The sequence below is a fragment of the Haliotis cracherodii genome, unplaced genomic scaffold, assembly GCF_022045235.1.
Source record: "Haliotis cracherodii isolate W230 unplaced genomic scaffold, xgHalCrac1.p SCAF_22, whole genome shotgun sequence".
NCBI classification, from domain to species: domain Eukaryota; kingdom Metazoa; phylum Mollusca; class Gastropoda; order Lepetellida; family Haliotidae; genus Haliotis; species Haliotis cracherodii.
In genome coordinates this window covers 11,178,067-11,299,962 of record NW_027266278.1, presented here as the reverse complement: position 1 = coordinate 11,299,962, position 121,896 = coordinate 11,178,067, and the positions used below count along the sequence as shown (strand labels likewise).

The following is a 121,896-nucleotide window of genomic DNA, read 5'->3' as shown; positions in this document are numbered from 1 at the left end:
AGTTAGGGTAAGAGTGTTCGGCGTTACGACAGTCATCGCTTGTTTGTAAGCATAACGGTCCATCGGTTGCGAATTCAACTCCCCACTGTGATAGGTGGTCACAACCATGCTTGGAGTTGAACTCGCAACCGAATGACCGTTATGTTTACAAACAAGTGACGACTGTCGTGACGTCGAATACACTTACCGCTGCTAAATAACTTTCTTTGATTATCAATTTGAATTTCCATTTCATCAAAACTATCATGTAATTGATATAGTAAGAATGTAAGGGAGACGTTGGTTGATTTTCCGTTTGTCTGCAATCTCGAACCAATCTGATTATACAACAACAAAGTAAATTCACGTGGAAAACATGATTAGTCATAAACCTTTTCAAAATAAAATATGATGGCATTCCCAAAGACATAAACAAAAGTATAAACGTTATAACATTTGGGGTTAGAGGCCAAATTTCAAGATTCTTGTAATTGCCGAACCCACACTGGTGGCAGTGATGTTACCGAGATGTTGCTTGCGCTTCCATGTAAGGATCGTACACCATCCGCTTCAGATCAGTTTTAGAACTAGCAGGTATAAACTCTGAAGGAACATGGCAGCAACTCAGCGAGAGTCAATATGCGCGACACAAATGAACAAATAAGCGCAATTCAGACAACGAACCCTTCCAACCATCACCGCGAATCTTACAGTTCGTTATCCATGCATTGTTGTCTTCTCAGTCGCGACTTTGGAAAACAAAATAATTTTAGAGTAATTGTGCTTAGCGTTGTATTTTGAACAGCGCGGCACCGAACAGAGCAATAGGCTGCGCATCTGAGAAGATTAAATATCACACACCTGTACCAACACCACGTGAAACGGGTCTAATAAAGTCTTATGACGTCACTCCTTTATCAATTGACACCAATGACGTTATATTGCAAGGGGCATAAACCATGGTGTGTTTATCATGGAAATAAAACTCTCGGTAAATGTGAAAAATATGAAACGATTTAATGAATAAAATAAATTAGATACTAGTGATATTTTTATTGTTTTGCCTCTGAAACTACTAGGTAAATATTTTTCATGATGAAAAAGTACAAGGAAATAGGTTATTTTTGTGTGAACTTGCCCTTTCAGACTTGTGGCTAGTTTGTGATTTCCAATTTATCCGAAATTGTAACATAATCATTCTGTTTGATTTAATACACAATGCATATTTAAAAGTTGCAACAACTCACTGACATGTAACTAACTGTCTAGGCAACTAATATAATCAGCTGATATAGGCTCTCTGAGAATCAAGATGTTTCCGTTCCGACTCATCATTCCATCATTTGTACACACTCATCATACATGCGCACTTCCTCCCCGGAAGCGGAAATGAGTACGGAAGTAAACATGAATTTGAAGCAGACCGAAATGTCAAACACTGTGTCGTACGATCTCTGACGACAGGATTTGTCCAGTCAGATACTAGCAGCCGAGTGGAAGAGATAGGTGATGTTATTTTATCTGTGACCTTCTTTCAGTCCGACTGACACGATGTCAAACAACACACAGAGCGGGCGTCAGCTGATCTCACGATCACAGTCCGAATTTTCCAACAGCTACAATCACCATGACGATCCCGACATGAACGAGGTTGCTGATGCACTTGAGAAGACAGATATGGGAGAGAACACTGTTGGAAATTCAACGACACCCAACAGATCAAAACAGTCAAAGATGCGTCGAAATAGGTAAAACTAACCTGTTGACATGCATGAACTTTTACCTGTTCGTTTAGCAATTACCATGCTCGTGACAGCCAGGTAGCCTATGTGTAGTATTCTTCAAGCACGGACCATATGTATATCGTAATATGATCTCTGGCCAAAGATATTAACATAATTAAGGAGATATTGCATTGCATTTTGCAACTGTCAACGAGGCAGAGCGTGATATCTCATCTAGGTCAGGGCCAGGTCGTTTATGTAGTAACTTGTTTAGTGTCATGAATGTGACAGGTATTGAAGCAACAGGACGTTGACCGTTCTGAAGCATTGTTTGTAAACAGTAACTGATAGCCCCACGCTTACTGGTCCTGAAAACATTTTCTGCTTCAGCGACCACACTGCGGATGTAGACTTATCACTTTTCTCTTGATTGTAAACAAACACACTTATGCTAAAATAAGAGCAGAAAGGCCCAATGCAAGCCTTTTGGTGTACTTCTATTGTTTTGTAAAATCATATAGACAAACTACTACAAATGCGACAGTAAGGTACATAACAGTATGGCTTAAGTTAAACATCAAAGTGACCATGTATTTTCCAGCTCATCCGTATGAAAAACATTTGATCTTTTTCTTCAATTTGCCTCTATTAAACAACATAACTGAAGGCAGTTTACCATGTCTACTCTGCGCAGCGCTTGTATTCACTGTGCAGAGCTATAATGGTCTGTTTTGGTTTGGAAATTGAATTGGGCATGTGACGTCACAGTCAGAAATGATTTCATTCATGATTTAAAAGCACACAGAACCATCGATGTACTGTCCCCTTGAGCAGTGTAAATGATCCAAGGATACGACATAATTGAATTTAGACTGAATGTTTGTCAACTATGCATTGAACCTCTAAACTTTGACAGCTTTCAGAAAATCTGTGTTAATTTTCAGTGTACAAGGTGTAGCACAGGGTGCATGGTGTTATTGTAAGCAAGAGGATTATATCCTACCTAAATACTATCATGGGGAAAGTTTTACTCTAGAGTATAGTATAGTATAGGATAGGATTAAACACACTGGTATGGGTTCAAATTCACTTGGGAGAATCATCCTGACACTAGAGAATTTCATCCCCTGGATAAAAAATAGGGTGGATAATATTCACTCTTACATTATCAGTTTCCTGACAGTGTATTCATGACATCAGGCCATATCTGATACTATGTGATATGCATGGTAATTTACTTCCTTGACATAACATATGAGGGTCCTGATGTGTTTTAATGCTTAACGTAAAAAACCTTCAAACACTATCGTAAACGTAAAATTCATCTTTTTTATCGTAAATGCTTAACGTAAAATACCAAAAAATATCTGCTTAACGTAAATAAATAATTTACTGCTTATCGTATAAATGATTAAAAAAGTTTAAAACAGTCTGTCTTCAAGACCCAAATGCTTTGCCACAGAAAGCAGGCTGCGCAACTGACACAGGGGACCAGTCTAGAATGTTTAGCGATTTGAGATTTTACCCGGGTATTAGAAATATGAATTGTCAGGATAAATCGAAAGCAGAATTAAAAGTCCCATGTCCCGCCATGACCGATTTAGGAATTTTCGGGACGATTTTATGGAAAAATAAGAACAATTACTGCTTAATGAAAAAGTACCCTAAATTTTACCACTTACTGCTTATCATTGCTTATAGGACCCCCCCATCAGGACCCTATTATAAACATGGTAAAGTCAACTTCCTCAACATAGAATGACGTTAGTTTATTAGTGCCCTCTGTATTTTGAAAATCAGTGGCAGTCATAACGTGAGGTAGCTACAAACGTACACAATACCGCACAGTGATATTTTATGTGATAAAGAGGAAGTGGTCAGCGACATCTGTGGCTTTTGTTTGGTATTTTTGTACCTATTCCGTCGAGATTACAAATCAAACTATGCACATATTTCAGGATTTTTACTGAATATTAGTCTGCCATACAAATCCTATAACAAATATATTCGAAACAGCCCATGCAAGTCTATAATTGGCAAGAGTGGATCACTGCAGTTTCTTTCAACTGAACATGAAGAGAGCGTCTGGGCTCCTTTTTATTTTAGTGTTCCTTAGGCCCCCGTTACACTATCAAAAACAAGTTTTCTTGGTCCAAGTTGGACTGTTTACACTCATCAAAGTTTTTGGCAGGCCGTCAAAATTTTGGTGGGAATTATCTTGCCAAGGTGGATGCTACTGACGAAGAATTGCTTGCTGTTGTCATATGTATTTTGTGTATTGCCATGTTGAGAAGGCAGCGTTGGGACTGGCACAAATTAGGGGTGACTGGTAATTTTTAGAGTTGCCAGTCCACAAGGACCTGCAGTTTCAAAAGCCAGCGGGAACACTGATCTCTGTTTACATTTCTGGATTGTTATCAATCTATAGAAAAGTAAAATTACATCAGTCATGGGATCAAACACGACACTCCCACTGTCGCTTGCACCTGTGACAGTAAACGGTTTGATATACCAACACTGAGTAGCAGAATCTCATGACAATGCATTTGAAAATTTGTCAATATGGTATAATAATTTGGGTGAAAAGTTTAACCAAGTTGACAGGTCAGTTTGTATGGGGATACATGTTCAGCGATAACACATGTCTCCAGCCTTGCATCATGGGAAGGAGAGTGGTACTATTATGGAGCATGTGGCATGTGTCGGGAGTGTCGCAATACGCCCAATTCACAATAATTTAACTTCAATTAACCTGCGTGCCTGGGTGCTTTACATGTTTATGTTTATGAGAACCAGTGGGGCAGAGTTCAAGTTCCATCATTATGAAAGGCTTTCAGTTACTATTAGAAAATTAATATGATTTATGATTTGAAGCAATCAGTACATTGGTATGTATTTTGTCAACAGGTGTGAATTCACAATGTACATCAGTTAATTGTGAAACCCCTGCCATGTGTACTTCAGTAACCATGGTAACTCCAACTGAACTCAGTGATGAAAAAAATATATATATTAATATTTATAATGAACTAAGCAGCTGGTAAGCAGGCAGTATTTGACACACAGTGTAATACTTTTAGCTTTACCTCACTCAGCGATGAAAACTAAATTTCTTTAGTCGACCTGTACTTTTGGTGACAAGACCCTTAAAAATGGCCAATTTCTACTAGTTCTTATAACATTTTAACTCTTGGCATGCTTGGCAGGGACTATGGGACTAGTTTCAATGTCTATTGCTGCTTGACCACCTTGTGGTCTAGTGGTGGAGCGTTTGCCCGGAGAGTGGAAGATCTGGGGTTCGATCCCCGGCCGTGTCATACTAAAAGACGTTTAAAGAAGGTACTTCTTGTTACCCTGCCTGACGTTCGACATTAAGGGACTAGACAAGGACTATACACTGTGTCTGGGTGGGGTATTCATGTTTTACTGTGGTATGGTGGCTCATTGGGAAAGCACAATAAAATTTGCATTTGCAAGACCCATTTCACCTCACCAGTGTTTGATGCACTGAGCAGTTTCAATGACTGGGTGGGTGTCCAGTCTGCCTTCTTACTCCTTTGATTTTTAGAGATTACATTACATGTCTTTTTCTGTCTGCATATCTGTTGGATTACCGTGTCCACAACTTGTGTCAACTTATTATAATTATTTAATTGACATTTACACGATATGTGGCTTTTCCATTGGACGAGAGGTCGGTCACATTACTGCAAAATTGACGTTCATAAGTGTATGAAAGACACAATTTGACGTGTATACGTTTTTCACGAGACTGTGTTCTTGAAAAGACGTAAACACTGACAGACTACTTCCACATTCCTGGGGGAAACCCTGGGAATTCACTAGCTCGACAACATACAGAAGTGTTCTTTTTGATCATTTAGAACCTTCAATCTTGAACTCAGCGTTTCAGTATACATTGAGAAACGTTTGACTGCATGATTGTTCACGAATATACTTGCTACGGCCCATCCTAATGAATAAAGCTCAACGTTCATACAGTTTGGCCCTCACTCTGTGAAGGTTCATACTCCAATGAACTCACACAAAGTGAAAGTCAGTTCTTAAATTAACAACATTGACGATGCCTTCAGTTGTCTACTCAGGGGATTAATCCCTGACAGGCATTCATTGTGTGGAATAGGTTTAAGGGCAGCAGGTGGTTTATGGTACCCAAACTGGATGTTAGTCATAGAAAGCTAATTGTAGAAATTAATTGTTCATTTGGTAATGTCAAGATCAATAGTCATTTCAGGCATTGAACAATGTATGCATTAGGATTACCGGTACTTGTAGGACTAACGGAAATAGGAACGTTACCTGAGGCATCAGTACAGCTGCTGAGCATGGCCATTTAAGTACTTTCTACAAACATGACGATCATCATGGCTTTTTTTCTCAGGAATTGGCATACTCTATCTAGGAAAATTGTAGTCACGACAAAACCGCAATCAGAAATCTGACAGAACTGATTATCCCTTTCAAATGTGTAGTAGTGTATGCCTGCTTCACCATTCACTGTTATGATGTCTGAGTGTCAGTATCACCATTAATAGCAGTGGTTAGGAGACAGTTGAGATGCCGAGTGTATAAATCAGTTGCCAAGAAACATGGGGCAAATGTAAAAATTCCATTCTTGCTGTGATGTTGTCGCATATTTTCTTTTTTGGCAATCATATGTGCAGGAGTGTCATAGACTAACATCTAGTCTCTGAAATGAACATATCGTACAGAAAAAAACCAGTTGTTCAGTTATCTTAATACAAATATAATAAAAAGGAGCCCAGTGACTCTTTTCATTTCCTGATACTGCAGTAATCTAGACTTGCCAATCATTATAGACTTGCATGGGCTGTATTTGATATATATTTGTATCAGGGTCTGTAAGACAGACTGGTGTGTCAAGAAATCAGCCCAATACTGAATGAAGCTCCCTACAATCCGAGTACATTGCACTTGAGCAGTGAAACAGATTAATGACCATGATGACTTGTACTTTAAGACCTTGATGTATGAAATTGTATCAGTTTGTATCTGACATACAGAGACTGACTCAAGTCTGTGTCAGTGTGAGACATGTTTGGCTCAAATTAGTGAACAGGTACTCCCAGATGGTATCCTTCTAAAGATTAGTTCACCAGTTGTTTTCTCCCCAAATAGAAGATGTGTGATAAGCTGTGTCCAAAGTCAACCAAGGATATGTGGTATTCATGATAACAACATCTCTGCTTCTGAACGTCAGGAAGGAACTGAATCCGGGGATATTTAGAGGAGGAAATATGTAGGGATGTCATCATTGTTGATGACGATGTCACTAAATTGATATTTGTTTGATTTCTATGCTGTATCAATATAAATTTATTAATATTCATACTGAGTTAAAGATTCACAGCCACAGACATGTTTCTATATACATGTATTAAGATTACAATAGGTATGATAGACAATGGGGGTTAGAAAATTCAATTGATACATTTATTGGATCAGTCTAAAAGATGTAGAGATTGTCGTAAAAGGCGACTAACGGGATCGAGTGGTCAGGCTCGCTCACTTAGTTGATGCTTATCATCGTATCCCAATTGCGTGGATCGATGCTCATGATGTCAATGACTGGATTGTCTGGTCCAAACTCGATTATTTACAGACTGCCGTCATATCGCTAGAATATTGCGAGTGCAGCAACAAGCAAACATGTAGAGCTTGATAGGTAATTTGTATCTATACACATACAGAATTACTAATTTGATTATTATTCAATATATCGATATATATGGTGATACATATGAGATGACATATCAGTACTAGAATAACCAGTCTTTGACGGGGGCATTTGTGGCCCAGTCGTCTAAGGCGCCGCGACTCGCTGTGCAGAGTTGCATCCCTTGGGCACGCCAGAAACTTATGATTGTGGGTTCGAATCCTGGTTCGCCCCGATTATGTTTCTAGGTTTGTCAGCTCCATAACCGTGCTCGTGGGTTTCACCCAAGTGGTAAACGTCAAAGACCTGCATCACTTTGGGCTTTCCTCCCACATTAAGCTGACACGCCGCGATGTAACTGGAATACTGTTAAAAGCGGTGTTAAACCCAACTCACTCACTCACTCACCAGTCACACCACTCGGATTATGCTGATTGAGGAATGTATGATGACTATGGTGCTTATATTTTCAGGAAGGCCAGATCCCTGTATGGTGTGAGTCCTCATTGCAAGTTTGGACCAAAGTGCTCCCTGGTGGACAACTCGGCCACGGTTCTGTGAGTAGCTCACCGTAGTCGTCTCTCAGTTTCAGGCTTCCAGGATCTCGGTGCCGAACCGACAACACATCCTGTCTTTGGTCATAGGTGATACGTTACAGCAGGGTAACGGTACAATATGTATCGCGATACATAGGTCACGATACGATACATATCACAATACATAAGTCATGATACGATACATATTGCGATACATAGCTCACGATACGATACATATCACAATACATAAGTCATGATACGATATGTATTGCGATACATAGGTCACGATACGATACATATCACAAGCCATGATACGATACGTAATGTGATACATAGGTCACGATACAATATATATCACAATACATAAATCATGATACGATATGTATTGTGATACATAGATCACAATACGATACATATCACAATACATAAGTCACGATACGATACGATACGTATACCGATACATCAGTACATAGATGACAATACAATACATATCACAATACATAAGTCACGATACGATACGTATTGTGATACATAGGTCACAATATGTGTATCGCAATATGCATATATCGCGTGGAAACTTCTTGACTATAGATATTTAAGAGCATGTTTGAAAGGAAAAACTGCCTACACATATATGTAGCGTCTGTTTTTTGTATTGAACTTGAAAAGCTAATTACAACACATTTTGCAGTATTTCACTGACAAAAACGTTGGGGTAGGGTAGGGGTTATGTATTATAGCAAGTGTATCGTCTTGTATTAATACAGAAAATAAACATATTGTGTATCCAATTGTCACATGAAAACACACGATGCACCCGTGCACTGATGTATCGTTTCACCCCTACTTTGTGTGACATTTAGAAGTGATACACATGAGGAAGAGAATTTACAGATGTCAACTTCTTTATTTTGAGGAACACAACGTTTTGGATTATTTTCAACAGGTGATGAAGGAATAAACATCTTCTCTGAAACATTGTGTTCGTCATAATAACAAAGATGTTCAGATCCATAAATTCTCCCATTTAACATATCCTGGATTGTCGATAGACTTAGTTAGTTTTTGTGTTACAAGAACACAATTTTCGTATATTTCTTCGGAAGTCTACATGGTTCAACACAAGAAAGTGTTTGCTTGGCCAACACAGTAAACTTGGTAAGGTTACACAGTAAACAGTAAACAAGCACTTTTTGCTCAGAATCTACTGGGATTATTCTATGTATCCTCAGCAGGTAGATTGTGAAGAATGTTATGGTTATCATGACCCTGCTGTATGCATTTATGAATACAGAAATACTTGTGTTGGTCACCATGGAAATGTGTGTGTCCAGCTGAAGTGGTGTGTTACCTCCATGTTGTACAGACATGTCAGTAAAACCTCCAGCCAGGATCTGTGACAGAGTACAACCTCCATGTTGTACAGCCATGTCAGTAAAACCTGCAGCCAGGATCTGTGACAGAAGACAACCTCCATGTTGTACAGCCATGTCAGTAAAACCTCCAGCCAGGATCAGGGACAAACTACAACCTCAATGTTGTACAGCCATGTCAGTAAAACCTCCAGTCAGGATCAGGGACAGAGTACAACCTCCATGTTGTACAGCCATGTCAGTAAAACCTCCAGCCAGGATCTCTGACAGACTACAACCTCCATGTTGTACAGCCATGTCGGTAAAACCTCCAGTCAGGATTAGTGACAGACTAAAACCTCCATGTTGTACAGCCATGTCAGTAAAACCTCCAGTCAGGATCAGGGACAAACTACAACCTCAATGTTGTACAGCCATGTCAGTAAAACCTCCAGCCAGGATCAGGGACAGACTACAACCTCCATGTTGTACAGCCATGTCAGTAAAACCTCCAGTCAGGATCGGGGACAGAACACAACCTCCATGTTGTACAGCCATGTCAGTAAAACCTCCAGTCAGGATCTATGACAGACTACAACCTCCATGTTGTACAGCCATGTCAGTTAAACCTCAAGCCAGGATCAGGGACAGAATACAACACATTTATCCGACAGTCTCACACTCCGACACACCTAATTTGCCTTGAATTCCTGGAATCACTCATTAATCAGTCTCGTTAAATTGACACAGTGATCAGTCTACTCCATGTTCATCTACCCGCGAGTACACAGCCCCATGTTTTGATGTGAGACGGTTTGGTGTGTAGCTGCATATTTTAACGGCTGCAGAGATAAACTTGCTTAACAATAAACAATCACTGCTTTAAATAAACAAAACAGTATTAATCTCATGCCTCGATTACCTCAATCGCATTAAATCGGATACAAGCTTTCGCTACTGCTGAGGACATCCCATTACAGGTCAAGTCAGAACGATCTTTCGCAAACTTTGACTGACCAAAAAAATTACTAACAGGAAGTCGACATTAGCCACTAAGAAAGCAGCTTTCAAATTTGCGACTTCCATTTCAGACTTTGCGCTAAAAAATTTTTTCAATCAATCATACAATCCATAACAGTATTATTGTGTTAAACTTTAGAGGTTGCCTGATAAGAAAACATATTCCGCTAACAATGTAACATATTAATATCAATATTTCATTTTGTTTATTATACGTTGAATCGTTATCTATCACGTAGTTGTCCGATTTTTTATTAAGAAAGTTGATACTACCTAATTTTGTTTATCCGACATACTCATTAATCCGACCTAATCATATGCAACCAACAGTGTCGGATTAACGGGACTGTACTATCATCTTGTCAATGCTGTATCAGAGAGCCCCGTGAAGATCCGGGGTAGAATAGGTCTTCAGCAGCCCATGCTTTCCGTAAAAGGCGACTATGCTTGTCGTAAGAGGCGACTAACGAGATCGGGTGGTCAGACTCGCTGACTTGGTTGATGCATGTCATCAATCCCAATTGCGTGGATCGATGCTCATGATATCAATCACTGGATTGTCTGGTCCAGACTCGATTGTTTACAGAGCGTCGTCATACAGCTGGAATGTTGCTGAGTGTGGCCTTAAACAACAAACCAACTGTATCAGAGACATAATCAGTACCTATATGATCTTTGGCTGTATGCATTGCCTGAGTCAGTGAGTGCAATAGCATTGAGTTTGTACATCTGTTTCAGGTTTATTGTGCTTTAATGACAACATATGAAACTGAGTTGTAACAGTTGTTCAAGTGTGTCTGGGAGTGGGAATATCTACACTGTCGTCAGTTTGATCTTTTTCCATGTCAGGCGTTGATGTTCATCTGCAACTCTCTTCTGATGTTCGTCACACAAGTCAGGCGTGATCCTAGCATCAGCGTGTACTCAAGTTTCCTTTTCACAAACTCAGGTCCATGTTATGGCCTTGACATCCTACCTGGTCGCTTCTTGTGAGAGGCAACTTTCCAAAAAGTCTCTTGGCTTAGGGTGAGTGAGTGAGTAAGTTGGGTGTAACGCTGCTTTTAACAGTATTCCAGTTATATCACGGCATGGCCGTTTGATGTGGGAGGAAAACCTAAAGTGATGCAGGTCTACACGATGCTAGTCTGTCAATACTAGCTTGCTGCACTTTTTCATTTTTTCCAATGCAATAATGTCAGACCATGTCACGTAGGCACACTTAGAACAACATTCTGTTAAATTATTTGATAACCTAGTTTGGGATATCTTTAAATCAAAGTTGATAATATAATATAATATCAGAAAATTTGTGGCCCATTCGTCATGTTCGGAATGTTTTTAATTCACTTGATTGACTTGCCCTTGCACCATATATGCTGCATTGTATGATGAAACAGGTGTTAGCCATATGCAGCATTGTATGATGAAACAGGTGTTAGCCATATGCAGCATTGTATGGTGAAACAGGAGTTCACCATATGCAGCATTGTATGGTGAAACAGGTGTTAGCCATATGCAGCATTGTACAGTGAAACAGGTGTTAGCCATATGCAGTATTGTATGGTGAAACAGGAGTTCACCATATGCAGCATTGTACAGTGAAACAGGTGTTAGCCATATGCAGCATTGTACGGAGAAACAGGTGTTAGCCATATGCAGCAATGTATTGTGTAACAGGTGTTAGCCATATGCAGCATTGTACGGTGAAACAGGTGTTAGCCATTTGCAGTATTGTACGGTGAAACAGGTGTTAGCCATATGCAGTATTGTCTGGTGAAACAGGTGTTAGCCATATGCAGCATTGTACAGTGAAACAGGAGTTAGCCATATGCAGCAATGTATGGTGAAACAGCTGTTAGCCATATGCAGAATTGTATGGTGAAACAGGAGTTAGCCATATGCAGCATTGTACAGTGAAACAGGTGTTAGCCATATGCAGCATTGTACGGTGAAACAGGTGTTAGCCATATGCAGCATTGTATGTCGAAACAGGTGTTAGACATATGCAGCAATGTATTGTGTAACAGGTGTTAGCCATATGCAGCAATGTATGGTGTAACAGGTGTTAGCCTAGTGCAGCAATGTCTGGTGAAACAGGTGTTAGACATATATGCAGCATTGTCTGGTGAAACAGGTGTTAGCCATATGTAGCAATGTATGGTGAAACAGGTCTTAATCATATGCAGCATTATACGGTGAAACAGGTGTTAGCCATATGCAGCACTGTACGATGAAAGCATCAATAGCCATATGAAGCATTGTACAGGAAAAGTGTCATTAGCCATATGAAGCATTGTACAGGAAAAGTGTCATTAGCCATATGAAGCATTGTACAGGAAAAGTGTCATTAGCCATATGAAGCATTGTACAGGAAAAGTGTCATTAGCCATATGAAGCATTGTACAGGATAAGAGTCATTAGCCATATGTACCATTGTACATAAGCTATATAAAACATTTTACGGTGAAAGAGTCATTGGCCATATGAAGCATTCTACAGTTAAACAGGCATTAGCCATATGAAGCAATGTATGGTGAAAGAGTCATTAGCCATTACATGAAGCATTTTATGGTGAAATTGGCATTAGCCATTTTAAGCATTGTAAAGTCAAACAGGCTTTAGACGTATGAAGCAATGTAAGGTATTTGACATTAGCCATTATATGAAACATTTTACGGTGAAATTGGCATTAGTCATATGAATCATTTTATGGTGAAATGGGCATTGTAAATTCCAACAGGCAGTTTGCCATATGCAGCGCTGTACAGTTCAACATATGCAGAGCTGTACAGTCCAACAGGCATTTGCCATATGCAGCGCTGTACAGTCCAACACGCATTTAACATATGCATTGCTGCACAGTCCAACAGGCATTTGCCATATGCAGCACTGTACAGTTCAACATATGCAGAGCTGTACAGTCCAACAGGCATTTGCCATATGCAGCGCTGTACAGTCCAACAGTCATTTGCCATATGCAGCGCTGTACAGTCCAACAGGCATTTGCCATATATAGAGCTGTACAGTTCAACAGGCATTTGCCATATGCAGCACTGTACAGTCCTACAGACATTTGCCATATGCAATGCTGCACAGTCCAACAGGTATTTGCCATATGCAGCACTGTACAGTCCAACATGCATTTGCCATATGCGGCGCTGTACAGTCCAACAGGCATTTGCCATATGCATCGCTGTACAGTCCAACAGGCATTTGCCATATGCAGCGCTGTACAGTCCAACAGGCATTCACCATATGCAGAGCTGTACAGTCCAACAGGCATTTGCCATATGCAGCGCTGTACAGTCCAACATGCATTTGCCCTATGCAGCGCTGATCAGTCCAACAGGCATTTTGCCATATGCAGCGCTATACAGTCCAACAGGCATTTGCCATATGCAGCGCTGTCAGTCCAACAGGCATTTGCCATATGCATCGCTGTACAGTCCAACAGGCATTTGCCATATGCAGCGCTGTACAGTCCAACAGGCATTTGCCATATGCAGCGCTCACACAGTACAGTCCAACAGGCATTTGCCATATGCATCGCTGTACAGTACAACAGGCATTTGCCATATGCAGCACTGTACAGTACAACAGGCATTTGCCATATGCAATGCTGTACAGTACAACAGGCATTTGCCATATGCAGAGCTGTACAGTACAACAGGCATTTGCCATATGCAGCGCTGTACAGTCCAACAGGCATTTGCCATATGCAGCGCTGTACAGTCCAACAGGCATTTGCCATATGCAGCACTGTACAGTCCAACAGACATTTGCCATATGCAGCGCTGTACAGTCCAACAGGCATTTGCCATATGCAATGCTGTACAGTACAACAGGCATTTGCCATATGCAGCACTGTACAGTCCAACAGGCATTTGCCATATGCAGCGCTGTACAGTCCAACAGGCATTTGCCATATGCAGCGCTCACACAGTACAGTCCAACAGGCATTTGCCATATGCAGCACTGTACAGTCCAACAGGCATTTGCCATATGCAGCACTGTACAGTCCAACTGGCATTTGCCATATGCAATGCTGTACAGTCCAACAGGCATTTGCCATATGCAGCACTGTACAGTCCAACAGGCATTTGCCATATGCAGCACTGTACAGTCCAACAGGCATTTGCCATATGCAGCGCTGTACAGTCCAACAGGCATTTGCCATATGCAGCGCTGTACAGTCCAACAGGCATTTGCCATATGCAGCGCTCACACAGTACAGTCCAACAGGCATTTGCCATATGCAGCTCTGTACAGTCCTACAGGCATTTGCCATATGCATCGCTGTACAGTACAACAGGCATTTGCCATATGCAGCACTGTACAGTACAACAGGCATTTGCCATATGCAGCGCTGTACAGTCCAACAGGCATTTGCCATATGCAGCATTCACACAGTACAGTCCAACAGGCATTTGCCATATGCAGCACTGTACAGTCCAACAGGCATTTGCCATATGCAATGCTGTACAGTACAACAGGCATTTGCCACATGCAGCACTGTACAGTACAACAGGCATTTGCCATATGCAGCGCTGTACAGTCCAACAGGCATTTGCCATATGCAGCGCTGTACAGTCCAACAGGCATTTGCCATATGCAGCGCTGTACAGTCCAACAGGCATTTGCCATATGCAGCACTGTACAGTCCAACAGGCATTTGCCATATGCAGCACTGTACAGTCCAACAGGCATTTGCCATATGCAATGCTGTACAGTACAACAGGCATTTGCCATATGCAGCACTGTACAGTCCAACAGGCATTTGCCATATGCAGCACTGTACTGTCCAACAGGCATTTGCCATATGCAGCGCTGTACAGTCCAACAGGCATTTGCCATATGCAGCGCTGTACAGTCCAACGGGCATTTGCCATATGCAGCGCTCACACAGTACAGTCCAACTGGCATTTGCCATATGCAGCGCTGTACAGTCCAACAGGCATTTGCCATATATAGAGCTGTACAGTCCAACAGGCATTTGCCATATGCAGCGCTGTGCAGTCCAACAGGCATTTGCCATATGCAGTGCTCACACAGTACAGTCCAACTGGCATTTGCCATATGCAGCGCTGTACAGTCCAACAGGCATTTGCCATATGCAGCGCTGTACAGTCTAACAGGCATTTGCCATATGCAGCGCTCACACAGTACAGTCCAACAGGCATTTGCCATATGCAGCGCTGTACAGTCCAACTGGCATTTGCCATATGCAGCGCTCACACAGTACAGTCCAACTGGCATTTGCCATATGCAGCGCTGTACAGTCCAACTGGCATTTGCCATATGCAGCGCTGTACAGTCCAACAGGCATTTGCCATATGCAGCGTTGTACAGTCCAACAGGCATTTGCCATATGCAGCGCTGTACAGTCCATCAGGCATTTGCCATATGCAGCGCTGTACAGTCCAACGGGCATTTGCCATATGCAGCGTTGTACAGTCCAACAGGCATTTGCCATAGGCAGCGCTGTACAGTCCAACAGGCATTGGGAAGACCATGCCCATGAGTCACGTTTGATTATCTGTGGTACGAAGGCCTGTGGAATAAAAAGCTGTTCTTTTTGACTCATTATCATGACAAGGCAGGTCTTAATGACCTCTTAACATGAAAGGTTAAGTCTTGAAAAAATTGTTGTAGTGATAATTTATTGTCGTGAAACTGAATCAACAGTGTTTATGATGATTGATGACAGTGGTGAAATGATGCAGAGCAGGTTGAAGTGGCCATACCAGGGCCCGAAAGTTAATTTCAACCCTACTTGTCTTGAAGGGCAAGTACTTTTTATTTTGTACTCGTCCTGCCAAATTGTCACTTGCCCTATTGCTCAATGCTGAACAGAAAATATCATGTATCATGCATCATGTACCATGTAACCACTGAAAACAAAGTTTAATAAATTGTTTCAAGATTTATTTTGTGTTTTTATTTCCACAGTAAGACAATATGGAATAAATTAAGGAATAATAAGTTAAGTTATTTTGAACAGTTAAGTTATGATGAAAGACACGTCAGTCTGTCACTGTCTGTGTGATATTTGCATGAACATGTTCCAGATCAACAATATCAGCCAGCTTAGTTTTCACCTGACCATCTTCACTCAAGTACCTAACATATACTACTTCATGTCCAGTGATACCTTTGTCAGTTGAACCATCTGCTAAAATACTGACAAACCTACCATTTTCCAAATCCTGAGCAGTTTCTTTCTTCAACACATCAGCTATAGATTAGAGGAATGCCTTGCAAGCATGATCATTCAAATAATTTGTACCAAGTATTTCACCATTCTTTGCCTGCAACTGACAAAAACTTGGAAATTTTGAAAATGGTTCCCCTTCTATTGCAACAAAGTAGGCTGTTGTGAATAGCTTTTCATAAACTTCACTCTTTTTTTCGTCAACTGTTTGCATTGATTGGCAGACTGTGCAGTCTGGGTTTTGTCAAAATTTGTATCATGTTCACAGCACTGAATATGCTTCCTACTTTTAGCGTGGAATTTCAAAGTTTCTTTTCTGAAATTATGATGTAAATCAGCTACGAGTCCACATTTGGGATCAGATAGTTTGGGGTATTTTTGACAGACAGTGCAATACAACTCGCTGTCATCATCATCATCATCATCATCATCATCATCATCAAATTTTGCCCATTCAAATTCACTTGACCACGCAGATTGTACAACACGTTTTCGCTTTTGTGTATCGTATTGTTTTTGACTAAGTTTTCGTTTCTCCGCCTGTGCAGTCAACTTTTTGTCGGCACGACCCTCCGACGCGAAAAACTTTCTCATATCCGCAATTTTAGTTTAGTTAGCAACCGGCCACTTACATCAATAAATAAAGACTGGTTTAAGCGCAAAGCCTGCGCAAAGATACATCAAGAAACAAACCTCAGCCTAATTGTTAATGCTATACGCGACATAATTATCGATCGGCTGAATGGCTGTGATTTCCGTGTCAATATATCGCACATCAAAACAAATATAAATTGAACTGCTGTAAGTACCTGCTCGTCTGTCAGGACGAGTATTTGATAATTGTAGCTTGCCTGCCATCAGTTACCACTTTTCGATGTATAGAGTTGCTTCCCTTATCCACACCAGGATGTGCCTGCTGTGAGTTAAAATTCCAGAATTACCCTGATATGTACCTTGACCCGTCAGCAACTTACCTATAACACTGGACTATGATTGTAAGAGGCGACTAACGGGACTGGGTGGTCAGGCTCTCTGACTTGCTTGATGCATGTCATTGTATTCCAATTGCGTGTATTGATGATCATGATGTCAATCACTGGATTGCCTGGTCCAGACTTGATTATTTACAGTCGCAGTCATATAGCTGGATTATTGCTGAGTGCGGCATTAAACAACAAACCAACACAGACACTGAATTGTTTGGCTTATCTCCCACATTAAGCTTAAACTTTGTGATAAGCCAAACTGAAACACTGTTGAAGTGTCCGGCTCACTCTATTCCTGAAGAGTCTCTAAGCCACTTGAAATATAAGGCTTACTTAAGCAAGGTTAGTTGTAGTGTTGGGTCTAACACACAAGAACCCAGCTTCAACAGGTTAGTGAGTTGACAGAGAAATGAACTTCATTAGGAGTCATGGTGAAGTCAGAGTTTGAAGGTATATAATCAAGCACTGAAGATCAAGAATGTTGGTCCTCCAGAATTTGCAATAAAAATTTGAAAGCACTGTTTTCTGGATGCTAAAACGTCAGAAAAAGAACATTATCTGTTATTGTCCCAGCTTTTAGGTGGTTTTCTCAAACACACTAACATTTGTGAATTCATGTGGAGTAAAGTTTGTTGTTTTGGTGGACTCTAATAGAGAACATGTTGATTGCTGGGGGCTGTGTGCACCGTGACGAACTGTAGGCCCTCCACTCTTGACTTCCCGGTGTGTACTGACTGTATTACATTGAGATCCTGCTTTCTCATGTAAACATATATACATCCTGGTTAGAATGAAAACATAAGATTGGCTGATAGCTGAACAAGGAACGGTGGACATGGAGGGTGAAGTGATGTGAGACAATTCTATAAAATAAGGTATTGCTTGAAGATGTAAAGTGAGGGGAGATGAAATGGGGTTTAACATTATTGCACGTATTTGTATGTGTGCGTGTGGCTGCTTGTACTAATCCGGACTGATGCCGAATTATAGTGCTAGCCCACTGAGATACCATGCAGCAGTTTAACATGAATACCCAACTCAGACAGTATACTGACTCCGAGCCGACCAGTCCTTGTTTTAGCCCCTTAATGCAGAGTACCAGGCAGGGTAACAACAAGTACCATCTTTTAATATCTTTTGGTATAACCCCCGTGGACCTTCCGCTTTCCAGGCGAACTCTACCACTAGACCACGGAGGCAGCCTTTTTGTAAAGGTTCTTAATATTACCCATAAGCATGATAATGGCACGCATATAGGCGAAATTAATTTGAGTAATTCCCACTTGTCATATTAATGAAAATAACAAATGTTCAAATGTTGTTTTCATTGTTTGGGAAGAGGACCAAGCAATGTGACGTCATGTGAACATTATTGTTGCAAATAATTGAAGATGATGTCGTCCATTGTTTATGTGGTGTCATTACAACAGTAGAGGAGTGAAACAGGACTACGTATTATAAGTATAACTTACTTGCAAGTGGGCATTACGGAATATCAGCCCTCAAAGTATTCTCTCGGGACAAATAATCCTTAATTCCCAGTTGGAGTAGACAGAGGTTATTCTCTATATATTGCTTTTTGTTTTCCAAAGTTTTAATCAAATAGACAGAAAATCTTTTGGATATCTTTTCTTAAGATGAAACATCCTGTCCTCATCAAATTAAAACATTGTATTTGTAATTTGTTATTCATTATTGATTCAGTATTTGCTGAGTACTCACGTATCAAAATAGTTCTAAAAGGGGTTGTCCGTAACAAACTCTCATAATTGTTAATAATCCTAAACAAGGTCTAATTTGATTATTTTCGGAATTATACATATGATTGAACACATTTAACTGTGTCTTGGGTATTTTATTAGATGCAAGTCATTAGTAAAATCAAAAATTATTTCTGTGGTATTCTTTGACAAAGAATTTGAAATCACGCGCGCATTCTGATTGATTTTGTCATATTTTCACACATAACATTCATTAATAGGGGGACGAGTCATCTTGCAGGTTACGGAAAGGGCGCGTGATGACGAATGGGGGCAGCTTACATATAAAGCCAGGTCACAGAATGTCTAGGTGATATAGATATGGTTGTGAAGCTGTGTTAGAGGGAAAGCTAATTGTTTTTAAAGTGTGGCGAGCCATGCTGTAGACACGATTGCTTTGATACGAACAAGGAAGTGCAGGTAAACAACAGAAGATTGCTCTGCCATGTCAACTGTGTCACACATAACTGAGGAAATGTAGCTGACACCATATAAAGATGATATTAGTTTGGCCACCACAAATTTAATATTAGATTTTTTATCCACATTTTTGAAAAATGTGAAGATGGAATTTTTATTTTAAATTTTTGTCTTTCTGACATACAAGTCAAGGTATCATTGTATATTAACTTTCGACAGATATATTTATGAGAAGCGGGATGTTTTATTGGACAATATGAGATCGCTATGTGATAAATTGCAAAGAACAATGAAGAATGAAGTGTGGTTTATTTCACGATAAAACATTGTTCTATCATGACGTCATTTCTGGAGATTTGAATATACGCTCGCAACGTGAGGACGTCATATATTGGTCAACGTTATTTTTTAGAGGGAAGTGTCTATTGAGTCTAATCCTCATAGATTTAGCTGGACAGCGCAGATGAAAGGCCAAATGATCGCATTCAAAAGTTTGAGAGATATGACAATCAGTATTGGGAGAAAAGGAGAGATAATGGCTGGAGGATTGTCAGAATATGCGGGAAATACCAAACTTAACCCACCTGTTCGTAAAAGGGACTATTCTATTCAATGAGTCATCATTATTTAAATACAGGTACATTTTAGTAACATCTTAAAGAGGTTGTACATAATATTGATGTCTCATTTAAGAAATAATCGACTCGTTGTTGTTGTTTATCTTACATTAAACACGACAGGGAGAATAAACCATGAGGGGTGCAGTGCCAAGGTGTTCACAGCTCTTGTGTCAAGTGATATGGTACAGTTGCCAGGGTTTTCTAAGCTCTTGTGTGAGGTGATATTGTACAGTGAATAGGGTTTTCTAAGCTCTTGTGTGAGGTGATATTGTACAGTGAATAGGGTTTTCTAAGCTCTTGTGTGAGGTGATATTGTACAGTGTATAGGGTTTTCTAAGCTCTTGTGTGAGGTGATATTGTACAGTGAATAGGGTTTTCTAAGCTCTTGTGTGAGGTGATATTTTCCATTTCCGAGGTCGATGAGCGGAATGAAATGTGTGGTTCAGTGTTCTGTACCTGTATTCAGTGTTCTGAGGAGTCAAAAACAGCTTTGATATTGAGGTCAGCCATGATGTCCTTACAATAAAGCCTTGATCCCCTTTTTTGTGTTTATGATTCAGTGATGCTCTAAAAACATTTTGAATTGTAAACACTTCATGAATAAGATCACATACTGGTGGATGGAGATGCGGCTCTCACACATAGATCCTGCTTCTGTAAGGCCATCAAGGGCCACCTGTGGCGCAAAGAACAAAATATTTCACAATGTTCTGTCAAGGGAAGAATGAAACGGTTGTTGAGATGTTATCAGAACATCACAGCTGATGTATGACTTAACACTGATGCCCTACAGCACTTGTGCTTTTCTCCTGTTTATCAGAGATCTCCTCTGATGTAAACATCAGTCAGGGACTTTCCAATAAAAATCCATCATGACACATGAAGGGACCGACTATTTGCTTGTGTCATTACTTTGTGAAGTTCATTAATGGAGACACCTGACCTGTCGTCGCAAGTCTGTCATCCATAACTATTTTACATAGAGAATCTCACCCGAGTGTCTTTTGATATCAAATGTATCAACACGAGTTGATAAAAGTGGAAGAATTCCGAGGCTTGCCGAGGATTTTTCCCACTTTTATCAACGAGTGTTGATATATTTGATATCAAAAGACACGAGGGTGAGATTTTATTTATCATCCAACATCATTCTTCCAACTTTTTCAATTTGTAGACAATAATTAGCAGTGTCTTCAGTGTAAAAAGTACTGCTAACAGCTTCAGTAGCAGACCCATTAGTGATGTCATTTGATTGTGACGTCTTGGTAACCAGTGACGTCACAATGGTCTGCAAAGCATTGTGATGTAATTTCGTTGCAGCGATATCTACAGTGTAGATATCGCTTGATCTCATCCAAGCATATCTCCTGTGGGAGCCAGTTTTGGATGATAAATGATAAACTCCTCTGAAATGGCTTGATGGATTCACCTGAAAACTTTGTTGATGTGTGTCACTGCATCATGTACAAGGGGTTTCAAGTTGTTCAAGGCATTCAAACTAATATGGCAGCCAGGTAGCCATTTTTCTCTCAGAAAGGTAGGACTATACAATTTATCATCCAAAACAGGCTCCCACAGGAGATATCGCTTGGGTGTGATCAAGCAATATCTACACTGTAGATATCGCTGCAATGAAATTACATCACAATGCTTGCAGACCATTGTGACGTCACTGGTTAGCATGACGTCACAATCAAATGACATCACTAATGGTTCTGCTACTGAAGCTGTTAGCAGTACTTTTTTACACTGAAGACACTGCTAATTACCCCAATCCCACCCAGCAAACCAGCATGTCTAAGGCAATATGATTTTTGCCAACCTTTTCTAGGACAGAATATATTATTTCCTGGCCCCTTGCACAAATATCAATATAGTTTAAAATATACTTTGTTGTTTAATGCTGCACTCAGCAATATTCCAGCTATATGATGGCAGTCTATAAATAATCAAGTTTGGACCAGACAATCCAGTGATTGATATCATGAGCATCAATCAAAGTAATTGGGATACGATGACATGCATCAACCTGTTAGTCGCCTCTTACAACAAGCATAGACACCTTTTACAGCAAGCATGGGTTTCTGAGCACCTATTCTACCCCAGATCTTCACGGTTTCCATATATATAGTATGTGATTTATGAGATACCGTGATGACTTGTGACAGCTCATGTACTCTCTGAAGAACAGAAGTGTCTATAGACTTGATCAGTAGATGTCCATTGCAACCCCATTGTGAGTCAGTATAAGGACCTATTTCAAGCCACTGCTCACAACACTATATCAAAAGCCATCACCACACAACTGACTGCCCTGTCCTCTCTCTGTCTGTCTCTTTGGGAGAGTGTCCATGCTATAGATATGGTAATTGTAACATTGGAGTTAGTAGGCGGAATTCAATTCATCTATCAGCTGAAGGGGTCTGCAGAGTCCAAAGCTGGACCTGAAATGTTTCGAGTGATTACATACAGTTTGTGTTGGGTTGCTTGTACTTTTAGAACTTGTACATAGCTCTTTGTTAATGTCTACCACTCAGCTCAGTAAATGTTTGGCCCCAGTAGCCATGCTAGCCTAAACATGTCATTTTGGGTAGATTTTAGTTTTGACATGTGTGTTTATAGCATTAGCTGTGATTACTCTACACAAACATAGATATTAATTCTGGAAATTTCTTTTTGATTTATCACAATTTTGTGTCTGCAGATTCATTAACCAAGTTAAGAGAAATAACCATATTACCTTATCCTGACTCATTCTAATTGTTTATCTCATCTCAGTTCCGAATGATAGTGCAAGCTTCCTGTGCTATTTTCCCGGAAAGCAGAGAAACATTTTCACATTTTCACCCGAATTCACCCCTAAGATTAAGCCGGTATACTCGTCACTCTCTCATTTTCGCGTCAATTGAGTAGTTGGAAAAACTCCGTAATCCCAACCATCATATCAAACCTAACCATTTTCAGTATAAAAAATTGGCTTGAAATTACATTCTTCTAAGCTTTATACATCATATCTAACAATTATTTTTTAATTTAATCTAATTTTAATTTTAATCACAATTTAACGATGGATTAGACATTGGACAGAGTCATCATGTGCCAGCCAGGTCCTGGGACGACCTTCAGTGGTCTCACCTACGGATCCAAACTCTGGCTGATATGTTAATACAGTTATATTACCATTTCGGTTTATGGGTACCAGTGATGATCAAGACAGGTTAGACACCAACCGGATCATTCAATGGAATTTCACCAGTACAATTGGCTTTGTTCAATTTTGACAATATTTTCAACTACAGTAAACTACGTTTATAACGAACAGGCTTATAACGAACTGGCGGATATAACGAACTGGTTTTTAGGTCCCTGCCATTTGCTGTATATATGCTGTATATATACGTATAATGAACTACGATTATAACGAACTAAAACCAGTGGTCCCTTTGAGTTCGCTATAACCTTAATTTACTGTATTTACATGCATCAAATATGACGAAGATCATCTTGCTACTGCACCGGGAATGGCTAACATTCTACAGGGTTCTGACTGCACATAGACCATCATGCTTGAAAACTCGAGACATCACTTTGTCCATCTACCATACAGTTCACACTGGATTGTCGGTGTGTGTGTGGAGCTTGGACCTCCCAGTGATGTTTACTTTCCTTCAAAGCACAGTTTCTGGTAACAATGTCGCGCTTCATCCTGGCATCGATCACCCTACTTCTTATATGATCACCGGTGAATTATATATCCAGCCTTGATCTACCAGATGTAGCCTTGTCTTAATGATACCTTTCACGCCTGCGACGTCGATGCCTCGACATCTGTTGTGGAGTGTGCTTATTAGATCTACATGTGACCAAGCATTAGTTCGCAGACGAATGCAGCCTCTCCATCAACAACTCAGTGGATCTATTTGAAACCAGATTCAACAGACAAAAGGCAGCCTGTGTCTCACCAGTACCTGACCCTGAGGCTTGGGCCAACGATGCACCGGCAATATCGTGGAAGGACTTTACACACATGCTTGTTCAAGCCGCCAGCATTAATGTGTACATTATAGCAAATATAGCACAATAGACACTGATTGGATGTGTACATTATAGCAATTATGGCCCAATAGACACTGATCGGATGTGTGCATCATAGCAAATATAGCACAATAGACACTGATCGGATGTGTGCATTATAGCAAATATAGCACAATAGACACTGATCGGATGTGTGCAACATAGCAAATATGGCACGATAGACACTGATGAGATGTGTGCAACATAGCAAACATAGCACAATAGACGCTGATCGGAAGTGTGCAACATAACAAATATAGCATGATAGACACTGATCAGATGTGTGCGATATAGCAAAAATAGCTAAATAGACACTGATCTGATGTGTGCGATATAGCAAATATAGCACAATAGACACTGATCGGATGTGTGCAACATAGCAAATATAGCTAAATAGACACTGATCGGATGTGTGCGATATAGCAAATATAGCTAAATAGACACTGATCTGATGTGTGCGATATAGCAAATATGGCACGATAGACACTGATCAGATGTGTGCATTATAGCAATTATGGCACAATAGACACTGATCGGATGTGTGCATTATAGCAAATATAGCACAGTAGACACTGATCGAATGTGTGCAACATAGCAAATATGGCACAATAGACGCTGATTGGATGTGTGCAACATAGCAAATATGGCACAATAGACTCTGATCGAATGTGTGCAACATAGCAAATATGGCACAATAGACGCTGATCGGATGTGTGCATTATAGCAATTATGGCACAATAGACACTGATCAGATGTGTGAAACAGCAAATGTAGCCAAAAAGACTGATCAGATTTGTGCAATACAACAATTATAGCATGATAGACACTGGTGACCTGTGTGCAATACAACAATTATGACACAATAGCCACTGATCAGATGTGTGAAACACGGAAATCACGCACGTTGAGACGCCCAACGCTAACACCGTATTCGTGCGTGTGTGATTCCTGTGCACCCTTTCGAGTTGAGCTGATTGGTTCAACTGTGTCATACGGCCCTGTGACTCAGGGGTAGCATCATGCAGATGGCTGTTTCAATGCATGCATGTTCCACCCGTGACGAACAGGTCTGGTTGTTGATGAAGTATAGTGATAGCTAAATAGACAGATTTTTTATTCATGCACCGATTGTCTTTAAATGTAATATCCAGTTATGTATGACTGTTTAATAATCTCATATCAACTTTCATTAGAGTAGGTCCGATAGTTTTTCAGATATTGTAGATGGATATTGAGACAGGTGTGATGGCAGATGTACACTTACTTAGTTGAGACAGGTGTGATGTACACTTACTTAGTTGAGACAGGTGTGATGTACACCTGCTTAGTTGAGACAGGTTTGATGTACACTTACTTAGTTGAGACAGGTGTGATGTACACTTACTTAGTTGAGACAGGTGTGATGGCTGATGTACACTTACTTAGTTGAGACAGGTGTGATGTACACTTACTTAGTTGAGGCAGGTGTGATGTACACCTGCTTAGTTGAGGCAGGTGTGATGTACACTTACTTAGTTGAGACAGGTGTGCTGTACACTTACTTAGTTGAGGCAGGTGTGCTGTACACTTACTTAGTTGAGGCAGGTGTGATGTACACTTACTTAGTTGAGGCAGGTGTGATGTACTCTTACTTAGTTGAGACAGGTGTGATGTACACTTACTTAGTTGAGACAGGTGTGATGTACACTTACTTAGTTGAGACAGGTGTGATGTACACCTGCTTAGTTGAGACAGGTGTGATGTACACTTACTTAGTTGAGGCAGGTGTGCTGTACTCTTACTTAGTTGAGACAGGTGTGATGTACACTTTCTTAGTTGAGGCAGGTGTGCTGTACACTTACTTAGTTGAGACAGGTGTGCTGTACACTTACTTAGTTGAGACAGGTGTGATGTACACTTACTTAGTTGAGACAGGTGTGATGTACACCTGCTTAGTTGAGACAGGTGTGATGTACACCTGCTTAGTTGAGACAGGTGTGATGTACACTTACTTAGTTGAGGCAGGTGTGATGTACACTTACTTAGTTGAGACAGGTGTGAGGTTATGAACCATGTTAGGTAGCAGATAGATAACCAAAAGCTCAGAGTATGTAGCACTATGTTGTGGTTTACACTCAGATTAGTTCACTCAGTGCAGTTCACAGAAAAAAAACAATTTCCTAAAATATAATTAACCTAAAATATGTTATGTTGCTTTTTTTCAAAGTCCTTATGCTTAATAAACTCATAAGTTTTGTGTGTTAGTAATGTATCTTGATAAATAAAATTTTCCCACTCAATTTACTGACATTTCAACCAGGATATGATATAAAACTGACTACACAGGCAGGTGTGTGTAGAGGCTTAGGAGTCGCCACGGGTGCAGGCCTTGGTTGCAGTAGCAAATATACAAATATAGACAAGTGTTCGGAGTGGCTCGCCTGTCTGCTTCGTCATATGGTGTCAGCAGGATTCAAATTCGGGAGCTCTTCATTGAAATGTATGCAGATGTATTAGTCAACTTTTAACTCCCCAAAACGATTAGTCATTTGTTGAAACTAACATTTGCTGAATGGTTCCCCACAGGCATTTGTAAACAAGGTAAAATTGACGTAATAGAGTAAAGAGACTTGTGTACTTTAGCATGATGAGAAGTAAATAGAACATAGATATATCTCTTGTGGCTGGTTACTTGTCTGTGCATATGTTAATGACTTTCAGGGCTGGTATATGCATCTGTTAATCTGGTATGTCTAGTATACTTTGTGGTATAAGCATGTCATGGTGAGCCTATACAGTGTACGCATTGTTGATCTGTTTAGTTATCATATATATCTAATATTCTTCAGGTAATATGTTATGTCCGATATATTTTTCTGTAATATGTCAATGCTGGTATATTCTTCTGTTAATGTGTTGTGGCTGGTATATTCTTCTGTTAATAAGACAAATGTTTTGTATGAAAAAAACGTAAGGTGTAAGAATGCTTTGTCATGGTGACTGGAGGCTTTTGATAACATGATCGATCTTACAGCAGGTGTTCTTATAGAGGAGCAGAGAGGCTCCCACACAGCTAAGTTTGTTTATTTGTTTTATTTTTGTTTTTTAAATATTTTTCATTCAATTCAGTATATGATGTTACCTACTTTTACACAGAGTAATATGACATGTAGTATAGTTGGCTACAGGTGTACAACAAAGTTAACAAATGGTGAAACGAGCAGGCTACATTTTCCATGCTTATTGGGGTCATTATTAACTACGTGTGAAGCTAAATCCTAACAGCACATTAGTGGAAACTGTCCATGTTCAAAATAGAGACATATTAACCATGTTTACTAGACAATTCATTTGCCAATTTTTTCAATTTTCTGTCCATCTGTCATACTGTATTGTTTTTGTGTTCAATTGATTTCTCTATCCGAAATATATCGATTAAAATCTTCAGAAAGTTTTCAAGTGACAATTTGTTTTTCTTAAGTTTGTTTGTTGTTTAATGCCATACTGGGCCATGTGGGCAGTATTCCATCCATATGAGAATGGCCTGTAAATAATCGAGTGTAAACCAGAATGTGATTGAAATTGTGAAGAAATAGCCATGCTGGCCACAGTACATATGTGCCTGTATAATACTGTTCAGGTCACAGAGTTCCGTTTTGTCAAGTCACAGTTACTGGGCGTTTTTGTGAAGTCAAGGATAACTGGGCCATTTTTAAGTTAAGGTTACTTTGATGAAAATCATTTCTATTATAAACTGTTGTGTGAATGACCTGTGCCTGCATGCCTCGATGGCCTCGTAACAACTCCCAGATTGTTTGTCGATGGCTTTTAGTGGGTTGGCCATGTACATGTTCTATTTAATAAAGTATTTTGTAAGTGTTTTCCTGTGATGGCTGTGTGCGTGCGCTTCGCTGGGCTGTACAAGCTGACATACTGCGCATGCGTGCATGGCCCCGTGACAAGTGACGGTCCGACGTGTTACAGCACCAGCTGACATACTGCGTGCATGGCCCTGTGACAAGTGACGGTCGGACGTGTAACGGCACCAGCTGATATACTGCGTGCATGGCCCCGTGACAAGTGACGGTCTGACGTGTAACGGCACCAGCTGATATACCGGTGCATGGCCCCGTGACAAGTGACAGTCCTATATGTTACAGCATTGGGTGTGGAGGTAGGACTTTAAAAGCAGCATAACATTTGGCTCTGTTAGGGGTGGACTTTTGGGGTTTTTACATGATATTGCCGGAATATTTCTAAAAGCAGCATAAAAAATGGCTTTTTTGGGAGTGGACTTTTTGGGGTGTTACATGATATTGCCGGAATATTTCTAAAAGCAGCAACAACAAAAAATGGCTCTGTTAGGAGTGGTGTTTTTGGTGGTGTTGTAAGATATTCCTGGGATATTTCAAAAAGCAGCCAAAAAAAAATGGCTTTGTTAGGAGTGGTGTTTTTGGTGGTGTTGTAAGATATTCCTGGGATATTTCTAAAAACAGCAAAAAAAATGGCTCTGTTAGGAGTGGTGTTTTTAGTGGTGTTGTAAGATATTCCTGGGATATTTCTAAAAGCAGCAACAACAAAAAATGGCTCTGTTAGGAGTGGTGTTTTTAGTGGTGTTGTATGACATTGCCGGAATATTTCTAAAAGCAACACGTCTAAAAGATGTTACAAGATAAATGTTACCTTGTCTGGCACTCAGCATTTAGGGGCTAAAACAAGGACTGGTCAGCCGGGAGTCAGTATACTGTGTCTGAGTTGGGTATATATGTTAAACTGTGGCAATAAACCCTATTTCACTGTGCTGACCTGACCTTGTCCTTGGCTCTTTGGAATGATTACCACACTAGGGGTGTAATCTTCAGGACATCCTCCCAAGGCAAGGGAGTTACCTGACTGTAACATTCTACCTACTCCCCCCCCCCCCCCCCCCCCCCCCTTTGCCGAACTGGGCTGTAATTTAGTGGCTCGATGGTAGCACCACCAGTGGCGATTACTCTTATGTCCCTTCTGTGTCCCACCTGTTGACCGATCTTACCCTGCGAAGTACATCAGATCACGTGAGCACCTTGATTAAAAACATGAAAAGATTTGGAAAATATCTTTCAATGATCTTTTGACAGTACATATGCTATGCAAATCCTGCAATCGACCGAAATCTGCATGGCAGTCACCATGTTCTTTATGAACCCATTGAACCTATGTATAGACTCGAGTCCATCCAAAATATGACTCCATAATTCCAGCCTTTTATTGCCTCAGGAATATGTGTGGATGATGATTCTCAGGGGTCAAAATCTCATCCAGTGCCCGGAAGGGCTGTAACGAATACACTATGAGGCGAATACATTTCGTATCATGAATATAGGATAGCGAATATGAATATTAATTCACGAAATCAAATAACAGGTCAGTTGATGTATTATTTGTCATATTCAGCATGTTCAGTGAGGCAACAACAACATAAATTATTTGACATGGTTTGTTAATCATTAATATATTATTAATATATTATTCATTTATATACTGCACTTATCCAGGTGCTAGTATCTGCTCAAATGTGACAATGACCAGTGACCACAATACTGTCAAATTAAATAGTATAAGAGTGTTGTCTTTTGAAGAAATCTATGCATAAAATATGTTCGTATGGGTATTTTTATTCATAAATATTCAATCAAGTGGCCACTAATAACGAATTCAATTCATGAATGGATACGGTTCGATTCACCGAATACGCGAGTGAATTATAACAGCTCTAGTGCCCAGACAATTCGGGCAAGTGGAATTTGCTGTCAGTTGGGAAGTGTATAATTGCTGGTTGTTCTCAAAGCCATATAACACTCACTCACTAACCCTGGCTTTGTAAGGAGAATTGGAAGCTGGTTTAGCTGCTTGTTTGAAAGTTTTTGTTATGTTTCTATGACTTTTCTCTTCGCATGCTATGTGAGAGCAATTTGACCTGTCACTGAGCAAGAGAAGTGTGTGAGTGTTAGGTCCTCGTATCCTTGTTGGATGCATTAACACATTTCACTGTTTGTACAAGTGTTATTGTAGTGTAATGCGCCGGATGTTTGAACATAATAACAGTACAGCTGTCACTCCATAGTTCGTACCATTTCTATGACACGTCTCTCGTTTCACATGAAAATTGAACAGCAAGTGTTAAATTCACCTCATTAACAATTGCTGTAGGAGATACAGAGAGAGGATAATGCTGCTGCTCGATGACATGGTTTGTTTTGTGTAGGGTGGCAGTGTTTGACTTCCCTGTTTTGATTCAGGGAGTGTTCATTGTGGAAGCTGCATGGACATACAGTTACTTAGGTAGCCTGTCTAGCAAGGTGTATCTAGCTGTGGTTCAGGGAGTGTTCATTGTGGAAGCTGCATGGAGATACAGTTGCTTGGGTAGCCTGTCTAGCCAGATGATTCTAGCTGTGGTTCAGGGAGTGTTCATTGTGGAAGCTGCATGGAGGTAGAGTTGCTTGGGTAGCCTGTCTAGCCAGGTGTATCTAGCCGTGGTTCAGGGAGTGTTCATTGTGGAAGCTGCATGGAGATACAGTTACTTAGGTAGCCTGTCTAGCCGGGTGTATCTAGCTGTGGTTCAGGGAGTGTTCAATGTGGAAGCTGCATGGAGGTAGAGTTGCTTGGGTAGCCTGTCTAGCCAGGTGTATCTAGCCGTGGTTCAGGGAGTGTTCATTGTGGAAGATGCATGGAAGTACAGTTGTTGGGGTCAGCCAGGTCTGGTTCAGGGAGTGTTCATTGTGGGGAGCTGCAGCAGGTATAGTTATTGGAGTGGCCTGTCTAGCCAGGTGTTTCTAGATGTGGTATGTCAAAGTAATCAGCCGAGTATAGTAAATGTGTATATCCACCAGGATTATTAAGTATTCAGGCTAGTATAGTATATGTGTATGTCCACCAGGAAATGTGTATATCCACCAGGATTATCATGTATTTGGCCTTGTATAGTAAATGTGTATATCCACCAGGAAATGTGTATATCCACCAGGAATGTCAAGTATTACGGCTAGTATAGTAAATGTGTATATCCACCAGGAATGTCAAGTATTTGGCCTAGTATAGTAAATGTGTATATCCACTAGGAATGTCAAGTATTCCGGCTGGTATAGTAAATGTGTATATCCACCAGGAATGTCAAGTATTCCGGCTGGTATAGTAAATGTGTATATCCACCAGGAATGTCAAGAATTCCGGCTGGTATAGTAAATGTGTATATCCACCAGGACTGTCAAGTATTCCGGCTAGTATAGTAAATGTGTATATCCACCAGGAATGTCAAGTATTCTGGCTTGTATAGTAAATGTGTATATCCACCAGGAATGTCAAGTATTCCGGCTAGTATAGTAAATGTGTATATCAACCAGCAATGTCAAGTAATTCTGGCTGGCATAGTAAATGTGTATATCCACCAGGAATGTCAAGTATTCTGGCTGGTATAGTAAATGTGTATATCCACCAGGAATGTCAAGTATTCCGGCTGGTATAGTAAATGTGTATATCCACCAGAAATGTCAAGTATTCTGGCTTGTATAGTAAATGTGTATATCCACCAGGAATGTCAAGTATTCCGGCTTGTATAGTAAATGTGTATATCCACCAGAAATGTCAAGTATTCCGGCTTGTATAGTAAATGTGTATATCCACCAGGAATGTCAAGTATTCCGGCTAGTATAGTAAATGTGTATATCAACCAGGAATGTCAAGTATTCTGGCTAGTATAGTAAATGTGTATATCCAGCCTGGTGTTTTTGACTTGTATGTAACCAGCTTGTGTAGTGAAGCCTTAGCACCGTCATGGTCGCTGCTCACAGCTGGAGCATCACCTGTCTGGACCTGATGCTGACAGAAGCTGTCAACCTTGTCTCATACGTCACTAACCATTGCTAACTGAAGACTTTGAATTTGTTTTCACAGAAATCATGGCTGTGAACTAGAGAGTTGACACCTGAGTGGGATTGTTATGACAGAGGAGGATGTGAGGCGAGCTGACACTGATACGGATGTGTAGGACCTTTCCGAGCAGTGTAGCTAGGGCAGTGTAGCTAGGACAGTGTAGCTAGTACAGTGTAGCTAGGACAGTGTTGGACAGTGCTGGACAGAGCTGTCACAGCTCAGGTGTTACATGGTGTACATACACTATTAAAATCAAGTCAACTGTGACTGGTGTTCATTACATGTACCAGTGTACGATATCAGGTGGACAGTGTTGGACAGAGTTGGACAGAGCTGTCACAGCTCATGTGTTACATTGTGTTTATACACTGTTAGAATCAAGTCAACTGTGACTGTTGTTCATTACATGTACCAGTGTACGATATCAGGTGGACAGTGTTGGACAGTGTTGGACAGAGCTGTCACAGCTCATGTGTTACATGGTGTATAAACACTATTAGAATCAAGTCAACTGTGGACGATGTTCATTACATGTAGCAGTGTACGATATCAGGAGGAAGTGCTTTTGTGTAAAACAATGTGACAACCCCTGGATCTGTTTTGTTGATGAAAGTCAACAGACTGTTGTGGTCTTGTTGATAGCTGTTCACAACAGGTATTCACGATAGGTACTCATGATAGGTAACTGGACTACAATAGATTCAGATGAGGAGTTACTTCCCTTACATTCGGAATGAATGTGTTTGGATTTTCCATTGTTGATAATAAATAATGACTATAAAGCAGCAAACATGGTACATGTACATTACTATCAATGAAAAAACCCATTGCTTTATAAGCTCTTTCAAGCAGAACTGTGTTGACTGTGCTTTGTGATAACAGTTTGCTTGTGACGATAACACCATGGAGTACACTGTTATGGTGAACTGTTCACTGTGTGTGTGTGCAGACTGACGCTGTTCCTGTGTGGTTAATATTCTTCCTTCTTCCGGGCAATGCATGTAAATTTGTTGTTGACGACGATGCTGTCAGTGGCGGAGCATGGATGACAACAACAACACCATCTACAGGTTAGTTGTGGAGACGCCCCGGGTGGAAAGTTAATGGAACGTTTATCAGTAATGAAAACATCTGGTCAGCCGTGCCATAGGTGAGTACCAGCTGACACTTGGTCTGACCTAGCTATCTGTGTGGGGACAGCTTGGCTTTATGGAGTGGAGCTTGTGTGTCACACCTGACTGGTGATGGGGGGTAATGCTGAAGGGATTGTTGTGGTACTACACATATGTACCCAGGTTACCTTTCTGTAAGCTTATTTATTAACAAGAAAACATTCATGTACCCTTTATAATGAACCTTGGCAATGTCAGCTGAAGGGTTGTTGTAGAGAGGGTACCTTTCTGTAAACTGGAGGCTGAGGGCTGTTGTAGAAATGACTACACAACTGTACCTGGGTACCTTTCTGTAAACTGTGGGTTGAAGGGTTGGAGAGTGATCTACACAAATGTACCCGGGAACCTTTCTGTAAACTGTGGGTTGAAGGGTTGGAGAGTGATCTACACAAATGTACCCGGGAACCTTTCTGTAAACTGTGGGTAGAAGGGTTGGAGAGTGATCTACACAAATGTACCCGGGAACCTTTCTGTAAACTGTGGGTTGAAGGGTTGGAGAGTGATCTACACAAATGTACCCGGGAACCTTTCTGTAAACTGTGGGTTGAAGGGTTGGAGAGTGATCTACACAAATGTACCCGGGAACCTTTCTGTAAACTGTGGGTAGAAGGGTTGGTGAGTGATCTACACAAATGTACCCGGGAACCTTTCTGTAAACTGTGGGTTGAAGGGTTGAGGCGTTAAAGCGTGATCTACACAAATGTACCTCAGCCTGGCAATCAAGTGTCGATACACTGTTTACAATAGTTCAGCGTACAGTTATAGGTTTTCATGAAATCTTTTGCAGTGCCTGTAGTCTTTTCACTTTGATGAAAGATGAATGCTGATATTAATGCTACATCTTGAATGTTATTTGCCAACAAAGACAGTTTACTATACAACTAAATATGCAAACTGCAAACTTTGTAAATGTACAGAGTTTGTTTCAATTTTCCATTGCTTTCATTGTTTGCAGAGAGGCCCATGGCAGTGTGAAAGTCAACTGAATGCATAGTCAAAAGATAATTGAAGATAAAGTCATCCATTGTCACAAAGATTTATGTGATGTTCCTGCAACAGTGAATGAGCTGAAGTCTCTACTTAACATCAGGAAACCCACTTAATTCTTGGGAATCCTCTACCTCTATTACATCTTTGCCATAAATCCTGTATTTTGGCTTCTGTCATACTAACTGAATTTTCAGATTTTCAACAGATGTCCTCTTCACTGTCAATCACACACAATTAGTTTTTCCCGAATAGCACTATAGCAACACAAGCTGTGACGTGCGTAATAGCGAGAAACATCACTTCTTTCTTTCCTGTGTGTGCTAGAGTCAGCAGCTATTGTTATAGTTGTAACGATCTAGCACTTGGTTTAGTCACATTTAATCTAAGATTGTTCTATGGTTTTCAAATAAAACAGATTAAGTCATATTAATAATTGAAGATGAAGTCATCCATTGTTGTTGATGTCACAAGGATGTGATGTTCCTGCTTCAGTGACTGAGCTGAAGTCTCTTCTTGACATCAGGAAACCCACTTTTTTATATATTTTCTCAAGGAAAAGACGTTTGGTAATGTAATAGATAACTTACTTGCAACTAGGAATTTTGGATCATCTGTGCTTTGTGAATTTATGTTGAAAAATCAGACTTAAAATTAATTCACTCGGGGAGGGATAATTATAATTCCGAGGACTTTGTAGGCTATTCTCTAACTGTTTCATAGTTATTGGGCAACAAACCATATAACATTGAACTTGTTGAAGACATTTTTTGTTTGTTTTCTAATGGCATCGGCCATCGCCTGAGGTTTTGCGGCTTTGTATGTTTTCTATTATCAGTGCTATATGAAGTCTTTGATTGATGTTTAAGACTGAGTGGAACAGGAGGACGGTGAGGTAGCCTCATGGTTTAAGGTTTCGGTTGTTGCGTCGAAAATCTTGTCTTGATTCCCCACATGGGTACAGTGTGTGAAGCCTATTTCTGGTGTCCATCACCTTGATATGTTGTCTGAAATATTGCTCGTACTTGTAGAACTAGAAGTGCCATACACATATACTCTGTCACCCTGGTTGTTCTGTCTGCAGGTCGTAAGTCTCGGATACCGTGGATAACTCATCCTTCCTCTCTGTCATCTCTAATTACAATGTGCTAAAGAATGGCAAGGTTCGGGGGAAATTCCCAGTTGTGGCAAGCTAGATTTCAATAATTTAAAACCCTCGTTCATCTGCTAACTCTATTCTTATTATTCCCTATAACACAGTTTTGTGGTCAGTAACTACGTTTATAACGACAACGCTTAAAATGAACTGACGGATGTAACAAACTTTTTTTCATCCTGTCCATTTGTAGACTTACATATAGTCTCTGAAATGAACATATCATACAGAAAAAAACAGTTGTTCAGTTATCTTAAGAAAAATCTAATAAAAAGGGAGCCCAGTGATTCTCTTCATGATACTGCAGTAATCTAGACTTGCCAAACATTATAGACTTGCATGGGCTGTAGTTGATATAAATGTATCAGGGTCTGTAAGACAGACTAGTCCATTTGCTGTATATATAATTATAACGAACTATGATTATAACAACTAAAATCGGTGGTCCCTTTGAGTTCGTTTCAACCATAGTTTACTGTACTTGAGATTTCACAAATCCCTGCTGAGCAATACACAATGTGTTTCATGCTGTGAAATTAAGACTGGTTCCTGGTCATATCTGCGCTGCATCACCGTGGAGACTTACCAATTTCTGATTAGTATTTCCTGATGTGCATCCGCTTATCTAACGCAGTATAGGAAGTGAATGTCGTATGTTGGAATATGTGTTTGTAAATAGGGGGTACGGATGTCACAGTTGTGTCGTGCCAATTCTGACTCTTAGGCATGCAATATGTGTTTGTAAATAGGGGGTACGAATGGCACATTCGTGCCGTGCCAATTCTGACTCTTAGGCATGCAATATGTGTTTGTAAATAGGGGGTACGGATGTCACAGTTGTGTCGTGCCAATTCTGACTCTTAGGCATGCAATATGTGTTTGTAAATAGGGGGTACGAATGGCACATTCGTGCCGTGCCAATTCTGACTCTTAGGCATGCAATATGTGTTTCTAAATAGGGGGTACGAATGGCACATTCGTGCCGTGCCAATTCTGACTCTTAGGCATGCAATATGTGTTTGTAAATAGGGGGTACGAATGGCACATTCGTGCCGTGCCAATTCTGACACTTAGGCATGCAATATGTGTTTGTAAATAGGGGGTACGGATGGCACATTCATGTCGTGGCAATTGTGTCTCTTAGGCATGCAATATGTGTTTCTAAATAGTGGGTACGGATGGCACATTCGTGTCGTGGCAATTGTGTCTCTTAGGCATGCAATATGTGTTTGTAAATAGGGGGTACGAATGGCACATTCGTGCCGTGCCAATTCTGACTCTTAGGCATGCAATATGTGTTTGTAAATAGGGGGTACGGATGGCACATTCGTGTCGTGGCAATTGTGTCTCTTAGGCATGCAATATGTGTTTGTAAATAGGGGGTACGGATGGCACATTCGTGTCGTGGCAATTGTGTCTCTTAGGCATGCAATATGTGTTTGTAAATAGGGGGTACGGATGGCACATTCATGTCGTGGCAATTGTGTCTCTTAGGCATGCAATATGTGTTTGTAAATAGGGGGTACGAATGGCACAATCATGTCGTGCGAATTGTGTCTCTTAGGCATACAAGAAAGCTATGATCATGGTTTCAAATCCCAGCTTTCCTAATTATTGTTCTCGGTTTGTCAGCACCCATGCTCCCTGGTATCTCCCAGTGGAAGATGTCTAACACTTCGGGATTTCTCCCACATCAAGCTCACACAGTGTAATGTAACTGGAGTCCCGTTTAGTGTAGTGTTTCACCATTTCACAGCCGTGAAGATCCAGGTTAGAAAAGGTCTTCAGCAACCCATACTTGCTGTAAAAGGCGACTTACTATGCTTGTCGTAAGAGGAGACTAATATGCACGGGTGGTCAGGCTCACTGACTTGGTTGATGCATGTCATCAATCCCAATTGTGTGGATCGATGCTCGTGATATCAATCACTGGATTGTCTGGTCTTGATTATTTACAGACCGCTGTGATATAGCTGGAATATTGCTGAGTGCGGCGTTAATTAACAAACAAACAGACATTCGTATTTCAGGTAATTTTTGTGTGAATTTAAGCCTTTAGAGGGTATGACTCACAGACTTGTGGTACAGCTGTGTAGTTCCTGTGATTCATTACCTCATATGAACACTAACTACCTAAGCTATTCAGCTGATGTTCGATGACCTGTCATGCCTGTTCTAACATGTCTAATTTATAGTGATAGCACAAAGCATGAAATCCATGTGAAACAGCAGGACGAGCAGAATTTTGTACTTTTGTTGACTGGGATCAAGAATGTTATTCAAATCAAATCATAAACTATTTTCAATCACTGTTATTTTGACAATTTATCTCCACACATGACATAACCACTGTCAGTGTTGGCCATGATATAATAATAATATTAATAATAAGTACATTTTTAATGCATCACATCCCAATCGCCAAGTGAATGCTTGCCAAGTTTGTGGATCAGTGTGATCTGATATTTCATTCTCAGCCCCCTGGGGAGTTTACCATCATGTTGCCATATGAGATTCTGGAAGGGTTACAGTTACGTTACCATCCCATACTACCGGGTACCCATTTACTGCTGGCTGAACAGATTCATATTACCAACAAAGTGTCATTCCAAAGGAGACACCAGATGTAATAATAATAATAATAATAATAATAATAATAATAATAATAATAATAAAAGTACATTTTTAGTGCGTCAGATATTCCTGGATGATACACCAAGTAGATGCTCATAGCGCTACACTATTATTACCCCGGTCAATGAATCAGTGAGCACTCGATTTTCATTCTCAGTTCCCTGGGGAGTATATAACCCAAGCGGCCTGTGAGGCCCTAGAAGGTTAACAGCCACATCGCCATTTCATTCTACCGGGTATCCTCTCACTGCTTGGTGAACAGAGGCACATTTCGAACAAAGTTACTTGCCTAAGGAGACACCACATGTGGGGCAGGACCAAAGCCCTGGGAACTTTCAGGAGTGAAGCTATCGAACACGGTCACCCATGCACCAACGTTCGCCTGATTCGCTTATCTTCAAATGACTGGCCAGTAGGCAGGAATTTAATTATTTATGTACATGATGTATGTGTCAGTGTCTTCGTTGTTACAATGGAATATTAGCTGTTTTCACACGGGAGCACTCACTAGTTCACATATTCAAGTCACCAGAGGTGGCACAATCCTCTGTGTAGTGTTGTGTACCTTGGGCATGCCGAAGGCATATGAACGGCGGTTCGAAACATTGTCCTCACTGATTATGCTTCTGTGTTTGTGGGGCGGTCGGGTAGCTCGTCACGCCAAAGACCCGGGTTCGATTCCCGACAGGGGTACAATGTGTGAAGCCCATTTCTGGTGTCCCCCGCCATGATATTGCTGGAATATTGCTAAAAGCGGTGTAAAATCAAACTCACTCACTTCTGTGTTTGTCAGTACTATATCCGTGTTCATGAAAAAAAGGTTTAACGTCCCAGGCCTGCATTGCTCTTGGCTTTCCTTCTACATTTCAATGACATGCTATGATATACCTTGAATACTCACTCACAGGACCCGTGAAGATCCGGGTTAGAATAGTCCTTCAGCAACCCATGCTTGCCGTGAAAGGCGACTATGCTTGTCGTAAAAGGCGACTAATGGGATCGGGTGGTCAGGCTTGCTGACTTGGTTAATACATGCCATCAGTCCCAATTGCGTGGATCGATGCTCATATCAATCACTGGATTGTCTGGTCCAGACTTGATTATTTACAGACCGCAGTCATACAGCTGGAATATTGCTGAGTGCAGCGTTAAACAACAAACCAACCAACCAACCAACTCACACACAGATTATGTCAACATACCAAATTTTGCCAGCCTATCACACATGCTTTATGACCCGTGAAGATCCAGGGTAGAATATGTTTTCAGCAACCCATACTTGCCCTAAAAAGGTGACTGCTTGTTGTAAGAGGCGACTAATGGGATTGGATGGTCAGACTGGCATTGATTGATGATCATGATGTCAATCACATGATTGTTGGGTCCAGACAGCTGTCATTCAGCTGGAATATTGCTGAGTGCAGTGTTAAACAACAAACAAACAAAAACATACATTATTCAGCAGTGGCTCCGTCACGTTGCTTGTGTGATCTAGTGGAGATACTGCTTTCCAGTTTGCCATTGGTCAGTTTACAGAAGCTGTAACATGACATTTAAGCGTCTAATCCAACACAAATTTTCATTTTATGTTTTGTCACCCCTGTTGCTATGTCCCAGTAAAATGTTGTTCGCCCATTTTTGTGTTGTAAGTGATTACAGGATATGTGGCAGCTCCAAATTGTAGTGGGCTGTCAGACAAACTGATAGGCTAATGGACAGACCATGCAGACAGGCAGTGTGTTTTATTCCTATGTCGATCATGTTTATGACTATGCAGTAGTGACTGGAAGAAAAATGCTGTTCCTTCTGAATTGATGTCAGACTGATATTTACATTTAGATACAGTAGACTTCATGTTCTAGTGGATAGAGTGTCTTTGGCCCCGTTCCACAAAGTGATCTTAGCGCTTAGGTGATTGTAACTCCCATACCTTGACATAGACTTACGACAGTCGTAGCACTTTGTTGGTTTTGTAGAATGGCACCCTGGGTCCGTTCCTAAAAGCAATCTTAGCGCAAAGGTGACTGAAACTCAAATACCATAAGATAGACTTACGACAGTCATGGCCCAAAGGTTGTTTTGTTCAATGGCACCCAGGGCCCCGTTCCACAAAGCTATCTTAACGCTACAACCACCGTAAGCCTGTGTTAAGTATGGAAGTTAAGATCATCTTAGCGCTAAGATGGCTAAGTAAAATGGGGCCCTGGAGTGATGCTCAGCCATGTCATACCAAAAGATATTAAAATATGGTATTTGTTTTTGACCTGCCTGGTGCTAGGCATTTAGGGGATCATACAAGGACAGGTCGGCTTGGCACTGTGTCTGAGTTGGATATCCATTTTGTCATGGTGTCTCAGATGGCTAGCACAATAAAACAGGCATTCGTCCAGACTAGTAAACACACATACACATACACATGCTTGAACACCGCTACATATAAGTGCAACAATCTTGAATGTGATGCTAAACCCCACTTCATCTCATCATATGTACAGGAAAAGAGGGAAAAGTGTAAAATGTTATGCTGTGGCTTAATTCACACAGTATTCCACTTCCTGTTTGGCTGATGTTTCAAGCAAGGAACGGTTCAATGGTTAGGACTAGTGATAGTATACCTGTTATTAGCTGTTATACACTTACGATAAGGACAAGCACACACTTAAGATAAGGACAAGTGCACACTTAAGGTAAGCCAAGTTGTTAAAGCGTTCGCTTGGCATGCCCATTTCTGGTGTCCCTCGGGAATACTGCTAAACGCAGTTTAAAAAAATTCTTACTCACTCACTTAAGGTAAAGACTAGCACACTTGAGAAAAGGACAAGCGTACTCTTAAAATAAGGACAAACACACACTTAAGGTAAGGACAAACACACACTTAAGGTGAGGACAAACACTCGCTTAAAATAAGAACAAACACTTAAAATAAGGACAAACACACGCTTAAGGTGAGGACAAACACACGCTTAAGGTAAGGACAAACACACGCTTAAGGTGAGGACAAACACACACTTAAAATAAGGACAAACACACACTTAAGGTAAGGACAATCACACACTTAAAATAAGAACAAACACTTAAAATAAGGACAAACACACGTTTAAGGTGAGGACAAACAGACACTTAGTACAAACACACACTTAAGGTATGGACAAACACACACTTAAGGTGAGGACAAACACACACTTAAGGTATGGACAAACACACACTTAAGGTATGGACAAACACATGCTTAGATAAGAACAAACACTTAAAATAAGGACAAACACACGCTTAAGGTGAGGACAAACAGACACTTAGTACAAACACACACTTAAGGTGAGGACAAACAGACACTTAGTACAAACACACACTTAAGGTATGGACAAACACACACTTAAGGTAAGGACAAACACACACTTAAGGTATGGACAAACACACACTTAAGGTATGGACAAACACATGCTTAGATAAGAACAAACACTTAAAATAAGGACAAACACACACTTAAGGTGAGGACAAACAGACACTTAGTACAAACACACACTTAAGGTATGGACAAACACATGCTTAAAGTAAGGACAAACACATGCTTAGATAAGAACAAACACTTAAAATAAGGACAAACACACACTTAAGGTGAGGACAAACAGACACTTAGTACAAACACACGCTTAAAATAAGAACAAACACTTAAAATAAGGACAAACACACGCTTAAGGTAAGGACAAACACACGCTTAAGGTAAGGACAATCACACACTTAAGGTAAGGACAATCACACACTTAAGGTAAGGACAATCACACGCTTAAAATAAGAACAAACACTTAAAATAAGGACAAACACACACTTAAGGTGAGGACAAACACACGCTTAAGGTAAGGACAAACACACACTTAAGGTGAGGACAAACACACACTTAAGGTAAGGACAAACACACACTTAAGGTAAGGACAATCACACACTTAAGGTAAGGACAATCACACACTTAAGGTAAGGACAATCACACACTTAAGGTAAGGACAAACACACACTTAAGGTAAGGACAATCACACACTTAAGGTAAGGACAAACACACGCTTAGATAAGAACAAACACTTAAACAAAGGACAAACACACAATTAAGGTGAGGACAAACAGACACTTAGTACAAACACACACTTAAGGTAAGGACAAACACATGCTTAAAGTAAGGACAAACACATGCTTAGATAAGAACAAACATTTAAGGTAAGGACAAACACTCTTTAAACAATAAGGAGAGGTCTACATTAAAGATTACAAGAGTTGCAAAAAGCAACATAACAAAATGTATCAACAACTTTCGTCATGGCCACTGGTCTGAGAATAGTCTTGGACTACCAGTTTTCTCCCAAACCCATGAACTAAGATAACCAAGAGTCCAGGCTGACTGGATTTACCCTAAAGAACAGCATTGGAGTGACATGTCTACAGAATGATGACTTTCATCACAGTCATGGTGTTCTTTCAATAAATGACGTGCTTATTTGACTGAATCATTTTTACCCTGGTACAATTCAAATTCATTCTTATTTTCCATGTGTTGTTTCTTCAGAACCATTCCCGACCCGGGTTGTCAGAAGTTGAAGTGGCACAAACCTCCTCTCTCTGTCCTGGTGGTCAGGAAGATGTTCGATGAATCCATTATCATTCCATTCAAAGACCTCATTGTCTGGCTTATAGAGGTGAGACAAGTTTTCAAATATCAGAATATGACTGATCCAAAACCTGTTTTCAATAACTGACAATTTGCTTGGTTGTATTTTGTTGGCCTTCAGCAGGGATACTTCTAGGGTGGGGCCTTGTGCCCCTAGATTTGAAAAAAGGCCCACATTTTCAAATACATTGGGCCATTTTAACATTGAGCTGTATGGGCAGGTGTTGGTGTAGCTCTGGAATATTTGAAATTTTCACATAAAGGTCCCATGTCAGAAAGTTCAGAGAGTGAACCCTGCTTCTGCAAGGATGACTCTTAATGTTGTTACACAGACACTCACTGTGCTGACTGACTTGTTTCAGGAGAAGAACATGGTGGTGTACGTAGAAGAGAAGGTTCTGGAAGATACGAGTAAACTGTTCCGAACGGACAGCCAGGATCTTCTGTCCAAAATACAGACATTCAAAGAAGGTAAGTCACTGTACAAAAATCACATGATATGGTGATTTGTTTGGCATGCTCAGCAATAGAAACTGGCAGTTTTAGTCTACTAGTCCTTATAATGAGAACATAGAATAACCCTTAAAAATGAAAAATATTTACTGGTCCTTATCATACCTTAACTCTTGAGCAGTTTGGCAAGGACTACAGGACTAGTGCCAATTTCTAACGCTGCATGTTTCTTTGACGTATGGACCGCCTCCGTGGTCTAATGGTTGAGCGTCTGCCCAGAGAGCGGAAGGTCCGGGGTTTGATCCCCAGCCGCGTCATACCAAAAGACGTTAAAAGATGGTGCTTGTTGTTACCCTGTCTGGCGCTCGGCATTAAGGGGCTAAAACAAGGATTGGTCGGCTCGAAGTCAGTATACTGTGTCTGAGTGGGGTATTCATGTTAAAAAACTGCGGCATGGTATCTCAGTGTGCTAGCACTATAAATTGACATCAGTCCCGACTAGTACAAGCAGCCACACAAACACACACACGTACATGCACGTCACTATATAAGTGCAATCATCTTGGTCGTTATGTTAAACCCCATTTCACCTCACCTCAAATGATTCAAACAGCAGCGACAGTGATTGTGAAGTTTAACATTTAACTCTTTCCCATCTTGACAGTGTTTATGCTTCTGTCAGTGTAGTTCCCTGCTACATGTATACATGCCTAATAAGACAAGTGATGTTGCTTGTAGGTGAGGAAGATCTTACAGACAAGATCGACTTCATTGTGTGCCTCGGTGGTGATGGGACACTGCTCTATGCTTCGTCTTTATTTCAGGTAAGTTGATGATGATGTAGGGATCACAGCTAGCTGGGCACTGGCCTGGGTCTCTTTGCACAAAGTTATGTTAGTGCTACGATCATCAAAGTTTCATATTTTATTAGCTCCAGGAAGTGTTCGTGCTGCGATCGTTTTGTTGAACAGGACCCTGGGAAATAAGGGCAACATATTTGTAGCTTTTCATAGAATTGGTTAGTTTCAGCTTTAGCCTGTTGAATTGTTTTGACACTTCTTAGCCCTGCCTGCTGGATTTTGTTTTGTGCTGTAAAGAGGGTGGGTTATTTCAAGCAGTTGATTCAACAGGAGCATTGAGAGCTTTGAGGAAGGTAATATAGATTGAGCTGTACTGTAGAGAGCAGCTGTTCAGTGTCAGCATCTGTTGGTTGTGGGAGAAAGAAATGAACCATGATGTTGTGACATATGTGGACGGCAACAGCAGAACAAGGGAGATAACTCTTCAGTCCATGTCGTCAATGCCCAGGACTATCTGAAGAGTGAATCTCTCTCAATGCATTCATTACCAACCTGGTGAAGATACAGGTTGTAAGATACAAAATCCGTACGTCACACGTGTCAACATCCCAAATGTGAACAATAACTCTCCCTATTGATCTCTTGTGTAAAACACTGTGAGTAGATCACGGTTGTCTTTTCATTTTCGGGTGGTGACCTTGCCCTTTGTTTGAAGCTGTCACTGACATGCAAGCAGATTTGAGTTTGTTTATTTTTTCACGTCTTCAATATAGGGTGGTACAGTTAACAAAAACGTCTTTTGCGAACACTCTGATTTCCCTCTTCCTAAACGGTACAAGCAGGATATAAATTCGGCTGATAGCTCAAGGAAACCAAACCATTTAGAATACACAGCCGGGACCCCATCGGTGAGAGTGTTGGTCCGAGATTTAAAGTGTTGTGTTAATTGACTTTTTAAGTTTTCTTACAGTTGTCCTGCGCACTAACCGCAATGGGCTTGAATGACCATAGTTGCAACCGGTCTTCTGTTTGGTGTGTTTACAAATGAAAGTTGTTTTGTATTTACACTTCCTTACATATTTTACATGGTTAATAAATAAAATACCTCACTCATTCTAGTTTGATACAATTTTTTAAAACTCGCTTTCGCACTGTCACATACCTTAGAAAGTCCACTCATTTAAAACAAATGGTATCTAACGAGAATGAGTGTAGTATTCTCTATAAACCGATCTGAAGGGTGATTCTAAGAGATGTGAGACTCCCTCCCTCCCTCCTTCCTTCCTTCCTTCCATTTAGCTCACCTGCAGAAATGATTCTCAAGCTGTGGTTTCTAAAACCTATTCACAGAATTCCAACTGAACTTTAAACAAAGACACTATTGTTACTTCATTTGGTGAGCTACAGAGGTTTGTGACTTTATTTTTCAAATGTTATCTTTAATTGTCAGTTTATTTTTTCTTCCCCAAAATTGCGTACATCAAAGGGAAGACTTTGTAAATTTTCTTCCACATCATCAAGACAATGTTGAGGAATAATTACATGTGTTGTCTGTAAAGTACATGGAAACTTCATTGAAAGTGGACCGCAGTCGTGACTGTAGATAATTGGGCTTCCTGACTATGTCTCGTTTGCTCCAAGTTGGAATCCCCAAATGGTTATAATGTGCAGACATTTCTGGTGTCCCCCGTGATATTACTGGAATATTTCCTTTGATAGGCATTTAAAAGTTGGAGTACTAAGTAAGGATAAGAATTTATGGATGAACAACTTCTTGGATGAACAACGACGAGCGACGTTTCGGTGTAGGTTCTAACACCGTTATCAAGCAAATGACAGATGTTGTGAGCCTGTCTTGCTAGGGTTGAAACAATTCCTTTCTTGACTTGAGGTGGATGGTTGGAGGCATAGTGTATGTATTGATCTGTGTGAGTAGGTTGCCCATAAACAGTGGTCTGGAGTTTGTCGTTATTATCTTTCTGTACGAGCTTTCGATTGGTTTCTTCCTCCATGGTGAACTGCATTCGTGGGTTTTGGGAATTCAGGTGGTCCAGTAGAGTTCTGGGGTCACTTACTTGATAATGGTATTAGAATCTACACCGAAACGTCGCTCTTAATTGTAATAAACAAGTTGTTCATCCATAAATTCTTATCCTTGCTTACTTGAATATTACAAAATTCGGTGTAAGACCACACCCAACTCCATGGACAACAATCAAATCCATTCGAAAAGTTGATTTAAAATCCATTTGAAAAAAAGTAGTTGTAGTTGTCAGGATTTGGGTGAACATGGACTTCAGGTTGGCTTGTCTGTGCCTTATAAGTTCTGTTTGTGGAAATTACCTCCCCTTGATCTAACGAGACACCTGCCAATATGAAGTCGTACATGATGTGATTTAGTTATTATGATGTCGAGTGCTGTGTGTAGTGTGTGGTTGTCTCCCCAGCAAAGTGTTCCTCCTGTGATGGCCTTCAACATGGGATCCCTCGGCTTCCTCACTCCATTCCACTTCTGCAACTTCCAGGAACAAGTCACCAGTGTTTTACAAGGTAATTAAGATATGAAGACATAGTTTCTGAGTGATACGGAAAGAAGTCACCACTGTTTTACAAGGTATGATATATAGACATTGTTTCTGAGTGGTAGGGAAAGAAGTCAACAGTGTTTTACAAGGTACGATATATAGACATTGTTTCTGAGTGATAGGGAAAGAAGTCACCAGTGTTTTATAAGGTACGATATATAGACATTGTTTCTGAGTGATAGGGAAAGAAGTCACCAGTGTTTTACAAGGTACGACATATAGACATTGTTTGTGAGTGATCGGGAAAGAAGTCACCAGTGTTTTACAAGGTACGATATATAGACATTGTTTCTGAGTGATAGGGAAACAGGTCACTAGTGTTTTACAAGGTAATTAAGATATGAAGACATAGTTTCTGAGTGATAGGGAAAGAAGTCACCAGTGTTTTACAAGGTATGATATATAGACATTGTTTCTGAGTGATGGGAAAGAAGTCACCAGTGTTTTACAAGGTACGATATATAGACATTGTTTCTGAGTGATAAGGAAAGAAGTCACCAGTGTTTTACAAGGTACGATATATAGACATTGTTTGTGAGTGATAAGGAAAGAAGTCACCAGTGTTTTACAAGGTACGATATATAGACATTGTTTGTGAGTGATAGGGAAAGAAGTCACCAGTGTTTTACGAGGTACGATATATAGACATTGTTTCTGAGTGATAGGGAAAGAAGTCACTACTGTTTTTTCAAGGTATGATATATAGACATTGTTTCTGAGTGATCGGGAAAGAAGTCACCAGTGTTTTACAAGGTACGATATATAGACATTGTTTCTGAGTGATAGGGAAAGAAGTCACCAGTGTTTTACAAGGTACGATATATAGACATTGTTTGTGAGTGATAGGGAATGAAGTCACCAGTGTTTTACATGGTACGATATATAGACATTGTTTGTGAGTGATAGGGAAAGAAGTCACCAGTGTTTTACAAGGTACGATATATAGACATTGTTTGTGAGTGATAGGGAAAGAAGTCACCAGTGTTTCACAAGGTACGATATATAGACATTGTTTGTGAGTGATAGGGAAAGAAGTCACCAGTGTTTTACGAGGTACGATATATAGACATTGTTTCTGAAGGATAGGGAAAGAAGTCACCAGTGTTTTACAAGGTACAATATGCAGACATAGTTTCTGAGTGATAGGGAAAGAAGTCAACAGTGTTTTACAAGGTACAATATGCAGACATTGTTTCTGAGTGATAGGGAAAGAAGTCAACAGTGTTTTACAAGGTATGATATGCAGACATTGTTTCTGAGTGTTTGGGAAAGAAGTCACCAGTGTTTTACAAGGTAATTAAGATATGTAGACATTGTTTCTTGGTGATATGGAAACATTAACACAAATTGCTGAAATCTGACAGTACATATTGTTTTTTAGCATTCTCATATTACAAGCCAAGATAGAAACTACTTACTAGTGAAGATGCACACAGTTGGCACCAGTCATAAGCCGTGCTGCATTTTCACCTTTCATCTAGTTCTTGTAAAAATTATGATCACAAGTTACTTTGCGTAGAATCAAAACGCAAAGAGTTTACTTATGAATTTATTTTTGTATTTATTTAGCAAATTCATATGAATAAGGTTCAGATATTTACTATTGAAAAGAAAATTAGTTTAATATTTGTTGGAACTTCCCTTTATCATGTTTATAATTGTTAATCACGTCAATGAAGAATAGAAAATGGCTAAAGGAGGTTGATTGTTGACGCAGTATATATGATTGTTTTTATGCTGGGAGCCATATTTGATTTCCATTCTCAGTCATTCAGGAATCTCAATTTCAATATGGCAGCCATCTTTGATTTAATAAAAATATTCTTCTAAAATATTCTTCTCCAAAACGTAGAAGCCTGAAACTTGGAGGGTTAGATGGGCCGGTTTGTTTAAGACATCAAATTATGGCTGCCAGCATAAAACCATTCTGTGTCATTCAGGATGTGATGTTTTTGTTGTTTCAGGGGATGCTTCTCTGCTGTTGCGATACCGCCTCAAATGTGTTGTATGTAATCAGGGTTCCGAGTGCTCCAGAATACCTCATGTAAAAAATATAGACAAGAAATGTGGGACCGCCCATATATTAGTAAGTACATGTACCTATTGCCATCTGATTGATGACTGATGACTGAGTTTGTTCCGTATGAGTTTAGAGCCAGTTGGTTCTGATTGGCTGTTAATGATGCAGACCCCATACTGATTCTGTGTTAGAAAATGTCCCCATAGGCTGGTCGAAAGAGGTGACCAAATTAATTATCGTCATGGTACTTCAAAGACTTGTTACTCACAATATCGATCACTGCTTCGGCTGGCCTAGACATAGAGAATCTCCCCGAGTGTCTTTTGATATCAAATACATCAACGGGTGTTGATATATTTGATATCAAAAGACACTCCTTGGAGATTTTATTTTTCATCCAACATCATTCTTCCTACTTTTTCAGTTTGAAGACAGTAATATGCAGTGTTAAAAGTACTGCTCATAGCTTCAGTAGCAGAGCCATTAATGATGTCATTTGATTGTGACGTCATGGTAACCAATGACGTCACGATGGTCAGGAAAGCATTGTGATGCAATTTCATTGCAGCGATATCCACAATGTAGATATCGCTTGATCTCACACAAGCCATATCTTCTGTGAAAGCCAGTCTGGATGATAAATGATTATTTACAGCCCGGTATCATTTGGCTGCAATATTGCTGAGTGCGGTTTTCAACAACAAACAAACAAAAACAAACACAATGATACAGTGTTGATGGTGAAGTTTCTGTTTCAGGTGCTGAATGAAGTAGTGATAGACCGAGGGCCTTCCCCATACTTGTGCAATATAGACCTGTATATAGAGAGTCGACTTGTCACGTCAGTACAGGGGGACGGTGAGTGAGAATTATGACCATTATGACCACCTTGACCATCGTTGACAGTTGGACTTTCAGAACCCATGGCTTGACTGTTTGAATGTGTCCAAAACCAAACTCTGCGAATCCTGTTTCAGGCTTGATCATCTCCACGCCGACGGGCAGCACTGCGTATGCGGTGGCGGCAGGGGCATCCATGATCCATCCCAACGTCCCCTGCATCCTCATCACACCCATCTGCCCGCACTCACTCTCATTCAGGCCCGTTGTCGTCCCAGCCGGCGTGGAAATCAAAGTGAGTACAGTTATATGACTATTAGAAGGGTGATGGTCACCTGGAGGTATTGTGCAAACAGCCTGAAGTCTGGTTAGGGCTTTGTGAAAGTCCTTGGATATAGTCTGGTGAAGTCTTCTATTGGTCTTGTGTGAAGTGTAGTGATGGTCTGGTGAAGGTTTTGTGGAGGTCTGGTGATTTTTTTGTGAAGGTCTGGTGAAGTGTAGTGATGGTCTGGGGAAGTCTAGTTATGGCCAGTTGAAATCAACTGATGGTTTGGTGAGTCTAGTGATGGTCTTGTAAGGGCTTTGTGAAGGTCTAGGGATGGTCTTGTGAGGGCTTTGTGAAGGTCTAGGGATGGTCTTGTGAAGTCTAGTGATGGTCTTGTGAAGTCTAGTGATGGTCTGGTAAGTCTGGTGATGGTCTGGTGAGGGTTTTGTGAAAGTCTGGTGAAGTCTAGTTATGGCCAGATGAAGTCTACTGATGGTTTAGTGAGTCTAGTGATGGTCTTGTGAGGGCTTTGTGAAGGCCTAGGGATGGTCTTGTGAAGTCTAGTGATTGTCTTGTGAGGGTTTTGTGGAAGTCTACTGATGGTCTTGTGAGGGCTTTGTGAAGGTCTAGTGATTGTCCTGTGATGGTTTTGTGAATGTCATAAGATTGTCTGCAGTTGCAGTCAATTGACCCAGCATTATGTCTGTTGTGAGGTCATACAGTGGTCTTTTAAATGTCCAAATGAAGCTCTTGTGATGTTCATTGACGCAGTATTATGTCTGTGGAGATGGGCACAAGTTCTTGGATCATATGCGTCGTTGCTGTCATATGAAGAAACACATCACATCAACACCTTCAGATAAAGGGGGATAACTCCAGCCCAGAAAGTTATACTGTGATTAGAGTCGTAGGAAATTATCTCTTAAGGCTAGAAGTTTCTTATGACAAAATGTCTTCCGAGAATGTTTCAATAGTGCACTGACATCGCACAAGGCTTTCAGTGATTATTCATTTACATTCTCAACTCCGTAGGGAGTATTCTGGATTGCAGTTACAAAATGGTCCACTGCAACTTGTCGTTAAAGGCGACTGAATGGATCATGTGGTCAGGTGTCGTGACATGTTTTTTAGCTTTTCATCAAACCCAAATAGCATAATATCAACCACTGGATAGCCTGGTCCTGCCTTGATTATAACAGACTCCTGTCATAGAGCTGGAATATGGTAAAGAAACAAAACAAGTTGCAAATGTGAAAGTGAAATACAGTAATTGTCAGATCTAACTTGTCTTTAGAAATATCTTTATCTTCTTGTCCGTATGAACCTCCACATGCTTGTGTAGCGTATGTGTTTGCTTGTTCAGATCATGGTGTCTCCGGATGCGCGGAACAATGCCTGGGTGTCCTTTGATGGCCGGAACAGACAGGAAATACAGCAAGGAGACACGTGAGTAGAGGTTTAGATGTTGTCTATCGTAGGTTTCACTTTGTTTTAAAGTATGACCTGTAACAATGTGAAATGTTTAGTTGAAAGAACATTTATGAGTATTATCCACTAACTGTACCTCATTTGCCGGCTACGTATAACCACAGCGATGTACCCGATTCCCTCGGTGTGTAAACTGTATAACCATGTATACTATAACTTACTGCCCCTCACTTCTAGGCTACGTATCACCACGGCGATGTACCCAGTTCCCTCGGTGTGTGCCAAGGACCAAATAGACGATTGGTTTGATGGTCTCGCTGACTGTCTCCACTGGAACGTACGGCGGCAACAGAAGACGTTACCTTCATTACCCAGCACCACCAGTCTGGACTCCGTTATCTTGGACCCTGACAGTAACTGACCAAGGTGTTTGTGTAACGAGCCTACAAGTAAATTCTAGCAGGAAATATACGTCATAAATGTGCTTTTATAGACCCTGACTCACTGACCACGACACCGTGAGATTGGTGTTGTGTCAACTGTGTTCACTGCTGAAGATCATCTGAACTGTATAACTGACCACGTCAAGTGCAAGGTCAAGGCTGTGATTAACAAGACACCATGATTAGACAGCTTCTATGTACCTCCAGATTCATAAATGGTTATTTGGATTTGGCAGGAGGTGAAGATGTGTGAGATCAAGACTATCTAGGTGTGCAGGTGTCTGTGTGCACATGTGTCTGAATGTCTGGTATCTAAGTGTCAAGATGTGCTGGTATCTAGGTGTCCAGATGCCCTGGTATCTAGGCGTCCAGGTGTCTGTGTGCACATCTGTCTGAATGTCTGGTATCTAAGTGTCAAGATGTGCTGGTATCTAGGCGTCCAGGTGTCTGTGTGCACATCTGTCTGAATGTCTGGTATCTAAGTGTCAAGATGTGCTGGTATCTAGGCGTCCAGGTGTCTGTGTGCACATCTGTCTGAATGTCTGGTATCTTAGTGTCAAGATGTGCTGGTATCTAAGCATCCAGGTGTCTGTGTGCACATCTGTCTGAATGTCTGGTATCTAAGTGTCAAGATGTGCTGGCATCTAGGCATCCAGGTGTTTGTGTGCACATCTGTCTGAATGTCTGGTATCTAAGTGTCAAGATGTGCTGGTATCTAGGTGTCCAGATGCCCTGGTATCTAGAATCAAGATGCCCTGGTATCTAGGTGTCCAGATGCTATGGTATCTTGGTGTCTTGGTGTTCCGGTACTCAGTGTCCTGTCCTCAAAACTCGAGCTAGCTCATGTTTCCCTATAAGGAATACAATCACATCTGTTTTTGATAGAGATGAAACTTTGGAATGGAGTCATCTTTTATAATTCTATATGATCACATGACAGGTCTATGAGAAGGCAATATTGAGTTTTATACACAGGACTGGAGTGCAATAATACCAGCTTGATCGGGAAGGTGAGAGGGACAACTGGGTCACATTGACCTTTTCCATTGGCGCCGTTATCTGGTATATTAAATGTGTATACACAGTCTCATGCAAAGGGTGTGTTTCTGCTGTTGTATTGACACTGTGGTCAATTGGCATTTGTATATATGTCAGATATGTAGTTTAAAATGTTTTAAATGGCTGAGAAGGTGATGAAGGGAGATATCGTTATTCATTGTGTCTGTCTGGACAGAATGATTTAGTTTAATTATCCCGTTAATTGTTCATACATCATTAATATATATGTCAATAGCTTTGTGTTACTTGATGTTTCATAATTCTCTCGGCGAAGCAGTTTTGTTGTCATGGAAACAGATGATGTTATCCCTTTCCGGTGACCACTTAACATTCCTGAAAACTGTAATATTTCCAATAGCAAGGCACATTAATAATTTATTTTACTTAAAGAAAAAGACTGGACTACAGCTGCTTTTATACTTATACTGCATTGTTGAGTTTTAAGTGTTTTTATTACTGTATGGTGATATAGTAACTACCTGCCCAGTTTGGTAATGATCACCGCGGTATATCACGATGTGTGATTGTACTGGTTATAAAATTGTATGTGTGAATGAAGTTCACATGCCACTAGCACGATGTCATACAAGCACATCACAAGGTTACTAAAAGTTTAGTACGATGTTAAGTAGAAATGTGATTTCTGAATTATACTGATGTTGGCACGATATAGACTAGTTTCGTACGAGTTGAGTACGCGATACTTACAACCTTATCACGACATTAACACGATCTCTATGAGTTTATCACGATGTCAACACGACTAAACTGCAACCAGAATAAGACCGCATGTTGCGGCTGCCATCTTGTCAAGTCAAGTCCGCTGCAAGGACACCTTGCTGTAGGAGCTGACATGAGAGACCAGGACAGGGTTCTAGAACTTCCCTCTGGTGGACCCGCATAGAGAGTCCTTACCCTTCTCCCTGAGTCCTGAGGGACTGTGTCTGGACCTGGACCTGGACCTGGTCCTAGTTCTGTTGGTGTGGTTGTGCGTAATCTCCAAACTGGGGTGGGTGATGCAACCCACACAGTCATCCCACCGTGACTATATCGTAGCGGACTTGGATAAGCTCGTATTCAACACTTGATTATCGTAGTGAACTCTAGGTTCACCGTAGCTAACTTGAATTATGCACGTTTCCCATATCATACTCGTTTGCTCTTCCCCATGAAAATTATAATGTGTTGTGCTCTCATGAATCAAACTCACTTTGTGTCTATCGTGAAGACCTACTCATATGGTGTCTATCATGAAAAAGTCGTGTTTATGTCAGGTCAATTACAGCACGATGTCGCTACGAGTGTGGTATGACATACACAAGCTTCCTTCGAACATTACCGAGGACAACACATATATAACACGAGCAAGGCATGATGTCACATGATCCAACCACAATTGTGATCACGAGCACATAAGGAGTGAAGTTCGAGTATATTACGAGCTGATGTAACGATTGCTCATGCGAGCTTAACATTGTGAAATGTCCCAGCCTAAATCGCGAGAGGTGACAGGCAGCATAACATATAAGAAATGAATTCAAGCAAACATGCAGTTTTAAGTGGTTCTTTAAATGACGATGTGAGGAGTTACCTCCCTTCAAATATCAATCAACTGGTAGGTGAAAATGGTAGTTACGAAAATACTTTGCAGGAAAAATATGAAAAGTATTTTTAATTGTTCAATTATGATTGTTTATCTATACAGCAAGTAATGCAAACCCTGGAAATACACAAAGAAAGTATGTCCATGTTGTAAATTGAAAACCAAAACAGGAGAGTAATTTATTTAATCACCTCCACATTGTGTCTTTACCGTGCACCTGCTGTTGTTAATCATATATGTGTGTTGTATGTTTCACCAGCTGAGAAATTTATATGTGTTAAAGTTAAAAGAAATGCCGAGACATTAAGCCAAGAGCAGAATCTTTTTGCAATACTAATATGAACATTGTCACTCGCTGTTTTCCAATGAGTTTTTTTTATCAGACCATAGGTTTCCAATCACATGATCAGTCTTCCTGCATTCTGCGTGAAACGTTTCTCTATGCTATCCACATGTACAGGCATATAGGTAGTTTCTGTAACCCACGGCTTCTAAATTAACCTGTTAAATAAAGAGTAGTCAGCAGACATCTTTAACAAATACTTGTAGTTGTAAGACCAGTAGTAGCAAATGGGCAGATAACTCTAATTACCCCTAGCTAGCCATGTGCTTGGCATCTGTATTTCTCGACTTGAGACTAAAGTAAGGCATTCTAATCAGCAGCTGAAGTTGTTAACATTCAAAAACCTAAACCTTTGTGGCGTCAAAAATTGAAATCCCAACTTGTGGAATTGTGGTGTTTACTGACAGTCAGTCCTCCAGAAACATCAATCACTTGATTTTATTAAATAATACTTATTACATATGTGCTCAAAAGATAACTCTATGTAAGCCCATTTCCACTGCTGTCATATTGTTGTTATAATGCTAAAAGTGGTGTAAAACCTACTCTCGTAATAAACTCAATATGGATGCAAACATTAATCATAAGGCAAGTTATTCTAGTCACTGGATTAATGTAATATCGTCATTTAATATTGTATCTCTATGAAATGATGACATATGGTGTCTAATCTCTGCGTGGACCAGGTCCACGGTCCATCATGAACTATTCCTTTAGCATGCAATTAATGGCAACAATTCTCATATTGATGTTCTATTTCAAGTGAATTGTCATGTGCACAGGTTGTCTAATAGGACCCCTTTGTGGCCATTGGCCTGTCCGCACCATATCCGTGTTCACTGTAAACGTCCTGTGTCATTTGAATGATTCTTCAACAGTAATCTCTGATATAACTAAGATATTGTTCAAAGCAGCGTTTAACCCGACTCACTCACTCGTTTACCCTTGCCACCATTGTCATCTATCCAACTGTCCGTGTGAAACTGAGTACACTGCCAATGTGTCATGTTGAGGGAATGGTGTGTTCGTTATTACACAGGCTCATTGGTAAGGGGATATTGTAGGGAAATGTATCCGTCAGTGTTACAACAGTACTGCAAGAGTTAACACTTGCGATTATATACCCGATACCTTTACCATCCAACACTGTGTCTGACGTAGCTGTCTGCCTTTTGTCCCGTGGATGGCAACATTTCTTCTTCAATTAATTCTTACCTGTCCAACTGTCCTGTAGAAATGATCAGTTATTCATATTCATACTGATGTTTGTAATATATAAATCATGTTTTGAATTGATTAATATACAATGTCAACACGTGTTTGTATTTTTATGAAATATTTTATTTATCAAGAGAAACAATAAAAGACTACACAATAACCAACTCTTAGTTGTGATATTTGTGATGCAAAGTCAGTGTACATTACGTAGAGGCTACAGAGACAGCTGAGTATGGGAGGGCTAGTTATCATAGACTAAAAGTAACTAGGAAGGGTTCTGCTTTACATGTAACAACAGAAGCAGTCCATTTCCCACCATTTCCTGAATAGCCAGAAATGGGGTCACAGCACACTCAATGATCCAGTATATTATATCTCCATTCTGTATATACCTGCGTCTTCCTGCATCTCTTACTCGACAATAAATGTCACATGAGAGGTATTTGGTCGGATGTCTAATTTCATCTTTGTGCCATTCAAATTGGTCTCAGGATGAACATTTATCAGCAAATGGGTGCAGGGTATATATCATTATAGAATGGAGATATACAGTGGATAAGTGACAAATGGTGTGGGGGGGCTAACAGAAGGTCCCCATAGATACATACATGTAGCTGTAGAAATGTTTTGTCCAGTCTGACCAATCAGTACAACTTAGTCCTCAGCCTCCAGCTGTCCTAATAACATTTGGTAAGCACGTCTGGTTTAATGACATCTCTTCTGGATTTTGCACGAAATACATTCTTAAAGCAGTACAACTTGGCAACAGCGTCCTTTATTACAAAGGTGTAAGGACTTTCGTTTGAATTACATCATTTCTAGTTGGTTAAGACAACAACAATAAAGTGCAACTAGGAAAATGACAACTCAATGTCTCCAGCTACCTTAATAAGAAAGTCATAAGTACTGGTTTAAGTACATCATTTCCCTTTGGAGAATACAACAATCCAGTGCAACTAAAAAATTGAAACATACATGCCTCTGGCTACTTTAATAAGAAAGTTATAAGATCTGGTTTAATTACATCACTTCCCTTTGGGGAAATACAACCATCCAGTGCAACTAGAAAATTGAATCATGCATGCCTCTAGCTACCTTAATAAGAAAGCTACATGAAGGGCACAATAGCAAGAAATGAAACTCATCTTCTATTAGGCCAAATTAACATAGTTTGCAAAATCTTTCTTTTCGAGGGATGTTAAGTTTTCTACCAGTTTCTATTTCCCGCCAGTGTGCACTGCACCAAACCTTGACATACATGATCGGAATTTACTTACGGTTACACAATACAACTACCGGTAATCTTTACACTTCAACGTTAACATAAAATGAGAATAGAAGGACATTTGAGAATAACATAAACTTCAGTGCCATATTTGTTGAATTGTCTTTCAAATGTTGCAATAACATCAAAGTAAATACCTGTGCATACCAAACATGACCGAATCCGAGAGAAAATAACGTTGTTCTGATATTAGTAACGCAATTCTTCTTTCCTTGACTATTGTATAAATAGAACATATAAACAGGTAAGCTGGTACCCGGCATACACATTAAACGAAGCCAATATATAACAGCTCTCATCATTGCATTTATATGTAAAAAGAATCTGCCACATTCACCTAATACCGCACCACTTGATGTACATTGTTAAACATTCAGTAACCATTTACACGCATATAAATGAACTTTCTCAACTTCCATTTTATGGAATGCCCATATTCTGACCCATACAGTAACATAAGTGATATCTTGAGTCAAACAATCTGAAAGGAAATTTTGGAAAATAATGGTATAAACAATTAATGCTTTTTAATAGGTTGATTAGTACCATTTTAGCTTGAACTGCTATGTTGCTTAAGGCTTGTGTCCTGCTGCTAAAAACAAACCTAAATATGTATACCCTTGTATGACTTCCACAAGTTGTCCATTCAGATACCATTTTTCACTTTTATTCAGCCGCCCACCTTTAGGAAAAACTACAACTTTAGTTTTCTCCATACTAACTGACATACTCTCCAGTCCACACAATAATTATCTAAGATCTTCTGTAATCCCCTAATAGTGCCTGAAATTAAAATCAAATCATCTGCAACGAGCAATAATAAAACGTGCATAATATCAGGATGTAACTGTACTCCAGACAACTGCTCCTGTTCTATTGTGTGTACAATTTCATTGGTGAATTAATGCAATAAGAAGGGGCTTAAAAGGCAACGTTGTCTAACACCTAAATTACGTTGAAATTTGTTTGACAACAGGTTATTACTTCTGACACATGACTTAACATTACTATTAATTGACTTTAACATTTTGGACATGTTAGAGCTGACACCATGCTTCAAATACTTTCCACAAATTAAAACGAGTCCAACATGTCTGTCACACAAAGCCCAGTGTGTGACATCAGTAACCAACACACACCTGTCCGTCACACAAAGCCCTGTGTCTACTGTCTGTAAACTTTGCAAAAAGTTATACATTTCAAAACAATGAGTGAATAATTTAAGCAGATGATAAAATGTATATTTAGATGACTGCCAAGGGAGGAATAATGTCTAGGCGCTACAAACAGTGTCAAGTGAGTGATTACCACTTCAATTCATAGGGCATGCACAGAAAATATCATTAATGTTAGCAATTAAAAATGTACATAGGTCATGACACTCAAATGTATAGGCCAATACATTCTTGTTCCTCATCCTAATGAACGACACATATCTTCTTCATGATTTCATGACGTGTTTTACTGTATTCCAAGACAAAAATACACGCTGACCCAACATACACGTCAATCATAACTTTGAATTTTTTCGTGTTTAATCCACGGAAACGGGAACTATCAATTTATATGATAATCAATAAAAGACAAGCTACATAAAATGCAAACACTCCAAATCTTGAACAGATACATCTCCAACGGTAGATTTGCATATGCCGGTATATCCGAATGTCCTGTGGTTAATCATGTTAACACTATTGATGATAAGTTGTCTTTGTTCATTGCTGTATATGTAAAATTGTAATATTATCATAAAATAGAAATTGAAAAGATTATATACAAAATTAGCATCTGACAGAAAAAATAACCGTGGTAAACCCCTTTCCAAAACCATACGTACAATCTGCCATAAACAGCCTATTCTCCGATTCCGACTATATACCTTTAGCAGGTGCTTCTGAAACACTATCAAATAGTGGTAAGACCACATGTCGCTGCTATTTATCATCTCACAGTGTTGCCAATATAGTATATACAGTTATGACAAGTGTTAATATATTTGATAAATCATTGGAGTCATAGACATGTCATTATGATCTCACATATTTTATTAATTTAGTCGTAAATGTTAAATTGTCTGATGCAGATTTCGTCAAGAAGGATTTTCCATATTGTGTTGATTGGTATCAGTAAATTTCTCACTGTGCTGGTCACTGACAATTGTGATATGCCCGCTCTCATCGTGGGTAAGCCAAGCAATCATTGGAATGTGAGTAACAAGCATGAGTGGGGCTGTTGTCCGGGGTAGGGGAGGTTCAGCAGTTATCTCCCTTGCAGGGAGAGTAAAATGAGTGACTGGTGGACTCTTGACGGTTTCTGGGAAGAGCAACTTGCTCCCTGTATTCATGCAGTCAGTGTATCATCAATTGTACATGTTCTTGTCTTTGGTTAAACAATTTCATAGCTCAGTACTTCCACTCTCGGCACTATGGTCAAGGAGCACTTGCAGTATCTTACTATTTCCCCCGGGTATTTTTGCTAGTTGTAGTGAAGTGAGGCCATTATTGTTTTGTGTAGATATATTTGCACCATTTTCTAGGAGTAGTTTCACTGTGTCACAATTTCTTCTCTCTACTGCCAGGTGAAGAGGAGTATCACCATCTTTATCTTGAGCAGATACTCCACTCCCTTGTCTAGGAATAGTTTCACTGTCTCACTACTTTCACTCTCTACTGCCAGGTGTAGAGGAGTCTTATGATATCCATCTTGTGTAGATACATCAGCCCCCTGGTCTAGGAGTAGTTTCACTATCTCACTACTTCCACTCTTTGCTGCCAGGTGTAGAGGAGCATCACCATTTCTATCTTTTGTAGATACATGAGCCCCCTGGGCTAGGAATAGTTTCACTGTCTCACTACTTCCACTCGTTGCTGCCAGGTGTAGGGGAGTCTTATGATATCCATCTTGTGCAGATACATCAGCCCATGGTCTAGGAGTAGTTTCACTGTCTCACTACTTCCACTCTTTGCTGCCAGGTGTAGGGGAGCATCACCATTTCTATCTTTTGTAGATACATCAGCCCCCTGGGCTAGGAGTAGTTTCACTGTCTCACTACTTCCACTCTTTGCTGCCAGGTGTAGGGGAGTCTTACTATCTTTATCTTGTGTAGATACATCAGCCCCCTTGTCTAGGAAAAGTTTCACTGTCTCACTACTTCCACTCGTTGCTGCCACGTGTACAGGAGTCTTACCATCTTGATCTTGTGTAGATACATCAGCCACCTTGTCTAGGCGTATTTTCACTGTCTCACTACTTCCACTCCCAACTGCGAAGTGTAGAGGAGTCGCACTACCTATATGTCTTGCTACTTCGACTCTTGGCTGCAAGGTGTTGAGGAGTCTTACGATATCCATCTTGTGTAGATACATCAGCCCCCTTGTCTAGGAGTAGTTTCAGTGTCTCACTACTTCCACTCCCTTCTGCCAGGTGTAGAGGATTCTTACCATGTATATCTCGTGTAGATACATCCGCCCCCTTGTTTAGGAGTAGTTTCACCGTCTCACTACTTCCACTCTCTACTGCCAGGTGAAGAGGAGTCTTACCATCTTTATCTTGTGTAGATACATCAGCCCCCTTGTCTAGGAGTAGTTTCACTGTCTCGCTTCTTACACTTGTTGCTGCCAGGTGTAGAGGAGTCTTACTTTCTTTATCTTGTGTAGATACATCAGCCCCCTTGTCTAGGAGTAGTTTCACTGTCTCACTACTTCCATACATTGCTGCCAGGTGTAGAGGAGTCTTACCACTTATATCTTGTGTAGATAGATCAGCCCCCTTGTCTAGGAGTAGTTTAACTGTCTCACTACTTCCATACATTGCTGCCAGGTGTAGAAGAGTCTTACCATATACATCTTGTGTAGATACATCAGCCCCCCTCTCTAGGAGTAGTTTCACCGTCTCACTACTTCCACTCTCTACTGCCAGGTGTAGAGGAGTCTTACGAAATATATCTTGTGTAGATAAATCAGCCCCCTTGTTTAGGAGTAGTTTCACCGTCTCACTACTTCCAATCTTTGCTGCCATGTATATCGGAGTCATACGATATACATCTTGTGCAGATACATCAGCCCCCTTGTCTAGGAGTAGTTTAACTGTCTCACTTCTTCCACTCTTTGCTGCCATGTATAGAGGAGTCTTACTTTCTTTATCTTGTGTAGATACATCAGCCCCCTTGTCTAGGAGTAATTTCACCGTCTCACTACTTCCACTCATTGCTGCCATGTATAGAGGAGTCCTACGATATCCATCTTGTGCAGATACATCAGCCCCCTTGTCTAGGAGTAGTTTAACTGTCTCACTTCTTCCACTCTTTGCTGCCAGGTGTAGAGGAGCCTTACCATCATCATCTTGTGTAGATACATCAGCCCCCCTCTCTAGGAGTAGTTTCACCGTCTCACTACTTCCACTCTCTACTGCCAGGTGTAGAGGAGTCTTACGAAATATATCTTGTGTAGATACATCAGCCCCCTTGTTTAGGAGTAGTTTCACTGTCTCACTACTTCCACTCTCTACTGCCAGGTGTAGAGGAGTAGCACGCTGTTTATCTTGTGTAGATACATTAGCCACCTTGTCTAGGAGTAATTTTACTGTCTCGCTACTTCCACTCGTTGCTGCCAGGTGTAGTGGAGTAGCACCATGTTTATCGTGTGTAGATACATCAGCCCCCTTGTTTAGGAGTAGTTTCACTACTTCCAATCTTTGCTGCCATGTATATCGGAGTCCTACGATATACATCTTGTGCAGATACATCAGCCCCCTTGTCTAGGAGTAGTTTAACTGTCTCACTTCTTCCACTCTTTGCTGCCATGTATAGAGGAGTCTTACTTTCTTTATCTTGTGTAGATACATCATCCCCCTTGTCTAGGAGTAATTTCACCGTCTCACTACTTCCACTCATTGCTGCCATGTATAGAGGAGTCCTACGATATCCATCTTGTGCAGATACATCAGCCCCCTTGTCTAGGAGTAGTTTAACTGTCTCACTTCTTCCACTCTTTGCTGCCAGGTGTAGAGGAGCCTTACCATCATCATCTTGTGTAGATACATCAGCCCCCCTCTCTAGGAGTAGTTTCACCGTCTCACTACTTCCACTCTCTACTGCCAGGTGTAGAGGAGTCTTACGAAATATATCTTGTGTAGATACATCAGCCCCCTTGTTTAGGAGTAGTTTCACCGTCTCACTACTTCCAATCTTTGCTGCCATGTATATCGGAGTCCTACCATATACATCTTGTGCAGATACATCAGCCCCCTTGTCTAGGAGTAGTTTAACTGTCTCACTTCTTCCACTCTTTGCTGCCATGTATAGAGGAGTCTTACTTTCTTTATCTTGTGTAGATACATCAGCCCCCTTGTCTAGGAGTAATTTCACCGTCTCACTACTTCCACTCATTGCTGCCATGTATAGAGGAGTCCTACGATATCCATCTTGTGCAGATACATCAGCCCCCTTGTCTAGGAGTAGTTTAACTGTCTCACTTCTTCCACTCTTTGCTGCCAGGTGTAGAGGAGCCTTACCATCATCATCTTGTGTAGATACATCAGCCCCCCTCTCTAGGAGTAGTTTCACCGTCTCACTACTTCCACACTCTACTGCCAGGTGTAGAGGAGTCTTACGAAATATATCTTGTGTAGATACATCAGCCCCCTTGTTTAGGAGTAGTTTCACTGTCTCACTACTTCCTCTTGGTGCTGCCATGTGTAGAGGAGCATCACCATTTCTATCTTTTGTAGATACATGAGCCCCCTGGGCTAGGAGTAGTTTCACTGTCTCACTACTTCCACTCGTTGCTGCCAGGTGTAAGGGAGTCTTACTATCTTTATCTTGTGTAGATACATCAGCCCCATGGTCTAGGAGTAGTTTCACTGTCTCACTACTTCCTCTTGGTGCTGCCATGTGTAGGGGAGTCTTACCATCATCATCCTGTGTAGATACATCAGCCCCTTTGTCTAGAAGTAGTTTCACTGTCTCACTACTTCCACTTTCTGCTGCTAGGTGTATGGGACTACGTCCTAATTTATTCACCCATTGTGTGCAATTTGGATCCAATGGAAGATGCGGGACATGTTGTTCTTCTAAGAACATTTTTGTGTAGTGAATGTTTTCTGTCTGAACTGCCAGATGCAGGAGTGTATTACCATCTACATCAGTGATACCTTGAAGAGGGGGGTTGGCAGGTATCAAAGCAATCAACATGTGTAAGATTTCACACATTGTGATGGGATTTTGACAAGTGTTTAGTAAACTGCTTGACCACTTCCTGCTTGAAAACTGTAATATGTTCTGACACAATGACACAATATTCTTATCTCCTTTAATATGGTGTAGTATATATTCCACTAAGTACTTATTTCCAACTAACACAGTGACAAGGAGTACATTGTGCGGTTGTGGTATATCTCTAGCATTGAATTTCTGTGTCAAACGTTCCTTGATAGCTTGATCAATTGCTGGTGAAACACACAGTGCTAGGAAACAATCAGATGGAAGTGTCTTACACTTATCTAGCAGCTCTCGCACTAGCTGGTTATCCTGGATATACAGAGCAGGTGCCAGCAGTTCGATTGCATCAACTTCTTTGCACACATCAGACAGTATGTCATTCAGGAGTAGCGTCAACCTCTGTAAAATGACATCAGAGATAAGGGAAGTATAGTGGAAAAGGGTAAGTGACTTAAAATGACAATATCCATGTCTCAAAATAGAGGGACCGGAGACGGTGACATCTTTCGTCTCATGTTTTGTCTGTATAACTTTAGTTAACATGTTTGTTTCCCGCCATCTTTTAGTCAGAAGCTTCACAAATTCCTCATGACGTAGTGAAGGATGATCCAGTATGACACTGTAACTTTCTGACAGAAGATGATCCGTGATGCGGTCAGCTAACACATGGAAACTTTCTGGGGGTAGGATAACAACTGTCTCATTCTTGTTCATCTGATGTGTGTGCATCAATTCCACCAACATCTTTGGTGGGCAATGCTTCATGGCAATTTCAGGTTCCTGTTTGGAAATACTGATAAATGCAACCTCATGTATAGATTGATGCTGGAACTGGTAGCCGTTTCTTGTTTTGACTAAGTACACCCCAAGGAAATCCTTTATCTTTGACTTAATGCTTGCAGCTGTGATATCAAAATGCTTGTTACAACATTCTTTTAGGTCTTCAGCCAAGGGCTTCAGTTCTGTTTTATATGTATTGAGTTTCAGATGGTCTGAACTGAGGCAGCCATCTTTCATCAAAATGAGAAGGAGCACAAGGTAACCCATGCCATCATTTTCATGCATTCTATCAATTTCCTCCAGGACGAATTCCTGGGGCTTTCTGAAGAACTCCACACCCTTTGCTTGTGCTTCCTTGCTTGATGCAAAGAACGTGCAACACTGGGGAAACCCGAGGACAGTCTGCATTCCAACAATTGTCTCACGTTGATAATGTGAAAAGCATTTATCTCCACATATCTTTTCTACCATTTGAAGTTTTTCTTCCCGTGTGAGATCATATTTTTCTTCATCTAGAACCATGCACTGAATAGTTTTCATGAGCTGGTACTTCCCTATTTTTTCATCACACTGTGAACATATTTCAGGTCTGGAGGTAATGACAAGCCATACATGACCTGATACCACGTTTTGCCAAATTCGGTCAAACAGCTGGACCCAGCTATCTACATATGAGTCAACCAGACTACTTGATCCAAATATATTATCGATTAACACCACATACTTCTTCTGTCCAGCAACATTGTCCCTATCGTGGTTCTCGTGATTTACCTTAGGAATCAGATTCCAGTCATTCCATGATGAAAGCACGATTGGCAGCCGGCGTTTTTCTCTTGATATTCTTGCTAAAATCTTGCGACCAAGTGTTGATTTCCCAGAGCCTGACTTTCCTTTAATGAAGACAGATCCCTTCTGTTGTATTAGTATGTATGCAGACATCTCTGCTTTTGTAGATACATGCTTTCTTGAATCCTCCTGAATGGTGAGATTCCTTGCATCACCTGCAGTAAAATGTCAGTGCCAGTATTCAAATAGTTCTTGTCTAATATTGAGAATGAAAGTAGTGAAACATATATGTAACAACTCTCACATTTCAGCCAAGTTTCTGCAACAATGAATGGCATTGTATGAATTATTTAAAAGTTGCAGCATACAACATTTGTAACTCACTTAGAAATATTTTGATGCCTAACGCTGTATAATATCATTTTTTTGAGAAACAACAAAGTATCTAATTTGATAACATTTAACCACATAATGGTGAGAAAACATAAATACAAAGTACCATTGTGGTATAATATGCCTTTTCAGAGAAAGGTGGTACATTGCATACAAAACCAGCAACACAATATGTCAACTCTCTTAGATTGTAATATGAACTTTTAGTTTAAATTGTATATTGAAGTCCAATCTCACACAATGCACTTCTCCTTTGATCCTATGTGGAAACGTGCTTGAACAATGTTTCCAGGTTCTAAAACAAAACATTCACCCGAACACAACCCAGCATCCGTATGGTGACGACCAACGACATAGTCAATTTCCTGGTCCTTGCATGGTAACCTTCTATGATCTGACAACATGTATCTCTGTGGCAAATCATTATCTTTCGTAGAGCTATCAGACTCTGAACTGAGATGCGGGGATGGTCAGGTGTGCATATCACGTGTGAGATAAATATATAAATATACAATCTATACTAAAATTTCCAAACTATTAAGCTTATCCCATCTCGCGCTATGCATTTATCCTATGGTTGGACGGTTGGACGGGTGGACCGCACATCCCCTAGCCTGTATAGACTACAACCAGGAGATACATGAGGAAAGACATGAACTCGTGAGCGGGAAAACACACAATCAACCATTGCTACGATCGCTAACGAAACGGCATGAGATTGGGGATACATGCCAAACGTGTTTAGACGTATGTCATTGTTCATATAATTCGATCGCGTAGCTGTAACCTCACTGGCAAACGAGCCAACGACTTAAAATCCACCCTGGGCCGTTATCGATTCATCAAACAGGTCGCACATCAACCCTACGTCACAAATATTCAAGGCAGATGTGAGCAGAATAAAGGTCTTGGACACCGTTCTCCTTTTAGGAATGGCCGCACCTTGCCGCAAATTCGAAGTTGAAGTTTCTCTTTCCGGGAAAAGACAAACATTACAAAAACACACAACACACAGCACCAAAGCTAATATTTACAGATTTAATATGCATATACATTCGTAAGCAAGAGGTCAGGATCAAGCTCATGTGATGTCTCTATCTGCTTTGGTTGGGATGTGACAGTAACTGTTGTTACACCAAAACCAGAGGATTGAACTTGTGGATACCCTCGACGTCAGTGACAGAAATGTTCCAGAGGTAATGTCAGGCAAAAGCTGTATCAGATTTCCAGAACCACCCTTCCATGAGGGTGTAATTGCTGTGTTAAGGCCATGGTGGAAGCAACTGCTCGACTCTCATGTGAGTTGGACGTTTCCAGTGAAGCCAACCCAGCTAATGTATAGGCCTGGAGTTTGATGGAACAAAGCCAAAAAGAGATCATGGTACGGGACATTACCACAGCGAAATGAAGCGTCTCTTCGGGTCTCTCCATCCGCCTAGCTCCGGAATGTTTAAACTGGATCATGGAGACATCCAAAGCATGTATCTTGCTAACGCAAGCTGCAGTAGCCAAGACCAAGATGAAGACAGTCTGTGTGATCTGTTCAAACTCTTTGTCAGTCAGTGACACATAATCACTCGATGTCAGACTTTCAAGGAGGCCGAAATCCCAAGGATTGTAGGAGCCAGTTTGTAGGAGCCAAAGATCGATTTGATTTCCGCAACAGTGGAGACTTTAGCACATAAAATCATGGCGATCAGGGAGCTGATAGCTGCAAAGTAGATGTTCAATGTGTAGCCCTTAAGCTTATGTGTAGATTGCAGGTGATGTAGATGATCAGCGATCTGTTGAGGTGAAACCTAGTGGTAATGTCGCAAGTGTGACAATAGTTCTCGATGGCTGTCCACTTATGATCATAAAGGTGAGCTGCTGTGATCGTCAATTATACTAAGAAGGACCGCACCTCGCATCCTCTCGTTAATGATGGGAGATGGAGGTGGAAAGAACTTCTGTTGTAGACAAAATAGTCGACACAAGTGGCAATGTACAATGCACCCTTATATCTAATGCAGAAGGTCTTGATCCTCCGAAAACAAAGTGTGGAGACATCACTGTCAAATTCCGGGAAAGTAACAATTGCCGACATGCAATGCGTGTCAGCATCCTCAAGGGCGAAGCAAGGAACTTCTAGACAATCATGTAGTCAACGAAACGAGGAGAAAACTTTGTCAAGGTTTGCAAAAATGTCCAACAATACCAAACATAGAGGGAGGGTGATATTGGAGCAACTCGACAAACGCACTGTGAAACCCTTAAGACGATCAGCAGCCAAAGCAGTCCGACGTAACTGCAAGTCTCTGTCTGTTGATCGGGGAGGTGAGCGAGAGATTCGCCTCGAATGCGAACCCTGATCCTGAGAGCGTGAGCATCGATTCTGAGAGCGAGAGTGCGGATTTTGAGAGTGGGAGCGTCAATGCAGCTCGTTGATCCTGCTTGTCCGTCTCAACGCAATCCTTAGCAGGCTGATCAGCAGCAGCCTGGTGTATAGTATTGTAATGATCGTCCGCACTGCCTTCTACCCAAGAACATGCAGAGGAGCAGAACGTATCGATTCAGTAAACAAACTAGAAGCAATGTCACACTGATTTGAACAAAATTTGATGTCAAATATGAAATACATCTTGAAAAATGATGTCCAACTGAAGGCCATTTCATCCCCGTCAACAAATGCAGGTTTGTTATTGGTGGGATAGCGCATGTGAACTTCAATTTCATTGGTCCTGTGGTTTCTGAGAAGACCAATGCCAGACAAGCAGGGTATGACATAACGTCACTTGACGTTAAGTCAGGTGAGCTTAAAATTGAAAGAACCCCAAGCCTTAGCAGATATCACAAATGCACATAAACAGATACTTAGTTGGGAGGGAAGTATCTACAGAGACTGGATATATCATGAATCAAACGGATCAGAAGATTTTATATCCTTTCTCATCTCATGGCTGTCTGGTCATGTTCAAGGTATCATATATTTGCCGATTGTGGGTAATCTGTCCAGTTTAACTTTGGAAGCAGTTTCTTCTGTACGCCACAGTATCAATCAGTTTGTTACCACCAAGCATCCATTAAGTAGTGGTGGCTAATTCATTTCTAAAAGTGTACCTGTAGGTCTTCCAATCCACTGAACTAACTAACTTGGGTTTGCACAGATGAAACATTTCAGTACTTACTGATTAGATTGTCCAGTTCCGAATGTCCAGTACTGCCGTTGTCTGCAACAAAAAGGTTGTACAATTTTATTCTGATAAATAAACAGAAATGCTCTTCATCTTTTATAACGACTTGATGTAACAAAGAGTCCATAAAGAGGGTTATGCTAATTCATTCCTGAAATTGTACCTGTAGGTCTTCTAATCAACTGAACTAGATGAACCATTTAGTACTTACAGACTAAATTGTCCTGTTTGGAATTATCACCATTGTCGGATTTAATTCTACTAAATAAACAGGAATGTCTACTGATTTGATGAAACATTTGATATCACATTTTACGGGATTAGTCAACATAACCAATTTCAAATGGATGCACTCGATCAAAGATATGATGTGTTGGTGATGTGTTCATCTACACCCAAGAGTAACTGAGACCATGCCGTTATGAATCATTATCAATGTTTGTTTCCTTATTATTAAAAGTTCCAAAACTTAAGTTCCATCCAGCCAGCTTGGTGTTCCTTAAACGAAGTATGATGGAACGATGATCAGGAAATACGCCTACTGTATCTTGTGAAATTCTTAAGGGTACATTAGATGCCTCTTATATTAATTTTGAACCACGTGCTTTAGTGTAAGGTAACACATGTATGATATATGTGTTATGCCATGACAACAAGAAGGCCTTATTACAGTACCCATTTGGAACTCACAATTACACAGCAAACAAGTAATCCATTTTAGAACATTCAAAAATTGTGTCATGGGTCGTGAAAAATGTAACAAATATTAAAGTTCAAGGCAAGGTCCAAAGCAATCTTACTTGTTTTATAATATTCTTCAGTGTGAAAGAGTGAGTTCACTAAAGATAAGGACAGTGATATTTTCATTGCAGTGAACATAAGATTTTGATGGGACTATTGTCATACAAGAGTAACATCCCGAAAACTGTCTCCCTTTATCAAAAGTGTCCAGCCCGTAGACAAACTGTTGACTTCCTTTGACAGGGCAAAATATTTACAAATGGTCATTTATGGAGCAAACATCGATTCTTGCGTTCGTTTTTCTCTTGAAAATGTTTCATTACATACTGTAAATTTCTATTTACATCTTCAATCGCAACACTTGTCAAAGTGGTACACAAAGAGGGTTAGATTGCTGACTTTGTGTGCTGGCGATTAGGTGCCTCACTCTAGCAGTTTGGGTTCCAGGACTCAACCCCTGAAAGAACGAGAATCTGATCCTTACTGAGAAAGTGTTATCCCAAATATGACATTTGTTACATTCGATCACTTTCTAATTGACATTGTGTGTTCATAGCTTTCGGCCATGGGAACCGTGCCAATTAACACTTGTCAGAGGGGTACAAAAAGTTTGTGATATAGACTACCAGTCGTTGGACTTTGAATTTTGTGGAAGCCTCGGTGGCTGAGTTGGTTAGATCACTGACTTTGTGTGCTGGCGATTAGGTGCCTCACTCTGGCAGTGCAGGTTAGAATCCAAGTAATCTTGTCGGTGAGACAAGACTTGAGACTCTGATTTCATGGACAGAAGATGGGAGGCCTGACAATAACTTGAGGCTATTGTGGCTTTGTTCAGGACGAGTCTTGCATGATATGTATTATCTTTTCTGACGTTAGCGATGGGGATCCGTACGTGCAAGATAGATTTTGAGAGCTCTTATGGGGCACATAAGACGGTCAGGATGATCCACCGTAGTTCCGAGTGCAGAAATGGTGTGATGTCTGTGACCCAAGGGGCCAAGTACAGCAGCTTGGTTCTTAGCTACGAATTTTAGGAGAGAGCGTTAGGTGACAGAAGACCAGTAGGGATATGAGGGAGACTTGAGTAATCCAGTGTGTGCAGCTCTGAGACCCTAGCAGCCGTAGCCATGCCTAATAGAAAGGCAGCTTTCTTAGCTTTATGGATTAAGAAGCAGAGGCCAGAGGTTCAAGTGGGTCTGTTAGTAGAGCTGAAAACACGACTGACAGCTTCCATTTTGGGAAAGGTACGAAGAACATAAACCGAAAAGAACGAATGAGTCTGTTTAAGATAGGATGATTGCCCATTGAAAGCCTGTAGTGTTGGAGAACTGAACGAAAACCAGATCAAGTGTAAAAGGAAATTCGCTACCATGGGAATGTCCAATATGACATTAGTTAGACCACATCTGTGTCTCCACTGGACGAATTTGTTCCATCTGTTGTCATAAAGTTGGGTGAATAACGATCTCCATGATCTTGTGACTGCAGTAGAGCCAGCTTGAGAGATCCCAGAGGCCTGCATTCTCTGAGAGATACTTTCCAGGGAGTGAGATGGAGGCTGGGATGATTGGAGTAAAATAGGCTTAACCTGGGCTGACACAGGAGATCTTTGTGGGGTGAAAGAGTGAGTGGCTCGTCCACCAGGAGAGATAGAAGTCTGGGATACCATGTCCTGCTTGGAGTTGGAGCGATGAGGATGACTGTGCAATCTGTCACTTCAAACTTCTGTATGACCTTGTCTAGGAGAGACCATGGAGGGATGTGTAGGCGAACAGTCCTGTCCTATCCATGGATGGTGCATCTATCTGGAGAGCTCTCGGATCTGGGACCAGGCTGACATTAACCCGAATTTGATAGTTAAAGCAGGTCATGAAGAGGTCCAGATGTGGGGTATCTCAAACGTAGGTTATCCAGGTAAAACAGCCTAGGTGAAGAGTCCACTCTGTGAGTACAATCCTCCCTCTCCGGGATAGGCTATCCGCTAGTATGTTCAGTTTGCCTGGAATATGGTTCAGTTCCATCCTGCAGCTAAATGAGTCGGCCAAGGCATATAGCTGAGTAATTTCCGTCGTCAGCGAGGTGGACTTCTGCCTTGCTTCTGAATGTAGGTCACCACTGTCGTGTTGTCTGTGGCAATCAGGGCGGATGATTTGATGAGGCGATCTTTCCAAGTCTGGAGAGCATAATCGATTGGTTACATCTCTCTGCAATTTATGTGTAGAGTGGATTCCGTCTCGGTCCATAAACCCTGAACTGTCGTCCATGTTAGTTTGTTGTTTAACGCCGCACACAGCAATATTCCAGCTATATGACGGCGGTCTGTAAATAATCGAGTCTGGACGAGAAAACACAGTATTTGACATGATCAGGATCGATCAACGTGAATCCAACGCGTCTGTGAACAGGTGGTGTTCGGGAGCTGGTAGGGTGAGAGACATCAACCATCTTGGAGGTATGAAAAAAGTCCTTGTTTGGGATCTTGAGGTCGATGAGTATCCTCATTTATGTGGCATTCTTCTTTGGTACGAGGAATACTGGAGAATAAAAGCCCTTGCTGACGTCCTTCTCCTGGAGTATATGTATGGCTCTTTTCTCCAATAACGTGTTGATGGCAAGATAGTCTGCCCAAAATGTCTAGCCCTCCAGATGGAGGTCATGTTGTTGAGTGGCTAGTCCCATTACAGGGTGTAAATCCCAATTGAGGTCCGTGCGTGCGCCATCTGGTGGCCATGTTGTTTCTTCAATGATGGGTCCATACGGAACATGGACAGTGGTAAGGCTGACTCCTTAACAATGGGTTGGAAGGCTGAATAACTCTGAGTCTGAGAGAGAACTGTGATATGGTTTCTCTACTGGCTCAGTCAGGTGGTTGGTAGTGCTGTGCTGGGATCTGGACGCTCTTGCCACCCGTGAAGTGAAGGCAGATAACTGTTTGGCGATGGACGGTCAGTTGGTGGCTGGATTTGAAACTCCATTCAGTGGCCGGGTGGCTGTAATGCTGGCAGAAGTCCGTCACAGACAGTCCCCCCCCCCCCCCCCCACCCCCCACCCCCCCACACACACCCCATCTTGGCCGGGGGATTCTTCTGCGCCTGGTTGTAATCAAATCTTTTCAGCCGTTCTGCATCCAGTGATAGAGACGAATGACAAGATTAAAAAAAGTGATTTTCTGCTTAGCAAAAAAAACTCCGAATGTGCCAGCGGCACAGACGACTGTAGAGTGCCGGACAATTGATCAGGTGGAGGGGTAGGTTGTTTATCAGTCTGGGAGATAATATCATCAACCTTTCTCTTGGCCGCATCTTTCCTCTTAGCCTTATGGATAACGTCACTTAGCTTGGCAAAGGTTTTCTTGGAGAGAGAGATACAGAACGTCTCTGCATTTTCAACACTCTACTTGAGGGTCGCCCGAGATAATAAATTAGCCACATTTGTGAAAGGCTGACTGACGCCATCGCGGAGAAATGGCAGGATAACCCTTATGCAATTAATACTTACGAATCAAAGCCCATGAAACTACTAATACATTAGTAGGATTAAGAAACTTACTCTGAAATGTATTTGAAAAGTGTGTCTATAGATAGGTGCTGGAGAAATACATAGACACAGAGAGAAAAGAAGTAAGATTTTCCCTTCCTTTACCCATAGCAGATCTACAGCGGGGACAACTAACAGTATAGTTGACAGTGAAGTGGACACCAGTTTAAAATCTGAAAGTTTAGTATGGTGTGATTGCAACCAAAATACAGGATTTATGGCAATGATGTAATAGAGGTACAATATTCACAAGAACTATTTCTTAATATTATGGAAATGGTTTCGTCTCTTTCTTTTAAATAACTTGCAATTGTAGTGTTTAAAGTATGTTATAAAACATCCCTTAAAATACATTTAACACTATTTCAATGACCACTTAATATTGTAAGTCTCTTTATTATTGAGGAATTACCAACAAGAATAAATAACTTACCCCTATTTAAATAAAATCTTCAATATGTATCAAACCATATTTGGAGTGAATATTTCATTATCCTATTTCACTTCAATTATCCTATTTCACTTTCTAATGTAGCGCCATTTTTTCTTTGGCTTTAGGACCAGCATGTAGAAGCACTGTCACCTTCTGATGTGTTGACATATTGTACTGTCAGAATTAAATCTTTCTGACCATTAGATATTAATGTGCATTATGAGATTATTGGGGCAAATATAGATTAGAATGTCTATAATAATGGTCATGTAATTTTAAATGAAAAAGCAGCAACTGAAGATATCAAACAATAATTATGAAACACTCTTCATTATTCATAAAATGCATGAGTGGCAGAAATCCTGTATTTCAGCTGTCATCACGCCATAAATTTCCTTGTGAACTATTTATAACGAGTTGCCCATGCTCTGTGCATGCACAGACTGGAAGTCTTCACTTTTTTCAACACCAAATTCCTGGATACATGATATTTGGGAGGGGAGGCAATTACTCCTGATGTGAAATTGGTAGTATTCTTTGAATTATTAACAATGATAACTATTGTGTTATAATTACAATGTGTACAGAAAAAACCCAAGGGATAGGTGGCTTCTGACATCTGTTTTACCCTTGCTAGTTAATACCACGATACCCATCAAACTGAATGTATTTCCTAAACCCAGTATTTTTGTTGACCTAATTATAATGGTTCCAAACAACCAATCCAGTTGTTTTGACCAATATTTGGTGCATATAATCACGAAATCACCTCAAGAAACAAATGTGTGGTAAACTTCCACAGAATTAGCATACCCCTATTGTGACGTCATCAATCGATTTCTAGCAACCTTGATCCTACATGACCATCCAGAACATGACGCCTATGACGTTACTTCCGGTTCTGATAATGTTACTTCTGGTGGACATCATTCCGGTGACTTATGACAGTGATCACTTGCCATTAAGACAATATAAAAGTACCCACCTCCACAAGTTTTCGGAGTTTCTGGGTGATGATCGACTGGCCTGCCAGACCACTGGATCGAGGCAAAGATACCATGCAAATCCGGTTGTTTGTCCCAAAGACATGACGTGGTAAAGTTATTTGTCGAGCACCACTGATAACTGGATAACTTATTCTTCTGAGACTGTATTCCTTGAAGCGAGGGTGGTAGGCATTCATATGTCGGTGCCTGCAGCCAATTTTCATTAGCCAGTTTGATATCGTACAAGTCACAACTTGGTAGCCAATTGGAATGCTCTTTTCGTGGTTGTTTCTAACAATGTGGCAGATGCCAAAGGTTCAAATAGATTCTCCAAGGGCGCTGAACGAACAACCAAGGGATTCCGTTTTGGGAATGTGAAGTTTTGATGTCTTCCAGGAGGAGGTTGAGGACAGGGGGATCTCTGACAGGTAGCAAATTGTAGTGGAGAACTCATGTGAGGGTAGCGTGGTATCTTTCAATGGTGCCTGGCATTCTGGTGAAGATGAGGGAAATCAGCTAGCTTGTCCTGCAGAGGGTGTTCCATCTATAGCTATTGAAAGTGGATGAGGGTGGCCTCCATGATCAAGCAACTGTCACTGAAGCAGATTTTGAGTAGCCAGTTGTCTGCATCTTTGTGCTGTAACTTCCACGCATGAAGTAGAGGGAAGATGATGTTTGAGGAGAATATCCTAAGTTCGTCCGGAAGTAACGGGAATAGGCTTGGGAACCATGGATGGGATGGCCATATTGGCACTATGAGATCGATCTTCCTAGGAGAGACAAAGGGGGAAAAGTGCCTTTCGAAGTTGCTTGTCCAATCCATGGACAGCGCTTCCATGTAAAGAGCATTGGGATCCGGCACCCTTTGACATTCACTGGGAGCTTTTTCATTGAGGTTTATGGCAAAGAAGTCCAGATGAGTTTATCCATCAAAATAGCTCTGGGTCCCCCATTGAGACCAGCTGTCTACCAACATGTTGAGTTTCCCGATAAGGGGCGGGCGTTCATCCTGCAATTCATCACTTTGACCAAGGCTAACAGATGTGTCACTCACCTGTTATATGTCATTGCACAACTGTCTGTGTCAGGGCATGTTCCAAGAGTGGTAAGGTAATATGCAACTGGGATTTCAACATCCCATAGGCTATATAGCTTGGCTGAATGCACTGGTAACTGTTATTGCCAAGATGATTACCAGTGTGGAAACTATCAGCGAAACACCATACTCTTTACATTCCTTCAGGATTGGCACAGCAATTACAGCAGCCTGTACAGAGTTCAGATGTGATACAGAACTTTTGTAGTTGGGGGCCATATAGGTGGAAAAGCTATATACGTCAGGCAGCACCTCATTGAAGAGAAAATGGGGATGTCTCCGACTGATGGGTGGCATGAGGTGGAAGGAAATGACCAAGCTAGTAGACGCCCAGGTTAAGTCCGTACGGGCATCACCACAGCCAGTGGTGAACAACATGCCAGCTCTACATTGACATCATGGTGCTCCTCAGAATCTGCCTACTCCTCCCTGTAGACATCCTGATATGGTCGGATATGCTGCAACGCCGGTACTGGCATACAGCCAGCTGTCTGTGCACCTAGAAGGGCCAGGCAGAAGTTGAATAGGCGGGTGGGGAACATGGCCCATGAGATCAACTGGGAAAACTGCAAATGTACCTGCGTGATGGTTTTCACATGTCGCCACCTGGGCTGGACATCTTCATTCACTGCTCTTTATCTGCTGTTTGCTTGAAAAGGTATCCTTCCTTCATAGGATAACATGGTGGGTGTGTGATTCTTTTTTATGGTAAACGTGAATGGATATGGGTGCTTCATGTGGGGTACTGGTAGAGTGCTTCACAAGTTACATTTGGCATCTATGGAAACATCCCAAATCATAAATTATATACGATAGGGTTGCCCTCTTTACAGCAGGGACCAATTTTGTCCGTTCTGCTTTAAAACGGATGACTCATTGTGTGCTTTGAAGTGGATGGTCACCTTGGCAACAATAGTTGCCCTCGCTCAGTATTTGCCAATAGTACTAGCCTGGCTGCGTTGTACAGCAACATGGGTTGCTTAGCAGCGGTAGTTGCCAGGAAGTGGTGGTTGCATTGGTAGAAAAAAACATGGGTTAAGCTCACAATCTGCAGTCAGCAAGAACCTCTACATCTTCTACTATATCTTTCAAATAAGATCTTTTGTCTTTAAGATCTGCTATCACCAGGGTCATGTCCTTATATAGTGAAGATATAAACAAATTTAATCTTTGCGAAAAAATATTTCTACCGAAGTTTAGGTGAAATGCCTGGATGTTTCAACTCTCCAATAACAGTTTGATAGGAAAAGAATTTAAATTCTGAGAATTTCTATTTGACCTGATATAACTTTAATATAGTATCATGCTGTGCTGGTTTATCTTCACAAAGTGGTTTATTGTGTACACAGTAAGAATAGAATCAAAGCAACAAAACACTTTCCAAATGCCATTCATAAGAGTTGACAGTACGATTCCGACCATATCATGAGCATGTGTTTAGGAATCAATATTAAATCACTATCAGAAGACTGATCAATCTGTTGCGCCATATAATCCATATAATCAATCATATTTTGCATATACTTCTTCATTTGAGTATATACTACATTACAACGTGTCTTGCGTAATTTGCAGTACTTGCAATTTTGATTCAACTCACTCAAAAGCAACTCTAGTTCAATATGTATGTCCATCTAGTGGTTAGTGAATATTCTACTATCAAATGTTTCAAAGAATGTTCCTAATTCTACATATGTTTGTCCGGAGTCACACATGCTCACTACATACATTGGAAAAACCATCAGAATCAGAAATGACATAGTTACACTAACTAATTAAATCTCATGCTTACTCCATGGGAGTACATGTCAACTTAAATAATACACTGAGAAGGCACTTAAGAAATTATTGTTTCTAATGCAGTAGAATATTTACTTTTTCTTGATACTTCGCCTTTAAAGTAAATCTTTTTCAACAGAGTCGTCTTTGATTCAGCTGTCTGCATAACAAATGTTCCGTCATCTGTTTCAGACTGACGTTCGGTCACTCGACGACGTATGGTGGTCATCAAACTGTCTAGGTCTTCTCTGGAAAATATCAGATGGAAAATTATCTCAGAAAAGTGAATTTTCGAACACTATCTAAAGTACAGTACAGTCAAGTCTTGTTTATCCGACAATCGGCTTTATCCAACACTAATAATGGGAACCGATTAAATCAGTGCTATTTAGACCCGTTAAATCTTGCACACCTAATTTGCAAGGAATTACCGAAATCACTCATTAATCAGTCTTGTTAATCCAACACAGTGATCAGCGTACTCCGTGGCCATCTGCCCGCGAGTACACAGCCCCGTGTTTTGATGCGAGATGAGTCGGCTGGTAGCTACATATTAACCGGCTGCAGAGATACACTTGCTAAACAATAAACAATTAATGCTTTAAATAAACAAAACAGGACGAATCACATGCTTAGTGGGAAATGAGGTAACAAGAACTCAACCAATGGAGATTGGATCAAATGGCATCCGAACTGTCAGAAAGCGTAAATTTTACAATTAATATACATACTGAACAACAAAAGTTCCTGTGACGTTGAATAAGATTTAATGCAAAGTGATGTTTTTGACCAAATCGGTTTGCAACAGATAAAAGACTCCTGTAAGTGTTCAAATGGTTTAATTTGCCATACTGACTTCAGAAAATGCGTGATTTCATAAAAAAACATGAGCATGCAAAAATGTTAATTTCCAAATCAATAGCGTGTGTGTCCACCTCTGGTTGCGATGCAAGCAACACATCTTCGTCTCATTGAATGGACCAGGCGTCGCACAAAGTCCTGTGGGATATCTGTCCATATCGGCTGGAGCATGTTTCAAAGTTCCTGGAGTGTCTGTGGAACACGTGGTTGACGTCAAAGGCGCCGATCCATCTCATCCCACATGTGCTCTATTGGTGAGAGATCAGGGGAGCGAGCTGGTCAGGGGATGACATTCACGTTGTTTTGTTGAAGAGAATCCTGATCAAGTCGAGCAATATGAGGCCGGGTGTTGTCATGTTGAAAGGTAATGCCTGGGCCATTGTAGAACAACAGGGCCGATGATCTCGTCAAAGTAGCGCTGTCCATTGAGATTTCCCTCTACCACTATCAAACGGGTCCTCTGTCTTGCTGTAATCACACCCAATACCATAACGCTGCCGCCCCCGAACCGATCTTCTTCCATGACACAATGATTGACGTAACGTTCACCTCGACGTCGGTACACTCGAATACGTCCATCGCTGTGGCTGAGGTGAAAAAGAGACTCGTCAGTGAATAGAACTTGTCCCCACTGCATGGCCGTCTAGCGTAGACGCTGTCTGCACCACTGTCGACGTGCTCGACGGTGGTTTCCTGTCAAAATGGGACGTCTGGCGGGTCTTCTGGCGACAATCCCTACACATCTGAGGTGGCGGCGTACGGTTTGTGAAGATATTCGTCGAAGGCCAGGGATGCTCCTTGCAGTCACTGTTGCTGGCTGGAATCGATTTCGTAGGTGTGTTGTTCGAATCCAGTTGTCTTGTCGATTATTGGTTACACGTGAGCTGCCACTCCGAGGATGGTCTCTGGCTGCATTCGTCTGTTGCCAACGTTGCCATAAACACTAAATGGTGTTTCTGTGGACGTTAAATTGTCTTGCAACATCACATTGACTCGATCCTGCTTCAAGCATACCAATGGCTTGCAGACGCTCATTTTCGGACGGGCGTGGCATTTCGTAATGTTGAATAATTGCGTAAGTTTGTCAACTTTTGCATGGAATGCATGCTTTTCTGTAGCAGTTGCGTTTTTGTGACTTGATTCCATACATGTACTACAATATTGAAAACCAATCTTTACTTGTTTGAAAAATACACTAAAATATTGGTGTCACAGGAACTTTTGTTGTTGAGTATATTTTATACTTATCATATCTCAGACTATGCATTTCTTCCTTCTTCAGCAACTGTAGATATCTTCGATCCAGTTTTCGTCGCAGTAATGGAGGTGATCGCAGCAAGATAAGTAGCCAACGTGTAATCTTTAGCTTCTGTGTAGATCTTAAATGATGTCGCTAATCAGCGATCTGTTTCAGAGAAGCGGTGGTGGGCGTGCTGATATCATCATCTCGACAGTAGTCTTCGAAAACATTTCGATTATGTTGAGTCTTAGTCGAGCTACAATGAGCCTGAGTAATGGTCTCACCAACTCGGGGAAAAAGGTGTAAGCGTTGAGTTACTCCCACTGGATGGCGAGAGAGTTATAGTCCCTTGCCTGAGGCTCTGGGATTGCTGAGACAAACCTTAGGAGCTGAGCTTGGAACCTGGTTCTCGACTTTGATTCGGCAAAGTCACGGCAAAAGAGGCGGCAATAATTTTCAGGTCAAGACACCATCTTTTCAGTGACAATTAGTCTGGTCGGAATAGGTAGTCAGCTAAGACATTGTGGATCTAGGAAGTGTGACTCTCTCGGACCTGAATGTTCAAGGAGTCAATCAACCAGGAGTTGAGAACCAGTTAAAAGAGGGACATCAACTTGATTGAGCCCATTTGTTGACCCAACATCATTATAAATGATCAGGAAGGGTCTGTGATGAATTCGTAGTGTCCGTGCAAGATCATTCAGTCGAACATTGATCTTGAGGTCGATCTCCTGTAAGAATCCTGTGATCAATCCCGGCTATGTTAATGGTAGATGACGAATCCATACAATTGATCCAGGCTGAGGTTGGAATCGTCACCATTGATTTGAGAGCGTCTGTGTCCTGGGATGAAGTGGTGGGTTCGACCCCAACTGGCAGAACGACTAGCAGTTGATGAACAGGAAGCTAGAGAGAACCATCTGGACGTCCAAAGCCGCCCGATATTGATCATTAATCAGTTGGAAATCTTGGAGCAACTGCATCACCACTGCATCACCACAATTCCTAGCTGAATACCTCTTACAATTGCGTACCCACAGACACTTGAAAGGTACCAACATTACTACGTACTTGGTTCCACTTAACTCGGAAAATCCCAAAATGACTAAGGTCCCGGAAGTAAAGGCTCTACTACCCTCATTCAAGCTTCCGGATCAGAAGGCCAAGTTCTGCCCACCTGCTTGGGACTTGAACGTTTGTGACCCCTCTATGCATCCTCATTTTATGATCTCACCAAGAAAGTGGTGATGCAGTTGTAGGGTCTTGACTTTTCGCCTTGCATAAAGTTTCATAACGTTATAGCTTTTGCTGCTGTGCTGAATAGCCCTTTGCCCTTAACGTATTTTTAAGACGAACCAAGCGTGTGTGTCAGGATGTATATATTTGGGATTATTTTAAAAAAAGTAGTTTAGTATAAACTTATCCAAAACATAGGTATTTTAGGATTAGTGTATTTATTAAATAAATTAGTTTACTTACTCCACTAATTCACACCTCAGTAACAAAATCTAACATGTGGTGATTGATTCTTTGTGCTAAGGCTACTGCGGTCTCAGCCTAGCCTATTGTTCTCTGCTGGTCAGCTTGGCCTGGCTTTGTATTTCCCGCGTCACATGACCACCTTGGTCATGTACTTCATACCTTTACTATGTGCACCATTTCTAGTCACAACTCTCACTGGGAAAGGACAGTTCAGTTTGGGGTGAGTTAAATATATTTATTATCATTGTACTTAGGTTTCTAGTATATATAATGTATTTTAGTACACTCATATTAAGTCATTTATGTTCCATAAGAACAGTATATCATGTATATGTTATAAACATGTATTATCAGCATATTCATGTTAGTGCAATATAAATTTAAATATTGTAAGATGTTACCATTGAGGTATACTGTAAACAGCTTTATTTCTGCGCCGTTAAAATATTGCGAATACCACGCCAAAGACAATACTGCGACGAGATATTTTTGCGAGTTGCCGTGGTTCGATGACCCCTCGCGTACCAAACAATAGACAGCTTCTCTCCGAAGCTAGTTTTTCTGAGTTGGCCGGAAAGTTGACCGGAAAGTTGACCGGAAGAGATTGCGACCAATTATCAAATACGATAATTGACTCAACTCAGTGTCATGTCATGTGTGGACAAAATTGCAAAGGACACTGACGCAATCAAGCGAGGTTGGAAGAAGGCAGGATTACTGTGAGGTAACAGTGACACTAACTGGTCTGTTTACACTGTCATTTGTGATGTATTGTGTGACCATTCTGCATTCATTTGTGTTTTTAACTTATTGATTAACTTGTAGTTCTGGTTGATGATTTCAACATTTGATGACGTGTTGCAATGAATAAAGTATGTATGTATTATTTATACTTATTTTTGCGTTTTTAATTTTTGCGATTGAGTCTCGTTCGCAAAACTCGCAATAATAAAACGGTCGCAAAAAATTCCCTGTTTACAGTATGCATAATGAGTGTACTAGATTTAAGCATGTATTGGTACTATTTTATCATGAAAGTGTAAAATACCAAAACATTATATTTGTTGATTTTATCATACATATGAAATGCCTAAAAATGTTGATTTTTATACTGCTAGATGAGTTTCACATGCCATGTAAACAATGTATGTGATGTTTACCATACCAGTAAGATTCATGTAGTTATATAGCATTTATCAGGTCACGTAAGATACTGCATGACCAGATTTGATGACATCTGGTTGTTTGGCCTCCGTCCCTTAGACGAGGTGAGGGTTACTTCCCTTAGTTATACGTATATTTATGTCAACATGTCATGGCATAATTGTCTATACTATTGTAATGTTATATTGCTTAATATAGTATTATTTAATTGCTTTGTAGTGTATTCAGTGATATCATCCTCACTGAGGAGATATCCGCCATAACATGCTTTACCGTCCTAAATGTAACGTAAGCGTTCACATTATATCTTATTGATTGGTATATCAAACACATGTAATAGATATATAATGGCAGTATTCTTTTAATGATCTATTGGTTATGATGTTTGCCTACATTTTGTAAATATTGTGTTTTAGGGTTTCATCTTCATCATAACCACTGGTTGCACATGTGGACCATCATTGGAATAAATCCGGTTGTAAAAACAGCATGCTTTTGTGTCTCTACATTACCCTGCATAAGCCTCTGCGACACGTGCACACGAAACCTGTCTGGTTTTGGATGAGGCAACTTGCTGTGAGGGTGAAAGTAAGTTTGACCACTGTGGGAGGGGTAGTGGGTTGTCCTCTGAGCTCGACAAGCCAACCTCTCATCGGCCACCAGGCCGCAACCAAAGTCAGAGCAAGACTCCTTGTCTCCTTGATCTTTTGTATTACCCTGGGAAGTAAAACTGGTGGCGGAAAAGCGTACGCTTTTAGCCCTTCCCAAGAGTGGGAGTGCATGGTTCCCTGATTGCGCAGGCACCACACCACAGTGTTGTTGTCTGTGGATATTGGCTAGAATTAAAGCTTCCAACTCCAAATTGTTTATGTGCCACTTTTGATGTGTGCCGGACCATAGCACTGAGGCTGTCTGGCCTTGCAGGCGAGCACCCCACCCCTGAAGGGGGCCGTCTACAAACAGGTGTAGATTTGGGGATAACCCAGATAAAGGGACTCCTCCTGAGCCATTTGACTCTACTGTCCACCAATTGAGGTAAGGCCTTAGTTGGGCCAGTAGAGTGATGGCCTTAAGTGGATCCTGACACCTGGTGTAAGGATTCAGGAATTGTTGAATTGCGCGTAATTGTAATCGGCTTCTGCTGGTTAGATCCTGTGCTGAGGTGAGTAACCCTTGTAACACTTGCCATTGGCGAAGTGTGCGTGGTTGATGAATAGCAGGTGACAGGAGGCGTAAGATCTTGTGCCATCTGTCGCTCAGAACTTTTAGGAGATCCTGGTCTGTTTAGAACAGGCCTCCTATGAAATTGAGTTGATAGGATGGAGTTAACTCGTACTTCTATTTTCCATCCCAGTTGATAATCCCGTGAAAGGAATCCTGCGCCTGGCCTTCCTTGAGAGACTCGCGTCTAGGCCTGTAATTGCCTGACTTGCCGAATCGTTGGGACAAACTGTGATAAACGTGCTCCAAAGCCTTGAATGTCGTCTCATCCCTAGGATAACTGGAAACTTTTACGTTCGTGTCCGTAATCTGTTCATTGAACAGAGACGTGGAAGACCAAGGCTGACGTAGATTGAGATGATCTAGTCTGTTAGGTTTATCCTCTGACAGATCCTGACTTACTGCGCGTGTTGACGATGCTAGTGCTGATAAAGGATTTAATACCCGTCGCATTTCTGTTTCAATAAATGCAACTCTGGTATCCTGAACCTTAAGAGTAGTAGGCCTTGACGATCCTGTCATTCTCTGTATATCCTCATCCAAAGTATGAGCCTGGTCTGCTATCTCAAACGCATGGGTAGGAAACATCCTTCCTAAACTTGAGTGGCTCAAATGACGGTGTAAGCGTCAGCCTGGAGAAGTCCTCAACCAAAGATCCAAACATATCTGCCATCATGGGGTCGACTGGAAGCGACGTAGGATGTGTCCATATTGTGTCTTTTTTATCCATCCCGTTACCGTGAAAGCACTGTAATGAGGCAGTCCGCTACCCAATAAGGTACTTATGCCAGGCCGAGATGAGTATTCCATTCTGTCGAGCAATAACCCTCTTCACCATTAGAATAGTCTGACGAATCACAACAATGATGACGTGTGTCTAGATGGTGAACGACTTCTACTCCAATGTGTAGTGCTACCTATGACCGAGGGCTTAGATGAACTGCCTGGCGAATAGGAGTCTTGCGTCAATATCCAAGTACGCGCAGACGTACTGGCACTACTCAACGTTGAATGCGCTGCATGACGCACAATAAGTGTATTATATACGTTAGGCACCGGAGTAGGTGCTTACATCTGTGCCGTAGATGTAACTGACGCAGGTTTCTGATACATAGGCGTAGGCGTGGGAGCATCATGCAATTGCTTCATTGACTACTGCCACATGGACTGCAGAACATTTTGCATCCAATTAGTGATCTGTATCGGTGTTGACGCCTGAGCGTGCATCTGCTGCACTGGATATGTTGGTACAGCACTAAGCTGATCATACGTTCTCTGCGTAACATTGTACGCTGATAGCCCTGGGGCTGATGTCATAGCAGATGCACTTGGGTAGTAGGTAGGGGCTGAGACGTAATGCTCAATGGTGTTGGCTGAAGCGCGGCTTGGGTTTGCGCTACCCCCATTAAAGCTTCTTAAGATGCTGGCGCAGACGTCACAGATCTAGCAGGTTGAAAATAAGGGTCAGTTATGATACTCACAAAATCCTCTGGATTTGATGTTTTTGGCGGAGCATGCACTTTAGCACGGCCGACATATTATCTGCCGAAGATAATGGTTCCGTAGTAATGACCGAAACATGTTCCTCGCTATTCAGCAATTTGCGACATCTTCCTGGTCTCACGACGGTATTGCTACAAAATACATTTTTGATTGAGCTGCCTATTAATTGTAAAACTCGTTGGAGTGATATTTATGAAAGACACATTTAGAATTTGGTTGTCAAATTTGCGTGTATGCCAGACAACGTGGATGAGGATCTTTGGCAGCTTGTTTTCCCATGACTTTTGGATGAAGTGCAAAACTTGGACTGGAAGACTGTCGTAGAATTTCATTAGTCTATCAGCAAAAATATTGTCACAATCTGAAAGTGTATTCAATAATTCGTATTTAAGCAACTCAATGTAACGCCAAAGCTAGTGGTATTTAAGAACACCTAAATATGTTATACATACGTAGCTGAGAATTGTAAACAATTTGACTACCTTGGCAGGCAGACAATTATAACACAATGCGAAATGGCTGTAAACAAACAACATGTGGCAGTAAAAAAACAGAGTCTTTGTACGCCTAAATAAATCATATAAAACTTCACAACATGATGAGAGTAATATGAAAAGATTACATCACCTGTCGCTGAAGAATTTTAGAATTGTAGACGAAAATGAAGAGGTGACATCAGGCCATCAAGATCACAGGACAGCACGGTGGTCACCAAAAGTTTGAACAAGTTTTTATTTCTTCACCAGGGCCATCGCCGTTACGCTGTCCTATCTTTTGTTATAAGGTAAGAAGTGAATGCATAAAGGAGTAATGCAGGATAATTAAAAAATAGTATGGATATAGATACTGCTTTATTGTCATCTTTAATTGCCGTCTTAGAGACTACCTGGGAATGATGATAGGATGTCATAGGTGTTGATGTAGTGTACTCTAGCTATGTTTACATCACCAATCGGTGTGATATGATTGTCCTGAATAATTACCTATTACCTATATTGATCATGTAATGTGATGACTTCATGTTTTGAGTTTTTGAGTAAATAAAAGATGGCTTCACTGAGGTCTTGTGTTTGGGAACGGTGAAGAGGAATACACAAATTGATAAACATATTACTTCATAATTACCTATCTGCTGATTCCTGAAGTGTTTGGACGAGCTCTTGAATAAACCATGAGCCAATCTCAGGGTTTCTGAGAGATTGTGTCCCCGCCACTGTGGCAAAACCGAGGAAAAAATCTACCTCGGTCAATACCATCTTGTCATCCTCACTTTTGATTTTGGTAGCGGCTGGAGTTTTACCGCCATCTACGTTACTCTGAACTGGAACAGATAGAGATGCCAAATGTCATGTACACAAGTTGTTTTTTTAAAGTATGAGACAAAATGTGTCATACAATTTGCAAGAGACGCACACGCGCAAACGTACGCTAACTTGAATCAAAACAGAAGGTTTTAAATTATACTTGTTCAAATAGCATATATCATTTATATACTGGTCTTAGTAAAACTGAACCTTTTTGAAATTCCTTTCCTCTGCATGACTGAAAGAAGAATAACTTTGGTTTGCCAGCCAGTGAAGGACATCTAGCTACTTTGAACGGAGATATGATACTGTCGAATGTCAACCACTCGTTATCTGTTCCCTGTACTGCCCCGTTTTCCCCATGCGTCAAGAAGAAAACCACTACACAGTCATTGTCCTTGTGAACGTCCAGGGTGGCCAGCTCCTGCAGCTTTTCTTCCATTTCCTGTTTCTTGAGGTCATCAAAGGTTTTAACCTCAAACTGTAACGTTTTCCATACTTTTTCCAAGCGATCTAAAATGAAAATCAGATATTATGTACATTTATTGATTCAAGATAAACACATTTTCAGAAACCCATTTAAGTCACACCTCTAACTATGTTTTCACACCAATGTCATTGACAAAATGGCAACATTATTCTTGTCTTGTTCAGACGTACTTGTCCCCAGAAGATGACATGTGTTATGACAGCCTATCATTGTTGATTTCATGTTGACAGACAGACAGTTAGTTTTTCAATGTTAAAGACACTATTTCTTCACGACATCAAATTATATAAGTCTAACACGTGTCTTTTAACTTATGAATGTAACAATGTTTCTATGTATACACCTGAAAAGAGTTAACCACCACCCTTACAATGTTTTTTAATTTCCCGAACTCTCACGTAAATTAGGATTCCATAATCTCCAAATCTGCCTGCATGCTTTAGGAGCTTATTAAAATTTCCACCATTAATGTAAGTATAATATTATTAATGAAAATTTAGTAAAATGTGATCCCAGCCCTCATTATTAATAAAAACCAAATATATAATTGCATATCAAAAAGATTACTTTAACAAAACTAACATTTTTGTACACCAAATTGTTTTATTTGAACACATGCATCATTTAAGTATCTCACATGTATGAGCTTGACAAATTTGATTTATCCAATATGGCGGACAAAATGCCAATACAGCAAAATGACGATATTTCGTGTTCACTTTGGAATGTATGAGAAATGTAAATGTCAAAATATAGGTTTAGACCAGAAACGCTATCTTTCATGTTATTGTCATAGAAAAGATAAGTATCGCCTATGTCATATGCTATAATTGCTGATCATATTGACTTACTTTGAGGTGTCAATGTAAAGCACTTATTTGCAATTGCTTCAATATTGTCAAATTAATTATTGTTCTCCAATACAGTAAGATGCATTTAGTCACTGCATCTGCCACTGTCACTCAAGCCTTCAGGTTTATCATCATGTGCAAAGTTTTGGCAACCAGAGCAGGTGCAGTGTTCGGTACGTGTGGCAGTCCAGAAATGAGACAAGGACACTTTCTGGAGACCACATGTGATCTATCACTGCAGATGAGATGAGTGATGTATTGGCAGCAATATTGTCGTCTGAAGCATGGTTCCCAACATGTATTTCTTGAAAGCATCTTCTACAGGTTGGAACATTGAAGCTGACTTGTCAGTGTTGGAAGCCCAGACATAGCCTAGGTCATTTAGGGTATAGCAGTAGGACGAATGCTCTAGCCGAGTTTAGGGACACTTCTAGGGAGCTCAATCCATACTGACTTCTTCTTTAACATTTCAACATGTGTCAGCAATGTTGAGAAAGATGTCTTCTTTGAATCTATATCCAGACATCACCATAAGAATATCACGTTTTACAAGGTTCTTCTAGATCACAATTACCAGCGTGCAGCTGCCTTTCCCGATTCACTTACAAATAAATAACAGGGAATCCCCAGTCTCGAATAGTACAATTGCGCTATTGAAGCTTGGGTCCAAAGCAGTGTAACCGCCTAGGTGGTCTAGGGGTACAGCGTCCGCCCGGAGAGCCGAACGCCTGGGATGGGTACCCGGCTGAGTCATACCAAAAGACGTTTAAAGATGATACGAATTGTTACCCTGTCTGGCGCTCGGCATTAAACGTTTAAAACAAGGACTGTTCCGCTCGGAGTCAGTATACTGTGTCTCAGTGAGGTATTCATGTTAAACTGCGGAACGCACTGGTATCTTGGTGGTCTAGCAATATAAATCAGTCCGGACTAGTACAAGCAGCCACACACACACACATACACACACACGTGCAATCACATCGCTGTATAAGTGCAATAATCTTGGATGCGATGTTAAACCCCATTTCACCTCACCTCACACCAAGGGGTGTAAGTGTTGGCTTTCAGTTGTCCATTGCTAAACACCTATCAGCGCCAATTAACTGTTGGCCCCTTTACATGTTTCAAACTTTGATATGTTGTTAGTTATTTCGTTCTTACAGGAAGATATATATGTTCTCTGCTAAATAGCATTAATTTACCTGATGAAGGAGTAAGAATATATATAACCCGAAACGTTGTGTTCCTCATAATAATGAAGTTGACATCCATAAATGTTTTTCTCATACCTACATATATGTGTCTTGAGATTGACTCCACAGTATCATCTGCTTGTCCATTTGTGAGGGAGAGCAGTAATTTTGATTTTGTTGTGCACATTTTTGGTTTGTTTCTTTGTCTATTCCATAGGGCTTTACCAATCATACCCAGAATCAGTAATGATAGTTGTATATGTATCTGTTGCATTATTCATACTGTTTATGTATTTACGTTAGAGCTTGACCTTCAAAGTGAATCATTGCTTTTAGGCAAACCATTAGAAATATACTATATAGAAAAGGTATTCGCAAACGGTGATATGCATTTGTTGTTAAAAGTTATTATAAATGACATTAATAATGGAAATATAAAATCGCCCATTTTGACAAAATGGGGGGAGTGATAACACATTACCAACTTGTTAAAAAATCATAAAGGTTATGCGGAATATGAACGTCTCATAAGACGTGTCTGCTGTTTTTGAGATATCAAATGGGTTGGTTGATGATAATAATAATTCATAAAGGTTGATTTACCATTTATTGGCTAAGAACTCAATTTGTGAGAGGCTATAATTAAAAAAAAATACTACCACAAAAAAAATACTATTCAAGTCTACTATGTGTAAACTATCACATAAATGATAAAAATAAGGACTCCATGCTTCCGCTACCTTTTGAGGGGACTTTGATTTTCTCTATTTTTACAACAGAAATGTGCATTAATTTTGACCAATAAACAGTATCTGCCACCAAAATATTTCACCACAACCATCATTTTCTAGTCTGTTGGATACAAACACATAACGAAAATCTATATTTGCTTTATTCTACTATGGGGAGGGGTATGTCTGCTATGCCACTACTCGTCAGTTACGATACGCACACAGTGAAAGACAAAACGTGGAGCAGCATGGCACCTATCAGCACACCTATTGGTGCCAGTGTAATGTCTGGGTAATACTGTCCAGTGACCCTTCCTCGGGCAATATGCAGTGGCGTTCTGGCAATTATAGTCATTCTGCCCCATACCAGTACAGATCCACCACCAAATCTGTCATGTTGTCATATGTTGACGTTCGCACGATCCAAAAGAGTGAATCTGGACTTATCCAAAAAAAGTAAGCGATATTTGAAAAAAAACAGACTACTACATAATTACAAAGAGGTATCAAGTGATGGTAAAGGATGAATAAGAGTGAGTGAGTGAGAGAGTGTGGTTTCAAGCTGCTTTTGGCAACATTCCTGTAATATCACGGCAGGTGACAACACAAACGGGTTGTACCAATGTGGGAAATCGAATTGGCGTGATGAGTGAACGCATGATGAGTGAGAGGCATTTAGAAGTTGGAGTACTGAGCGAGGATAAGATATATGGATGATCAACTTCCTTATTACAATTAGGAATTACGAATATGATAACAATTAATGCATTAAAGCAGTATTGTGGATAATGAACAGCAATAATACCAATCATTACCTTTCAATGAAATGTCAAAATCAAGAATGACCCCTCTCCACAAAGGTATTTCCACATGCAATGTTTCGGTAGTGTTGGGGCATTAGATTTTGGTTCCGCAATTGTCTATCTCTGGCAGTCATTTTTCAAAGCTGATCTTTCTTCTGATCATAACATTTATTTTTCACTATCACCTACTTTTTTGGAGAGTATATGATTCCACATGCTGTTTTCTCAGTAAACAAAACCAAATGTGTTCCGTCAGGAAATTAATATGGGATACGATTCTATGAATGACGATTTTATATGAAAAGATACAGTGAATACAAGTGGTGGTTAACTTTGTTTTCTTAACAGAGAATAGATCGAATCAATCTATTTCACATTCCCTTACGTCTGTCTCAGTGAGAAAGGTTTAGATGCCCTTTCCCGAAAATTCAACTGAAAAGATCCACTTTGCGAACATCTGTTAAGTTGAAGACAACTCAACCCTACATCCACACTCTCAAAGGTGTAACACACTAACCTGAAAATATTCAACTTACCCCTATCTTTTTCAGTTCCTATTCGTGGTTTTCTCCTGTCAAAGTGTTTGTTATTGAATATATAACAAAGTCCTGAAATACAGAATAAAACATAGTTTTCCGTGCAAAGCCATTTCAATGTACCTTTACCTCGTTCTATATTGAAAACACAGCATGTTTATCTCCATTTTACCATCACAAAATTGAATGCCAACATTTTGATGTTAGCAAAAATATTGACTGGAGTGGGTTTAACTGAGGCAGCGAATATGCATTTCATAACCTATAATTGTTTCCATTATGATTTAAAAATAATGATGGGACAATGTCTGACAAAGAAGTACTTTTCATTACATATAAGCTTACGCTGTGACACAGCCGTCAAATCAGCTGTTTCAATCAGAGGTGGTTATTGTGATTTGATACCTCTGATTAACTCATCAGAATTGAGTAATTTTCAAATTCATGATAGAATGCATCACAATATGTACACAGTATTAGATTCACAAACAAGTCATTATATTTGAGGATACAGTATTCTAAGGGACCAAGGATTTTTTCCTTTAAAACATTTTTTTTATACATAGATACAAAGTGACACAGCTTTTAACAGTATACAGTTATATCACAGCGTGCCGGGATTTGAACCACCAATCGTAGGTTTCCAGCCTGCCTAAGGGACGCAACTCTGCACAGTGAATCGCGGCGCCTTAGACGACTGGGCCACCCGTGCCCCCATAAATACAAAGGTACTATATACATACATAATATTTTATAGTAATATACATAATCAAATGGCTGTCCCCTTATAACAAACCTCGTTGAATACTTTGACAATGTACTGCAGGTTTGTCCACAGCGGCTATTTGCCTGGAAATGAATAATGAATATACAAGCACCAACCTCTTGGCTCTGAGTCCATTTTATAGCAATCCTCTTCCATCTTGGGTCCTTCCTCATCTAAAGTAAGCACATGGGTTAATGTTAGTACATAAGTCAGCGTGTAGGTTTAGTACCCTAGAACCGCAAAGGTATTTACATCTTGGAGATTGTGTGTTACGTTTGTTTTCATCGGCGATGATGAATGTCTCTGTACATGCCATCACATACATATGAAACAGACCTCAACACAATCATACCCTATTTTCACTCATAAATGTATTTCAACCTACCCGCAGGCTGTGCATTACTGCCCGTCCTCCCACCGCCCTCAGAAGCAGCCATATTTTCTTCTGTATACTCAGCGTCGCTAGTGCAACCTTTAACTTCAATGTCAGCATCCTCTTTCTTTGTTTGCCGACCTTCTGATGTGGGTGTCTCTGATAGGAATACAATAGACATGTAATTATTTGTAAAGTGAATACTTATACTATAGGTTTCAATTCTGTTAAAGTCCATTTATTGCACTTAAGACAAACTAGCTTCGCCTGTCGATATTGCAACTGTAAATAAACATTAGATGGATAAAGTCATTGAAAGGCATTTAGAAGTGATGCACATAAGGGCGAGAATTTAAGGATGTCAACTTCTTTGTTATGAAGAACATTAATTTTCTTCCTTATAAGATGGATAATTAACTATAATATGCTCATGTTTGTTTATTGTCTAAAGTAAGGTCTAAAATGCATACACAGGTGGCTCAGTCGTCTAAGGCCCATTGGTTCGAATCCCAGTTTGTCAGCACCATACGCGTGCTCTTTTGTTTCACCAAAGGATAAACGTCTAAGACGTGTAGCTGGGCGTGGTAAGTGGGCGTCTGGCCTCCGGGCTGCTAGTCAAAACATGAGGCAGGTTTAGATGATGACGGTGAAGTTTATTCTGAATCAGGTGAAGGGAGGAAAGGTGTAAAGGAGAGTCCACATTGTAACCTTCATTTCTTGATAGCCTGCTGTAAGAGCTGTATTTGATTCATACTGTGTAAAATGATAAAGCAAATTCTGGACAAACTAATTTGAGCAATTCACCCTCAATTACAAGAAAATGAATCCAATCCCAGAAAGAATCTCGAGACAAAATAGACTCATGCCTCGACAGTTTATCTGAATGATCAGCATACATTTCTTGATGGTGTCATTTTTCTTTATATATAGACTATTCAGGGGAATATACTTCTCAAACACGAGTAGAAATACCGGTTGTTACTATATGTACAATGAATGTCACTCAATATACATTCAAATTTTACAATGCACCATACTACAGATGTCGACTCAACCTTACCTTGCTCTTACGTCCTTACACATATGTTTTACTCTTCGATTGTTAGTTCTTATGAAATATTAGCAGTGGCACTGGCATTAACACATGTTTAAGCACATTCTTCTTTCCTGAATAAATGGATACCGTTTTCATCAAGGAAAATGTGTTCACTTCCAAAAAAAGGTAATTTGCTACCCAGATATTTTTAAAAACAACATATAGTTCAATCATAAGGTTTCACTTAAAGAATTGATATTCATACAACGTGCCATTATTTGTCTAGTTTTTTAAATTTTCATGCCTCTGCAATTACGCACAGATGAAAAGTTAGCGTACTCAGGAAATCCATAATTGATACTGAACTCGTTCCTCCGGTGACATTGACTAAACAAAACTCACACATTCATGTGTTAGAATGTATACATTTCCTCATTTAATGCCAAATGACTAGTTACATTTATTACATTAAAACAAACGGAGTTATATGAAGATTATGTGAAGAACAATGGTATTTGGAAAGTCATGAAAATATCCACTTCTTCAGGTCACATGCACGATGAGGATGAAATTTAGATAATATGCGCGAGCACTGCTACCCCCTCTCGACGAATTGCTAATTAGTGCTCTATGACATCAGTGTTTAGTGCTGAATTACTGTGAAATCTTACCTTAGGCGGTCGGGTAGCCTAGTGGTTAAAGCTTTCCCTCGTCACGCCGAAGACCCGGTTCGACTCCCGACATGGGTACAATGTGTGAAGCCCATTTCTGGTGTCTCCCGCCGTGATATTGTTGGAATATTGCTAAAAGCGGCGTTAAACCATACTCATTCACTCGCTAAAATGTTACCTGAACATAATAAATTGTTGACAGAATCAACTACCAGACTACTAGTTGTCAGATTTTCATTTTTTTGTGGAAGCCTCGGTGGCTGAGCTGGTTAGATTGCTGACTTTGTGTCCTGGCGATTAGGTACCTCACTCTGGCGGCGTGGGTTCGATTCCCGGACAGGACTCAACCCCCCAATAAAGTACGAGAATCTGTACTTTACCCAGAAAGTGTTATGCCAAATATAACATTTGTTACATTTGACCACTTTCTAAATGGCATTGTGTGTTCACTTGTTATACACGTGTTACACTGATCCGAGTAGCATATCAGAGACGTTCAAATCCATATCGGTGATAACATTTACACTTTTATTTAAATTGTTATTTCCAATATTATCAAATACAATATAATTTATATCAACTAATGTTCCAATTTATCATTTCTGTCTTTTCAAAGATAGGACTGTGTCTTTTTCTCCTGTCTCCGGAATATCAGTGTTTAGGGGTAAGCTGTATCTCCACTTTCGCAGATCCGAGAAAGGCCACTGTTAGAAAATGTACCTTTTGTATTAAGTGCACTAGGTGTCCCTTGCCACGTTTAGAATCTGAGCATACTTTATATGGCACATGTTGGTTATAGCCGTTTGGTCAGTTGGCTACATTTGACATAACTACGAACGCTCCATGTTCATTTGTAATTCTCAATGCAATAAACTATCTGGGTTGTGTGGGGGTATAAGTTAGCCTAGTGAGAAGGGTGTTTGCTGATACACTACTTTAGGTACTTTACATTGCGACATGACTACATGATCATGCATTTGGGACCAACCAAATGAAACCTTTGACAAACAGGATTAAGTAAAAATGCCCCGAGGTTTACCCTTTCTATATAAAACATTTTTGACTGAGACGTTAAAGAATATTCATGCAACAAAATAAAGATTTCTTTAAAAGTACAATATTTATTTTGAAGAGGGAGAAATTCTTTCAAGGATCTTATCATGACAACTATTTTGGAAAAGGTGCTGCATTTTTTGTGACCATGTCAATTATTCGGCAGCAATAAACTAGCTATCGACCAATGACATAACACCATGCAGCGATGGTTACATAGAACTGATTTCATACAAAGCAAATGGATTTGTGTTTGTTTTCTACAAATAGTGAGTTGACAGAAACAATCTATAAGGCAATTCGGATGCTGATAATAACTATATATGATTCTACATGAATTATCTACTTACGTTTCCCATTTTATTTATCTGTCCATCCCTTCCTGTGATACATATTATTGTAAATATATTTAAGAATTTGCATTTATTCCATTAAAACAAATTAAAAAATACCTTTTCACGTTTTGTAAGCGTGTTTAAATGAAGCTCAGCTGTATGACAACATATGATTCTTGGAGATACATAGAGGATTGTGGATTGTGGATCAGGAGTGTGTTTTGTAATATGGGAAATATCAATCTACTCTCAGTTAATTGGTATTTGCCGAGCCTTTGGTGAGGCAAACACCGGTTAACAGGACGAGGAAATAAAATAGCGTTTTTTGTCTGGAACCGGGCTTTGAGGTGTAACGAGATTGATGGTTTCACCAGTCATGTTGCCAGCAAACATAGTGTTGACACCCCAGAAACAGTTATAATTTTAGACCGCTGACTGAGTTGTCTACTGGCGATTTGGAAATTAATTACGCGAGGGGCCGCTCTGCAAGACGGGAGTTGGGCTGTCACTTGGGCTGTCACAGTGTGGGATGGAGGGTTTCGTGAAATATTTGCTTGTCAGGATTAATATGGTAGTAATTGTTCACAGAATGGATGTTTTTTTGTGACCAGTTATCCTCATTATTTGATTTGGCGTAATATTATAGTCAACTTTTGCTTGAGGTGTTTGCGAGCAGAGTGATTAGGCACAGCGAATCGTTTGGATGTTTGGTGACTGGCGGCATCGCAGTTGTTTTTCCAAATATGATAGGGGATAGGGGATAACACCGCCAGATTTAAGCATGCCCAACGGGTCTGTGTAAAAGGGATCGTCATCTCGACAGAAGTTGAGCAGACGTGTGGAGTGCCACAACCCTTAACGTAAAAAATACTCACATTAAGGGTAACGTGTTAACCCTTGGAAATATGCGGTACTTTTAGCTATTTTCACATTTATCATGTGTAGGTGTGTGTGATATTTTTGTTAGTTAGAAATGGATGAATTAAATTTAGAATACGTCCATCTATGGGTTATTTTCCCGTTTTTGTATATAATAAAGCGACAAAACCCTTTCCATATCCAATAGAAATCACTACATAAAGCAGAGTCGAGTGTACGATTCCGACTATATCCTGAGCATGAGTTTATGAATCACTACCAAATAGTGAAAACGTGAGATTGTCCTGTCCCACCGCTGGTATCCATCACAAACACATGCAAAGGCAAGTCAAGCGCTCACCAGAAAAAGACGTTGTGCCAAACCATGTGAAAAGCTTTGCTAAAGTCTGTACCAAATGTTTTTTGGGTTGTGCTCTTCTTACATCTTCTTTTTATTATGCCTATTTGATGTCAAATCGCTCTGGTCAGGGCTAATTTGAAACTTGAGCCTGCAATATATACTTGATTCCATGATCTTACTTTCCAGGGTATACTTGAACATTCATCTTTCAAATTTACATTTTTGAAAGATGTAAGAGCTTAAAAGCTCTTCACTGCTTCCTGCTTCTCACTTTAGGAAGTATTTGTTTCAGATGTAAATTTGAAAGCTCAACACCGCTTCAAACTTCTTACTTCCACCATACTTTGTTTCGGAAAGATGAAAAGATCCCTAAATATGTCTTAGGAAACAGAACCCTTAAAAGTTTGAATTTGCTGCTAACCTTAAAACTTGGTTTGGGAAGCTAATGTTATGGTGGCCATTTTTTCGTAAATGAGCTACCTTCTGTCAGAAATGAGAAAGATGACATTTATGACACTCAATGGTATCTCTTGCATGTATAGGGGCTTTCATATTTTAATGCACTTGTAGTATTGGAAATAAACGTATTACCCTCTCTCTCTAACGATGTTCTATCTCATATAAACAGCCATATATTTATACATGGCAGTGTATTTTATTGTTGGACGGTGATTGTGGGTGTGTTGCATTGTTTCTGTTGAGATTCATTGGACGATTGAGGCATTGTGTTTGGACTGTGATTAGTTGTCAGGAATGTAGTACTGTAAGCAGTCGTCAGAAAGTTACTATATTTAGATGCTAGTGTGGTGTGTAAAGTTCCGGTCTGGTAAACCGTGGACAGTGAAAGTCTGTTATAGAAACACGTGGAATATTCTTTGTTGTGAGGGCACTGTGTTCCACTAAATTTCCACTAGCTAGTTGGACTATATATTTTGTGGGACAAGAGTGTATTGAGGTATCTCCAACATTTCATCACATCGGACCTAGCATTCATGTGAGGATCACTCATCATCCTAGAAAGTGAACATTATGAGCGATCTGCAAATGCCCATCCCAAAGTACCAAAGTAACAGTTCACCTATCTATGTACCAAGTTTGATGAAGAAATACTGTATGGCTTTCAGGATCTACTTCAGAAGGCACATATTGCATGGACTGATGGACGCATGGATGCACAATGCATTATGGGGGATAATAATTGTGGAAGTGGCTACGACAGCCTCACAAAAACTGACATACCCACAATCATTACTGAAATCGAACAAAAATAGAATATTCCAAGGTGGCTCAGCCATGTCAGGTGCGCCGTACAACTCGTGCAAGTAATCACTGACGACCAATTCTATCGACTTGTCTATAGAGCCCAAAAGACAATCACCCATCAAATCATCCTGTCAGCTTTTAGGGATAGATCAATCGTCACCACTACACAATACAACACTCACTCTATAAGGACAGTGAGCCCCCACCACCTCAGTTAAGGCGTTAAGGACTTAGACACTATGCCATATAGAAAAAGGCCAACCCAATGCATAAACTGTATGCTCTATGGGTATACAAAACATCATCTAATCAGCCAAGCAAGTGCAAGAACTTCTCCCTAGTTTTTTGCAAAGAAAACTTTAAAACTTGGTGCACAAACTGTAAAAAATGAGGGTCATTCATCCTTGGCGCCGAAACGCGTTAACGCTCATCAACAGACGCATAATTATATATTCCCTATTCAGCAATCAGCATCAACCCAGTGAGGTAAAAAAAAGTCACTACTCCTCACCCCATAGAACAAACCAAACCGATCTGAGAGCGCTGATCCGAAGGGTAGAGGCTTGGCTTTGAACAACCTTTCCCCCATGTCAATACATGTCTGAAGACCTGGGGAGCTCTCACCCCAGTGAAGAAGAACTGAACGGGGATAAGATAGAACTGGCCTAGGTTGCAGTCAAGATCGTGGAAAGATCTGTCCTCGGCGGAACCTTCCCTACCCCAATTCAGTGGGTTGGGAGAGCTGCTCTGGGCAGGAAGATGTTTCATCCTATTACACTTGGAACTTGGAACTACTCGAAGCAAAGGAAGTCATCCTCACTATGGATCCAGTCTCACATAGACATTTATGGAAATGTAAAAGGAGACACACTTGCAAAACATGCTCAAGGTAAAGCAGCCAAAGACTAGAGATACAAGTTGTACTCAAATCCTCTTTAGCTCACAATTGGCAAGCCTAATGTCTGTACAAAACTCAATCCCAAATCCACAAAAAAGCCTGAATTGAAAAGAATTAAGGCTGGAACTGTCATCTCTTATTGATTATATTTTCTTACATAATAAATAATCTTACGTATATAAGTTGGTAAGATGGGTTGCAAGGCTTGCACCAGGTCCAAGACATGTGGATTGTAGCTATGGACCATTAAATCCATTTTTGAGGGCTCCAAAGGCAGCTCTCATTCGGGCCATTGGCAAAATCCAAGCCCAATGGAATCATGAATGAAGGCTCTTTATATAGGTTTTTGAGCTCAGGGATCCAAAATCTGATCTTTGTTTTGCGGACAAAATAAGCTTTGGCCAATTTAGCTGTCAAAGTATTCCCAGGGTCACATTTCAGTGTCAGGTTCAGGCTTAAGTTGGACATGGCACAGTAATGTTATTTTCTGGTCGCAAATGAGTATATTGCACAGTTTAGTGGAATAGTGATGTACCGAACATTGGTAGAAGAACGGGAAAGTCCCTGCCATGATATCAGGCAGCCACATTTAACGAAGTTAAAATAGCATTTTCTCAATCCCTTCCGGAATGTGCTGTTCTCACAGGGGTAGGATTGCAGACCTGCTCACCTAAGCTCATGGGTCCCAGCTTGGTCAAGATGATGCCCTATTACTAATGGTTGTTTTTGTCTCTTTAAGCAGGTACCCTTCAAGGGGTCTTTGTCACCAGACTGCCTGACCGTTCCTGTGCCAAACGAGCTTGTAGCATCATCAATATCATCCTCCAAAAGCCCATCAATTCTGCGATAGTAATGCTGTATTGAAATGGATGAACGCGAACATGTGAGGGTATATGTTGCTTTACACAATCTCACAACTGGTCTTTTACAAAACATATAGTGGGACACACAACAAAACCCAAACATTCACTATAGGACATGGTAAAGCGCGTGAGACACCATTCCCACTCTACCAAGGGCTTAAGAGACACATCAAAATTTCGCCTATCACTGTCCTATGGCCATGTCATGGAGGTAAAACAAGCTATTACACGAGCTGTGTGGAAGTGCCATTCTGAGGATGGAATTGTTGTGCGAACAAATCTGTGATACAATATCTTCGTCACCTTTGAAAAAGTCATATTGAGGGAAACTGCTTTGAGTGCAACGCAAAACCTCATGAGAGAGTGCAGGGGGCCAAGACAAAGGATGAAACCTGCATGGCACATGTCACCACAGTGCTGCAGCAGGACCCGTTTCCAGATGAAGTCATCACCTGGTCAGGGTATAAGCCTTAGGCAGTTATAGGGTTTTTTCGTCTCTTTCCAGACAGTGCAGCCTCGCCATCCTGAATCCCGGCCAGACTGGTGTTCTGGGTGCTGATCAGCCCATTTATGTTATAGCAAAGCAACTCTAAATGACATTTCCAGACATTTTAGGAGAAAATCATTTGGTTCTGATAATAAGAGCATTGAATATTGAGGAAAAAGGTCATCATATTGAATGATGAAGGAGTAGGCATAAACTCTGGAACATAGTGTGCTGCTTAATGAAGGCCGTAATCCAAATGTTTCAACACAAATTCAGATCTTTTAAATAAAACTAAGTGATCTTTTTAGATGAATAGTACAAAAAAGCTCATATTTTTAAGGATTTGTTTTTGCCAGAATTGTTTTGTGAGTAAATATACGGCCATGAATACACATTGGGACATAAATCAGTTCAATGTAGTTCATCCAGAGCTTTCCAATAATGTAAATATGGTTCATGTAACTCTATTCCTTCCGTTTTCGTCAAGTTAGGACTGCTAGCCAATTCGAAGTTGGCCTACTTTAAAGGGTTTTCTTAAAACATAAAATAGAAATAGGCTGTATTAAATCGGTTTATTTGATAAATAATTTGATGACATGTCAATCTCAATGTAACTATTATTAATAATACAAACAGTTCTTGACCCCAAAACGTTATAAGGTATTCACATATAATACAGTTATTATTGATCGTAGGTCCAATTACATCTTGTACCTTGACACCAGTATTATAGTCTCCCACTGAAAGACGACAAGGGCAGTTTCTGAAATCCATATCACCAGGACAAACATGAGCTTTCCACTACCAATATTTACCCTTATTTGCTTTATATCTGAAACCTTATTTATACACGTGTAGTGCGTTCCGACATACACTTGACTTGCCTTAGCATGTTTTTGTGATGGGTGCCACCTTATGGGCACCTGGTATCATCACTAATTTATAGTTATTCATAAACACATGATTTTGATAAAGTCGGAAACGTATAAGGGACTTTGCTTTTATCAGTGATTTGTTATGATTATGGAAATAATATGTTGCTTATATTAATTTAAGTCAAAGTGTCATAAACTATTGCATTGATCTTGGCTAAAACAGCCCTTAAAACACGCTTACAATTCTAACTGACCAATGCATATTGTTAACCCATACATTGACAAGGAATAATGTACAAGAAAAAGTCACTTCATCCTATTTCAATTAAATCTGCAATATGTATCAAATCATATTTGATGTGAATATCTAATTTTCCAATTCTACTTATATTTCCCGTGTTTCACACTTTTTTACTTTTTTAAAGGATTTTAAAGTTAGAGCCTTAGAACTCACCGTCACCATATTGAGATGTTGAAGGCATTTCATCTTCTGAAAAACAAAACAAATTATATCATGTATCTTTTTGAGATTGTAATGGCGGACTTTGTCACAGAGTGAGTGTGAAGTGTGTGGAGGGTGATAGTTAGTGGAAGCTAGTTGCGTTGGTGTGAATACGTACGTTGTTTAGTCATTATCAGTATAATTCTTAACTTTATTAAAGAAATTGTTCTTACTGAATAATTGGGCTGTGTTATTACTCCGTGTTGTGACAGCTTTGACAAATTGTACAGGTCAGGGGTAATTCTGTACGACCATTACATGTACACATTGATGTGAATCATGTGATTATATGACACATAGAGACAGAATTATATGGGTAAGAAGGTCCAAATCTCAGCAGAGTAAACTTAGAGCCTTAAGGGCCAGCACATTTAAAAAATCGAAGGCACACTGGAAAGACTGTAGGCCAACACACATATTTTTGCTGTAACAGGGTGACATACTCTTGCAGTATAAATTATAAAACACAGCCAGTCACCCAGAAGCGTTTATTGCTTTTACAACGAGTTCAAGGAAACTCTGTGGTGAGAGTTGAGGTCAATATTTATCAAGGACATTGTCAGCTTGTGAAACATCTTTGCTTCCACATGTCATTCACCATTTGAAACGTCTAATCCTTCTGTTTATAAATATGAAAGTTATGTTCGTCACACTTGTTAAATATGCATTTATAACTGAATTAAGTTCGTTTTTAATGACAAATTAAGCTAACAGTGTCCTATTTGGGAACAAATAAATTGATTACATATGTCTGTGTGTTTAATCCTCTTTATGAGGAACTGTTCAATCGTAAGCCGAATCTTGTTCCACCACTCGGGATTCGTATCCAACCGCATGTCACTGCTGCTAATATAGATTTAGATTTAATCACTTCATATTGACTTCTGTCTACTCCTCGTTGGCAGTTGGTCAGACCAGGAGTGGACATCTCATTTACGTCTATCTAAGGATCTGACACACAGGATTTAAAATACCAACAGGAATATTTACATTTACGACGCAAATATGATTCCCGTCGTTCAATCTTCACGGATTGACCCAAGGATCGTACAATGATCTGTCTACTCGCCAATGCGACATAATATTTTGTTGGTTACCTAACCATGTTGGCATCGTGGGCAGTACGAAAGCTGGCGCTGCAGCTAAGGCTGCCCTGTAAAAGTCTGTCTCTAACATTCTGATTCCACTCTCTGATGTTATATCTTGTATAAAAGATTATATCAAACATTTAATGCAAACAAAGTGTAATACCCAGTTAGGTATAAACAAACCTCTTGCAGTAAGACCAACTTAAGGATAAACCTACTTGGGTCGCAAGTCACGACACGATGAAGTTGTTTTACGACGATGTCGCATTGGCAATGCCGTTATAACCCTGAATATTTGTTAACAGGTGAAGATCCTCCGTTTTGCGTCCCTTGTGATGAGAGAATTACAGTCAAGCATATTTTGCTTGACTGGAAAGATTGTTCTCTCACAAGGGATACTTACTATCATTAAACGTCTTTAATGGATCTTTTTAATAATATCAACGTTCGTTTAATTCTCGAATTTTTAAAAGAAATAGAATTATTTGATAAATTTTGAATTTTGGATTGTTTTCAATCCGTGTGATATTATTAACAACTCATATTATTGAAGGCGGTGTTACTCAGTGATGACATAAATCCTGCTGGGAATCATGCAGAAAGCAAAAGCACTGTAAGTCCCCGTTATCCCCAGTTAGGTGGTCCAGCTTTGGTTGCCGGTGGTATATAGCCTATTTATATTTTCTGCTACATAATCTACTGAAAAATCCTTTTGGTTTGTTTTATACCTAAGCTATGATACACAACTTACTGTTTTACTGTCCTTTGTCCACAGGTATTTAATAATAATTAACTTGTTTTCATCGCAATATGGCTGCAATATCGCCGATGCGATGTAAAATGTTAACTCACTCACTATTACTCTATTCTTATTTTATGACACCTTGTTCTGTGGATCTTAGCTCCGTGACAATCCATAACAAATCCATAATCTATTCAGGCCACTCTCACAGATTCTTGACTTAACTGGGTTGAGTCCCGTCTGGGATTCGAACCAACACTGCCGGAGGGAGGCACCTAATCGCCAGCACACAAAGTCAGCGATTTAACCCAGCCACCGAGGCTTCCACTAATAATGTAAGTCCGACAACTGGTAGTCTACATCACCCCTCCGACAAGAGTAAATTGGCGCGGCTCCCATGGCCGAAAGCTATGGGTACACGATACCATTTAGAAGGTGGTCAAATGTACCAAATGTTATATTTGGGACAACAGTTTCTTAATAAAGTACAGATTCTGGTACTTTTGTGTTTGAGATAATTGGCGCTGATGGTTGATTAGCAATGGACAAAATGGCAGCCAACACTTAACTTATATCGGATTGGTAATGAACAATGGACAAACGAAAGGCCGGGGTAATCAGCGCCAATTATCTGTTGGCTTCCCTTGTTAAGTTTCCTCCTTTGTTATCGTATTACTTTTGTTGTTCTTACAGGTACATTTATATGTTCTCTGCCTTATAGCATCTGTTCACCTGATGAAAGAGTAAGTATATATAAGTAACGTTGTTCCTCACAATAAAGATATTGACATCCGTACATTCTCTTACTGATGGGTATCACTTCTAAATGCCTTTCAAAGACTCAATTGAGCTTTGTTTTGTGGCGAATTTTGCTTAGAATATAGTCATGCCTTTAAATATTTGGTTCTCTAGCTCCATGAGAATTTAGACTTATTTTTTATAACTAAGGACATTGCTAAATCTGCAGCGATGAAGTACACTTTATAGCAAGCTGGGATCTTTATTCACACATAACATTATTCGTTATTGAGATCTGTAACTGAAGTTTATCGTAATTTTCTGCAACTCTCCCCTGCTGACAAGATGAACTTCTTAATGCGTTCTGATGTCATTGTAAAATTCCTGCTGCCTCTCTTTCTGTAATGTTTAGACCTATTGTGTTATAATAATCTCTAATTACTGATATTTAATATGTACATACTGTTAACTATTTACGATATTTTAAACGTGTAATTGGATGCATGCAATACTACGAGAGTATGAGTACGGATGCATGAAAGTGGTTATGGTTAATGCTATATGGCGATGGATGTAGGAGAATGGTAGGAGGTGTGTGTATGTAAGCCGGATACGGATACACGAAGTCGGATATAGTTAGTTTGATGGATGTTGGGGAATGGTGGGAGGATGGAGTATGTTTATAAGCATGCAGATGGATCCATGAGGGCTAACGTAGATATAGTAAGATGGTTGTAGGGATATGGTGAGGAAAGAAAAATGCGATGTATGTATATGCGTGCATGCGCGCATGCGTGCGTGCGTGGGGATACGAGGATTGGCGTAGTGAGATGATTGTGAACGTAAGTTAGGTGGTTGAGGATACATGTTTGCAGGTATGATTATGGATACATGCATACTTGGGTGACTGGGTGTGCATATGCTGATGTCGTTTTGTTTACTAACTTGTGTTTTCTTTTACTCTATAAATGTTTTATGCATTTTAAAGAATCATAGGTCATACTGGCCGGGTATTTTACATATATCTTCCCGAACTACACTACTGCCTAGAAGTTCATTCCCCTTACACGCATGGGCAATGCGTTACGCAACCAGTGTGCATCGGGTTGGTCACGCGTGTGAGACCCGTGTGCAACGCGTTGCACACGGGTGTGCACCCCGTCCGCCACTCGTGTGCAACGCGTGACACACTCATTAGAGGGGGAACAAACTTTTGACCAAAGGAGGACCCGTGTTAAGCAGAACCTGGAGGTGGTAACAAAGAGAGAAAATTTTGTCATACTGACAAAAAATGATAATACACATGTTTTTGCTAATGCCTCCTTTCTTGATGTGATTTTGTGGGAATAACATGAAAACTGTTGTGATTAAATAGATCTGTCTTGTTTTATACGACCATTGCTTCTAAATCCGATGGTGTTAAGAGAATACATGGTCCTGGAACATGTTATTGCAATTGAAATGCTTTTATTGTGATTTGACATGAACCGTCTGTAGAACGACTTTCAGTGATAATATGTATGAGGTTTGGCGGCGCATTGTTTTTATTGGACCCTAATTACTTTATGATGACTTGGACTCTTTATCTCAGCTCCATAGCCGTGAGGCTTGAAAAGAGCAGCATGTAATTAATGAGGGTGGGTTATATCATTGAGGATACACTTGATGGAGACCTGTAGACGTAAGCGCGGGGTTGTGTTTTAGCTGGCCGTTCGATAATGGCCGCCAGGAGAAGTGAGCTTTGACTGCGTCATCTAAAATAAATAATAAGACACAGCAGTGTTATTTTCACGGGTCTGTTGAATAAACTCCCAGCGCTACGGTCAGTGTATCTTCTACTTGATCCTTGATACATCATTTTAGTTCAACGTACAAAGGAGCACTGATCTAAAGCAGTTCCGCGGGAGTAGTTGTTACCTGTGCATTACTGTATTTTCCCAGTGAGTACCCGGATGATATAGCAGAAATCTAGACTTGTTCGCGACCTGTGCTCGCCATTCGTAAGCGCATTTTTATTGATAGTAGAAGGACGTATGGTCACATTGATCAACAAAAATGAAATACAGTTTTGGAAATGTAGGTATATTAGTGGGGAGCATCGGTAATGGTGATGCAGTTTTGATAAGTCACGTGCTTGGTAATTGTGCGATCTTCGCGTACACTATTTTGACTTGCAACACAAAGTAAATATTTCATCTGAACATTGCTTATTTTACCGTGTGTATATGTTTACATTCAAAATGTAAACAGATTTCACTAAGGAAATTTATTAAACGCCTAAATATTCAGTTTATTTTACAAATTAACTGAAAAATATGTCCATCTTTATTAATATGATAATGAATTCCAAATATTTGTTTATGTTTAATATCATCACCAAGTACAGTTCTGTATTGTTTGGCTTCTTTTCTTAGCATAATTAGTATATTGTGATGTGTTTAAGCTCTTTTGATCGTCTTTATCATTTTTAGTCAGTCGGTTAAATAAATGAATAGATTATTCAGTCAATTTGTAAAATGACTGAAATATTTAGATATTTAATAAATTGCCTGAGTGAATCGTATTTTACTCATGACGGTAACATATACACACTTACAAAAGAAAATACTTGTGAAAACAACGTCTATCGCGCATCGAAAAACTTCCCAACCAAACGGAAAGGAACAAGAATGATTCTGTTCAAAGCTGCAGCGAATGAATGAAAACAAAATGCAAATATCATTATTACAACCTACCAAAGTTATAATGTATCCGGGAATATCAACATAAAGGAACAATATCCATTGCGTCTGCAGCTGTACAAAAATACTTATTCGATGTCAAATGTCTATGTGAGAATCAAAAACTTTAATAATAATTATTTGGAAACAATATTTGGAATACATATGAAATATATTACAATATTTAGATATATCGTTTTTAAACGTTATTTAAATGTATCGAATATTATAACCCGTGTTTGTTTCTTAACTGATCACTTAGTTTGTTTCAATTGTTTCACATAGGTGCCAAGTTAGCTGAGAAAGCCCACGTGACAACTATTTTTATAATGTCCACGGTTCTTAAAAACATACATTGTGTTAGATAACAATGAACAACCAGTCAATGTATTATCGGTTACCCTTTGAACAAAGTATGTTGTTTTTACATCTGTACTTCACGCCATGATATGAGTGTATTCCCTAGGTTTATTAAACCTACCTTCACATGTAAACACTTACTTTTGACATATCCACTGTGCAAGATAACAGTAATTAATCAATCAGCGTATTTCCAGTTGATCCTTTGATGTCTGGGAATGATCAGTTGATTTACAAAAAAAAAGTAAAGCAACTGATCATACATCTCTTGCTGGGCTGCCACGTGCATATCACATAACTCACATTCCACCTCACTTCAAACCTGGATTTAGATTGAATAATTACCCCAGGTACAAGAAAGACCAAATTTGAACCTTTATCGGGTAATCTGAGGTGTGCTACAACTAAGTATACATGTTATAAATTCATTAACTGAGCAGCAAGTGAATTACGACAAATACAGAAGTATAGGGTTATACCAGAAAATGTGGATGACAACAAGGGAGTAGTAATTGTATCATCCACGCAATCCGAAATCCGCAAATGCTTTCACTCAGGGAAACTTTTTCATTATTAAACTGTAACCATCAGGGGTATTTCCAAATAACGACATCCGATGAGCTTTTGCAGTTATTTGTCTGTTTGTTTAGGCTGAAGAAATTAATTACCATGCGCCCTTTGTCGAAATCTTCATAGATCACGGGTAACCAATCAGTTTTCAAAAATGCGTAAGTTTATTTAGCTGTCCTTGCAGACTGGTAGCCCAGTCTCTTGTCACGCTCGGTTGCGTTAACGAGCAAATTGACTCACGGCAGCTAGTAAGCCCAAGCGGAAATCCAAAGGTCGTATTACCTGAAGAATCAACCTTCATTTGAGAAATATCTACGGCTCTCAAAATCAATATTTCTCCCAATACTAAAAGTCAGAACTTTCTAACCAAGGATTACCAGTTGAAACTGGTCGACTGCTGAACATTCCCAGGGAAGACAGCCAGTGTCCACTCTGTAATTCTATCGCTGTGGGAAATGAATTGCATTAGTTATGACCACTAACAGTGTAAGAAATCTAAAAGGCCTATCTAAATTCCTTAACAATGTGTACAATACAATTGGTAATTTGTATTAGTATCCACGTATCCTATTTTTATTATTTTTGTAAAATTGTACATAATAAAAATTGTAGATAATTGTATGTCATGTTATTCTAAGAATAAATGAGTTTGAGTTTGAGTCCGACACCCGAGAAGAAGCAAGAGATTAGTGCCCCTTTTTGAATAGTTTACAATCATGTGTTTTAGGGTTAGCTGTGTTGGCTTAAACGTATTTTTATTTCAAAAGAAATCTGGATCGGTAAACAAGCAAAACTTGCTTATGTAATACCTCTCCAGGTAACTACTTAACAACAGCTGGATATATATAAGAGAGTGACGAACATAAACATACAAAATGCACAAATAAATTACACGAAGCCAATACACTGAAGCAAGTGGTGTCTGTGAAATAAGGTAATGCAGTTTTCCTTTACTACATGCATAAAATTAAGCTACTCAAACCTTTTGCTTTTGACAATAATGTCGTTAACTGGTTTAAGAAGAGTCATGTTCGTAGAACTGCTTAACCACTGCAATGTAATATCATTTTTAAACCATACCCATGTGTGTAGAAATACATAGTGTTTCTGATATTATCGTATTTTTTGACAGTTATAGAAAAAGTGAATTGCATCTTCAAGGTGATATTCATGTGCAGTCTGGTATGTCTGATACATGTCGTCTAAACTTATCAGCGTTTAAGTCACTGCAGCCGAGCCTAAGGCGACAGTGGACAATTTGGCATGATCTATGAAAATATTTGAAGTCAAAATTATTGATAATTGCATCAGAACGATTAATTAAGGATTTGATTTCTTTCAATGAGCGAGCATTAGTTACTTCATCGGATAGAGGGCTCCGCAGGTTGATCATATCAAGTAGAAATGTTTAAGCATAGGTCTGTGTTCTACATTTGATTGTTTGTATGTTGAATCTATTTCTAAGGTTATATTTGCTGTTATCAGAGAATTGAAAATACATTTTTCAAATATTTTGGCTAAGCAACTTGTGAGTGCTACAGGTCTATAATTTGAGCATTCATGTTCATCGCTGACACTGACACCGCATCAGCCCGGCAGTGGACTTGACACAGTTATTTGCGCACCGATTATATAACTCCTACAGAGAGGGTGGGGTGGTTGTTCAAAGCGAAACGGACGACCCCTTCTGTTATCTAATAAATGCTGTGCGGCGCCTTTGATCTTGCCTCCAACCATACACCATATAGTAGTAAACGACGATCAGGATGGCCTGGAAATAAACACAATTCTGTCTGCCAAGTGTATCCACAATTAACTAGAATGCTTCATATCCACAAATATATATAGAAAATAGATATTTGCCCACAGCAAATATTCATGTGCTTAATTGCATCAGTGTGGTTTATCAGAACATGTACAATGCTTTCTTACGCTTGGTGAGGCAGACTTAAATTGAACATTAGGATAACGTCAGCAGGGATAAAAGAGGTCATACCAAAGAACTTTATTTACAAGTGGAAAAGTCAGACATTCCGATCAACCACTACAAGGCCCGGCCGGAACTCAAGGTTGACCAGATCAACACCCCAAAGGAACATCTCTACGCCAAACAAGGAGTCCCTTTAGTCATGGTGCACAAGAAGGGGGGAAAGGACATCGAGTACGACATCACAAACTACACAGACTTGTACCACTTCTTCCAGAGTAGTGGCGTAAGGACCTCAAACCACTTCGTCGCCAATACCGCCGCCCACCTTGCCAAGAGTCTCTACCAGAATCCCGACCCCAAGGATGTTAAGCTGACCAAGAGACTACTACAAGGATACCGCCGCTAGACTTCTAGCCGCACACGCTCGCTAGCCGACGCCGTGCCTCCCCCCCCCCCCCCCCCCCACACACTTCTTTTTACGCTTTTTTTTACCCTAATAGTACAAGCGTAAGTACTTCCCCGTGTGCGAGATAGGCTTAAGTCGGAAAGCGCACGTTAAATCTCCGAGATACCTATCTACCAGAACTTTATTTGCTGTTCTGGTCATACATAAATATATGTAAGTTACGTACATGGGGAGGCTAGATTATTTACAGCTTACAGCAATATAGTGCAAATATTATGTTCAATAAAAGAAAACGTTGATAGATCTATAACACACTTTTTTTACTATTAAACAAACTGTGGACTTTTAAGACATTTTCGCTTATTGTAATAACATCTAGCTAACAAATCTGAAATCCACAAGCATAGTTGCTGTCAAACCTAAAAAACATATTCAGGGAGGTCAGTTTTGACTTGCCAAGCACCTTAAGGTGAGTTTATTTTTAAACTGTCAAAAGCGATTGTCCCTTCAATACTAGTATATGGCTGGAAGCTGTCTCTCGGACTGTTATGAGTTATGATGTATTTTATGATATTACCGGGGAATGTTCACATTAGTTACTGTCATTTAATCCAACGTTCTAACTGTCAACTGTCTCAACAGGACCATAGGTTTGGTTATATATCTCCTCCCTGTCTCTATGTCTTAAGTTGTTAATCGGTAACTGCAGTCCAAATGTATCAACTTATTCATCTATTGTTGCAAACTTGACTGATTTAAACATATCTAATTGATCATGAACTACTCAGTCAGTCAAGCACCTGTATCAGAAATGTAAAACCAGCCATGTTTCATGTAGTCCCAATATCACTGAAAAATGCCGATGTAACGTGACATATAAATTTACTCACAGACAATATATTTTTCGTGAGAGTGAAGCACAATTTTATTAAAGTTTTATTACCAATTTCATAAACTATAATAATATTAATATTAAAATTCATCATCACTTGCCAAGTAATGTCCCCATTTGGGACATGTCACATATAAACAAGGATTCGAACTAAGTTTGATCGTCTTTGACACTGAGGTTTATCCCCACTTTGCCAGCAAACTGCAGAAGATTAACAGTGAGTGAGTGAGCATCGTTTCTATGTTTATACAAGAAAAGATGTCATGCCAAAAACGCTCACAGTAGTTAGTGAGTAAACTCACGACCTGTCATGACCTGGTTGAGTGACTTCCTCCAATCAACGTGAAAGGATTACCCACAGAGAAAGAAAGGATTAAAGTCACCCATAAATCTTATCCTAACCTAGTACTCAAACTTCCTAATGCCTCTCAAAGAAGGATTAAAATCCTAAAGATATCCTATCTACGTGGTATAGGTACTCACAACCTCTAATAATAAACTGTTACGTTTGGTATCCCCAGCAATACTCACTATGGTCATTGGGCAAATGTAAAAAGCACAAACCCTAACGAGATTCTGTCTACATGGTCACACCCGGTGATTGTGAAGATCTCAAATTCTATCAACAGTCAGACAGCATGGCTGTTCATATTCATTTACAACATCCCCTTATAATTAGTATAAAAGTGTCCCACACAAAACCTTCTTTTATTTATTCTTTTAAAATACAAAACAGAAAGTGGGGTGTGGGGAAATGGGACATATTCCTTAATGGCGAACATTAACGCGACAAACCCGCGACAATCGTGTCAACACCGGGGTTCCCCCAGCAATAAACTCGCATCTAAATTCACTACTATTCTACTGTCGGCTAGCCACAATGGCTAGACTGGACCCTAGTGGAATGGTTCATGCCATAAAAGTCTAGCAACCGAGCACTAATTAAGACGGGCCGACCTTGTTGGACGGTCTGGTGAACACAGCTCAATGGCCGCTCATTAACTCAAATTTCACATCTCACTGTTTTGTTTTATCTCAATTTTCATTTGATAAATTTGTCAACTTCAACTGGAACCCGGTCCCGTGTTACACGCGTGGCACACGCGTGTGCAACGGGTTGCACACGCGCTACACACCCGTTGCACACCCGTGTCCAACGGGTGTGCACCCCGTGTGCAACCCGTTGAGCACCCGTGTCACATGCGTGTTACACGCGTTCTCAACGCGTGTTAGGGGAATGAACTTTTAGGCAGTAGTGTACGTAGCATTTGTTACGCTGTACAAATCTTCTTCTTCTTCCTCTTCTCTCTCTCTCTCTCTCTCTCTCTCTCTCTCTCTCTCTCTCTCTCTCTCGCTCACACACACACACACACACACACACACACACACACACACACACAAAATGTATCCTCAAAGTCCGCAAGAAACTAGAAATAACTGATTCTGTACAAATCACAAAGTTCACATCTTCCTTTGTGGTTTAACGTTTGGCGATATATATGTGAAATATGATTTGGTTTATATTATTGTGGGGAATCATACTGAATACGACCCTTTATATATTTCTGTGTTCCATTCCGAATAAATAACCTACATTAAATTTGTCATTAAACATTGGAAATATCTTGAGTATTTTCATGAAATTTATACTTAAAAATTATCCACACGTGCGGGAATTCACACTCATGCGCAAATATCACTGTGGTGTTCTTTTTCATAAATTTTATTATAATTAGATGTATACCAAATATATTCCAATGCTTGTTTTATTGACATTCTGAAATCAAGGATGTGTTTCTACATCAAATTGTGATGACAATAGTATCCATATACAATAAGAAAATATTAATTTGAGAGGGTTATTTCGGCCGTGGAATAAATGAACCTAGACTCAAAATAGGAAATCCATTTAGTTTCTGTTCTTCATGGCCTAATTTAAGGTGCGGTCTCCTCCAATCCCTCTAATTTATTTAATATGTAGCTGCGCTGAAGCGAATTGTTATAATTCATGTATAAGTAGATACGAGGATTCATGGACATTGTGCACATGTACAAAACAACAATTAATGGAATCTTAAGATTTCTTCATGACTGATGATTGTAAACCCCATTTCAAATTTGAGAGCAGGGTCTGATCAATCCTGCAAATTTTAGGATATCTTTTACTATATTATTACTCATGTCCCCTTGACCAGAATTGGGATAATGCCTTTATAATCTACAGCTAATAGAATCTTAAGATTTCCTTTTGGACGACGATAGTAAATAAGATTTCAAAATTGTGAGCTGAATCTTATTGCAATGGGTGAATATTGCTAGTTTTGAAAGATTTTGAACTTTAGTATTTTTTCATATCACTTTGGCAAGAAATGGGATAACGACTCTAAAATCAACAATTAATGGAATCTTAAGATTTCGTCACTGCTGATGATCGTAAATTACAATTCAAACAATCTTTTGAGCAGAGTCTGAATGCTGTTGGTCAATACTGCTGAATTTAAGAGATTTTTTACAAAATCAATAATTAATCGAATCTTAAGATTTTCTTCATGGCTGATGATCGTAAATTATATTTCAAATTTGTGAGCTGAATCTGAATGCTATGGGTCAATACTGATAATTGTAAGAGACGTCTGACTATGTTATTACTCATATGCCCTCGACCAGAAGTGGAAAACACCATTAAAATCTACAATTAATGCAATGTATAGATTTCCGATTGGTTGATGATACTGTACTACATTTCAAACTTGTGATCAGAGTCTGAATGCTATTGGTCAATACTGCTGATTAAAGAGATCTTTAACTACAGTATTACTCATATCCAATCCACCCGAAGTAGGATAATGCCTTCGAAATCTAATTAATGGAATCTTAAGCTTTATTATTGACTGCAGATAGTAAACTTCAATTTCAAACTTGTGAGTTTTTTTACTATATATAAACGCTATTAAAATCTACAAATAAAGGAATCTTAAGATTCCTTATTGGCTGCTTATAGTAAATCACATTTCAAACTTGTGAGCAGAATCTGAATGCAATGAGTGACTATTCCTAATTTTAAGACATTTTAAACTATTTTCACAATTTTAATTATTACTCATATCCCCTCGACCAGGAGTTGGAAAACGCCTTTAAAATCTAAAATTTATGCAATGTTTAGATTGTATTTTGCTGACCCCTGACTTGTTAGATGCATGTGAACGGGGCTGAAGGAGAATGAAACATTAAACTGAAATTACTAAGAGCCATGGGTCTGTTGGTTGACAGAAATACAATCCCCTCTCAGGTCCGTGAACCCCCTAAAACAAATTCTGTACGCATTTAAACCTGATGTCTTGTGGTTGAAGATCAAACCCAACAATAGTTGATAAGAATGGATTACCTCCGTGTCTCTTATACCTAAGTCCTGGATGAGAGCTCAGATAATTTTGGTTAGGATGACACAAAACCCCTTTTACATACATACATCAGTTTCATAAACACCCGCGGGGCTTTTGTTATGCAAAACATGAACGCTGAAACTGTTTCCATCGAAAACGAACCAAAGCATCTTTTGATGTCTGGAAGAAGCAGTACATACACATCTTTCAAGTAGAGTGAGTGAGTGAGTGAGTATGGTTTTACGCAGCTTTTAGCAATATTCCAGCAACATCATGGCGGGGGACACCAGAAATGGGCTTCACACATTGTACCCATGTCGGGAATCGAATCCGGGTCTTCGGCGTGGCGAGCGAACGCTTTAACCACCAGGCTACCCGACCGCCCCTTCAAGTAGAGTGACTCTTGACTACCGAACTAACTGAACAAAGTTTCTCCAATTTGAACATATATGTAACATGGCATTTTTAGATACAAAGTAGGAGGTGGAATAAAAGCTGTCTTCCTGACCCTGACCTCAAAAGACCCTTATATATGAGATCAGCAACCTCTAGATGAAGTAACTCCGCCTTTACAGGGTGGACATGGCACTCTCTCATGCCAAGGCTAAGATAGAGAATCGACTGTGGACTGACAGAAAGGGAAGCAGGGCATAGGTCTGAGGTGCAACCCAGACCTGAATGGGTGGTTCTGACTGGCCTAGGGCCTTGCCCCTACGTAAACTCTGGTTCTGAATAGGTAGGATCAGGAGATGAAACCTGAGCCTGGTCTAGTGGTAGAGCGTCCACCCGGAGAGCGGAAGGTCCGGGGTTCGATCCCCGGCCGCGTCATACCAAAAGACGTTAAATAATGGTACTTGTTGTTACCCTGTCTGGCGCTCGGCATTAAGGGGCTAAAACAAGGACTGGTCGGCTTGGAGTCAGTATACTGTGTCTGAGCGGGGTATTCATGTTAAACTGCGGCATGGTATCTCAGTGGGCTAGCACTATAAATCGGCATCAGTCCGGACTAGAAAAAAGCAGCCACACAAACACACATACGTACATACACGTCGCTATATAAGTGCAATAATCTTTGACGCGACGTTAAACCCCATTTCACCTCACCTATCCGTGCATTTCCAGTAGAGAGTGGAAGTCCTTTAAACCGGACACTGCATCCTCCACCAACTACTCGCTCAATAGGACACACATGCCCCTTGCACAAACAGGAGTGCCATCAGAGTGGACGTTGGTCTGCTCGAACCACATGCACTGAATCCCCTTAACAGCTGAATTAGATTGCAAACTAGCCATTGATTTCCCAAACCCAAACTAAAAACATCAGGTTGTTCCACTTTTTTGACTGAACTGACTGGGTTTGTGTCATTGACCCCTGACATGGTCATTGCCAAGAGATCTTAAAGTGTTTATGCATATGATCAGCAGACTGAGGCAGGGAGAAGCTACCGAACAAAAGCAAATGGGATATTAGTGTCAATGTAAAACATATTGTCAGATTTACCTTGTCCGTCTGTGCCAACGATGAAGCATGTCATATCTTCCAATGACTCATATGGTGAAGAGCCAAATGATGTTTCCGCTTCACTGCTGGACATGGTTGGTTCTCAAATGTCAACTGGCTTTGAACATTATTTGGTATTGTTATTGTACACTATGAACAGTTTGAGTACAAGCTTGGGAGGTCATAATTTGTGATCTTTGAAGCCATTCACAACGATCCATTCGACACACTTGATCCGTCTTTGACTCACCACCTGCTATGACATATGTTCTGGGTCCTTGTTTGTCATAGAACACAACTCCATTGCAATAACGAATGGCAACTTTCAAAACAACTAACTGAGAATCCTGCCTTGGGAGTTTGTAAAATATGATCTTGATCAAGTCCTTGGACCCTTCTTTAAATTTCCCCTTAGCATCCAAGACACAGACGTCAGATTCTAACTTCTTGTAAATATGTGTTTCCAAAGAGTCTTGTGTTATATCAAGCTTAAAGCCAGTGTATTCTGGTATCTTAGTGGTATATCCTTCTTTCGTTGTTATTCTTGATTCTTTAACACCCAAGTAGTATGATCCCCCACCAACCACCTTGCTCATGGCTGTTATGTTGTCTTTTAGTTTCAGAGTGTGCCATATATAGTCAGTCAATTTTTCAGGATCACTCTTAATGGGTTCGACATTTTCTGATTTGAAGGTTTTCAGTTGTATATGTCGATTCTCATGAAGTTCTTGGACATCATCTGGTAGGTTTCCTACGTTATCTGAACTACATGTCTGTCTTTCTGGTTTTCTCAATAATAGTTTTATGTTTAGTGAGTTGACGGAAAGATTCTCACTGTCATTGTTCAGTTTAGTATTGTAATCAACGGTACATACATTATCGACTTTCAAAACTTCTACAAGAACAAAGTCTTTCACATCTTTATATTTGTCAATCTGACACAAACAGTTACGTTTATAAATGTCAGTATAAAGTTCACCACTTTCAAGTAACCCCGTGAACACCCTTCTGGTGGCCTCGTCAAAGTACTCCAGACACCTGTCTTCCTCGGAGGTCCCTTCTACGTGTACTAACAACAATCCTCCACCACTGTTACGTAATGCTGACACTGCTTTCGCAACTTTATCTGTGAATGTTTTCTTTTCTTGTCCGCTTTTCTTGACACTTTCTCTGAGAACATCATATTTTGTGTGGATTGGTAAAACCTTCCTGACCGGTCCATTTATTTCCTTTTCTGTGAAGCTCTTCTTTACCTCAGTACATCTAACACAACCAGCTGTAATTGAAAATATATCACATTAGAACAGTTAAATCTTTGTATTCAATCTCAATATCAAGGCTGTTTCTGTTAGCATACCACAGATACACAACTACCGGTATCGGAACTGTCTGTATCCCCTTTCTCAGTCGACAAGCGCACATGGATGTGTAATGTCATGTTGAGTGATGTATATAAATGTTATTGAAATCAGAAGGAGATGAGTGTTTTCAGTGACTATATTTTGGTTAATTATAATTTGGTTTTAATTGGCAGAGTTAAAGAATGTTAACATTTTGGTGTGAAACTTGTAAAAACATCACCTTTGATGAAATCTCCACAAGGAAAATATGAAATAGTCCTGCGACAATCCCACCAGCCCACCACGGACTATAATAAATGACTAGTCCAAAATAATTCTATAAATAGCAATTTAAGTGACATCTTAAGGAGGCTGTCAACAGTGATGGTTGCTGATGAAATATGAACCAAGTGTCTGATACCAAGGAAATATAATGTCACCTTTCTGTGCTTATTTTGTGTACTTCCTTGTAATATCGATCTCCTTTGTAGTCAGGTGGATAGAGCATTTGCCCAGTGAGTGGCAGATCTTAGGTTTGATTCGTGATGCAAAAATACGTTAAACGATGGGGCATGTTGTTACCCTGGTGGCCCTCGGAATTGAGGGGATAAAACTGGTCGCCTCAGAGTCGGTAAACTGTGTCTGAGTGGAGCATTGTGTCTCAGTGCCTTAAAACTGGCAACTGTCTTGACTAGTACAAGCAGCATACGATAATATGTGCAATAATTTTGAACGTTGCGTTGAACACCATTTCACCTCATGATCACCTGATCACCTTGAACTATCGAGTGTTTAAATCACTCTTATAAGTATAATTAGGCTGGACGTATACAGGGCAAACGTCAAATCCAAAAACAATGTTCGAGCAGATTACCAGGTACAAGTAGTTTGGATGACAAATTTGCTTATTAGGACATATTTGCAAAGATGCCTTTCAGTAAAGTAATTATGATAATTTTATGTGAGATAAACCACATAGTTCATGTTCAGTTAAGATGGTCTTTTTGTAAATGTCTTCAATAACCAATCTGGATATACAAGGCATCATGTTATATAATAAATCGAAAACACAATGCAACATGTCGATCTGACTGGGACAATCGTTTGCTGATGACAAAAGTGATAATACATCAAGCATCAGTTAAGTAATTCACATTTGTTTTCTGACATTAACTGCAAATTGTCAAGGTAGAACTTTATCTGGATATCACAACTATCAAACATTACCAACCTTCTGTAGCCATCTGTAGGCGAAGTCATCGTTTCACGTTAATTTCAAAATCAAGGCGAAACCTGTTACATAAATAGATAAAATCAGATATAAAATAGAATACTGTGGAATTACTGAATTATGAAATTGTCACAGATTTTATGTAAACAAATATCATTACATTTTTGTGAATCCAGACTACAATCAATGTGCGTTTATACATGCAAACGTAAATATAACTTTGCTATTTGAATTAAATGAATACTGAAACAATAACAATAAAGTTGTTCTTCTAACTGAGAGCTGAGTGAGGGTTTAACGTAGCTATTAACATAATTTCGTCGATGTCATGTTGGATTTGTAGAAGAAACAATCACAACACCCAGCTTCTATGAACCAGGTCAGTAATGTACACCAAGAAAGTGTCTTTAACTATCGCGTCCAATACTGTAATAGAATTAATCTGATGTGTGTCTGCATGTAGCAGAGTGAAACAAGCAGCAAATTCGTTTTGTTGTTTTATCTATTTTATTGTACAACATAGTTAAAGTTTCTACTGTTGAGTTTTTAAGAGATCTCACAAACACAATGTTTCCGGCAGTGAAATGTACATCATGAACACAACCAGCTTGCTTTTCACAAGGTTTTCAAGGCCTTATTCAGAGACTATATAATAGATCTATCATATGGTCTCTGGTTTATGTTATTTGTTGGTAGAGTGAATATATATATATAATGGGTTAAGTGTGGCCTTTTGAATATCGTGTTTATATCAAGAGGCCAGTGAATAAAAAGTTAATTGTCAAACGTTGACATTACAATTGAAATGTAAAACCTCAAAGTCAGTTTCAGAAGTTACCATTTCAAAACCTAGGTTTGGAAGAGAACCACTTCAAACCTAGGTTTGGAACATAAGATGGTTACCAGGTTTACCCGAGGTTATCAGGAACCTGATTCAATATAGGATAACACGGTGATCGGTTTATAACGTTTATTACATTTGAATTAGTTCTTGTTAGCAGTTTGTCTAAGGTTTGGAGTTTATTCATTGCTTTGTTTGGTAATGTGTATAACGCCTATTTAAAAAGTATGTTAATGAATTATATGGTTATTTTGGCTTTTCTAGTTGTGAAGTAAATTTAGATAATTAGTATCTGTATAAATTAATGGTTATTACATTGTTGAAGGATTCACGTGTAATTGCATCCAGTGAACTTGCAGTTTAGAATAGGTTGACTTTTTAGTCTTGTCTTGGTTGCATGTATTATTGATGAGTAAAGTATAGTTTACATATTATTCTGGTTTTCGTGATGGCAACACAGTTCATGGGTGTTGTTGGCATTGCCTACATATCTCATCGATAGGCTAAGTGTAACATTTTTTATTTCATGTCAATGTCATATATTAAAATTAATTTTGAATAACAAAACATTTAACTTGATTATAGTAGCCTAGCACTACTGTGGTGCCTATTCATTTATGTTTTATTTAATTAATTTGAATTGGATGAATGTGAGGCGAAGTCATTATTGCCATATATCCTCCTAAAAAGAAAAAGATACGCAAAGAGAATCGTAGGAGATGTATCGTTGAGCCGTAAGATGATATGGACCAATGGAGGTCAGGTAGTAATGTGGGAGGTAACTGAGTCTGGAACTCTAGGCTGTGAGATCGTATAGAGTTGATCCATGTCTGTAGAGGTAGTAGCATCAGCCTTCCTCTGAATGTCATATCCTGTAGAGACGTTAAGTTGCCCTGAAGAGACATCCACCACCTCAGCGCCTTGCTGGGTTGACTTGAGGGTGATTGAAGCATCTCGATAGTCTTGTTGAATGGATCCTCTGGTAGGCATAGCTGTTCCCTGTCTGGCTGGAATCTTGCTCCGATGTATATGATGTCTTGAACAGGAGTAGTCTTAGACTTGGAAGGATTGACTAGGGAGCCTAGGTAGGATCTAAGTTGGACCAAGGATATCATGTTCTGATGTAGTTGAGCTTTCTCTTGCTCTGCCGCTTGGAAATCATCCAGGTAATCATGGATTCGAACTAGCTTGAGGTGAGCAGACAGGATGACTGGCGTTGTATTCCTGGTAAATAGTTATTGCTATCCAATGCGCGAGTTTGAAGGAGAAAGACGTGTCTCTGTGTGCTCTGTCAATATGGGAATCTTTCTTGATCAATACAGGGCAAAAATAGGATGCTACTCCCAACCAAGTAAGTCAAGGCACAGTCAAATCCACGGTGTACAAATAGCAAAATATTATTTTTCTCTGTGTTTGAGATTGATGACTACTCGTCACCTGTGGCAATGTTGAGTCGAACCCCGGCCCCACCACGAGACAACAAACTCAAGCTGTTGATGAGAGTGGATCGCTAGGAATAAATCCGAGTGAAAGGAAAATACTGACATTCTTAATCTTTTACACGACATTAAAGGTGACATAAAGGCGATGAACCAGAACTTCGAATCGCTCAACCATAAAGTGGACAACATGGCGCGGGATTTCCACGTGCAACACGACTTACTTCAAACTAAAACTGACGACTATAGAAAATAAACCTGAAGATCTAGAGTGTTGAAACCGAAGGGACAACTTGATATTCCATGGATTAAGTGGTAAAAATGGTGAAACAATCGAAAGAAAAGGTACGTGAGTTTTTATCGGAGTCCTTATAAATGAGCAACGCAGCTGATATTGTCATTGTCCGGGCACATCGACTCAATCCAAGAAAGAAGGATTCGCCCACAGTAGCAATACTCCTAAAATCCAAGGACAAGAGTGACATATACAAAGAGACGAGAAAGCGACTTTCAAGAGAATCGAACACCTGTGTGACTGAGGATTTCCCACAAAACATCCGAGACGACAGACGTACCCTCTCCCCTTGGTTTGTTAAAGCACGCCATACAGGAGATAACCCCAAATGAGGTTTTATTTATAAATAAACTTTTTGTGAAAGGTGAGGTCTTCATGTACGACAGACAAGCATAGGACATCGTGAGAGTATAAGCATCTCAACATTCTTCTGCCAAGGGGGGTGGGCGTGGCACCACGTGGGCAAGCGCTTCGCTTGGAGCCGGAAATGACGCAAACACGCAGGGTGAAGGTCGCACTGACCGAGGACATAAACAAAACCCCGTCTGAAGGGAAGGCCATGGCCCTACGTTCGACATTCTGTCGTGGAATATTGATGGTTTACACAAACATGACAACCCGTACTCTCAGGTGAAATATGTATGTGCTAACTATGACCTTGTTTGTTTTTGTGAATATTTTGTGAAGCCAGAAAAGGATTTCTCAAAGGACTAAACAGTTAGGACGCCACAGTGGTGGTGTAACCATTCTTATCAAGGAAAAGTTGTTGGATGATAAACATATCAGTAGACTATATGACTATTTCGAGAATACAGTTGTGTTGCTGTTTGCTTCTAGCCGTCTTCACATTGACAGAGACTCAGTTCTGATTTTTACTTTTACCTGAAAGTTGGCCAATATATGAAAATAGTTATCACTACTCTTGAACATTATATAAATATTATCATGACTGACCATCCCGACAAACACATATTTCTAGCGGGTGATCTAAATGCTAGAATGAAAGTTTTTCTATATTTTATAGAAGAAGACAATATTGATTTTATTGATAAGGATATTGATGACTACCCCTCGGATCACTTTGACCTACCAAGATCAAGCAGAGATAACCTTGTTTTAAATGAGTATGGCAAAAAGATTGCAGAACTATGAAGAACATTTGGTATCCATGTTATGAATGGTAGAGTGTTTGCAGATAAGCAAGGTCAGTTTACATGTGTGACCCACAACGTAACAAGTCGTGTTGATTATATGATTGCTTCCTCCTCACTTTTCCTATATATCTCAAACTTTGGCATTGGTACATGTGATTAATCTAACCACTTTCAATTATATTTCTCTTTTAACATCCAGTCTCCTTATGAATATTATGACAACAGGGACCAGGTAAATAATAATACCAAGTTTGGCACAGATAGACAATCAAGCTGGATTAAATATGTTTGGAACGAAAACACGAGAGATATCTTCCTCACAAAGTTTACTTCATTATATGACACTTTGCATCACGATTTAATTGATGGTATTAGTCATGACATGGAAAGAGCAGTTTAAGATCTCAGTA

The 121,896-nt window shown here is 40.0% G+C and overlaps 3 protein-coding genes across 6 annotated transcripts; 1 reads left to right on the top strand and 2 right to left on the bottom strand.

The window, feature by feature from the left end:
• Window positions 1-1,386: 1,386 nt before the first annotated feature.
• LOC139471163 (NAD kinase-like) lies at window positions 1,387-52,040 on the top strand. 4 transcript variants are annotated; one of them, XM_071253436.1, is made up of 11 exons: window positions 1,387-1,727; window positions 7,875-7,958; window positions 42,772-42,901; window positions 43,236-43,344; window positions 44,065-44,150; window positions 46,574-46,676; window positions 48,676-48,797; window positions 49,490-49,589; window positions 49,709-49,866; window positions 51,200-51,282; window positions 51,502-52,040. In XM_071253436.1, exons 1-11 carry the CDS (start codon window positions 1,531-1,533, stop codon window positions 51,683-51,685), a joined length of 1,356 nt encoding a protein of 451 aa, XP_071109537.1. In that variant the 5' UTR covers window positions 1,387-1,530; the 3' UTR covers window positions 51,686-52,040. The 4 variants fall into 4 exon arrangements, with proteins under 4 accessions (XP_071109537.1, XP_071109540.1, XP_071109539.1 ...); XM_071253439.1 differs by lacking the exons at window positions 1,387-1,727; window positions 7,875-7,958 and adding an exon at window positions 28,469-28,533; XM_071253438.1 differs by lacking the exons at window positions 1,387-1,727; window positions 7,875-7,958 and adding an exon at window positions 32,259-33,340 and having other exon boundaries at window positions 51,502-52,039.
• Window positions 52,041-60,055: 8,015 nt separating this feature from the next.
• LOC139471484 (uncharacterized) lies at window positions 60,056-91,718 on the bottom strand. Its single transcript, XM_071253840.1, has 10 exons — window positions 91,667-91,718; window positions 91,398-91,454; window positions 90,516-90,587; window positions 86,122-86,424; window positions 85,733-85,928; window positions 77,233-77,384; window positions 68,559-68,600; window positions 61,957-65,213; window positions 60,678-61,874; window positions 60,056-60,433 (listed from the first exon to the last, which is right to left on the bottom strand). Exons 1-10 carry the CDS (start codon window positions 91,716-91,718, stop codon window positions 60,056-60,058), a joined length of 5,706 nt encoding a protein of 1,901 aa, XP_071109941.1.
• A 23,134-nt stretch (window positions 91,719-114,852) lies between these two features.
• On the bottom strand, window positions 114,853-117,770 carry LOC139471483 (uncharacterized). Its single transcript, XM_071253839.1, has 3 exons — window positions 117,758-117,770; window positions 115,437-116,462; window positions 114,853-114,953 (listed from the first exon to the last, which is right to left on the bottom strand). Exons 1-3 carry the CDS (start codon window positions 117,768-117,770, stop codon window positions 114,853-114,855), a joined length of 1,140 nt encoding a protein of 379 aa, XP_071109940.1.
• Window positions 117,771-121,896: the final 4,126 nt, after the last annotated feature.

Coding starts and splice junctions, on each gene's coding strand:
- LOC139471483 (XM_071253839.1), bottom strand. Junction 114,954..115,436: donor AACATATGTCATAGCAGGTG/GTGAGTCAAAGA, acceptor AATCTAATTCAG/CTGTTAAGGGGATTCAGTGC.
- LOC139471484 (XM_071253840.1), bottom strand. CDS start 91,718: ATGGCTGCTTCTGAGGGCGGTGGGAGGACGGGCAGTAATGCACAGCCT. Junction 85,929..86,121: donor AGGAAAGGAATTTCAAAAAG/GTTCAGTTTTAC, acceptor TATCTGTTCCAG/TTCAGAGTAACGTAGATGGC. Junction 60,434..60,677: donor TCCTAAACAAGGGGGCGGAT/GTATCTACACGA, acceptor CGCCTAGACAAG/GTGGCTGATGTATCTACACA.
- LOC139471163 (XM_071253436.1), top strand. CDS start 1,531: ATGTCAAACAACACACAGAGCGGGCGTCAGCTGATCTCACGATCACAG. Junction 48,798..49,489: donor GTGGGACCGCCCATATATTA/GTAAGTACATGT, acceptor TTTCTGTTTCAG/GTGCTGAATGAAGTAGTGAT. Junction 49,867..51,199: donor CAGCCGGCGTGGAAATCAAA/GTGAGTACAGTT, acceptor TTGCTTGTTCAG/ATCATGGTGTCTCCGGATGC.